This window comes from Apodemus sylvaticus, chromosome 2 (genome assembly GCF_947179515.1).
Source record: "Apodemus sylvaticus chromosome 2, mApoSyl1.1, whole genome shotgun sequence".
Lineage (NCBI taxonomy): Eukaryota > Metazoa > Chordata > Mammalia > Rodentia > Muridae > Apodemus > Apodemus sylvaticus.
The window spans coordinates 54,536,006-54,667,213 of NC_067473.1; the positions used below are offsets into that span (position 1 = coordinate 54,536,006).

Genomic DNA, 131,208 nt, shown 5'->3' on the forward strand with positions numbered 1-131,208 from the left:
ATCTGGGACAAAGTGCTGCTCTGGCTATACCCCAGGCTGCTGGGGACAGGAAGTGGTCCTGGGGTATTGCTAAACAACTTAACACTCTCGTGTGTGCGGCAGGTGGAGCTCTGAAGCTCTCTCCCTGCGGGTGCCCTATCCATAGGTACAGGTGTCCCTGAACAGCAGTGTCCTCAGCTCAAGCTGCTCACCTGCTGTCCTGTGTGAAGATGAGCTAGCTATTCATCCATTTCCAAATCTGTTGGTAGGAAGGCTGATTGCCAAAGACACGGGTCTCATTTTCTGGAGAAAAATGCTGGCTAGCTGGCATGGTTAGGACCAGGGAGCAAGTTTAATCAGAGTGAGTCTCACGGAGGGAGGACCATGGAACCGGAGCAGTCCCAGAGACTGCAGAGGCTGAGCAGAGACAACAAGCAGAGAATGTCACAGCAGAAAGAACCAAAGATTTGGGTGCAGAAGGCCCAGCTGGGGCCAGATTGTGGAGGGCTTTAAATGTCAGGCTTAGGAATTTATCAAGGGAATGAAACAATCAAACAGGTGTTTCAGGAAGATAAATTTGAAGAGAATGTACAAGCTGAATTGGAAAATCTGGAAGCATGGCAACAATTAGAAGGCTATGAGATTAATTAGGCCGTTACAGCAGTCCTGTGTGAGTTGATAAGCGTACAAATGGGAGGAGTGGTGGCAGAAATGCAAAGGGACAGCTGCAAGGGACATTGTTAAAAAAGAATGGATGAGGTCTGCTGCCTGATTGGACTGGGGACACAGGGAACTCAAGGAATCAAAGTCGACACCACAGTTTCAAGCCTGAGCAACTGGCAGTCTAACAGGCAGAGAAAGGGATGCCAAAAGGCCTCAACGATTTCAGGAGGTGTGACTGGGGTCCCAGATGCAGAGTCTACAGACAGACAGATACCCAACTGCAGGTGTCTGACAGGTTCCTAGTAAGTAATGATGGAGCTCAGGAGAGATTTAGTGCATATTGATTAGTTTGGGGATCAGGCTGAGATGTGGTGAGTGAATCTGTGGGAACAATGTCTCACCAAGGAGACTCTGCAGTGGAGGAAAGGGCCAAGGCAGCCTTCTGGAGAAGTCCACATGGAAGTTTTCTTGCAAAGCCAAGCTGAGAAAGAACTATTCTGTACACATTTCTTTGCCATTCAAATATCAGCTTGAAGAATATATTAGTTTGAGAAAACCAAGTAACACAGCATTTCTCTCTTAGTGGAAACTAGATTATAAACACCTTCAGTATGCTTTAAAGCAAATTTGGTTTAAGTAAAGGCTGGTATTAATAAAGAAAAAGATAAATGTCACAGTGAACGCAATCCAGATTCACGGATCTGAGCCAAGCAAAGAAAAGGACCACGTGGCACACACTCAGGAGGATCATGGTATTAGTAGACACTGACTCACTTGAATACAAGAAACTGCTATACTGGGGGCTGGGGATATAGCTCCGTGGTACACTGTAAGCTGTACCTGGGATTCAGTTCCTAGTAATGAAAACAAACAAACAAACAGAACAAACAAACAAACAGAACAAAACATGATGCTATATTTGCAGCACACTTTCTGTAGAATAAATTCAAATGATTTCACCAATGTAGAATTATAATTATTTTATTACTATTTAATCTTTATGAAAGGTTATCACTATGTACCCTAGTTTGGCCTTGAACTAATAATCCTCCCACTTCAACCTCATGAGCAGCTGAAGTTCCTGGCAATATCCCACCAAGTCTGTGCCAATTCTGTTTAAATAAAAGAGAATAGTAAGTACAGCCAGCTCAAACACTCGTAAAGAAGTTGTTATAGGAACTCTGCAGCAACCTACACTAAGTACGCAGGTAAAACAACTTTACTTTGACATAGTCAAGTGTTTTTACATATATTTACTACTATGTTGTATTCTTTCACAGTTACAAATAAGAGACAAGGTTGGCAGTGTCTTATGTGCTGTTAAGATGCTGGTGCTTTTAGGACAGTCTGTGCAGTTATATACTTAAAATAGCACAACAACTGATTCCATTGCCCCTTGAATACCTCTCAAAATCACAGGTTTAAATTCTAACATGTCCTTATGTTTAGAATGTTTAAGTGATATTTTCTTTTAAGGGTAACAAGTTAACACTTATCAAGAGCAGTTAAGTGATAGTTCCATCCTTTTGGACATTAGCTTTTAAACTTAAGGTCAGCCTTCGGACCTTTTGAATAAAAAAAAAAAATGAAAACCATACAAAATGTGAGGCACACACCATCTGTTCACATTCAGGTGATAGAAATAATCTTTATAGAGACACGTCCATTAAAAATGGACTAGCTTGGCATTGGTGGTGTATACCTTTTTGATTTGTTTTGGTTTTTTTTTTTTTTTTTTTTGAGACAGGGTTTCTCGGTGTAGCCCTGGCCGTCCTGGAACTCTCACTCTGTAGACCAGGCTGGCCTCGAACTTAGAAATCTGCCTGCCTCTGCCTCCCAAGTGCTGGGATTAAAGGTGTGCGCCACCACTGCCTGGTGGTGTCCATCTTTAATGGCAGCACTCAGGAAGCAGAGGCAGGTGGATCTCTGTAGTTTGAGGACAGCCTGGTGTACAGAGTGAGTTCTATAGGACAGCCAGGACTATACAGAGAAACCATGTCTCAAAAACACCCTCCACTAAAAAAAAATGTAGCTACTAATTGCTTCATATACACACAGGATGAAAAATGGAGAGCTGATACTCTACCTATAAAGTAGAAATGGGAAGGCTATCATTGGGATCGTAATGAAGGCAGTGAGAAAAATGCCTGCTGATGATACACAGTGCCAGTGCATGCGCGCGTGCACGTGCACACACACACACACACCACACACCACACACACACCACACAGAGAGAGCTAATAAAAGCAGTGAACCGTTTTCTTGATGGCCTTAGACATTTAACGAAACCCGAAAGTTTAATTTTATCAGCTAATTTTAATGCAAGCATTGACCTTTCAAGATGCCAATATTATCAAATCTCTTTTAATATTAAAAAACCAATAGGGGGCTGGGGAGATGGCTCAGCAGGATTAATTACTACATCACTTAGAAATTAATTTCATTTCAGCTTTAGGCTGACTTGTAGAACACTGGGGAAATATAAAGATACAACAAAGAAAACTAGCAAGGTTCATTTGAGTACTTACACTACTATCCAACAATGAAAACCAGTCTCTGATGGTGAAGAATGAGGGGCAGATTCTCACTGGGGTTAAAATGGAGAGGCGCCCTTCAGCTCACCGAGTGAAGGGAAGTACACTAGTTTCCAGCCCAGGTCTGTAGTTTCCGAGTCATTCAGTGTAACACATGTAGGGTGGACTAGAAGACGCAGGCTGTTACGTTCAGGAGAAGCTTCCCCGAGCCTGTTACCTGTTCAATCTACCAAGTCTGCAAAACATGCACTGATTCAGAAGAGACGCTTACTCGAAGCTGCTTAGCTTCAACTTCTTCCAGGCCAGATAAAATGCAAGTCCAAATGTCTGCAGTTAAATGACGGACTACTCTCCAAAGATCCATAAAATGTTCACACCAGAGAGCCCAAGGTTAACTCTCCTGCAAAGAAAGGAAAACAGTTTTAGTAGGATTGCTTGCCAATGTATCTAAGGTCTGATTCTAGTAAAGTTAACAATAGGAGGGACATCTGTGTAACTGGCGAAAGCTGAGGTGACTCAGCAATACAGCCTGTCACAGCTCAGCAGGTGAGTTCAAGTAATGGCAACTACTTTAGCAACTGTGCTTAAAACCTGTATTTAGAATAAATTGGTTTATGGGGTGAAAAATTAATTTTTCAGTAGACTTAAAAAGCTACATCAAGTAAAGAGAGTTAACAAATATTTTTAGTAATACTACACAGTGCCAATTAATTTTGTTTTTCAAGACAAGTTTTCTTTGTGTGGCCCTGGCTGTCCTGGAACTTTCTCTGTAGAGCAGGCTGGCCTCCAACTCACAAAGATTCCTCCTGCCTCTGTCTCCTGAGTGCTGGGGGAAAGAATGTGTCACCACTGCCCAGCATCATTAAGTTTTCTAAATAGAGGAAACAGAGATGTTAGGCCTTGGCTTGAATAGAAATCTACTGATTATTAGGGATTTCTTGGTAAGTGTCTTAATTACTTTTCTATAGCTGCTGTAAGATACCATTACTAATGTTAGGCATGGTAGTACATGCCTTTAATTTCAGCACTCAAAAGGCAGAGGCAGGTGAATCTCTGTTTGAGGTCCACAGAGTTCCAGGATAGTCAGAGCTACACTGATAAATCCTATCTCAAAATAATGATGATGATGATAATAATAATAATAACAACAACAACAATAACAAAGATACCATGACTAGGACAGCTTATAAAAAAAAGCATTTCAAAGATTTAAGTGTCCATGAGCATGGCAGCAAGCAGTCAGTCTTAACACCAGCCTTCAACAACACATGGTCACATCTTATCCTTCCCAAACACTTCCACCAATTGGCAACCGAGAATTCAAACATATGAGTCTATGGGGGCCATTTCTGTAAGTTTGTTCATTAGTCATACATCTTTTTTTCTGTTGTTTTGTTTTTTGAGATAGGGTTTCTCTGTGTAGCCCTGGCTGTCCTGGAACTCACTCTGTAGACCAGGCTGTCCTTGAACTCAGAAATCCACCTGCCTCTGCCTCCCAAGTGCTAGGATTAAAGGCGTGCGCCACCACCTCCCGCTAGCCATACATCTTAAACTATGCCATACTGTATGTGACAGAAAGACAAATATATTCCAGAATAATATAACTATATTGACTGTAAGAAGAGAAGGGACTACAGAACCCATACCACCCAAGTCAGATACCGCAAGCCTAATCTCAAGTGTTTGAGGGCTGTTAGCTGGAACTCTTGAGGTGTAGTTGTTGGGAAATATTAACTATTCATTAATTTTGAGCCCCAGGCTTTATCTAAGGCACTTATACTCTATAAGATGGTAGGTTTTTGTTTGTTTGTTTAAGACAGGGTCTTAACTGTAGCCTGTGTTGAACTGGGGCTCACTATATATATGTGTAATTCTTAAATTCACCTTCTGAGTGTTGGGATTACAGGTATATACCACCACACCTGGCCTTAACTATCTGCTTTAAAAGCATTTTTATTTTATCTTATTTATCTTTAAAATAAAAAGATTTTATATATATATATATATATATATATATTTGTGTGTGTGTGTGTGTGTGTGTGTGTGTGTGTGGTGTGTGTGTATGTATGTATGCCACATTTGCAGGTCCTTGTGGAGGCCAGAATAGGGTGATGGATCCCCTGAAGCAGGAGTTACAGGTGGTTGTGAAGTTGCCTGGTGTAGATGCTGAGAGATGAACTTGAGTCTTCTGGAAAAACAGCAAGTGCTTTTCATTTCTAAGCCAGCTGAAAAATATTAATATTTTAAAGTATTTTTTCCTTCCTTGATTAAAAGAAATACAAGGGGAGGATAAGATGGCGGGCGCACGCACACAGACATATACAGATACACACACACACACACACACATCAACATAAATTACATGTAATTATTTATTTACCATGTAAATTACAGTTTTGGAAGTTGGGCATGGTGGCATTCACCTAGCAATTCCTAAACTCCAGAGGCAGAAGCAGGAAGATTGGGAATTCAAGGCCAGTGTGTGATGTAATATACATGGACTAAAACACCAAACAAAAATATTCCCCTGAAACATGGAAAAGCCAACACTGGGAATATAGTTCAGTAGACTCCTCAGCACCATCAAAAACTGACCAATGACTAAGTTTTCAAAAGCTAAAATCTCACCATATACTCAAAAGAATTTTCAAGCCTTGTGGTGGTGGCACACACCTTTAATCCCAGCAGGAAAAGGCAAGATGATTTCTTGAGTTCAAGGACAGCCAGGGTTACAAGAGGAAGAACTCTGTTTTGGAAAACCAAGTTAAACCAAAACAACAACAACAAAGACACCCCCCCACAAACAAACAAACAAACCCCCAGCCTTTTAGAAACACCAAATTTAAATTACTCTGTATCTAAGTGTTGTGCCCGATGCACATGTGTACTGTGTACATGCCTAGTGCCTGTGGAAGCCAGGGCAGGTGTCAGTCTCCTGGAACTAGAGTTAGGACAGTTGTGAACCACCATCAGGATACTGGGAATTGAACGAGGGACCTCTGCAAAGGCACCCTGGGCTCTTACAGCTAAGCCACCTTTAGTTCTAACAGTAATTTTGTATACTGACAATACTCTTATTGTAAATTTTATATTACTATATATATATATATATATATATATATATATATATATATATATATGCAATTAGAATGAAACCTTACTAGAAATTTTAGAAAAAATATATTCTTATTAATACTGACAAATGCCTAAGACACATCACAAAATTTAAAAGTCAGCTCAAAGAACAGTAAGTCTGGGTGCAATTCATTTTTAAAACATGGTGAAAGATACAAACCCACTCTTCCAGACAGTCTGGATTGAAAACCTGACACTGAGCACCTTGTTAGAGGTGGATAGAGCAGCTGAGTAGAAAGGTACCGTCATTTTCTAGTGTGCACTGTTATGCTACTTAAATATTTTTATTTTGAACATGCATTATTTTTGCAATTGAAAAATAATGAAAAACCTTAGATACTTTACAAAATGATTTTCCCAGGCGGTAGTGGCGCACACCTTTAATCTCAGCACTTGGGAGGCTGAGGCAGGTGGATTTCTGAATTCACGGCCAGCCTGGTCTACAGAGTGAGTTCCAGGACAGCCAGGGCTACACAGAGAAACCCTATCTCGGGGGGGGGGGGGGACCCCAAAAAAATAAAAATAAAAAAAAGTTTCCTATTTAATCTTTCTTATATTAAAAAATATGAGACTGGGCATGGTGGCAAACACTTTTAATTTTAAATCTCAGTACCTGGGAGGAAAGGGCAGGTGGACCTCCATGAGTTCAAGGCCAGCCTGGTCTACAGTGAGTCCAGGACAGCCAGGGCTACACAGAGAGACCCTACCTCAGAAGAAACAACAACAACAACAAATCAAACAAAAAACAGGGACTGGAGCGATGGCTCAGTGGTTAAGAGCACCGACTATTCTTCTAGAGGTCTTGAGTTCAAGTCCCAGCATCCACATGGTAGCTTACAACCATCCGTAATGAGATCTGAGGCCCTCTTCTGGGGTGTCTGAAGACAGCTACAGTGTTTTCATATACATATGCATTCATACACATATTCATATACATAAAACAAATAATTTAAACAACAATAACAAAACAACCAAGAACAGACAAACACATAAAAACAGAAGGGGACAAATATTTCTGTTCACAACTGTCTGCTTTCATATTTTCTACATAATAAAAGAAATTTAGGAATAGTTTGCTTTAACTCAGATAGTGCCTTGCACACACCACCTTCATATTTGCAGTAGACACCCAAAACAATATTCAGTACGTAAGCAGTGTACAACATATGTAAGCAGGTAACTTTACTTCTTTTTGTGAAATCTGACACTCATTTTGCCCTTTAGAGTGTCTCAGTTCAGACAAGTCATGTGGCACATGTGCCTGGGCTGTGATGGCAGCTCATTTGGGGACATATCTAATCTCTAACCTATGAACAGCACGTGTAAACACAATCTTTTCCTCAGAGGCTTGCCCAGCAGATTGGACCAGCTACACATGTCTTCTGCACCAGGCACTTCCCTTGACCTTTCACTGGCTTTAGGTCCTTCCTATGACAGCTGGACCTCAGAAGCTAAGTCTTCAGACCCCCACATATATATTAGCAGATTCTTCAGCTTCAGGAGTGGTCCATTTACTTCAAACAACATTTGAAATATTAAAGCAGTGAATCATCAATATGACAATACAGTAAATCTAAATTTGTAAATAATGTGAGTTTCATTACTGAATTCATAAACAACCTTAACAGACTATTTTCTTCTCAGTTAATATTATTTTGGAAAGGGTACACACTGGGTCCTTTGGAAATATAATGATGTTATGGAATGCTTTGCGTCTAAAATGGAACTCCAGGGGATGGACAAAAGCGTAAAGCCAACCTGATATCATCTAACTGACATTACCAGCAGGAAAATGGTGGTTCTGTGGCACTGATGAACTAGAACCCATCTAGAATCTGTCTACAAATCTTGTGGTGTATGTGCTACTTTGGCAGAATGTGAACACAGGAAGTCTAACTAAATTAAGTTAAAGTTATCAGGAAGTCATTACATTGAGTAGTTAACTTTAAAGTTGTTCAGTACCTACCCAAGCATTCCTGACTCTTTGGTCTTTATGATGTAAAGGAACATCAACAACGTATGAAACATATTATTTCTGCCCTAGAATCAAGACAAAAACAAAAACCTAGTAAGATTTGAACTAAAGGATTCAGTCATACACAAATGCAGATCTTATCAGTTTGCATCCCACCAGTTCAACATTTGACATAATTCAAAGTTGTATTCATGTGATACACAACACCTACACTTTGCAAACAAGTAGGGAATCCTATGGCAAGACGGGATGGACCCATGAACATGCACGGAGCTGATCATGGAGCAGGAAAGGTCGGACACTGAACACAGCTAGCTGAGAGTGGAATGATGAGGAGTGGGTGCCAGAGAAACTCAGGGACGCCCCTAACTTAAGACTACAGAGGCAGGAAATGGCTTCCTAAATGCAAGATTTTATCCAGATCTGAAATATGAACAGAAGGTTGACAGACTGCGTGGGGCAGGGTGTGGGTCTTACACATGCAGAACCAAATCACGAAGCTTTTCTGAGGCTGATGGGCCCATACACTACACATAAAACATATTCTATCTCCCAAGCACACCACTGTAACAACAGTGTTAGGATTCACATAGCTTATAGCTAGTTTTTTTTGGGGGGGGGGGCAGATTTTGGATTTGGTTTTTTTAGAGACAGGGTTTCTCCGTGTAGCCCTGGCTGTCCTCGAACTCAGAAATGCGCCTGCCTCTGCCTCCCAGAGTGCTGGGATTACAGGTGTGCACCACCACTGCCCGCCAATAGCTAGTCTTCAAAATACAGCCCAGTATGCCTTTAGTATATAAAGAATATGTTAAATGATTTTATTTGTAAGTACAGCCAGGCAATGTTTGCCAGCTCTGAAATTCAACAATGATTTTTAAGTGTTGGTCTATAAAATCCCTCTATTGATAGATCAACTTTATATGACTTTAGGTGTATAAATTTTACAAGGTAGTGTTTTTCTTTCATACAAAAAAAAAAAAAATGCCATGGGCAGTCACAGGAGCCCCTGTGGCTCAAAATACGTATGCAAGAACACAAGTACTATTAATTAAACTGGAAAGAAATGACTATCTTTGCTGGAGATAGGATGCAAAACTCCATGCATGATTGCATGATTATGTGTGTATGGAGGAGCCTGCCTGTAATCCTAGCACTCAGAAAACTGAGGAAGAACTGACCATCTGAAGCCATGAAAAGACCCTGTCCATTCCCCACCTCTGCAAATTAAAAACCAACAAAAACAAAAGGCAGTCAATGCAAAAATTTTCAGTAAAGATGCTGATTAATAAATTGCAAAGATCACCAATAAAACTTATTTACAAACAAGAATAAAACACCTGCATGGACACATGAACTGTCAGGTTAACTTCTTTTTTTTTTGGTTGGGTTTTTTTGTTTGTTTGTTTGTTTGTTTTTTTGTTTTGTTTTGTTTTTTGGATTTGGTTTTTTCGAGACAGGGTTTCTCTGTATAGCCCTGGCTGTCCTGGAACTCACTCTGTAGACCAGGCTGGCCTCGAACTCAGAAATCCGCCTGCCTCTGCCTCCCAGAGTGCTGGGATTACAGGTGTGCGCCACCACCGCCCAGCTAGGTTAACTTCTTATATAAAGTCATTTGGTCATATTTTCTAACAGCTTTGGAAATATTCTGTGCCTTAGAATTCAATTGTTAGGAATTTGGGCTAAAGAAATGATCCAAAATACAGATGGCTGTGTGTATCAAGATGGGCATTTGACAGTGCTTGCCATGGAAAAGCTCAGTCATCCCAAGAGTTCAAAAGGAGAATATAGTTGGAGAAATTATGCTATGAAGGATTTTTATGGTCACTAATATTTTTATAAAAGATTTTTAAAGATGAGAAAATTATGTTTTAAAGTTATTTATTAAAAGCAAAGTATAAGGTTATATAAATAACATGATTAAAAAGATATACAAAGAGCTGGAGATAGTAGTGCATATCTTTAATCTCAGCACTCAGGAGCCAGAAGCAAAACCAAATCAATAAATTCAATTTTAAAAAATACCATCAAAGTGCCATTGTGATGTTTCCTAGTAACATGCACTTTAGGGACAGGGTGTAGCTCAGTGGTAGAACACTTGCCCAGCATGCACGAGGTTCCAAGTTCAACCCCAAAAACTGAAAAGAAAGAAATACCTTTGGAAGATTGTAGACATGTCGCTGATAGATTAGCTCATAATGTGGAGGGTTGACAGCACTCTGATAAATACAAAATACATTTTCATTCGTAACATCTGTGAAGAAAATGTGACATGTTAAAAAACTAAATATTTAGGGAATTCCAGGCAAAAATTTCAACATGTTCTTTTAGGAGTTCGAACCTGGTTTATTTGGCGTCTGAACGAAATGCTGAGAAGTGAAGGTTTTCCCATCAGGGTACTTAGGGTGTGGAGGTAATCTGGAATCCAGGTAGGTGCAAAACACATGCATGATGATCTGAAAAGGACACAGCGATAGATCATTCAGTTAGCATGACAATCTACCGCAGTCACAAGTCTTAGAAAAGATCTGTACTTACAATTACTTTTTTAAAGATAAGAAACTTACTTAACTTACAAAACATTTAGTATGTAGAAGGCAAGCTCAGCTTATATCTCATCGATCTACTCCAGGGCTGGCATGTAGCCCAGGGCATGGAGCACTGCTCTGGCTGTGATTGCCACCACCCTCCTAAAAAATTCACTCAAGCTGGGCAGTGGTGGCACACACCTTTAATCTCAGCACTGGAGAGGCAGAGGCAGCCTGGTCTACAGAGTGTGCTCCAGGACAGCCAGAGCTACACAGAGAAACCCTGTCTTGAAAACAAACAAAAAAACCCTCTCAAAATTGACAAAATTTATCTGTCATCATATCAACTTGATCATGTAATGGAAAGTTTTAAAGAGACACATTAAAAGCTCCAATGTGGGGAAACAGGCATGGAATGGGGTGATTCAGACACCAAACTCATTTCTCCTTCATTTTATATTTTTACTACAATCCAAGAAAAGCAGACATTCCTCCTCCCATTCTCCTTTCTTTCTGTTAAAATGTAAAGTTTGCATCCATACAGTTGTCAGCAACACTAAGAAAAACTGCATACACTCAATTCTCAATTTAAGTATCAACATCAAAAGTTAATTTTCATGTAAATAGTTAATATAAAAATAACACAGCCAAGCAGTGGTGGGCGCACGCCTATGATCCCGGCACTTGGGAGGCAGAGGCGGGCAGATTTCTGAGTTCGAGGGCAGCTTGGTCTACAGAGTGAGTTCCAGGACAACCAGGGCTATACAGAAAAACCCTGTCTCAAACAAACACCCAAAAAACGAACAAGCAAAAATAAACCCGCAATTTTCTTTTTTTTTGGTTTTTTTCGAGACAGGGTTTCTCTGTGCAGCCCTGGCTACCCTGGAATAATACCCTAAAGTAATAATCCTACATAAGAAAGAATGTGTCATAATATTCTTTGCTACATTACGTATCACATAAAAACAAACTCTTTGTCACTACCACTTCATCAATCTTTTAGGTCCAATAAAGAACAATTAAACAATGTTGCATAATAATGAAAAACTGCTTAAATATCATACAAGCGAAAAGGGGAGCAGCATAGTCTTCCTGACACAGTGCTCCTGCAGGTGTGCTGAGTACCTGAGTCAGAGAGCAGCACCATTTAAGGGAGCACACCGTCTGTACAGCGCTGGACAAGAGGCTATCTAACCATTCCCTTCTTACTTCCTAAATTCTTTCTAATACTTCATAATGGGAAAACAAGACCATATAAATATAATAACAAATTTATCAGGCTAAATATTAAGGCCTTACAGCAGAATCAGTGGGCAGGTCTGTATCCCACTTGCGTCCTTTGAAGTCTCCACCTCTGTTCCATCGGAATGAACTCATACAACCACCCTGAGAAAGTTCTGTGTAAGAAAAGTAAAAATTAAAATGCTATAGACAAAACGCAACAAACAAACAAGAAAAGAAAGCCAGAATATTGCAGTAAGGAAAATATTCTGTTGGAAAACCTTACCAGAATACTAAAAAAAGAGATAGAAAGGAAGAAAAGAAGGAAGAAAGGATAAAGAGGAAAACTGTAACTTAAACATTAATTTATCATAATACATGATAGTATTTGAACCCTGATTCAAACAAACAACATTTAAAACAAGATTATATATTTCATAAGATGGTAGGATATTTAAAACAACAAAGACTGACCATTTCATAAAATAAGGGAACATTACAAATGTGAGGTATGATAGCTGACTATGCTAACAGCATGTGAACTTTGTATAAAGCTTTGTTTTACAAATATATTAAGAAAACATTACAGATGAACTAATTTAACAACTGAAAGACCATCCAACAAAGGAGCTTCACAAAATGGCTTGGCTCTGATGACAGGGACATGTAGGACTTGCTTCCAATGAAACAGGCAGAAAGCAGCCTGGGAATGACAGGTGGGGGAGGTCCGAGACAGACATGTTCTCAACTCTCAACTCTGACGCAAAGGTTGTGGGTTTTTTTTTTTTTTTTTTTTTTGAGGTGGGGGCACTGAACAGGCAAACTAGGCACATGCTCTATCCCTGAGTTCCAAAGTGTTGTGTGCTTGCTTGAAGTTCTCTTATGTGACAAGTTTCTACAAAGTTATAAAAGACCACTTATTCTTAAAACTGAATCCATAACAGGCTGCAATACTTACTATGTAAAAATGTATGAAAAATTTGAATACTAAAATACTATTTTAAAAATCTGCTTTAACAAAGAAACATTTTACAGTCTATCCAAATGAACAATAACTCTAATTTTATGAATTGTTCTGAGTATAACAGTATACTGAAGAGAGTATATGGGCCGGCTCAAGAGGTTGATCTTCCTGATTCCAGGTCAATCTCCTCAGATCACATCTCCCCCCAAATTCTAAGCATATAACAGAAACCACAAATTAAATAGAAATTACGAAAATTACAAGAATCATATTAGCATACTGATTTTACAAAGAGTATTACAGTGGCACTCAGTTCTTAGTAGTGTTAAGAGTAGAAAATGAGTCTAGCCTATTAAACTCATTTAAATTTCTTACACAGAATAAAATAATGAAAATCTTCAAGGATACTCTTTTGACAGTTTTTAGTGTGTCAACTAGAGGACTGACAAGTTGTTCAAGTATAAGCCTTAATTAACCCATACTTAAATATATACTTATAAAATATAAGACCATAATTACATTTTTACTTTTTTCAAAATATGTTTTTCCTTGTTATCTTTCATTTACAAAAATCCTAATGTTGCAAAAGAGCTTTCATTTTTCCTCTTCAAATCAAGTTACCTTTGATTCTTTCAGACAAGTACTCCTGATTTGGTGTTAGGTCTAAATACTGCACAATTGCATTCAGAGTTGGAATGAGAGGAGCTTTGACCAGGGCGGCCTGTTTCAAGCTGGTAACACTTGCCTCTGTAAAACACAAAGAGCACAGATTACTCATCATGGACTCTGATGAACTTTCCAGTTTTCCTTGCCTGTTTTCAGAGAGCTGCTCCTCACCGCCTTCAGGATCTTATACAAGTCTGCAGTGTCTGCCCGAACACCCCAGCTCAGGTTTCACCGGCCAAGCACAAAGAGAAGAAACTATTCCTACACTTTTTTTTTCTGTCCTAGCACTAATTATTTTCTTGCACCATTCCTGTTTATCTCATTTATTAGAAAGAAAGCTCAACAGAAACAGGGACTTTAGTCATTTTTCTGCAGTGTTATACCCCAGCAATGCTAAAAAAAATAGCACCCAGATTATTGCAGGTACCCAATATTGTTGAAAGAATAAAGGAAAGCAATAATTGATATTTTAAAAATAAGTTTTATAATTTAAAGATGTAGTTTAATTTTGTGTATGGATACCTTGCCTGCATGCCTATCTGTGTACCACTATGTGCCTGGTGCCTGTGGAGGTCAGAGGATGATACCAGATCTTCTGGAACTAGAGTCACATTTGGTTGTAAGCTGCTGTGTAGGTATAGGCATTCAGCCTGAGTCCGCTGAAGGAGCAGCCAGTGCTTAACCACTAGGCCACCTTTGTAGCCCCTGGGTTTTGTTTCTTTGTTTTATTACTTTTAGCCATGTATTTCTGTGTATCTGTAATGTTCACATGAGTGCAGGTGACCATGGACACCAAAGGTGTCCATTCTCCCAGAGATGGATTTGCAGGTAGTTGGTGAATGTAGGGAATTAACTCAAGTACCTTGCCAGAGCACTAAGTGATATTAGTTACTGAGCCATCTTTCCAAACCATAAATAACTTTCAGTATATAGTTTACATCATTTCATGTAAGGTGGCTAGATTTTCCCACTTTCTCTTAAGACACACACACACACACACACACACACACACACACACACACACACACACACCTTTAGAAAAAGACACCCAAACTCATGTTGGCAAAACTAATATATAGAAATATGTAGAAAATTCTACAGGTATAAAAGATATACCACAGCTATCAAAATAAACTGTATTAAAAGTTACCCACTGTACCAGGGAAGTAGATTTATGATAGTGATTTCCTTTAGAGTATGAAAGATAATCATGCAAAAAATTTAAGAAGAGAAAACCCTAAGACCAAGCACATAAGCAGCCCCTGGTGCTAGAAGGGATGATTCCTAGAATTTAGAAGCAAGAGCATGAACAGGCATAAGCTTTTTGAAGGGAATGTATACTGAAAACCTTATTCACAGAAACATTATTTATAGGAAATAATCCAAACTGGTGAATGGGTAAATAAAATGTATAAGATTCATTTTGAGTATTAGTTGGTCATAAAAAGAAATAAAGCACTTGGATGAAACTTAAAAACATATGCTAAGTGAAAGAAATCAGTCACAAGGGACTGCAAATGGAGTGACCATCACTAACATACAATAGCACCAACAGGCCTGTCTGCAGAGAGAGACAGATACAAACTGCGACTTGCATGAGGCTGGGGACAGTATAGAAAGGAGAGTGACAGCTAAAGGGTGTGGGGTGATGACATGCTCTAAAATTAGCTATGCTGATGGTTCAAGCACACCTTTGGACTGTCCACTTTCAAATACAGTGGCTACATTTGAAACACCTGAAGACAACAAAGGATGTTCAACAGCCCATTACAAGATGCTTTCCATCGAACTGTTCTATTAAAAGTAACTCCCACACAGGGTTCTGCTTCACATACCTCCTATTTGTAGCTCTGGACAGCCCATCCGTCTCATCTGGGTGCTGACAGACTCAATCTCTTGCACAAGTGGCACTAATATTGTCTCACTGATCCACTAGGGAGGAATGAAGAATGGCTTTTGTAGTTATCATCCTAAAGTATTTCTCAAGTCATTCTTTCCTTCTTTCAGGTAACTTTGTCTTACTTTTGACCAGCTGAGTCATGAACCCCAGTGAAGGAGAATGCAGGCAGCAGTGTGAGGCCCAGCCCAGCCGTGCCGCTGAGCACATCAGCATACATTCTTACATCACAGTTGCTTTTTGTTTATAGACAGGGTTTCTCTGTGTAGCCCTGGCTGTCCTGGAACTGGTAGACCAGGCTGGCCTCGAACTCAGAAATCCGCCTGCCTCTGCCTCCCAAGTGCTGGGATTAAAGGTATGAGCAACTACTGTCTAGCCATATGCTGGGCATATGCTTCTTATTTGAAGAAAATGTTAAATTTTCAGCTAGACGTTTTATTTTTTTTCCCCAAAATTTCATTTTTCAAGATGGGCATAGTGGCTCATGACTATAATCTGGGTATTTGGGAGATAGAGGCAGGAAGACTATCACAAGTCTGTGGTCAGCTGGTCTATACACCAAGTATCATGTCAGTTGGAGCTACATTGTAAGGCCCTGCCTCCAAACAAAACACTTTCTATAATTGTTACTCTTAGCTGAAAGGAAACATAATCTTAGGTCTACATGTACTCAGTATTACCATACCACTTGTGCTGGTTTATAATCAATAAAGCAGTTTTTAAACTAAGGTAACTCATTAACTCACTATAGGCTTGTCCATGTTCTCACTGTAGATAGACAGATTTACTTAAAACCAGTTTGTAAATATTACAGTATTACCTTTAAAGATTAGGAATTTCAAATTTCCTCTTCCATGGCTAGTATCAAACTAATTTGAGGGTGTGAAGAGAATCTCTGCTATGTGTTTTACTGTTCTGTGTTTGTAGTGGCTTTGACCACTACCTCTGTTCCTAAGCGTCTGTTAAACTTGAAAGGATGAAAAAAATGTTTCAGATGAAATACTAACCCACAATTACCTATAAAAGTTTGAATGAAAAAGAAAAAAAAAAAAAGCTTTGAAAACTGAAAGCTCTTTTTTTTTTTTTTTTTTTGGTATTTTCGAGACAGGGTTTCTCTGTATAGCCCTGGGTATCCTAGAACTCACTCTGTAGACCAGGATGGCCTCAAACTTAGAAATCCACCTGCTTCTGCCTCCCAGAGTGCTGGGATTACAGGCGTGTGCCACCACTGCCTGGCCCGAAAGCTCTTTTTTTTTTTTTTGGATTTGTTTTTTTCGAGACAGGGTTTCTCTGTGTAGCCCTGGCAGTCCTGGAACTCACTCTGTAGACCAGGCTGGCCTCGAACTCGGAAATCCGCCTGCCTCTGCCTCCCAGAGTGCTGGGATTACAGGTGTGCGCCACCACTGCTCGGCCCGAAAGCTCTTTTTAAAAATAGTATTTTATTTTTAATTTTGTGTTAGTGTACACATGCACATGTGAGTACAGGTCATCACATAAGCCAGAGGCACTAGAACCCCCTGGGCTGCAGTTCCAGGTGACTGTTCTGCCTGACACGGGTTCTGAGACACACTCAGGTCCTATAGGTCTACAGGAGCATCCGAGCAAGCTCACAGCTGCTGACCCATTTCTCTGGCCCCTGAAAGCCTGGTAAGAGCTAACAGCTCTTATCTTTTTTTTTTTTTTTTTTTTTTGGTTTTTTCGAGACAGGGTTTCTCTGTGTAGCCCTGGCTGTCCTGGAACTCACTCTGTAGACCAGGCTGGCCTCGAACTCAGAAATCCGCCTGCCTCTGCCTCCCAAGTGCTGGGATCACAGGTGTGCACCACCACCGCCCGGCACATCTCTTATCTTAAATGCTACCATGTCAGGCTTGCTTATAATTGCAAGCGTGACAATGTGCAGTTCCAAAGACACCCTGTCACTTACTTTCTTCTGTCACATGCAAACAACCTGCCAGCTACTCTTTGACTAGTTTAAAAAAAGAGATACAAGCCAGGCGGTGGTGGCACATGCCTATAATCCCAGCACTCTGGGAGGCAGAGGCAGGCGGATTTCTGAGTTCAAGGCCAACCTGGTCTACAGAGTGAGTTCCAGGACAGCCAGGACTACACAGAGAAACCCTGTCTCTAAAAAAAAAACCAAATCAAAAAAAAAAAAAAAAAAAAAAAAAAAAAAAAAAAAAAAACAAACCACCACCACCAACAACAACAAAAAAACCAAACAAACCAACAAAAAAATAAAACAAAAAATCTTGAAATAATGGCCCAGATTATAGCCCAAGTTGGTCTTGAACTCTCACATTTTGTCCCAGTCTTCTTAGTCTGTATTTTAGGCAGGTTACCCTTCCTTCCTGATATCTTAAAGTATACTAATGGAACACATTTGTTCTAAGCCATGGAGGGGAACTTGGGACTCATGGGCACCATGATGAGTGAGAGAAGCAGCAGACTAAGAACCTGAGAACCTACCATCTGTGTGGAAGAGCTGACACAGACAATAAGAAGACTCTTTTCTAGGAGACAGAGAAACTGCACAGAAACTCTTTGAATGTTTGACTCTACTTAGTGTCAAACATTCAAGTGTTTTCTGATGACCATCTTCTTGTCTCCCTGACTGGCACAAGACACAACTTAACATTTTGTTTTTTAAAATTTACATATTTTTACTTTGTATGTGGGTGAGTGACTGTATGTATGTATGTATGTATGTATGTATGTATGTATGTATGTATGTACGTACGTCTGCCAGTATGTACTGTATGTGTGTCTAGTTGTCAGTTACCATGTGGTCGCTGGGAATTGAACCCAGATCCTCTGGAAGAGCAGCCAGTGCTCTCAGCCGCTGGGTCATCTCTCCGCCCTACAACTTACATTTCTAAACTTGGCTGTCCATGAATCCATGTGATCAAGAAGCTGTCTGTTCATAGTCACTCTTGCCCAGACCTGTTTAAGAAACAAAACCAAACCAAAACAAAAAACCCTTCAGAAATACTAATACTCATTTAATTAGCATTTAGTAAATGTTTTTTATTACTAACTCATGGATGTTGTTTTTGAACAAATATATCTTTAAAAGTTCTTTATGTTGGTTCTTTATGGTTTGTGTGTTGTTTTGCTTTTAAGTACAAAGTAAAAATATAAAACCCTATATGATATTAAATGAATGAAGTACAGATTCCCAAATGTATTTAAATATAACAGTTTAGCACGTGTTAAGTACAGTAGATATTTGAGACTTTATTATTGTTATTTTGGTGTAGTGAGTGATTAAGCATAGTGCCTTGTGTATGCTGCACAGGTGAGTGCTCTACCACTGAGGTACATGCCCAGCCTTTGAGAGCCCTTTTTCTATGATCGTGGCATGGTATTTTTAGGCAGGGTAGTTTAATTAGCTATATATCATATAGTGTAAACATTTCAAGCAAAAGCTAGTCCACTATGAATGCCAAATGTTTCTAACCATTAAAAGACTAGCAAGATGAAAGTCATCATGTATTATTTTTATTTTCCCGTTACCTCTTCTGCAGCTTGCTTAGAAATGAGATCAGCTTCGTCTTTGTTAGCGCATGGGGCCTGTGATCTACAGGCAAGCTGATACTGAAACTTCTTTAAGGTTTGTGCATAATCCCCTACTGAGCGACTGTAATTCCAGAAGGTAGGGCTGGTAGAAGGAGAGGTGGAATCTGGGCTCCCTGAAATTGAATTGAGACCATTTTAGTCTTACAGGAATTCTTTTTTTTTGTTAGTTTGCTTTTTTTGAGACAGGGTTTCTCTGTATGTTTCAGCCCTGGCTGTCCTGAAACTCACTCTGTAGACCAGGCTGGCCTCAAACTTAGAAATCCGCCTGCCTCTGCCTCCCAAGTGCTGGGATAAAAGGCGTACGCCACCACCGCCCGGCCACAGTAATTCTTTATGTGTCAGTAATAACTCAGAGATGCTCGATACCTAGGGACTAGGCAACCCTGACAATACAGGGAATCAGAAGACAACCACCCAACTGTATTCTAGGAATTAGAAGAACCCCCCAACTATACTCAGTCAGAACACACAAACCCCTGCCCTCTTCACACACTGTACTCAAGGAGTCAGACGATAAAACCTAAAAGTATCTCCCCTGGCCTCAATATTGTCTTCTCTTTGGAGATCATTGGTTCCTTGTGTTAAAAATTATCAAGAACATATTCTGAGCAGTAACTTAAGAGGCTCAAGAAGTACGAATGTTGGAGTGTCTATTTTTGTTGTAAAATTAAACTTGTTTCTGTTTTATTACTTTTACTAATTCAGGGAAAAACAAATGTTTGGAAGTCCCTCTGAATGGAGCACCAGCAGCAGCTCTGTTAAAAAGCCTTTCAACTTAAGGCTATACAAATTGAATTTTACATGGTACCCAGTAGTAATTCCTGTGTTGATGAGAACCTCCTGTGGAAACATAAGACAGTGATGTCTGGGAGCCCAGGCCCATCAGCACCCCCACTTCAAGTCTTCTGGCACTTGAGGACTAGTCAGTCTATGCTCCCAAAGGGAAGAAGAGCGCTTTTGGGGAGAGGATGCGTTTTCTTCTACCAGCATGTAGCATGGCTAAACAAACGAGTTCTCAATAATGAGTATACACATGAAGAGCGTATTCTTACAGAAATTGAGAAACAAAGTCTCCATCCAGCCTGCTCAGAATAGACAAAACTCTGCTAAAACTGAGAATCATGCAAACTACTAGCAAATGAGACTCCAATGTAAAAATCAACACTACAAAGGTTTAGGTATTTAGTGTCCAAGAATTACAGATAATTGAGCTGTTGGGCCAACTTTGAGAAAGTGGGCTTAGCATCATTGACATAGGGAAAAAAAGGATTGAAAAAAAATCTTAAAAAAAAAAAATCAAGCAGATTTGAGAAAAGTTATACTTTGGAGTCCAAAGAAACTAAAAACAACTGAGTTAAACGATAACAAGGTTGTTCTTTTCAGAAGACTGCCAGATCACTAAACATGGAAGAGCCCACAAGGAGGTCTCTCTTTGCAACCATCTTTGCATTAGTGCATTTGGGCAAGCTGCCTGGTAGATTACTGCAAGCTGGAAGCAGGAAATCAAAGGAAACTACTACAGAGGGAGCTGCCTGCAATCATGGTGACCACGTGATACAATTCCCTCTCACCAGACCCATGCATCTCCTAAGCTATGTACAGAGACATACAACTAAGCTACCAGAAAACACCTGGACTTCATGTTGACAAAACAACTGGACAGATCCAATTTCCCCAATAGCCTGATCTCTTTAAAATAAACACGTCTCTCACACACACATTCTAGGTTAAAGAAGGCAGAAGAAATGCAACCAAATGGAGCAACCTGTATCAGTAAAAGAAGTAAGTTCTAAAGGTCATCACTGGGTCAACTGCAATGATAATGTGTATGAGTTACAGTGGTATTGCAATTAAAAATTTCATTTTGAAGTTATAAAGGGAAATGTCCTGTTCTCAAGGGACACGTGAAATATCGAGAGATGAAGTCTCACAAAGGCTATACCTTGTTTTTAAATGACTCATGTGAATGAGTGTGTAGCTTCTCCTGGAGAACTGAGTTGTGAATACAGAATTGCAATTATCTATATGAATTATTTGCTAGCTGGATGTTTTAAGATCCTAAAATATGATACATAAGTAATAACAGCACACACAGTACTCAGAAACTAACTTCTAAATACCATTTTCCTATTTTAAAAACCAAACCAAAGCAAACCCAGTCTCAGGAACATCAGAGAGACTCCAGAGATAGCTAGGGAGAGGACAGGATGAAGTATACTATTTTGTGTACCTAGAAAGTGAGGGAGTGGGACCAAAATAACAGGCAAAAATGGGAAAGGTGGGGCACAGGTGGATAAGACAATGTTCAAAGAAAGATACCAAACATACAGAAACCATTTTCTTTCTTTCTTTCTTTCTTTCTTTCTTTCTTTCTTTCTTTCTTTCTTTCTTTCCTTCTCTCTCTCTCTCTCTCTCTCTCTCTCTCTCTCTCTCTCTCTCTCTCTCTCTCTCTTTCAAGACAGGCTCTCATCTTGTAGCCCTAAGCGGCCTTTTTTTGTTGGTTTTTTTTTTGTTTTTTGTTTTTTTTTTTTGTTTTGTTTTGTTTTGAGACAGGGTTTCTGACAGGGTTTCTCTGTGTAGCCCTGGCTGTCCTGGAGCTTACTCTGCAGACCAGGCTGGCCTCAAACTCAGAAATCTGCCTGCCTCTGCCCCCAGAGTGCTGGGATTACAGGCGTGGGCCACCACCGCCTGGTTAACCCTAAACTGTCTTGAACTCACTATCTAGACCAGGCTGGCCTATAACCCACAGAGACTTGCATGCCTCTACCTCTGGAGTACCAAGATTAAAGGCATGTGCTATTAATCCATTGAAGCTGAGGTAAGTGGATCCCTGGGGCAGCTGTCCTGCCAGCTTAATGCAACTGTCAGTTTCAGGTCAATGTCCCATGTCAAAAACCACAACGTGAACAGCACCCAAGGAAGGACACTTAAGGTTATCATATGAACACATGTACAGTGAGCATATGTACACACACAAATCCCTACACACAAATGTATGGGGGGAATACAGATGGAATGATACAATTACAAAGTCCAAAAAAAGGAGACAGGTTTATAATTCTAGCACTCAGGAGACTGAGTCAGGAACCATAAGTTTGAAGATTGCTTGAGTGACATAATAGATTCCAAGCCAGCTTGAGTTTAAAAGCATGACTCTGTCTTAAAAACACAAAAAGTAAAAAAAAATCCCCATGAGAACACAGCAATAATTTTGAAAAGAATTTTAAATTAATGTTAAAAGCAGCATTAAAATTTATAATAGGATATTTACATAGCCTGAGAGTAGGTTTGCAAAAAACATTATTAATTTATGCAGAATATTTAAATCACCTAAAGCTTACAAACACAGCAGAGCAGCTGAACATATAGAAATAGGCAAAGACAGAGAGAGCAGAACTTAAAGTCCATGCTCTTATCAATGTGTCAGGACCATTTACACAAAAGTGGCCACAGAGCCTCCGAGCAAGCCTTCCCCATAGAGGAAAAGAAGGAGCCCCAAACATTAATAGATATAGATCAGAATCTCCAACCACAGCACAATTAACTTAGGAGGAAATAAAGATAACTAGGTCTTGTCAGGCTTGACAATGAAAAGCAACAGCAATAACACTTACAAACATCGATAACAATACTTCTAAATGTGAAAGAAAAGATAAAAAGGAAATGAAAAATATCTGAAAATCATAAAAGATATGTACTAGTTGTTCTTTGAGCTACTCTATAATTTTCAGTACACTTCAAATATTTCAAAGTTTCAAAACAGAAGAAAGTAACAAGATAATATTGATTTGTTTCCTTGACATTTGTGGCACTTGCAGGCAGAATTAAATTAAAAACCCCTAGAGAGATTTCAAGCGACACAAAGAGCCATGCTCCAATAACTTGGCTTTCTCACCACGGCCACGCTCTGGCACCTAATGTGCTTTCTGTGGAAGTTTCCTGGGGGGGAAAATCATTACTCAGTTCAATAACCTAATTTGGTTTCAAATAATTGACTTTGTAATAATCAAATCCACCTCAAATAGATTAAGACTTGCTAACACTGTTTCCCTAGGTAAACTATATGCTTTAAGGAATTATTAAGAGACAAATTTTATAATGTTATTAAAAAACAAAGCCACCCCCCCACCCCCCAAACCAGTAGCACTTTTAGGGGCAATAATGATTTTTCCAATCCTGCCTTGCACATCAGTCTTCCAAAAAGACTAGTAAAGAGCTATCGTTTGAAAAACTTGATACACACTGCATCAAAACATACCCAGCCACAATTTGGGGGCATGCTATCTCATATGAAAGGGCTTTTACATTTTCAGCAGAGAAAGACTTAAGATTGCTCAGATCATGCTGGGCAGTGGTGGCACCCACCACTTGGGAGGCAGAGGCAGGTGGATTTCTGAGTTCGAGGCCAGCCTGGTCTACAGAGTGAGTTCCAGGACAGCCAGGGCTACACAGAGAAACCCTGTCTCAAAAACCAAAAAAGATTGCGCAGGTTAGCTATGTTTAACCTCCTAAGTTTAACAGTTAATCTAGTATTAGTTTATGGACTATAAGTAACAACCAAAATATGTATATCATATGTAAATAAAATATGTTACCCAGCTTCACTCTATGTTGTTTTTCTTCCTCACTTCTAAGGAACGTGTCCAAAGTTCTCAGGTCTGTCATGTAGTCTTCTTTGTCGGTGGGTGAGTTATAGACTGTGGGTGGAGACCGGTAGCGAGCTCTTAATCCGCTGCTCTCCACTGGGCCCACGGTGGTAGGGTATGGAGAAGATGGTGACAGGCTAAAGCTCGCCAGCTACACAAAAGCAAAGAATGGGATTTTACTTTAAGTTCACATGCAAATATTTTTATTTTCTTAAAATTTATTTATTTATTTTATGTATATAGGAGTACACTGTTGCTGTCTTTAGACACACCAGAAGAGTGCATTGGATCCCATTACAGATGGTTGTGAGCCACCATGTGGTTGCTGGGAATTGAACTCAGGACCTCTGGAAGAGCAGTCGGTGCTCTAAACACTGAGCCATCTCTTCACGTAAGCTATCTTTGAAATCCTGGCACGCAGAAGCTGGAGGCAAGAGAGTTAATTTCAAGACCAGCTTCTGCTACCTGGGCAATGTGAGGCCAGCCTGGCTACACAAGACCCTACCTATCTAAAAAACAAGTTAAAAAAAAAAAAATCAACAGCGTCCATCTAGATGGGTTAGCAGGTACCGGTGCTTGCCATTCACAGACACAAGCCTGACAACCTAAGCATGACCCACACTAATAAAATAGAAGTTATCTTGAGTATTTTTTTGAGTCTAAAATGTATTTAGAGCCTAAAGCACTTGCACACAATCCCAGTATTTAGGAGATGCAGGCATGAGGATAAGGATAAGGTCCCTCCTCCTCAGCTACACTGTGAGTCTGATGGTAGCCTGACCATGAGTCTGCCTACATCTCAAAAAATGTAAAAGAAAAGAAAACAGTTGGGGGAGAGATGGCTCAAGAGGTTAAGAGCACTTGCTGCTCTTTCCAAGAACCCAAGTTCAATTCCCAGCACCCATATGGCAGCTCACAGCTGTCTGTAACTCCAGTTCCAGGGGATCCAACACCCTCACACAGACAGATGTGCAGGCAAGACACCAATCCACATCAAATAAAAATAAATTAAAGGAAAGAAAAAGCCGTGATAGTCCTGATCCCAATTACGCTGGAACAATGGCTGGGACAGGAAATCTTGAGTACAAGGCCAAACCGGAACAAACCAGGAGATCGGATACAAGAAATTGCAAAACATTATTTTTCATCTCTTCTGTATATTTAGATTTCTTCGAGTTTTGGGCTGCTGTAACTGATGTTATGAATACCACTGTATATAAACCTTTGCTTGAACTCTTCATAACCTTAAATATTTATTTTTATTACATTCATGGAGGGTGGTGGTGTGTTCATGTCTGTCTGCATGTGATACCCGTGTGTGCCACAGGCAGGGGTGTCGGTTCTCTCTGTCTACCACGTGGGCCCTGATGATCAATTAGAGTCCTCAGGCTTCAGGCCACTTCCAAGACTTTCATTGCTTTCTTTAGGGAAGACTCTCACACTGAAATTATTTGGCCAAAGCACATAACCCTTTACAATCTTTATTTCCATCTATTAAATGAAAACATCACTGTATGTCATATTCCTGTCAGAAAAGGATAGGGATCTGTTTTGGTATATGTTCATCAATATTACTACTTTACAATGCTTCTTCATGTTTAAGAATTTCTCTCTCTCCTTTTGGATTTATTTATTCCATATGCATTTGGTTACAGGTGACAAAGAACAACTTTTGCAGGTTGGTCCCTCCTCCTCGTTTTCAGGCAGGGCTTCTGTTCCTGTTCTGCATGAGTCAGTCTCTGGCTCACTTTTTAGTCTCAACCGACGTAGGAGTGCTGGGGTAACAGATGTGCGCCACTGTTACCAGGTCCTTAGGTGGGTTAGAGACTGAACTCAGGTCACCAGATTTGCAAAACATCAATTTAAAAAATATGAAAATCAGGAGAGATGACGGCTCAGCAGATAAAACACCTGCTGTTCTTGCAGAGAACCCAGGTTTGGCTACCGAGCACCCTCATGGCAACTCACAACCACCTGCACCTCCAGTTCTAAGGGTTCTGATGACCTATTCTGGCTTCCATAGGCACTAGGCAAACATACCTGATGCACATACAAACATACAGCACTTATACCTACAAAGAAAGTAAAAATCTTAAAAACCTTATATATTCATAAAACTATGGTGTTTTAAGTAGAAGTTAAGCAAATTATTTTGGGTAGTAGGAGTATAAGCAATTTCCTTCTACCTCATTTTCTATTTTTCTATAATGATCATATATTTTTCTTAAGAAAACCATTTTAAAAAGCCATACTTAGGAGGGGAAAGAATATGATAAAAATATATCATTTTTTGTCAAATAAAAAACCATTATTTTCTTAAAAAAAAAAAACCCACACTAACCTGTGGGTTATGAATTCTAACTACACGTTTCTCATAATATTTAACTTCTATTACAGCAAAAATTTTATAACTTAGTACTGGGTAAACAGCATATATATTTATGCTATTTTCTTTTTTTTTTTTTGTCACCCCCCCCCCCCCCCAAGACAGGGTTTCTCTGTGTAGCCCTGGCTGTCCTGGAACTCACTCTGTAGACCAGGCTGGCCTCGAATTCAGAAATCTGCCTGCCTCTGCCTCCCAAGTGCTGGGATTACAGGCGTGTGCCACCACCGCCCGGCTGTCATATATTTTTCATTTCAGAGGAATATCATGTAAAACATTAGGGACAGACTGCTGCTTTCCTCTAGGCAATCGTCTCTCACCCAGACCTAGAGATGGTTGTCTGCCTTGACAGTAAGACCTTCCCATACACTGCTTCTCTTTTGATTCCTTTCTTGCAGCCTTATGCCCTACAGAATTTAAATTTCTTTTCTTTTCTTTTTCTTTTTTTTAAGGTTTTGAGACAGGTTTTCCCTGAGTGATCCTGGCAATCCTAGGACTCACTCTATACCAGGCTGGCCTTGAACTCAAGATATCATCTGCCTCTGCCTCCCAAGCACTAGGATGAAAGGCATGTGCCACCACTGCCTGGCCAGAATTAAAGTTTCAATCTATATATTTTGGTAGTGATAGCCTAAATAATTACACCAGTGCTGATGTTACTAAGGGAAGATTTCTACCCATGACACAGCAAGTGTCCACACCCAGAAGTAAAGCACATGAGGATCCCTGGTTTTAGCTCAGAGGATCTGGCATGACAGGAAGTGTTAAAATTCTGCTAAGAGAAAGTGAAGCCTTCACACAAACAGCTTACAAAGGGAAATATGCATCAAAGAACGCAGACTCCTGTTGTCCTCAAGACTTCTGGGACTGGCTGAGCATCATGCTTTACTGCCTTCAAAAGCATCATGGAGGATGTTGTTTAAAGAACTCTCACTGAGGGACAGAGACTTAGTTTCTTTTTTGGCTCTTCATAGTTGATTTAGACAAGCAACTGTCCTTCAGTTTCCTCACCAACTAAATGCAAAGTTTGGACTCACTGGGTGATTTTAGTGTAACTGTCAATTCTGAAGTAGTATTACCAGGCAAACAGAGTCATTACCTTATTGTAGCCACTGACAGGCGAGTAGGTCATACCAGGGCTGTAAGAGCCAAGGCTTCCTGACGACAGGCCTTGCAGTTGAGGGCTGTACCCAGTCATACAGCTGGTGGCAAACTTGGGACTGGTACTGGGTGACCGAGATGGGCTATAACTTAACACACTTTGACCTTGAATCGAAGGGGAAGGTGGAGATGGAGAGATTTGGGTTGCTGCCAAATCACGGGGAGGTGTGGTCTGCACAACTAGAAGGTAAAGAAAATAAATTAACACACGATATTTATTTGTCTTTTATTTTTGTAGACAGGGTTTCTTGGTGTAGCCCTGGCTGTCCTGGAATTCACTCTGTAGTCCAGGCTGATTTCAAACTCTACCTGTTTCTGCCTCCCAAGTGCTGGGATAAAAGGCCATCGCCTGGCCACAATATATATTTTAAATAGAAACAAAAAGTTTAAAAATTAGGTTTTGTTATGTAACTCAGGCTAGCCTTGACCCTAAACTCTTCCTGCCTCAGTCTTGTATAAATAAAATTATGATAGCAGATTTAAGGACTCAGTACAGTGGCACAAGCTTTTAATGCTAACACTTGGGAGGCAGAGGCAGGTACATCTGAGGCCAGGCTAGCCTGGTCTACATACTGAGTTCCAGGGCAGCCAAGGCTACAGAGACACCAAATTAAAAAAAAAAAAAAAATTAAAATCTAGGATATAGAAAAGTTTTAAAATTATAAAAAATTATAAAAAACAAAATTAAGCAACTCAATTCCCCTGTCCCCCAAGGGGGGGAAAAAAAAACCCAGAAGAATCTGGCTATAAAATTACATGAAGCATTATTACACAAGTACAACTAACTGGTTGTTTACTATTTCTACAATGTTTAAAAGAGTAAAACAGTTTGCACAATGTTATTTGACAGAAATAACATCGATAATTATGTAAGAATTTCCTTTAAACTGGCTTTATGTAATAGATAGCTCAGTCTATGAAGAAGGAAAACTAAGATAAAGGACTAATATCCCCCCCCCCACACACACACACTTACCAGCTGGTTTCAGCCCTAACAGTGCTTGCTGTCCAGGGCTAACTACCAGACTTGTTGGTGCTACAGTATATTTGAAGTATCTCCAAAAATCAAACAAGGCATTAAGACTGAAGATTGATGCAAGGGCGAGTTCTAGAAAAAAATAGCAACTGATTATTATTAAAATATTCTCACTTACTTGGGGGGGGGGCATGTGGAGGTCAGAGGACAACTTGTCTAAGTTGGTTCTTTTTTCACCATGTCAGTTTTGGGGATCAAACTCAGGTCCCCAAACGTTTGGTACTGAGTGTTGTAACGGGTAAGTCACCTCTCCAGCTCCAATTTATTATTTTATAAAGCAAATGCAGTTTCATTTTGGTTAGAGAATAAAAATTGCTTTGTACTTTTAGCAAATTAACATCAAAAATTAAAAACTGGTTTCTTCTTCCTCACATCAGATACCACTTAATCAAAGTGGTAGATGCAGAGCATTTCCTAGTCTTAAACCATTACTAATGCTTATAATTGTACAATAAACATTCTTACTTTCACTTCAGTAGCCAAGTGAGTGTTAGAGAACTCCAGGCTTCCTAGTGAGCCTTGGCTCTAATCAACCCCTAAAGATTCCAAATCCCTTCCTCTCCACCTGCTACACCCACTCTAATAAGACTACAAACAGATTCAGTTATTTTGATGTGTATGAATACTTTGACTACATGTATTGGATCTCCTGGAATGGAATTGGCTATGAGTCACCACAGGAGTACCGGGAACCAAACCCGGTCCTCTGCAAAAGCAGTATGTGCTCTTAACCTCTGAGTCATCTCTCTATTCCTGCATGATAGAACCCCCTCACCCCAAGATAGGGTCTCTTTGTGTAGATCAGGCTGACTTTAAACTCAGAGACACGCCTGCCTCTGCCTCCTGAATGCTGGGATTAAAGATGAGTGCTACCACCACCAGGCTCTCCTAGATAGATTTAAATGTGTACACAGAATATGTCCCTAGGACTCTTCATGTCCCAAGGACTAATCTGGCCTGGTCCTGAAGGTGAAGTGGAGGATTCTCAGGAGTGTCAAAGGCAAACCTCACCTCCCTCCCATGCTTCAGTTTCTACAGAGGACTCCGAGAATTACCTAACCTGTTATTGTTTATCAGCTTTGTTTGTTGAGAGATAAGGTCTCTGTTCCAGGCTGCCCTCCACTTCTGATTCCTTCTACCTCCCAAGAACTATAAGTTTTGCCAACCTGGCTTTTTTTGTGGTTGTTTTTGTTGTTTATTTGTTTTTGAGACTCGGTTCTACAATTTATCCTAGGCTGGCCTCAGACTTGAATTAATCCTTGTGACTCAGCCTCCTACTAGAAAGTTCTTTCCATAAAAGGGGTTACCTTGATCCTTCACTGGATTTGTGATTTGGGGAAACAGAATAAAGAACTCATTATTTGTCTGAATAAAAGAACAAATACTGAGCTGAATTAAATTTATAAGCAAGTTTTCATTTGTAGTAAATCTAAATTACAGTGGATATTACTTACCAATATACCAGAGGGGCCAGTATGTCACATTATAATATGTACTAATTAACTTTCCAGTCCTGAAAAGATTAGAGAGGCTTTTCAGTTATCTTTTTAAAAAACACCCCACCTCCACCACAAACAAACCAAACACATAAAACCAAAACAAATATAGAAAGCTACAGTACCAGCCAACAATAGTTAAAATTTTCACTTTTGGGCTGATTAACTTACATTTCTGTATATATCATTCCAGCCATGGATACATTTAGGAGGCCCCAGGCTAAAACCACTTTCCTGGTTTCTGTTTCTTTTCTCATCTTGATGGTTCTGTCAATAAGGGAAGAATTGGGGCTTACTTCTCCTTGCATCTATTCAAAAGCAAAAAACGAAACAGACTGAAGTTAAAAGAAACCACTCTTAAGAAATCAAAAACGCCTGCTGTAAAGTAACTGCCCCCTCCCAGACTTTTCCTCTTTAAAATTTCTTCCCAGCTTTTCCCCTTCCACTTTAATTATTTATTTCATATTAGTATATGAAACCTTTAATACGAAACGCAACCCTGAAATACTCTCTTAGGCACCACAGAAAAATCAACAGGGAACTTGCTGGTTATTTCAAAGAAGCTAATGGTTCCAATAAATAGAAATGTTTTGCTACATAATGTAATGGTTTGTTATTAAGTTTGCAAAGAGTTCTTTTGTCTCTGATTGGAGTTACTACGTCTTGATGAAGAGACACCAGATACCAATTTTTGTCATTACTGTGTCATACTATAACCTTGACCATGGACCGATGCTGGCCCAGAATCTCCTTTTGGTGATGAGATTTTAACGCTTTTCTCAGGAGGTGGACGGGTACTGTCGTGTGAAGGGTCAAGAGTGAGTCGGGAACACGTGCATTCAGTTTGGGTAACTACAACTGTTATCTCCTGTCTCGCTAGGCTCAGCTCTGCAATCACTGACAGGGCAGCTCCTGGTAGTCATATTCTACAGAGCTGACTAGGATCCTTCCCGCCTTCCTGCCCCGCGCCAAAACTCCCGTCGGGGACCTTCCCTCCCTGGCTACCTCAGTACGAACTTATAATTATCCTTCATGTGCCTTTCTTCCCTCGCACTACAAGTGGCAGGACTCCTGGCTACATCCTCCCTTGGCTGAACCCCAGGCATAACTTTCGCCTTGGAACTCTGGGGGACAGCATGGACTCTGTATCCAGGAAGAACAAGACAACCTCCCCCCAAACGCACCATGTTCTTCAGCAGGAAGCCGTGGACTCGCGCCACTCCCTACTGCACATGCGCAGAGCCAAGCCTAAGGCGGCGGCCGGCTAGGAGGTAACAGTTACCGGAAGAACCGGGCCGTCTCTTCTCGCGAGAAGGGGGTGGGACAGAGGTACCGGAGCCGCGATCGTTGCCAGGGAAACGCCCTCGGATTTGTGGCTCCTACTTAGCTACAGGGGAAAGACTGAACTGCAAAATTCAGACCAGATTCTGACCCCTTAGTAAAAAGTAGTGACTGTAACAAGCTAAATTTTGAATATTTTTAATTCTAGCTTTATTTAGGACCCTTACGGGCTCACGTTTGTAAGCAGCAGATTATATTTAGCCGGATGGCTAATCGGTAGGATACAAGCATGCCTGATGTGTTAGACACAATCAGCAATGACAAAGCATTTTTCCTCTTTTGAAATGTTTTTTCCCTCAATTGGTTTGACCCAATGTAAATTCTCAAATATCCAACTAATGAGGATGCAGCAGTAGGAAGAAAAACTGGGACGTTCTATTGAAGTTGTTGTTGGTTTTGAGGTTAAAAACAAACAGACAAACACCCCCTACCTTTGCCCTGAATGTTCTTTGAAAGAACTGAGAAAAGAGTCACCAGGGAGGTGAGTGGTTTTACTTAGTAGCTAAGTGCAAGTTCCGACAATGCACCTCTGCGCCAGGTGTGGAATAGGACGCAGGGCACAGGGTTGGCTTCCTGGTTATTGCTCTAAAGAGCTTTGCTTGTGTCCTACAGGCAGGCCGGAGTAGGCAGGTCAACTCTGGCCCAACTAATGGCCAGCGTAGCCAGTGCCTGGGCATTCATTCCTACAGAGGTGTGCAGGCCAGGCAGAGTGTGGTACATGCCTTTAATCCCTGCACTCAAGAGGTAGAGGCATGTACCTCTGGAGTTCCAAGGCTAGCTATAAGAAACTGCCTCAATATATATATATATATAACTAAATATCAAGATTAAACAGAAGAAAATGAAGTTTCATTGTGGCCTTGCATATGAAAACTAGCAGATTATTGTATGCTCTTAAAGAACTAATGTTTTTTTTTCTGAGCTTTTTGAAATCATGTTTATATTGTCTTAGCACAATATTTGGATCTAGATATGGATTCTAACCCGACAACTGTTCAAAGAGAACAGGCTCAATTCTGTCGGTGTACAGTCAAAACTAAAATGCCAGGTTCTCATTTCTCCACATGTAAGGTCTATCTAAAGGAAACTATACTTTTGATGTAGTTCTTTTTTCTTTTTTTTCTTTTTTTTCTATTTGGTTTTTTGGATTTGTTTTTTTCGAGATAGGGTTTCTCTATGTAGCCCTGGCTGTCTTGGAACTCACTCTGTAGACCAGGCTGGCCTCGAACTCAGAAATCCGCCTGCCTCTGCCTCCCAGAGTGCTGGGATAACAGGCGTGGGCCACCACCGGCCAGCTTTGATGTAGTTCTTAACAGGAGTGTCTCTCTCTCTCTCTCTCTCTCTCTCTCTCTCTCTCTCTCTCTCTCTCTCTCTCTCTCTCCCCTTCCTCTTAATGTAACTCATAAGCTAGAGTGTATTTCTTCACTTGCCAGACTAATATTGATAGATAGTTGCCATTATTTATTATTAGAGTTGTCATAACCAAATATCCCAAGATACAGGGTGCCTCCTTCAAAAAAAATTAGTATTTTTTTAAAAACCAGATTTTGTTCCCATACAGAGTTTGGGAAGATAGACTCTAAGACCAAGATGTGAGCGGGGCTGGTTTCTTCTAAGACAGGTGGTGTTGGCTTGTCTGTGGCTTCATCTTATGTTCTTTGGCGGCCTTTTCCCTGTACTGGAGAATTTTTGGTGTCCTTTCTTCTCGAGACTAGTAGTAAGATTAAGGCTTCACCCTGATGACCTGATTGAACCTTCATTAACCTCTTGAGAAATCTTCTGAAGAGACATTTATTTTGTGTGTGATTATGCTTATGTGTGGGTGCACATGTGCCACAGTTAGCGTGTGGAGTCAATATTTTGCTTCCACCGCGTGGGTCTCAGCGACCGAGTGCAGGTCTCAAGTCTTGGCATCATACGCCTTTACCTCCTGAGCCATCTTGCTCTCTCTTCAATACTCTTTTCTGGCCTTATCTTCAAATACAAGATGGGACGGAAGGTGTAAACATTTAAATTTTAGGGAACACTCAGTGTGGTCTGTAATGCACTAGAACGGTGTGTATTAATTTACAATGGCATGGTACACATTTAAAAAAAGAGAGAGAGGGAGAGACTGATGAAAACCAAAACCTTGAACACTTAAATAAATGACAATAAAGGATATGTACATTTCAACAATGGACACAGAAGAAAGTATATCGAGAAATACCATCAACTATTTTAGAGGTCCTTTAGATAAATCTGCCCGTCTAAGACATCTAAGAACATGTATCAGAACCTGCAACAGTTGCTTAAGTATATGTCATAATTGGTTGCCAGGGAAGTTGTCATAGGTCATGGGGGGAAATCGTTCTCAGTCACCTTCATCCCTTTGAGCATGTTTTATTTTCTAAGCAAGAAGCTATCATGGGAGACCTTTTGTCTTTATTTTGGGAGGTGGACCCTCCTCCCATACCTCTCAGTTTTACCATTCCCAGCCAGGATGCTGAGTGCCGGAAAGATGACTCTTGCGGGACAATAGGGAGTTTCCTGCTCTGGTATTTCATCATCATCCTGGTCCTCCTGTTCTTCTCTCGGGCTTCAGTCTGGGTAGGGAACCCTTTCCGATCTCGATCATAGCTTTAGGGGGGTTTTCATTAACTGCATTATCTGTAGTTTGATGTAAGCATTTTTAGAAAAGGTTTTTATTTTGTTTAATATGTGATACCATCCCTAGATATGTTGGTGGCTCGCGCCTTTGATTCCAGCACTGGTGAGGCAGAAGCAGGTTGGTCTCTGTGAGTTTGAGGTCCATCCTGGTCTACAGCGTGATTTCCAGGACATCCAGGGCTACACAGAGAAACCCTGTCTTGAAAAACAACACAAACAAATATGGTGCAGTCTCGTACTAGAGACTCAAAAGCTATTGAAAAGGATAAAGAACATAAAACCATTCTGTTCCTGTAGAGATAAATACTGTTAAGTTTGTGGAGAAGCACCTTCTAGGTTACTCTTTTCCTTTGTATTTGCTTGGTCTAGCTTCTATTGTGTGTATTTTCATATCCTGACTTTTAAACTTAGATATTTCATAAATGCTCCCGCATGTTATAGTCACTCTATAGCTCTTTCTTTCTTTCTTTCTTTCTTTCTTTCTTTCTTTCTTTCTTTCTTTCTTTCTTTCTTCCTTCCTTCCTTCCTTCCTTCCTTCCTTCCTTCCTTTCTCTCTCTCTCTCTCTCTCTCTCTTTCTTTCTTTCTTCCTTTCTTCCTTTCTCCCTTTCTTCCTTTCTTCCTTTTTTTCTTTCTTCTTTTTTAAAGATTTATTTATTTATGATATATAAGTACACTGTATCTGTCTTCAGACACTCCAGAAGAATATATCAGATTCCATTACAGATGGTTGTGAGCCACCATGTGGCTGCTGGGAACTGAACTCAGGACCTCTGGACAGCAGTCAGTGCTCTTAACCGCTGAGCCATCTCTCCGGCCCTCTACAGCACTTTCTATTGTATAATTTTTCTGTTTTGTACTATATTATAAAATTTCTGCAGTTGAAATTTTAGATTGTTTGCATTCTGTCTGTTTGCTGTGTAATACTGTCTACTGATTACTGATTTTCAAATTCCTCTTCTAGCCTTGTGATTCTATCATTAAAGGTGTAAATGTTAGCCATAGAGCACAGGTAGGATTTGGGGAGTGGTCAGAGCGCAGCAATACATTAGACTGCGATATGATATAGAACTAAGCTAAACAAAGCTAAAGTTACAGATCAGCAAAAGAAAATGCTAGAAGCTTAGGAGTGTCATAATCTACTTTATCTTTAAGGCTGTGGCCCTCAGCATATGAGGAGCAACCAACCTCTTATAAATTGCTGACACAGAATCTTTTTGGGCCATTAATACTGGGCTGGTGATTAATCAAGCCACCCCCACCATTTAGCATTACAGGCAGAGCCCACCGTGCCAGTGGTCAGCCAGATTGAGTGCTCCATCAGCTCTGGATGGAGAAGAAGAGGTGGTTTGTTATTTCAGTGCCAGGGAGATTCCATTACAATAATAAAAAAGAGTCTCTTTCCCCTTCTACCTCCTGGCCAAGAAGTTTTATCTGAAGTCTAAATACTTCTTAAGGTAAATACTTTGCCAGAAGGAGAGTTCAATTAGTGATAGCTTATGTGTGTTTTAGACTCCCTAGCTAAGTATATTGAATTTGGCCTGGCAAGAAAAGCTACTTTAGAAAATTAACAAAAAATTGAAATTGATCACTGGAATTTCATCATGAAGGCTGTTTAAGAGGTCTAACTCTTCTCTTCAGCTCATCCTTAGTTCCCTTGCTTACGTCAGCAGTCAGCAGCTTGGAGCCATAGAGCTGTGCTTAAAGGCCGTGGGGGAGCATGTGGTCCAGCCTTCTGTCTGTAGGCAAGGATTTTTTTCTGTTGTTGTTATTATTGATAAGGTCCAAGGAATTTAAGTGACTTGTCCAATGTCACACAAGTGGGTAGTGACAGAGTGACAGGAGGAAAATGGATCCAGATTTCCTGCTACACTATTTGTTTACTTCAAAGCATAGTTTGAAATGTTGAATTAGATCTATGCAGCGCTGATTAAAACCTTAATTATCTTAGAGGTTTCATCTTTCACTTTGTGCCCTTGTGGCAGCTACAGTTGGTTGGTCTGCTTCTCCTGAAGGGTCCCAGATTTGAAATCTGAGAACCGTAGGAGAGCAGGTCGTGGAGGATGGAAGTTTCCCCTCACGTTGAACTTCTTTGTTTTCCCTGTGAGACTGTAGGCCTGTAGTCACAGACCTTAAAGCATCAGTAAGTGTGGTGGGAATGTGGTGGTCATTAGCCTCTAACATGCAACCTGCCGATTACCTCTGGATTTGTCACTTTTTAAAACAGATGTGTGTTCTCCTTTTGTTTTCAGATATGAGCTGCTCTGTTCAGGTAGCTTGTTTGTTTAATATCTGCTAAGACTGCTAGTGCTGGGTTTATTTTGCTGGATCAATATTAATCTGAAATCCTTACTTTTGCCTACATAGAAATTGAGTTTAGAAGGTGTTGAGTGGCATGAGGAGATGACAGAGCTGATGAGGGCAGGGGGGGGAAGGAAGGAAAGAGAGAGGGAGAGAGGGAGAGAGAGAGGGAGAGAGGGAGAGAGAGAGAAAGAGAGGGAGGGAGAGAGGGAGAGAGGGAAAGAGAGAGAGAAAGGCCCCCCTCCTCTGCCCTGCCCTCAGAGGAACCATTGTCACTACTTTCCCTCACTAAGTCACACAAGGACAGTTAATGAAATGCTTGTGGTAGCCACAACACATACAATTCCACTTAGTTTAATGCAAAATCTTTCTTTTGATTTCGTGGTAATATTTTGATTTGACAACCAATGCAGAAGCTCTCTGTGGAAATTATAAACCTAATGATACAAACCTAATACGTGCTTTTAAACACCTTTCCCCTGCAACTATAAAAGTACATGCTACAGAACACAAAAGTACAGGACCATGGACAAAATGAAACAGGCACTACCTGGATTGTATGGACATAACATCACCAAGTATTATTAACATCTGGGTTTACACATCTGGTCTTTTAATAACTCTGTCCATACGTGTCAGAGTTAAAGTATATGCAGAGTTCTAACACATTTAAAAAATGTATCTTTAAAGAGACCTTCAGTCTCAAGATATTCAGAGAATGGTTACTGCAATAAAGAAAAAAAGAAGGCAAGGAAACACCCTATTAAAGACAGAGAAAAAGCAATGAGGAATCTTAGATTTTGCTGCTAGAACTGTTAAAACACATGCCAGGTGGCATACAGTGTAATGCCAGGTGCAGGCAGGAGGTTCCAGAGGTTTTGGCTATGTGGTTAGTTCTGGATCAGCTAGGCTATATGAGGCCCTGTCTCAAAAAGCTAAAAATTCAAAACTAACAACGCATTCAAGGTTTTAATTTAAACAAGTTTGACCTTCTGTACAAATCATATTCCTAACTATAGACAATTTGAAAAAAGGATTAAAATCACTATTTTAACCATTTAAAGCCAGCCTTTGCTTCATATGTGTTTCTTACATACTTATGTCCCTTGAAGTTTTTGTAGGTCTTTAGCTTAACTTGTGGCCATACTATTACATACAAATTTGCATCTTGATTTTAGCCTAATGAGCATGTCCTTACCCTGTGACATACTTAAGATATTTACAACTACATCTTACATGATCACAGCATAATTCAATTAATCATTATTACTTTTGGTTTTAAGTTCTGTTATTATTAGTTATACTATTATGAGTATTTCTATGTGCAAAGCTTTCTGTGTAGTTTGTTTTGTTGGTTGGTTGGTTGGTTGATTTTGTGTGGGAAATTACCTCCTGGTAATCAATTCCCTGAGAAGGAGTGTCAAACGTGTTCATGAGTGCCAGGCATGGCAGCACTTCTGTAATCCTAGAACTCAGAAGGTTAAAACTGAAGGATTCCCATTTTCCAGGTCATTCCTCAGCTACATAGTGAGACTTTTGTCTCAAAGGAAAAAAAGTGAGTATTTTCTTAAGTCATTCCTGATACTGTTGCTTCCAACATGTTAGGGTAACTTTTCAAAAGTAGATAATGGTTCATTAAATTATGGTGTGACCATGTCAGATACAGTTGTAAATATCTTTTGGTGCATTCATTTTCACACTCAGGAAATGGAATGCTAATGTGGAGATCAGGAGAGATTATTGTACAGAGTCTGGAGAAAGGCAGGAGTTGGATCTATGAAAGAAATCCAGCTCTCCTGGTGACCCGGCTCACTGAAAGCATATTTTGTCTACTGGAGGAAAGCTGAAAAAAAAAAATCAAAATTTGTTTGTTTGCAGATGACAGGACTTCTTTTGTATCGTATCCCAAGTTAGCCTTGAACTCAAGACCCTCCTATATGGGCCTCCAGAGCAGTGACATTGCAGGAGAGGACCACCAAGAAGAGCTTTGTTTGTTTTGGTTTTTTTATTTGTTTGGGGTTTTTGTTTTTGTGGATTTTTTTTGAGACAGGGTTTCTTGTGTAGCCCTAGCCATCCTGGAAGTAGCTCTGTAGACCAGGCTGGCCTTGAACTCAGAGATAGGACTATCTCAGCCTCCCCAAGTACTGGGAATAGAAGTGTGCTCCACCACTCCCTGGCTTGTTGTAAATTTTTTATTTATTTACTTATTGTGTATATGTCCTCACGTGGGCCTGTGCAGTGAGCATAGGGTACACATATGGAGGTCAGAGGACAACTTTTGGGAATCGTGGGTCCCAGGGATGAAACTCTGGTTGTCAAACTCACCCCCATGTGGTTTTCCCCACTGGTCCATCTTGCCAGGTCCCCAATCTGTTTCCAATGAAACTAGTCTGTAATGTAAGTGATTGAAACACTTTATTACCCCATGAGTGTTATTTTCCCTCTGTCTTTGCTCAGTTTGCTTGGTTAAAACATCTTGGTAGGGTCTGCCCTCAAAGCATGGTCTTCTGAACTAATAGTGGAGGTGGCTTCTCCAAAACAGGAACTCGATGTGCACTCACTTAACAGGGTTGACTGTTTAAAGTTAGACCTCAGAGAAGGGCCTGGGGCAATGGTTTAACAAGTAGATGCTAACATGGTGCAGCTGACTGAGTCCATCTCACTGTGTCTCAAACAGATGTCTGAGAGCAAGAGGGATGAAGACAGCGGGACCAGTGCTTCACTGAGTAAAGGTGAGAGTGGGGGGTGAGGGTGGGGTGGGGTGAGGCCTGAGGGAGGGTGGTGTGGCTAAGTGTGGAGACTGGGTAGGAGAAGTCAACAGCAGAGAGGCTCCAAGGCCCCATCACACCAGCAAAGGCCATTGTGTGAGCTGTTTCTCTCCTGAGTGTAGACAGCTCGGATCCCCCCACAGAACCCCCAGAAACTACAAACGCCTGGCAGCTAGGGCTTACCTTGTCACGTCTCAGCACTTGCCTTCACAGAGCTTTGGGAATAGACAAATTTGTGTGTCTATAATGTTTATAAAATGTATTTCATACAGAGGTATGAAAGATCTCTGTCCCACAGCTTATAAAGAAGTATGCAGCACTCCTTATGTTAAGTTCTCAGTGGACTACTGATTTCACACACAATGTTCTTTGTGTGTGTGTGTGTGTGTTTGGTTTTGGTTTTGGTTTTTTTTGAGACAGGGTTTCTCTGTGTAGCCCTGGCTGTCCTGGAACTCACTCTGTAGACCAGGCTGGCCTCGAACTCAGAAATCTGCCTGCCTCTGCCTCCCAGAGTGCTGGGATTACAGGCGTGCGCCACCACCGCCCGGCTGTGATTTTTGCTAAACCCTTACCTCCTAGGTTATCCCATAATTATAAATTTCTGAACGAGTGTAGTGTTAGCATAAATGTCGTCTTCAAGGTTAAGCACCACAGAGATGTACTTTGGAACTTAGCTCAGTTGTCCGTGAAACTTCTTTGTTGAAGTGAGTCATAACTTTAGAACACTGGAATAATACTTTTTAATTTTTAATTTTGAGTTGTCAGTCATAATTTAGGCTGCAGGCATGACAATTAAATTTACATTAGAAACACATTTTCCATAATTTTCTAAGCCCTAAGCAATCAGTGAAAGCATACACTAAGTCCTGATTTTTTTCTGGTTTCAGGTAAATGCTCACTTCAATAATGGTTTTGAGCTGGCAACATATTGTCACGGAACAGAGTTGGAGACAGATGTACAATAATAACACATCCTCAAATAGTACTTCCAGCACCTAGATAAACAGCTTAGAGAGTACACAGCATAATAAACCATAGTAAGATAATTAGAAAATTATGGGCATTAAGTAATTATCACCTTTTTGGTAGATTGATTTAATTGTAAATTTGTGTAATTTGTTTAGTAATGATGTTTAACCATCTCGCAAAATTTCCAAAAATTATCAGGATTTTTGAGCTGGTAGAAGCCAACATCAACATAGAAAAGAACATGGACAGAAGAGAAAGGCTCTCTCTCTCTCTCTCTCTCTCTCTCTCTCTCTCTCTCTCTCACACACACACACACACACATACACACACACACACACTGGAGTACTTGAGACTTCAAGATAAAGGGGAAAAGGCCCTTCTCTGGAGACTTTTCCATCTGTAAACCTATTCAGGATTTATAAAAGTCCAAAAGCGATATTAAGAATGGATGTGGCTGGCCCCTCCAGTCCTTTGAAGATGGGGTACCGTACTAGAATGTAGTCCTTTGCTGGCCTTAGCCAGTGGTTTTAGAAGGCAGTGAGTTGACTACTAGCCATGGCCCCATCATTTAGAAAAGTTCTGACAGTTTACCAAATCCACGGTCACCAACCTTCAAGACTGTGTATAGTAACTTATTCCCTACTCCTGCCACGGCCCCACTGCAGACCCTAATGACTGACCATAAGAGATGGTAATGGGTGGTCAGGTGACTTATTTTTGTTTATTTGTTCATTTACTTATGATAGGGTCTCCCTTTGGTAACCGTCTCTGGCCTAGAACTCAACTTTTAGACTAGGCTGACCTCAAACTCATAGAGATCTATTTGTCTAGGCCCCTTTGTCCCAGAGCGCTAGGATTAAAGGCATGTACCACCATATCCAGGCTTCACTAACCTTTCTATAGCAACATATTAATGACTATTATTACTATTATTGACTAACTTGTTGATCTGTTTTGTTGGTTAGCAAGCAAAGAAACTCCCTGTAAGCGACAAAGTAGAGAAGGGTCCTGGGACTCCTCACTAGTGATGAAGAAACCAAAGCAGAACCAACTTTCCCCAGTGACTGACTCCGAGGCAGCTTTGGTCAGCGCCTACCTTGAACAAAGGCGAGCCAGGCGCCATTCCCAGTTCCACCGGGTGAATCAGGTCCAGCAAGATAGTGACACCACTGAGTGTGACAGCGAGGAATCGAACTCCGGAGCGTCGTCCTGGAAGGAGAGTGAAAGTGATCATCATCCGTCACCTGCCAATATGAAGAGGAGGAAGTCAGTGTCCAGGCAAAGGGATATGGAGAACTATGAAGTCAGAGAAAGGCCCTGTCTCCACTGCAAAGCCATGAGAACCAGTGAGTGGCTGACGCGGCACTTCCCAGCGAGCGCTTCGGTAACAGCTGCCATGCAGGGAGAGACTCAGGAGGAGCATTTGACACCCGGCACCAACACAAAATTCAGCAACTTTTGAATTTGGCATCCTTACCTTAACTTGAAGTCAAAAAGAGGAGGTGAATAAAACATGGAAACCAGAGTTGTAGGTGAGGGAGACGTTCACAATAAAGCCTCTTTACCACACCAACAGTATAATTGGAACCCAAGACAATGTCAGATTTCAGACAAATTCATTGTTTTAAACAAAGTCAGGGAGTTTGTTCATGCTCCCGTGGGAACACGGAAGACCTGTATCTTCTATGATTTTTTTTTTAAGTCAAAAGAGCCCAGGGCAGATAGTCCATACCCCAAGTATATGTATTTTGTTTATGTCTATGATACAAATATGAAAGCTCTTTGAAAATATATTTATGTTGAGAAACCATTTAAATCTATTCATATGTTTTGATTATCTGACTGACTAAACAAAGGAGGTGGCTAAATGAACCAGGTGGGTTTTTGTCTGTTTTGTTTTGTTTTTATAGTTGAGGTGACTCTGCTAGAGCTGAGTCCACTCAGGGCTGCTGAGGGAAAGGAGCTGAAGGCTCTGGAGTATGATCTTATTGCTAGAGCTCATCGGGAGGAGGGGGTGGGCCTCAGGCTTGCACTTGGTGGCTGTACCAAGACTATGGCAAGTGTTAAAGACTGTTTTTCCAAAAATTTTATTTGATGCTCTTACAATAGAGACCAATTAAGGAGCTATGTAGAAATGGGGGCCTGATATGAGATAAGGGATGAAGAACAGGGAGGAAGGTGAGAAGGACCTCTGGATGGACACTTCTAGAAGAGGATAATGGAGCATCCCTGCTAAACTAACTTTTTGAGACAAGATCTCACTATGTAGATTTGACTGGCCTGGAACTTGTTTTATAGACCGGGCTGGCCTTGATTTTTTTTTTTTTTTTTTTAAGATTTTATGTATGGGAGTACACTGTTTCTATCTTCAGACACACCAGAAGAGGGCATGGGATCCCATTACAGATGGTTGTGAGCTACCATGTGGGTGCTGGGAATTGAACTCAGGACCTCTGGAAGAGCAGTCAGTGCTCTTAACCATTGAGCCATCTCTCCAGTCCCCATGGCTGGCCTCACACTGTGGCTCTGCCACAGCATCCTGGGTACTGGCTGTGAAGGTATGCTCCACCACTCCAGGCCTCTAAATGTGATTCTTAAGAAGGTAGGACTCAAGTGTCATTACCAACTTAACAGAAGTTCAAGGTCAAGATGGATGGGTAGCCATTCTGTGGACCACTTTTCAGATGATAGGACTCTGGTCATGGGAATAGAGTTCATACAAGGGCATAGGTCTTGGAGAAGGACTTGATTGCCATCTATGGTGGATAATGTAGCCTGATACTGAGGACTAAGGCTTTCATGAGGGAGCAGGAGGAGGACTAGCATAAAGACCAGACAACTGTGGCTTTGGGCCTAGGATTCATCTTGGCAAGAGCTGATTCCTTAACTAATTATGACAGAGACTTGGGGAGCAATGTAGGAGTCTAGATTGGGGTCTAATGAGAACATTAACAGAAAATGAGCTAGAGCTGCTTAGAAGAACACATGCAGAGCATTCGTGAGGCTTTAGGTTTTATCCGATGGACCAGATGCGCCAGATGTGAAGGCGCATGCCTGTAACCCCAGCACTGCAGGGTAGAGGCAGGAGGGTCGAGAATTCGAGGAGATCAAGGTCAGCCTGGTGTATGGAAGACCCTGTCTCAGTGCAAACGCCACATAGCAGAGGTGGGAGGGTAGTGAAGGAGAGAGGTACCCCAAACCAAACTGGGGAGCGAGGACCAACACAGCAAACTCTGGCTGAGCTGGATGCTACCTTCATGCAAAGGCCGGTGTCACTCCCAGGGTGGGACTCCAGGCCAGCATGACAGTCTCTTCTTCAGCATCTCCTAGCTGGACAGGGTAAACGAGGCATTGTCTAATGTTCATGGTCAGAGCCTGTCATCTCTCTGGCTCGCTGGCTTGGGGGAAGGAGGGCTTGCCTCCAGCTGGTGACTTATCCATACTAAGTTTCAGAAATGACCTCAAGAACAACAACATCGAGTATCACAATTCTTTTATTTATTTTTTGGCTTTTTCAGACAGGGTTTGTGTACAGACCTGGCTGACCCAAGACTTACTCTGTAAATGAGGCTGGTCTAGAACTCAGAGATCCTCCTGCTTTTGCCTCCCAAGTACTGGGATTAAAGGTGTCTGCCACCACTGTATCACAATTCTTAACAAGAACTGAGAGGCAAAGAACTTTAGGAAGCAGGAAAGGTTCCGACTGAAACGGATGCACGTACGGAGGAGGGTATTTCAGGTAGATGGGGAACGAGATGGAAGGGAACACGGATTATCAGGTGGGCAGTCTCAATCTCTGCCTGCCAGGCGGGTGATGTGGCTTGACTTGGAGCCAGTACGTTTGTCAGGTGGTGGCTTGGATGGAGATGACTCCATTGCTGCTGTCAGAAGCAGCCTGAAAAGTCCTCTAAGTCTTCTGGGGCCCTGACTCAAGTAAAACCAGACCCTTCACCTTCAGAAAAGAATAGAAAGAAATGCTGGTTTCTGAGGCTGAGTTTAGAGTTGACTAAAAATAGGAAAGTGATGTGTGTGTGTGTGTGTGGGGGGGGGGGGCTCTGACACCCCCAGGGCATGGGGATGGGCTTCCCAGAGAATCAATCCTGTGCTTAACTCGTCTTAACTTTGGCCATAGTTATCACTGTGGTTCTTAAGTTACATTTCAAAGGGCTGCCAAGAAACTCCCTTGACCCTTCCTCTCTTTTTGATAAGTGAGATTAAAGGATGACTCTGGTGATGCCTTAGAGAGCATAGTGATCTGAAAAGATAAAACCCAGAACCACTGGGGTTGCCCAGGGTGCTCAGGACATGTATTTTACTATAAATGGGGTTTCTGGGTGAGATTTCTGGAAAATTATTGGTTTATAGAATAGAAAGGAGAAAGGCCTTAAGCAAATATTAATTGTATCGGAATTCTCATCTGGCTGAGACTGCAGACTCCTAGGTGATGGATTCTATTTCTTGTTTCTGTCCACATGGCTTTCTCTGTCTTTCTGTCCTGCTTTGGGTAAATCTAAGTAACAGAAACATAAATGGTGTTATCAGCAAACATTTAGAGAATACTTGCTATATTCTAGGCATTTTTAAAAATTATTTTTCACAAACCTGCAAGATAGGTATTATTTCAAGCTGACAGGTGATGAAATTGATGCATGGGGCAGTTAACACATCCAGTCAGACAGTTGGTAAAGGTGACAGATCGGGCTTGGGTCATAGCTAACCCCCATCATGACAATAGATTATCCATTTTATTTCATTTCCGTATATTAGTTTGTTTGTGTGTACATGTGTATGATCAGAGGTCATGGTATACATATGGAGGCCAGAGGACAATTTGCTGGAATCTGTTCTCTCCTTCCACCATGTGGTTCCCCGGGATCAAACTCAGGTTTTCAGGCATGGCAACAGGTGACTTTACCCTCTGAACCATATCACCTGCCCCTATCCATGCTGTTCTTTTTAAAGATTTATTTTACATGTAAAAGTGCTTTGCCTGAATGTACGTGTGTGGCCACAGAGATCCAAACCAGGCCTCAGATCCCCTGAAACTGGAGTTATGGATGGTTGTAAGCCACCATATGAGTGCTGGGAACTGAACCGAGGTTCTGTGCAAGAACAGCGAGCGCTCTTGACCACTGAGAATTCTCTTCCGCCCATACATTGTTGTTGGAAGTAGGATCTCACTATGCAACCCTGGATAGCCTCACACTCAGAGATCTGCCTACCACGGGCTCCCAGGTGATGAGATTAAAGGCCTTTGCCACCAAATCTGGCTTCTCTTGTGAACATTTGGTACACTTAGTACCAAATGCCAAATACAGATTAGAGGAGTGTCAGTGGGAAACAAAGGCAAGAGTCAGAAACTGAGTAGAAATGGGAGCGGAGGTAAGGGGGTCTGGGGGCTCCCCTGTGTGGCAGAAAGACCTTACAGCTTCCACAACATCAATGAGAAAGCTTAGGAAGGGTGACATGGAGGCTGTAGGAAGCCAGAAGTGAGCATGGAGTAGCCTGGGCTAGAGCAGTGAGGGCTTGAGGAGAGTAAGGTGGATCTGACTTAGATCCTCAACGGGATCCATGTGCAGGGAGGCTCCTGGTAGTGGCACAGGTGGTGACAGCAGCTGCAGTAATCCACAGGGCCACCCTCCCTCCGGGAAGGGATGCTCTTATCTCCCAGTGTAGCCTAGAAACGCGATTCTAAAACAGTTATTCCTTGTGTTCATCACTCCGATCTATGGCTTCCTAGTTCATGGTCAACCACACACACTAAGCCCTGTATTTATAGTACACTGGTATTTTTATTGATTTGTTTTCAAAACAGGGTTTTTTGTTGTATAGCCCTGGCTGACCTGGAATATGCTTGGTAGACCAGGCTGGCCTTGAGTTTACAGATCTGCCTGCCTCTGCATCTAGAGTGCTGGGATTAAAGGCATGTGCTACCACTACCTGGCTAAGTATTGATTTCTTAATGTGCCTCGTTTATAAATGAAACAACTTCATCCTTCCCCACCACCTCCTCTTCAAAAAAATTGACTACCAAAGGTGTGCAAACAATAGAACTATCAAATAGTTTGTTTTTCTTCAGCACTCCAATAGAAGCCAGGGTCTTGTGCATGCTCCACAAAGGCTCTACCTAAATTAAATTTTATCATAGGTACAGATCTCTCTCACACACACACATAAAAAATCATTTATTCATAAGGTTCCATTCCCTCTAGTTTCCACATCCTCTGGGAACAATCCCTTATGGGTAAGGGCAGGCCACAGTCTTTGGTGGTGAAATCAATTTAGTGACTGCACTAAACATTTATCTAAAAATAACAGAGGGTAGCACACTATCAGACTCAGGAGAATTGTGTGTATTTCAGGGTGCGTGTGCTGAGTTGTAGTTTCTTCCATGTTTCTTTCCTACGATAAAAACCAAAGGCACTGCCGAACAGGAGATTACTTTGAAGCCTTCCCTTATTATGCAGTCATGCTACTATGCTAGTGAGAAAAAAAAATCATGGCCCCCATGCACCCCAGATTTGCCACATGCTAGTAATTAGTAAATGTTCACCACCCTGTAGGATGGGCCCAGTGTTTAGGTTAGTGAAAAGCATGCATTGAATCATATTACTTTAGAAGAACTGCAGGTTTATTATTTATACATACAGTAAGTGGACGCAAGCTAACCAACTGGTCAGTACACAGGGATGGACTTTGTTTTGGAGAATTGACAAGAGTAATTTGTAATTGACATTTCAAAGAAGCCTAAGAAACAGGCCAGCCTTTGTTTAAACCATAATTACCCAGTTTGTATGTAAAAGGATACTTCTATAGAAAGCTTTTCAAAACAACTGGTTCTTTTAAATAGATAATTATTCCCCTTCTAATCTTGTTTATACTATGCAGAACTTCATTGAACTCTTTCCCCGCCTCCCCACAAAGGTTAACTTCAGCCAGCCCTTCCTCAAATTATCACAGATTCCCAATTAGTGAGTTCTAAACAGGGTTTCCCTGCAACAATAGCCCAAGGACTTGTCTGATGTGTTCTTTATTGCATTGATAATGTCTGACAGGTTTCCAAGCACGGCGCCTCCTGGATATTCTCTCTGTCAGGAACATGTGGTCCGAGAGGTGATGGCGGCTGAAGGGGAAACAAAGGAGTCACAAACCTTCCAAAGTGACAAAGGAAGAGCAAGAAGGAAAATATGTTACATATGAGCTAAATATTCAACTCTCGTCACTTTTTGGTATAATGATGAGCTTACACTTAACAGCCCTAGACAGGGAAAAAGAATATTAAGCCTTTTATGCAGAGCAGAAGATTGTTAGGGCCCAGAGAAGCTGCTAAAGGGACAAGGTCTTGTAAATTAACACTTCATGTGCTTTTGCTCTACACCCCCAAACCCCCAAGCTCTGAACACCGAACTTGTTTCATCTAGGAAATTTCCTACTTAGCACTCAAAAGTCAATGCATGAAATCTTTTTTTTTTAAGTAATAAAAAGGTTTAATCCCAACAGTACTATTTTCCAGTTCTAATCTTTTAACTTCTGAGTTAACTTCCTTCACAGGCAGACCTTAACACTGCCTGATTATAGGGGCCTGCAGTCTGTAACGGTCTTTATTAGTGTCCTCTGACACCTTAAACTTTCATATGTTCAAAATCTTGATTTAGCAGTGAAAATGCCAGGCAGGGAGCCAGCTCTGTTACTAATTAGAATAAATCAAAAGCCGGGAGAGGGGAGATAAAAACCAGGTTCCGGTGGGCGGATCTACGGGATTTAGTAAGGCAGAGCAGGTCTGAGAGGGAAACAAGAAACCAAGTGCCTGGAGAAATGGCTGCCCGGGCCGGGCCCTCGCGTCCCTCCCCTGATTGCAGGCTTTAGAATCAGACAGTCGGGGTGGCCCCTGCTGATTGCTCCCCTTTCTTCCGCCCTAGCAGCTCCTCATTCTGTCCATTGTACACTTTCTCTGACACGAGGTCTTGATTGCTCTGAGCCAATCACGGCAGTACCAGTCCCCCAGTGTGATTCAAGCAGGCAGGGGGTGTCATTTCATTCCAGGGAGAAGTTTGCTGGTGAGGGCGTTCTTAAAAGTTTCTTCCCTCTGAAAACAGACATGCAGAGAGAGAGAGCGGAAATGGCCTCTCTCCTTTCCGTAGATGCCTTCGAGTCTTTGTGGTGGCCAGCCACGCGTCCAGGAAGGCACGGGTCGGAAAGATGGAAGGAATGGGTCCCCAGCCGCAGAAGGACACGAACTGGAGCAGTATTTGGATTTCTTGTTTGTTTGTTTGTTTTTAAGCTCACACGGCAAGGTAATTTTTTATTTTTTAAGACTGGTTCTTACTGGATAGCCTTAGCTGGCCCGGAATTCTCGATGTGAACCAGCCTGGTCTCAAACTCACAGAGATCCATTCACCAAGTGCTGAGATGAAAGGCATACCCAACTCATATTTATTTATTTTTTAAAAACTACCCTGACTGGGTGTGGTAGTGCACACCTTTAATCCCACCACCCGAAGAAGGAAGAGGCAGGTTGACAGAAATTCCAGGCTAGCATGGAGCATTTGGAGTTCCAGGCCGATTACAGCTGTATAGTGAGACTAAGTCTCAACAAATAAACAAACAAGGCCCCCAACCCCCAAATTATGCCTATTTGTATAAGTTTTTTTGTGTGTTTTGCCTTTACTGTTTTTTGCTTTTTTAAAGACAGGTCTTTATGTAGCTGTAAGGCTTCTCTCTTCTAAGTTGTCCGAGACTGTGACTTTGTATACAATGACTCTGACTTTCAATTCTCCCTGTGCTCTGCCTTCGGAGTGCCAACAAGGACACACCACCACAGCCAGTCTTTAGTGCTGGGACTGGAACCCCTGTGCATTAGGGAAGCCCTCTGCCAACCCACCTAAGTCCTCAGCCTCCAGGGACCGTAACTTTTTTTTTTTTTTTTTGAGAATTCTCAGGGAGTTTTCCTGTTTCTTGTGGTTGGATCTTCCTCTGCTCTCTAGAGCAGGGCCTTTGTAATGCGTGAGTTGCTAAAGTTAGAAGTGTATGTAAACTGTAGCCTTCCCACATCCATGGATGGACGCTGTGGACGCAGAAGTCCATTACACCCAAAGGACACGGCATTCCAATGCAGCTTCTGCACTCTAGAGTGTTCACAAGTTTGGAAAGGTCAGAGATGAATACCCCTCCCCCAATACCTCTGGCTAACCTCTGTATGTGGCATCTGATGCTAAGTGACTGTCTCCTTAGGGCCAGAAGAGAGTGGCTCGGAGCTGAGGAAAGGTCTTTGTGAGTGCTTTGGTCTTTCTGGGCTGATGGACTTGTTTCTATTCACTCCCAGCCACTTTGCCTTGACCAGGCAGGTATTGGCTACAGTAGAATTTTCTTCCAATTCAAGTCATTGCCTGAGAAAGCTGGACTTGGGACCAAGAGAGAGATCAGTTTCCCAGGGAAACTGGGCTCACAACCGGTCTTCCAGGTCCAAAGTGCCCTCCAGGTAGATTAGGAACTGGTGCAAGCTGTTTGTTAGGGAAAGTAGGATGCATGGTAAACGGAGAAGGGTGAAGAGTTCTGAGGATCCCCACCCCCCCACCCCCCACCCCTTCCAGTTCCTGCTCTTTTCCAAGGCCTCTCTGTCACCCACTCATCGATAACACTGCACCTCGCCCGCAGGATCTCACGATAGCTTCCTCTTTCCACTTATGCTCAAGTGGGTCGCTGTCACTGGAAACCAAAAGAATCCACACACCCGAGGTGTGCTGGAATGCTTGACAGCGCTCAGAGTGTTAGCCTGACTGGGTAGCACTTTGGTTTTCCCGGTGTAGATACCCTCACTGTTGCTGATCTCGAAGCTGCCAAGATGCTGTTGCTGAGTGGGAGTTGAGAAGATCTGAGAATATTGGCTCCGACACATCCCTCTGTAAAAGGAATTCAGCGTGCAATGTTCTTCTCAGCTCCATAAGAGGTTCAAGGACACACGCTGATAGCGTCTCAGGAATCACAGAATACAAATCTTTTTAATTAGTTTCAAATGTACAGCATCACAGGGCCCGGGGAGGAGAGGATGTAGGCTTGAGCTTTAAATCATATTGGAAAAAAAAAACACCCACCTTTTAGTATAATGCTTTTATGTGCACTGGGGATTGGAAGCAGGGGAAGGGTTCATACTGAGGGCAGAAAAGAAGCCAGAAGCACACCTGGGATGTGTGGAAGGCGAGCTCGGTGAAGGCGGACGCTGGGCCTGGGGAGGCGTGGAAGGCAACCTGGGGGAAGGCAGACACAAAACCTTGACAGAAAGGAGGGCACGGTGGCTTTCCGGAGGCAAGGAGCGCTACCTGGCACCAGACCACAGAAGACTAAATTAGATCCTTCAGCCGTGCAGCCACCACATGTAAAACCCCTGACACTATTTGCTTTATTTTATGTGTGGTGCCTGAAATCGAACCTAGGGCCTCACAGGGCAAATCTGGCACGCTACTACTGACAGTGCCTTGGTCTAGAACCCACTGTGTAGACCAAGCTGACCTCACGTTCATAGCTGGTTTCCTTGCTCCTGCTTCTCAAGGGCTGATGAGATACCATGACACCTTGCTCTCTGCTATGCCTTTCATCTCAAGTTTTCCTCCCCAGGAAGTAAAGGCTTTTTATTACACAATTAGAACTAAAAAGACAAAAATATGATCAGGGCAGGAAAGATGGCTCAGCGGGCAGGTAAAGGTGCTGTCTGTCTCTCACACACATGCACATGTGCACACCCACACATAAAAGAAGTACACACCAAGGGCGGGGCAAGATAATGAATCATTCTATTATTGTTGAAGACAATCAGCAAGAACCTAGTGGCTGGCAGTAGCTCCTGCCTACCTTTAATGGAGGAAGGTTGGGCAGCAGGGGGACGAGGTGGTTTACAAGGGCTTCGTGGACCCGATCAGGCCCCTCTACAAGCCTTGCTCTGAGAGGAAGTCACTTGCCAGACATTCAAGTGAGCTCTACAGAGATCTGACATCAGTTTTAAGACACAATTCCAAGGTTATTCTCTGTGACACTCTGGTTCTTTCAAGGTGCTGGCTCTTTGTCACACATGGGCATTACTACATGTCCTTGTCACACATGGACATTACTAAATGCTCTAGAGTTTAGATTTGTTGATTTGGATTTATGAGCAACTATTTCATAACGATCACATAGTTTAGTTTCAACTGCAAAAATACCTGTGCGCCGCCTTGGTGATTATTAAATTTGACTGTTTAGTGTTGAGAATTTAATGTGTTGATGTTAGTAATAAGAATAAGTAGATTTTATAGCCTTAGTTTAGTTGAGACAAAGTTGGAAACACACTGAAAGGGACCATATCACCATCATCATCATCATCATCTATTTGGAAGAAAGCCTATTGACTATTTATTTGTGAAAACAAAACCCACCAAAAAATTAACACAATCGTAAAAAGATATATTCCTTTAAAGTTATTTTATTTGGAAATACTGGAAAGACGACTCTGTGGTTAAGAGCACTGGCTGCTCCTGGACAGGATTCTCAGCACCCAGCATAACATATTTTCAGAAGCCACATTCTGGTCAGATAGGGGAAGTGGCTTTCCGACCTGACACTGGCAGAAGCCAGCCTTTTGGTAAGCATGGCTGCCCTGCAAACCCCAGAGCCTAGAGAGACTAAACCTGATGACCTGGCCAACCAGCTCTTAGAAAACTCTATGGAAGATTCAGACAGGGACCCTGTGAAGGAGCAGCAAGCGAAGCCACAGGGCCTGTTGCTTTGTCCAGATCATCTCCAGGGTTTCAATTATCAGTTATAAACGTCCTGGTTTGAAAAACTGTAACAAAACAAAACAACAAAACAAAAACCACCCTTTCAGACATACAAAACGAAACACAGCTAAGGAGAGTCATCAACATATTCCGTGTGCTCCGGGTTGCAGGTCCTCAGAATGTGGCTTCTGAAAATATGTTATGCTTTTGGATTAGAAGCACTGTGCACATTGTAAGATGTTCAGATAACAATTTTGTTAAAGGAAAAAAAAATTGAACCCCCGAGAGGATCCTTAATGGTTCCATGAATATTATTTCTGGATGTTTTTTTTGAAAAATAAACACGAAATAATCAGACTTCTTGTTGTGCAAAACCAAGAACCAAATAGATTTAGATAAATGTTTTGATTTTTCTTTTCCTCTCTTTTTTTTCTCTTTTTGTTTTTTTGTTTTTTGGAGTCAGGGTTTCTTTGTGTGGCCTTGGCTGTGCTAGAACTCATTCTGAAGCCCATGCTGGTCTCAAACTCACAGAGATCTTGCCTGCCTCGGCCTCCCAAGTGCTGGGGTTAAAGGCAAGTGCCGTCAACCGTCTGGCTCTTTTGTTTTTGAAATAGGGTCTCACCGTGCAGCCTTGGCTAGTCTGGAAGTCACTACGTAGAGGAGGCTGGACTCCAACCCACAGATCTCTTGTCTGCTTCTGATTCCCAAGGGCTGGGACAAAGGTGTGTGCCACCACACCTGGCATTGGATAAATATTCTGGGATAATTTTCCCTTTATTTTCTGTAAGATTTATTTATTTATTATATGTAAGTACACTGTAGCTATGGCCCCGCTCACTCAGGCCCAAAGATTTATTTATTACATATAAGTACACTGTAGCTGTCTTCAGACACCCCAGAAGAGGGCATCAGATCTCATTACCATGTGGTTGCTGGGATTTGAACGCAGGACCTTCAAAAGAGCAATCAGTGTTGTTAACCGCTGAGCCAATCTCTCCAGCCCCAGGGATGCTTTTTCCTAATTTAATCTCTTGGTATTTGCTATCTAATTTAGAATAAACCATGTTGAGAAAACATATCCTCCACCATCTGAATCCACTACCTAAACTCTTGCTATCTCAGTTTGCATATAAGTAGATTTGGATAGCCAGGAATAACTGCAATCTTATTTTTTTAGCACACATTATTTAGTAGTAGACATTTTTTGCATGCGCAAATCTACAACATAGTTTCTATTCATAATTATCGTTTCCCTCTCTTTTCAATGGTTGCCTACTCTTTCACTGTGTAAGTTGCATATCTCTTATCCAAAATGCTTGGGACCAGAAATATTTCAATTTTCACATTTTCCCAGATTTTGGGATATTTGCTCACACCCACACTTACATACCAAATAAACTGGCTGATTTATATACAGAAAAAGATTACATGGGAAAATATAAATATATAATTAAATTAAATCTAACTGCTAGTTATCATGGAGTACCGATTGAGGTAGAAAGGGGCAATAGACAACATTTTGTGGGCCACATTTTTCAAGAATGTTTGACTACTCTGAGAATAGCATTTTGGGTATAGAACAGCTAAATATGAGAACCATACAGAAAGGTATTGTTAAGTGAATTTCCAACAAACGGTGGAGCTAGGATTTATGGTAGGGTAGCAACCCCAAAACACAGAGAAGTGAGGGTGACGGTGACTTCGTAGTCAGCCTGAGGTGGGTTGGGCCCCATCAACCACTTACCCTACAAGCATCACCACACTGGCTCTTTGCATCGACTGTTATGAATTCCTGTTTTATTTTTTGAGAACTGGCCCATTTCCAAGTTCAGTTTGGTTGCATGATATCTCTCCCATGAGTAACTCCATTTTGATCTGGTCTGGTCTGCTGGGGCCTTGTGCCAAAGATCTCTCTGAAACAGCAGGCATCAAACTTTCTTTAATGGCTCTTCCTTGAAGCTGTGAAAAATTCGATGCTGTAAATTAGTAAATACATTAGTGTATCGATTCATAGATTGGAAAACAGTGAGACTTCTTCTGCAATACAATGTAATACTATACTTCATAACAGTCTATAGGCACAAAGAGATGGATGGCTCAGCGGTTAAGAGCCACAGGCTTCCAGAGAACACAGTTCAATTCCTTGGACCTGCAGGTCAGCTCACAACCATCACAACTCCAGTCCCTGGGGTTCTGAGAGCACAGGCCTAGAAGTCGTGCATACACAGGCAAAAATTCATACATCTAAAGGTAAATTTATAATAATGATGTTTTCTTTTTGTTTATGTGTTTTATATATTATTGTTATCATAATTCTAGTGTGTGTGTGTATGTGTGTGTGTATGTGTATGTGTGTGTATGTGTGTGTATGTGTATGTGTGTATGTATGTGTGTGTGTATGTGTGTGTGTATGTGTGTGTATGTGTGTGTGTATGTGTGTGTATGTGTGTGTGTATGTATGTGTGTGTATATGTGTGTGTGTGTATGTGTGTGTGTGTATGTGTGTGTGTGTGTGTGTACACGCATGCCATGGCATACTTGTGGAGGTCAGAGGACAACTTTTGGCAGTTGTTTCTGATCTTTCACTTTGGTGAAGGCTGAGGCCCTCCAGGCTAACACCTCAGAGGAAGTGCGGCTACACAAGCCTTGGGCTGACTTCTGCACTTGGCTTTTAGAATGCGGGCTCTGGGGACCGCGTTCAGGCTTCCCTTGGCAAGCGCTTATGCCCTCTGTGCCATTTGCCAGCTCAACAATATGTTTTCATTCAGACCAAACTGTTATCTTTAGGATATTCTAAAGTCCTCCTCAGTTTCCTCTGCAGTGTTTTCACTTTTGTTTTATATACGCAGCCCATACTGGACTTGAAGTCATAGAAATTCTCCTGCCTCAGCATCCTAAGTGTTAGAATCATAGGCATGTGCTACTACATTCACTCAATGTTTTAATTAATTAATATAGGCTGAAATTGGAGTTATTATTATCATCATCATCAACATCATCACCACCACCACCACCACCACCACCATCATCATCGTTTATTTTATGCCCTTGGGAAGTAACAACCTCATCTTGTTACAACAAGTAATTTTACTATTTTGTTTATGCTTTAGACTTTTCTACACACTTCCAGGAAACTGCTATGTTTGATGTTGAGAAACTTTATTTAGACATCTTTTTTTACCATCTGAACTAGTGATGTTCAAAAGAAATTTTATTGTAAACACATAGTTAATTGTACACATATTTCTGGAGACCAGAAGAGGTCATTGGACTTCCCCTGGAGTTTCAGTTACAGGAGGTTTTGAGTTTTCTGATATGGGTGCTGGGAACCGAAATTGTGTCCCCTGGAAGAACAGCAAGTGCTCCTTCAGTTTGGGGCGCATAGCAAGTTCCAGGCCATTTAAGTTACAATAAGAGCAATTTTACAACAAGTAGCCAAGTATGGTGACTCATGACTGTAATCCTAGTACGTGGAAGGTTGAGGCAGGAAGAGGGTCGTGAGTGTGAGGTCAGTGGGGACTACATGTGGCTTCCACACCAGCCTTGGCTAAACAGTGAGCCCCTGGGTCAAAAACAAAACAAAACAAAACAAAACAAAACAAAATAACAAAGTTAAAAAATATCATATTCATATTCCAAATGTTTGGTTGGCCAAGCTGGTACCCAGCACATGGACAGCATGGGTGTAGATGCTTCTTCTGGACATGATGGCCTAGACACTGACTGACTTGTGGGTAAAAAAAGAAGGAGAAAGAGAAAGGGAAGAAGTCCCATCTGATCATTGTGTAGGTGGCCTTGCTTGCTTCCTACTGAGAGCAAGGAGTTCCTGAGCTCTGAGAACTGTAGAGCTTGGGGCTACAATTAGAAAAGGCATTTGTGGAGATAACATAGTTTTTCTTCCCAATTGAATGAATATATATATATATATATATATATATATATATATATATAGTACTGGACTGCTGCACCTTTTGCCACAGGATGCCTCTTTCTTCTGAAGAGGTGAGAACGTGGAAATAGGGACCTTTCGGGAACAACAATGGTTGTCTGTAGGTAGCAGAAGGGGGCAGCAGAGAGCTGCCAGGGTGGTAAGCTCTTGGTGGACCAAAGGTTGGGTTGATAAAGAGCACTCAGGTCAACCCAGACCAGGAGCTCACGGGTTGAAATGAAAGCCAGGCTGGAAAGTCCTGGAGAGAAATGGAGAAAAAAGATGAGGCCAGAGGATATGTGAAGAAGAAGCATAACGGGAACGTTTGGCTTCTAAGTAATACGTTGGTAGGTTTGGCCCTTTCTTTCTTGCCTAAATTATAACAAAAATGAAGAAAGTTAAAGTTATTGTCTACTACAGAGGAGTTTTGGCAATTGCCAAATCATTTATCACATTTCTTCTCCTTATTTATTTATTTATTTATTTATTTATTTATTTATTGAGATAGGGTTTCTTTTTGTAGCCCTGGTTGTCTTGGACCTTGGGTTGTATATCAGAAATGGCCTCTTGCACTCAAAGATCCTCCTGCCTCTGCCTCTGAGTGCCGGGATTAAAAGCGAGCGCCTCCAGTGCCCAGGCGCTTAGTGCATTTCCTTACAGATGCGTAATCATCGTTTTTGTGCATGTATTTTGTTCCATAAGTTGTGTGAAAATGTTGTGTGAACTTCTTTTTATAACTTTAAATTCCCAGAACTTTAAACATTTAAAAAATTTTTTAAAGTTATAATGATGCATGTCTGTATGTGGGTGTGTGCATGTGATTGCTGTGCCCTCAAAAGCCAGAGGGGACAGATCCTTGCAGCTGGAGTTACAGCCAGCTGTGAACATCCCGGCATGTGCATGCGGGGGACTGACTCAGGTCCTCGGCAAGAGGCGGCTGAACTCTGCGTGACTGAGTTGGCCCTTCGTCCAGTCTCAGTCCTTATTACACCAGGGCTTTGGTTGGTGTGGGCTTGTTTTGCTTTATTTAACAAACTTAGCACACACACTAAGACATCCCACCTTTTCAACATTTGGATGACTATAAATCCTAGGTTGATCTTTATGTCGCTATAACAATCTTCTTAGAATAAATTCCTAAAGTAGTGTGGTAGGCATCAAAGTACAGATATAGGCGATTCTAGGTGTGAGCTGGCTCAAATGTAGCAGGGCCTACTCTTTCCCCGGAGAATTTCCCTAATCTTCCGCCAACTCAGTAATACTTCATTTTTTTTCCCTCAAAGAACCAACCCATGATAGGAAACAGAAGCCAAACCAATAAACTAACTCACTACCAACAAAAGAAAATCCCAGCAAGACCACAACTCCAATAATCTGACTAGCAAAAACAACAACAACAACAACAACAACAAATGACATCTCATTTTGGTGGCATGCACTTGTGACCCCAGAACTCAGGAGGTGGCTTAGTAGTTCAAAGCTATCCTCAGGATCAGGAGTTTGGGCCAGCCGGGACTACATGAGACCCCCCATTTCAAAAACAAAGACAAAACCAAAATAACCACAAAACCTCAAGTGATTCTTTGGTTATTACAGATGATTATTTTTAATTTAAAAAAATGTGTGTTCACGTGTGTATGTTTGCATGCATGCATATGTATCTTTGTCCATATGTGTGTGTCAAGGTGCAAATGTAGAGGCCAGAGAACGGTTTTTAGGGATTGGCTCTCTCCCAGGTGGCCAGGGAACCAAACTCTGGTGGCAGGAACTTTTCCACTGACTCATCTTGCCCTTGAAATTTTGCAAATTGTAAATCTTATTTATTGAATGTTGCGGTGCTGGGGATAGGCTCCAGGGCTTGGGTGTACCAGGCAAATGCTCTGCCCATGACCCACTCGGGCTTCCTTAAATGCTTGATCTGTGTGTGCAACCATGTTCAGTAGTGTTCATATTCTACACACACACACACACACACACACACACACACATACACATGCACACGTACACGCACATGCACACACATATACATACATGCACACACACATTCACACACACACACACTGCTGTGTCTCCCTCACTAGCCCGGCCTTGAACACCTAACACACACACACACACACACACACACACACACACACACACCCGTTAGCCTTTTAGGTGGTGGGAATTACAGACATATGTAACTATGTCCGGGGCGGGGGGTGGGGGTGGGGGGGGGCTTCACTTTTAAAACAAATTTTCTATTTTAGAATCACTTTCAAAATAACTTCACATTTACAGAAAAAAAGTTGCCAAATTGGTAGAAAGGTTGCTGGTATTCCCTTCCCCGGCCTCTGCGAACACTCACATCTTGTCCAAACACAGACATTCCATGAAGGCTTAAAGGTGTCTTGTTTTAAAGGTGCTGTAAAGAATCAAGCAGCTCTGATGGGGATTTTTGTTTAAAGTTGGGCTGATTGAAACCATAAATTCTGTGTATTTTGCAGTCAAAGCACTGTGTTCTGAAATAGTGTTAGGAGTTCATTAAGTCTGCTGCAGAGCTCACTTTGCTACAAATAAACATACTTCAACAGACTAAGACGTCCACGTCCGGAGTTTTGATGTGGAAGACTTTTGGGGTCTGGAAACTGTTCTGAGGGATTTAATTTGTGGTTGGGTCTCCTCTAGTTCCATATAGCACCCCACCCCCTTTACCCTGTGCTTAGGCTGTTTCACCTTCTGGGGTTAAAGGGCAAAACCCTGAGTGGTGTGCCTAGCATTATCCTGGTCGGGAGCAACATGCCAGCAGACCATTTCCTACAGGCACCTAGCATCTTTCTCCTAAATTACAGCTTCCCCAGGGATTCGTTGATAAAGGCACATTTGGTCAAAAAACGGTCTTTTCCTAGAGCTGAGTAGAATTACTTGGGCGTGATTGGGCCCTGTGGAGCATCAAAGCTGGGAACTAGGGCCAGAGGACTGGGTTTTTGGTGCCTGCTCTACCTCAGATCAACCCTGGGGGTTTCTGCAGGCCCCTTCCTCTGGGGCATGTGTATGTGCATGTCATTTCTTCATCCCTAAAGCACAGGCTGTCTATGACCTCTTTCTGGCTGGAGATTTCTCAGTGACTCTCAAAAACAGATTTTATCAGGGATGATGGATATGTGATATGCCACACTGATTGTGGCGGTGTGGGTATATATACCTATGTCAAAACTTATCAAACAGTGTGTTTAAAATACATGCAGTTTAGTATATGTTATCCCATTTCTAGAATTAGAAAATGGAAAACACAATGCCCTGTCATGATCTTTACATGGCCAGAAGCAGAAGCAAATGCCTCTTACAACTTACAGCCTTATCCCCTTTCCAGCTGCATTTGCTACTTTAATTCTCTCTCCCTTCCTCCCCCTTCTCTTCTCCCCCCTCCTCTCTTCCCTCTCTCTCCCTCCACTCCCTCCTTCAGATCTTCTCCCCTCCCCACTCTCCTCCTCTCTCCCCTCTTTCTGCTGTTCTATCTTTCTTTCCCTTACAGAGTTTTGCTGTGTGGCCCATACTTGTCCTAGCTCATGATCCTCCTGCCGCAGCCCATATTGGATGATAGTCGTGTGCCTCCACGCTCAGCCGTTTATCGTTTTTTATTTTTTTATTTTTGTTTTTGAGACAAGGTTTGTCTGTGTAGCCCTGGTTGTCCTGGAACTCACTCTGTAGACCAGGCTGGCCTCGAACTCACCAGAGATCCTCCTGTGTCTGCCTCCCCAGGGCTTTGGAAGGCATGTGCCACCGTGACTCCTTGACTCGACTATGTGCACAGCGCTCCCCCATCTTGTGTTTGCCTGCTGCTAGCAGTTCAGAGTCTCTCATCTTTTGCTCACCACCTACTCCCTGTCTTGAGACTCAGCTTGAGGTCCAGCCGCCTTTTGAGGTAGCATTGATGGATAGCCTGTGCATTCATTTTAGGTATCAGTAACTTAAGACAGGATGTGTTGTAGTCTTTGCTTCTTGGATTTATCTTCTTTCTGATTCTTTTCTCTTTTTGTATTGTATTGATTTTATGTACACGGGGTTTTGGCCTGAATGTATATCTGTGTACTGTGTGTATGCCTGGTGTGGAGGCTAGAAGACGGTGTCTGATCCCTTGGGACTGGATTTATAGATGGTTGTGAGCGAGTTTGTGGGTGCTGGGAATCAAACACAGATCCTCTGGAGCATATGCTAGTGTTCTTAACCACTGAGCCACGTCTCCAGCCTCTTCTTTCTGACTTTTAAGAGTCAGAAAAACCAAGGGTCAGATGGGGGCTCATTTGGCAAAGCGCACTCCTGACATGCATAAAGCCTTAGGTTTGACCTTCGTCACCACACAAACTGGGCATGGTGGCACAAGTCTGAAGTCCTAGGACTCAGAAAGTAGAGGCAGGAGGATCAAGAGTTCAATGTCATCCTCAAATACATCAGCAGTTCGAGATCCATCTGGTCTCAAAAATAAACAAGACGGAACCAAACAAAATGAACACCAAATAAAAACAAAACAAAACAAAAAAATGACATCAAACCAATTAATCAAAGAAAAAACCTAGAACAAAACAAAAACATAAAACAAACAAACAAAAAGAAATAAAAAACCAAATTAAATAATTTCTTCAACTAAAAACATGATATGTAAGCCTTTCTTGTTTGAGCGGTTGCTTGAGAATTTTAATCCAGGGATTTAAAGCATGTGCAGATAAAAATTTTGATATACAAAGGAAAGTAGGAAAATTCTCTATAGCTCTTTGTGGTTGATTCTTGCCAAGGCAGACTATAATGTGTAGCTGATAAATAAGATTCCTATTTATGCGGATGCAATAAAGAGGATTCCTAAAAGAAAATAGGTATACTCATTCTCCTTGTAAACAGTGAACAAAGTTAGATTATGGAAGATCTATGTATATGGACAAAGAAAAATTACTTTCATCTAAAAACAATTTTTGTTAGTACGGTCTTTGCTTTAAGGGGGAAAAAGCTATGAGAGCAATGACAGCAGATACTTGTGATCCCAACACTGGGAGCTAGACACAGGGGCATTGGGGGTTCAAAGCTAGTGTCAGCTCCAAAACCAGTTTGAGGACAATCTGAGGGAGGAAGGAGGGATGGAGAGAGGGGAGGCGGGGAGAGGAGAGAGGAGAGAGGGAAGAGGGAAGAGGGGAGAGGGGAGGGAGGAAGAGAGAGAGAGAGAGAGAGAGAGAGAGAGAGAGAGAAAGAGAGAGAGAGAGAACTGCAAATTGCTTAAAGAAATTCAGAGAAACAGATACCACACTGCTTTCTTGCGTAGAGGAATTTGTGATGAAGTAAAGCCCTTCCTTGAAATACAAACTTTCTCAGCAAGGGTCTTTACTGCTACAATTATTGTCATTTTGAGAAGCTCAGCAATGGAGGTATTAATTTGGTACAAATGTAGATGGATCACTTTAGAGACAGTGTGGAATTAAATATTACAAGGCATTCTGTTTTGCTTATTTAATAGAGAGTGAGGCCGGGCCGGGCCACATCTCCAGGGACCCTGGGCAGATGTGGACTGAGTGACTACAGCCCTTCAGGGTAAACACTGTAAAAATAAACGAATGAGCAAAGTGATGGGATATGATGGACGGGATGCTGGGTAATTACTGTGAACGCTTTGTTCGAGACCCAGAAAGGACTTTAACCTCTAGGTCTATTAATCTGGCTTCTATCTCCCAGCAGGGCTAGCGGCACTTTAGGTTCTCAATCATAAATGTCTGATTTGCCCTTGGTATCCTGTAGCAATTTTGTTTTCTTTCCATTGAAATCTGTTATCTCACCCTAAAAAAGGAAAATACACAGACTGGCGATAGTGCTCTCTGCTATCTGGGACCTTGAGAATTTCACAAGCAGGTGAGAATTTGGCCATATGGGAATTCCTTTGAATTCTCACAGGGCCAGTAGATAGTCCTGAGCCCTGCTCCCTATAAAGTTCAGGAAGGGCTCTGAACTCTGGACTCTGGGAAAAGCATTGACCATGAGACCGACCCTGTTATTGGTTGCCCTATTTGGGTATATCTACTGTCAAGAAACATTTGTGGGGTAAGTGACATTTTCTGGTGCTTATTTGGATTCTACTCAATTGATTCCCAAAACCTCCCATTTGATCACAACTTGGTCCCAGAATAAGGGATGAATGCGCTCTGTGTTTGCAGAGCTCTCTTAGGTTGTGGGGAGATAACTGGAAAGGTAGGAGTTGATCAAAAAGGACGCGAATGAATTTAGAGGTAGAAAGGAATGGAAACCATCAAAAGCCCCAGAGACCTTTTATCTGGTAAGAAAGAATAGGATTGCACATTGGGGCACTCACAGGCTATGGTGGCTTCTACAATGTGCAGACAACAGAGGGGAGGTTAGGGAGTTTGCATGAGGGAGAAACGTATTTTGAATGGAAGTGCCTTGACACTTCCGGTGCCTGTGGGAGCCTGCAGGCTCTGACTGGAGACCAAGGACAATTACTGTGTGGAGTTAGTCTTACAGCTGAGCCTGGGAGTTCCTCCATCTTTTGCTAAGGAAGAACAGCTTTACAGACAGGGCAGGCTGTCTCTGGGAGAGTTGGTTCTGTGAGAAGAGTTCAAAACCTATTCCTCTTCCTTTCCCATGACCTTAGACAATATTTTTATGGGCTGCGACAGGAGTGACTCCATTTTGTAAAATTGAATTTTCACAGAACTGACCTCACCCCCTTCCTTCCAGGGGTCGGAATGTGGGGCTGACAGACAGCAGGGAAGGGATGCCATGTCTATACTTGCCTCAGGCGTCATCCTAAGGGCCCGGTCTCCCACCCACCTCCCACCTCTCTGGACTCTATCCTTCCTGTCAGCACTTGCCTTCCTATTTTCAGGTTTCTTATCTGGGTGGTAGGGCCGCCTCTGGAGGACGAAGGTCGGTCCTGGCTGCAGGTGTCAGGTGATGCCTCCCCGGGCTTTAGGACTCACTCACCCTTGCTTTGAAATCCGTTGGTTGCTCTATTTCGTTTTGCTCATTTTGCTGAGACAGGTTCCCACTCTGCAGCCCTGGCAGCCCTCACTCATCGGTGACTTAGGCTGCCCTCAGCCCCCTGACTTGCAGCTTTCCTTTGCCTTTGCCTCCCAAGTGCCAGCACCCACACCAGTCCCGATCCCACCGTTCGGCAAGGGTGCATTTTTGGAGAGTATTCTGAGGGAATTTACAAAGCCATGAGAATAGCTAGCCAATTCAATTTGGGAATCAGAGAATGAAATGAACTTTAGGATTTCTAGAATGTTGACTAAGTAAGTATGCATTAGAAATCCATGAGGGGGCCGGGCGTGGTGGCGCACACCTGTAATCCCAGCACTCTGGGAGGCAGCGGCAGAGTTCAAGGCCAGCCCCTCTATAGAGTGAGTTCTAGGACAGCCAGGGCTATACAGAGAAACCCTGCCTCGAAAAAAACCAAATCCAAAAAAACAAAAAACAAACAAAGAAACAAAAAAATCTATGAGGGATTTTTTTTTTCTAAAGTCATACCCCTCCCTTTTTGGCTGAGCAACTCCTGGGGGCTGCGGTCCCTTTGAAAGCATACCAGGAACTACTAGTCTAATGTGTTACTTTTCCCAGTGCCTCATTTTAAAGATGGACTCCTGGGAGTCCATGCATTATCTAAAAGTAATGAGACCAAATGGAGGAAATTTCAGACCATTTGTGGCAGATGGCTACTTGCAGGCGGAAGGGGCTGGAGGAGCTTGCGTTCTGCCACTTGTGTGTCACACGGGAGAGCCGTGGAAATCGAGTGGAGCCCATATCTGAAGGTCTGGCTTCCTGTCCTCACCCCTTCTATTGTGATTTGTTGCATTGTTCCTTCTCCAGAGCACATGAGCAAGAAGTCAGCCTGCTTGGAAAACTGATGGAAAAAGATAAGGCTCTTCTACTAAGCAAAAGGCTCTTCTACCCAAATTTTCGCTAACACTACACTTGCCGGTTTGGGAATTTCTCTTTTCTGCCGTGATATTGGTTTTTCTCCTTCGAGCTTCTGTGTGTGTGGGCGTGTGGGTATGACCCACAATTTGATTTGCCTGGACCTCAGTTTTCTCCCGCTATATGCCCCAAGTTTGTTTAGACCCTGGGACCTGGAGATGGTACTCTTGTTATATTTTCAGTCCCCCAAATAAAACAAACAAAAAAGCAACCAGAAAACGTCATGTGTCCCCAGATGTGGATCTAATTCCTCCTGCGAGCACCAAATTAATTATTCTCCTTTTCCTCTTTCTTCCTTTCCATTCCTCCCTGAAAAGCAGGAACAGACATGTTTTAAGAGGCAGTGCTTTATGAGCAGCATGTGTTATCTGACAAATACTCATTAGCTCAAGGAAAGGAAACTTTAATGGCAAGCTTCCTGCTAGGAGAAGGTATACCTCTTAATTATTATTTAGATAACACTTCCTTGGAGGAAATAAAGCCATTGGATCACCTCCTCATGCTGGGGTGTGGGTCAGTATAGGATCTATTAGTTTCTGGCTTGTGAAGGAGATGATTGCATTCACCTCCGTGAAGAGGCTGACTGGAGCAAAAAATGGACGGGAAATGGTGAACAGGTTTGGCTTTTAAGGTCGCGTCTGTGGTTAATATATTTTAGAGATCAAGTTCTTGAGATCATCCCAAGGGATGAAGAGCAAATGAAGACTCTGCAGCAACTGGAGGCTGAAGAGCATCTTGAGGTATTTGTCATACCATCCACGTTTTCCCCCTCCAGTAAATAGAGCCAGCATGATTGGCAGCTGCTTCTGTTTGTATCCCGACTCCTTGGAGGTAGCTGTGGGATGCTGGCTCTTTGAGCCTGGGTTCCAAAAAAGCCTGGACTCCCACTCTACAGCCCTGAGCAAATCGTCTTCTTTTGCGGTGATTCATTTTCACAATCAGAAAACTGAGGAAAAAATATATCATTCTTCATATCTCACAGGACCACTGCAAGACTTGGGGGGGAAAAGATGGAAAATGTGAAAGCTGAACACCTTTAACTCATTATTTCCCCCTTAACATAATTTATGGCATTAATACCCCATGATGAAATGAATTGGACCTCTTGAGTGCCAGATTGATTTTTATTTTTTTAAGACCTCCCATAATTTAAAATCATCTTTTCCTCTGCCAATTTTAATATCTGGCCATGGTGTGTGTGTGTGTGTGTGTGTATGTGCTGAAAACAACATATTTGCTGACCCTTGGGTGCACAGAACCTCTTGTTGCTGTATCGCAGTGGTTCTGGAATGATTCAAAAGAAACTAGGCAACCAATTGCATTATTGAAATCCATCAGTATACGACTATCTATTTCCCCCAGAGCGATTCGGTCATTACCTTGGCTTGGCTCTTTTTTTCTTTCAGCTTGATTTTTGGAAATCCCCCACCATTCCCAAGCAGACAGTCCACGTCCGAGTTCCTTTTGCCAGCATCCAGGCCGTCAAAGTTTTCCTGGAGTCCCAGGGGATTGCTTATTCCACCATGATCGAAGATGTTCAAGTAAGTGTCCAGAGAACAGCCTTGTGGAGGGGCCTGCTGCTCCTCCTCCGGGGCCCGAGTGCTGTCAGTGTGAACTCCTATGCAGGATGGCAGGGAGGCACATCTTCTGTTTTTTTTTTTTGTTGTTGTTGTTGTTTGTTTTTTTTTTGTTTGTTTGTTTTGCATTTCATACAAAAGGAAGGAGACCAAGCTGTGATTCAAGTAGCTTTTAATTAGAAGTTAACTCGAAAAGGCAGGCTGAGCCACAAGATGGCCTGAAGGCCCTCTAAGCACTGTTAAACCCAACTCCTGCCCCCCCCCCCCAGCCTGCAGCTGCTACCTGGCCCCAGCTCATGCTTGCCCCATCCATTCTTGAGTACTACCAGAATAAGAGGCATCTGACCCAGAGCCTACGGATGAGATGCAAACACAGCAAGGAAAGCTTGGTCCTGGGTCCCGAGTGTCAACCCGTGATTTACCCCGCCAGACTGAATGCATTGCTGGTGCAATGCATACAGTACAAATCATAGAGTCGTTTTACTTTAGGTTCTGTTGGATCAAGAGCGTGAAGAAATGCTGTTCAACCAGCAAAGAGAGCGTGGTGGTAACTTCAACTTTGAAGCCTACCACACCCTGGAAGAGGTAGGCATTTCAAAATGAAGATCAGAGAAACCAGTCGCTCTTTTCTCTGAGGACAAGGCTACTTCCTCCGGGGGTGATTGGGTAACTTAGATATTATTCTCCTTCTATTTCCATGCTTCCTAAAGTCTCCCTCAGATTTCGTAGTGGGTGCCTGCCTAATGCAGGAATTGAAGTCCACTTGTCCATCCCAACGGCCACACCCACACAGTTATTTTGGAGGTGCCAAGAATGTTTTAAGTGAGTCCACAAATAGCTCTCTCACACTCTTCCCACAGCACTCCTTTGCTGATTTTTAAGCTGCATAGGCTACAGAGTGACTCAAGAGCGACCATTGACTGTGGTCTTGGATGTGTCAGGGGCCACTCTGAATCAGCTGACTTTCACACAAGGGTCAGTGTGTATGTTGGGGGTTCCCAAAGTGCACATTGATTCAAGGTCACACAGTAGCAAAAAGTCTAGTCTCTCTCTGCCTTTCTGGGTCTCAGTCTTTTCTTTGTCAGGGCCATGGGTTGCTATATAGGTACTTGGAATGCGTGGCACTTACCAGTGTGACACAGAGCCTTTTTGGGGGGAAACTGGTATGGATCTATTCATCTGCACTGTCAGATCGGCGGTGACAATGGGGACTAGGAGGCGAAGAAAAGATAGGAAAGACTAAGAGGGCAATAAGCCAACAAATAAAGTTTAAGATGTATTAATTTTTTTTGCTGTAATTTATTTAATGGTAAGAGCCATTTAAAATGATTGGGAGTGGGGCAGATATGGCTTGAACGAATTTGTTTCACTGCCAGAAATACCAGCATGATTGAACATGGGATAATACCACCTGGTAATATATGTTATATATGTGTCTTGCTACCTTCCTAAAATTCTCCCACTTAAGAAAAAAGTGTCTTAGTTCTGCTAGAAGAAGAGTGTAAGCTGGGCAGTGGTGGCACACACCTGTAATCCCAGCACTCTGGGAGGCAGAGGCAGGTGGATTTCTGAGTTTGAGGCCAGCCTGGTCTACAGAGTGAGCTCCAGGGCTATACAGAGAAACCCTGTCTCGAAAAAAAAAACCAAAATCCAAAACAACAAAAACAAAAACAAAAAAAAAGAAGAAGAGTGTGAAAGAATATATGTATGTATAAAGCATGTTCTATGCCAACTGCAGATCTAACAAATAGGTGTTTGCCTGCAGCAAATGCTGGCAACAGCTGGATACTGTTTCAGGTCTGTCTCTGTAACAGTAGAAGCCTTGATATGTGGGGAACGCTCAGAATTTCAATGAGCCTTAAAAAATGGGGTCAGAGTAGCCAGTGACCGGAGGATGTCTCCACTGTCCCGGGGCCTGCACTAGCGCATTTTGTATTTTGTAACACAAGTCGGCCTCATCTCTTTTGGTGCCACTATGGATTGCTGGTTAAGGGGAAAGAGTTCCCCTGCTGGACGTGGTCTAGCGGGGAGAAAGCCACAGGCAAATTAGGCAAGTGCCATTTTACTTGCACAGAACTGGAAAGAACCGGCGGTGCTGCGGCAAGATGGCTTCTCCTTTTCAGAGTGACTCATCATGCGGGTGATGGATTCCTGCCGCCCCCAGCCGGGATGCGGAGAGACCCGGAACGAACGGAAGGGCGACAAGACCCTAATAACTGCATTCGCTCCGTCACTCAATTACAGATGCCTGTTTATCATTTGAACCTTCCAGATTTACCAAGAAATGGATAACCTCGTGGCTGAGAACCCTGGTCTAGTGAGCAAAGTGAATATCGGTTCATCTTTTGAAAATCGGCCCATGAATGTGCTCAAGGTATAACGGGAGCAGTGACTTTTGTTTTCCCTCTGATGATGCTTCTAGAATCCCGCTCCTCCCAGCTGGGCTTGCAGAGCACGTTTTTATCCCCCTTTTTCCTCTCTCGCTATATATATATTTTTTCTTTTTTCCTTTTTTCTTCCTAACCGGTCTTCGCTGGTTTTGAGCATCCCCACCACCACCCGCCCCCCTTCCTTTTCCTTTTTTTCCTCTTTTCCTGCACGCTGACGCAGGTCTGCAGAAGAGAATTAATGTGTCCTGATAGATGCGTTCGTGGGGAGCCAGGCCGAGCGCGCCAATTGGAGCCGAGGAGGAGAGGCGGCGGGCGCGGGGGAGGGGCGGGCGAGCACTGGGGAAATTAATCAAAGTGGGAGTTCTTTGCGGATTTTTCTTTTCTTCTCTCTTTTCTTGTAAAAGCCAGCTTAAAAGCACACAAAAACAAACAATCAAGCAAACAAAACGCACCTAGTAATTGTTCGAACCATATTAAAAAGGCAAAAAAGCAAAAAGGCAAAAAAAAAAAAAAATCCAAAACCCTAAAACAAAGCAAAACCAGTTTCTCTGTGTGCAGAAGATGATAGACAACTAAATGCAAAGATGATGTCCTGGAATGAAGGTATTTGGTTTTTTTGTTGTTGTTGTTGTTGTTTTTAGGCGACAGAAAGGCTCAGGTTCACTGTGCCTCCACCCCTAACAGTTTCGGGATGATAGTTTCAAGCATTTGCACTTTGTTCAGAAAAACAGTGAAAATTATTTCCCCAGACTTCCTAGAAAGAGTTTGTTAAGGGGTGTGTTGTGAGGAGGTAATGTCACAAAGCCCTACTAAATTTGGAAACCTTGTGGCTAGGAACCAACTGACTAACTGGGACGTGGATTCCTCAGGAGCGGTTCCCCAAAGCTGGCCTGGGGGGTGGCTGCCACTGCTGCATAGCCTGGCTGGCGCTCACTAATGCCCCTTCCTTTTCCATCTGGCCTACCTCAGGGAACTCTGAATTCTCCCGCCTTGGTTTTTCCTGGCCTTCGATTTTTCCAAGTGGTTTGGTGGTTGAGACGTTGAGACATTTTTTTGTTTTGCTTTTTTTTTTTTTTTTAAGTTCCCTACCTTTGACATCTGAACACTCTGAAGGAAAAGACTCAACACATTTTCAACAAAACTTTCCCAAACCTGTGAAATGTGAAAATCCTAGCAAGAATTTGCATTTCTCATTTACCTTATCTGTTGTGCTTGGGATGCTACACAGAGGTAGAAGTTGATGGTGCAAAAATAATCTTTTCTTCCTATTTAGTGATTCAATTGGCAAGGCCGCTGTTCCAAATAACCCGGTCCCTTAGATTATACAACTGAAGCGCTGGAGAGCGCAGGGGAGCAAGTCGGCTGTTTTGATGCAGGACTCAGAGGGCTGCAATGAGATTCTTAGAACAGAAATAATAGATCCGTGCATAAACATTGAAAAACAGAAGAACAGACAAAAAGGGCAAGGAATAGCTTTGGCAACTCGAATTCACCACTATAGGGTGATAGCTGTAAATATTTTCTCTTTTCTTTTTCCCCTTCTCACCCCTCCTCACCACCCCCACACATTTGCTTGCATGCTTCCTGCCACATGAACTAGTCTTTTAAAATATAAGAATGACGTACTACCTGAAACCTGTTTCTTCCCTAATTTATAATGTGAGCATATTTTCATTACATGATCTACAATATTTTTTTTTTTGCAAACATCAAAGGAGAACATTTTTGCTTTGCTTCTCAGTCTGCATTTAAGCCTGTTTTTTTCTTTCTTCCTTCTTTTTGTAAAGAAAGGGACTAAACAAACTGACAGAAGAATCAAGCCAGTGCTGCCTGTCCATCTCCTCTTGTTCTCTTAATCCCATGGAGAACAGAAAGGGGACAGAGAAGGACCCTGTGGGGAGAGGCGGTCAGGCGACTGGGGAAAAGCTCTTTCCATCGCTCTGTTTGTTTTGCAGTTCAGCACGGGAGGAGACAAGCCAGCCATCTGGCTTGACGCGGGGATCCACGCTCGAGAGTGGGTCACACAAGCCACCGCACTGTGGACAGCAAACAAGGTCATTTTGCTTAAAATTCCTCTCATATTTTGTCTTTTGGGACTTAGGGTCTCTAAAGACACACTGCCCTGGTGGGCCTGATTGTGAGCACTCAGCCAAATCCTCCGCTCACCACAGCGGCAGGAAACAGACTTTCTTTTCTTTGGTATTATCCCATCCAGGATCACCGTACCGAGTCCCAGGGCCCCTTGTTAAAAAACACAGCATGCCAGAAGAATTGGAAAGGGTGTCGAGTTTCAGCCTAGGAGCCGGAGGGGAGCTTGGTACTTAGAGGGAGGTGCCTCCACTACAAAGTCCTGAAAGGGCTTCAGAGAGCAAATGGAAACTCGGAGAAGACTCTAACCTACAGATCTAAAGTGAACCGAGCTGAGGGGGTGTGGGTCGTTCTGAATCTTGCCCAAATCTGATTCTGAAGTCGGAACGTAGCAATCTTTCTCTTCCACATGGTCCTTGGCACAAGAGCCAGGACACGATGCTGGGTGTGACCTAGGCTGGTATTTCTTAAGTAATTCCAAAATGACATGCTATAAATCAGAATGTTAATTCATGAGCAAAGGAAATCAATCCACATCAGATCATTCAAGCATGCGCAACCACGTGCATGCCGACTGATACATTTTTCCCTTCAATTAAAATGCGGTTACCTTTAGGGTATTATGAAATGGATATTTAACAGTTGAATAATAATGCCTTTAGGATGGCTGAGCACAGGAAATGAATAAATTTTAATCCAGCAGAAACTTCAGCTCTCCTGCAATTGATTGCAGTCAAAATGTAATTCCCCAAATGGAATTTAACCAGTTCTCCATATCTTTAGCAAAGTCCCCGCATATTTAAGCCATCTGATGTTGGTCCCGAGTTCTTTTGGAAAGTCACCCCATTGGAGGATTAATGAATATCAAGTTTTTTTTCAAATATCAAGTTTTAAAAATTTATAGATCCAAATGAGCCACACACATACCATTGCCCACCATTGCAAAAAGCTTCACTACAAAACCAAAAACAAAAACAGACAAAAAACAAAACAAAAAATCTCAGGGACAGAGGGTTGCCAGAGAAAAAGATGGTGATATTTACTTAATAAGGAAAATAAAATTAGTATTTATTTAATATAAGAAAATTACTGTCACCAGAAAGGAAAGTTATGGACTCTGCAAGATACTGTACTCCACGGGATTTGAAAGTTTCCCATTGATTAACAGTGGTCCCTAATTCATGTTTGGAATCAGCAATAACAGCAACCCAAACAAACACACACCCCACCCCACCCCACAAACCACAAAACCACAGGGCCGTAATGTCTTGCAATACATCTTCTGGGGAAAGCGGGTGGTAAGATTGAAAGTCTATGTCTCTCCTCAGATTGCTTCTGATTATGGAACAGACCCAGCCGTCACTTCTCTTCTTAATACTCTCGATATCTTCCTGCTGCCTGTCACAAACCCCGACGGATATGTGTTCTCCCAAACCACTGTAAGTCGCTCAATTGTTTTACTTGTTGCTTTGTGTTGTTTTGACATCTGCAGGACTTAAGACACACAGGGATGTGGAAAACCAAACAAGAGTAATCGGTCTGTTCTTGATTTACTCTAAGCAGAATACCTGCTCTTTCAGTAGTGGCACCGGGAAGTGTTTATGATTGGTTCCTATTCTGACACTATTCTGTCTTTCCGTGTCCACCCAGCCAGAGCCTAGTTCAGCTGTTATGATGGACTGTTGGAGTGCTGGGCTTGCAGTGAGTCACCTAGGAGATTTGTTCCAATTATCTCTGAGTGTGTGTGTGTGTGTGTGTGTGTGTGTGTGAGAGAGAGAGAGAGAGAGAGAGAGAGAGAGAGAGGGCAGATATTACCTTTTGATAGTTAGATTGTTACAGGATTTAAGTAGGTAGCACAATGCATCCTAGCATTTTTACTTATAATTTGTCAAAGAAATCCTCTGTAATATCAGTAAAAGGAGTTATATGGGGTCCCTCCCCCTAAGACACCATTACAAAAGCACCACTATGGCATTGTGACCTCATGCATATTCAGAATGAATCAGTCTCAAGTTTATTCTGGTAGATAGCAGATAGTAATGACAATGACAGAAGCATTTTCAAAGAGACTACCTTCCCTGCTCACAGCCTGAGATGCTCGCTGCATGAACAGATAGTTATAGGGTCCACAGGCAAGCCAGAGGAAGGAGGCCTATTAACTCTTAGAGGTTCATAACAAAATAAAACAAAACAAAACACAACACATTAAACACCGTGACAGTTCTGTAGTAGGGTTACCAATTTAGCCCCATATTTTCCTAAACTATTCTCTCACAAATTCCATCTCTTTTCTTTTTTCTTTTTTCGTCCCCCCCCCCTTTTTTTTTTGTGGTGGTGGTGGCTAGCATTTAACATACCCGTGTTTTATGGAACATGGTTTGGCAGGCATTTCCTTGAGAGAAGTACATAAAGTGGGGACCTTTTGACAGCTCTGGGCAAAAGAAATAGCGCGCAGTTCTGAAGGAAGGGAACGGGGAACTAACACACGGGAGAGGGACCTGCTGACCAGAAGGGATGACCATCTTTTTCTTCTTCCATATTCGTATTTGTTTGGATGTTTAAAGAATCGTATGTGGCGAAAGACCCGGTCTAAACAGGCGGGAAGCCTCTGTGTTGGTGTGGATCCTAATCGGAACTGGGATGCAAATTTCGGAGGTGAGCCCCGGGTGTCATCTCTAGGGATGGCCAGACTGAATTCTGGCCGACTGACTGGTTTGCAGGGCTCTGCAGTGCCTTCAGCCCGTTTAGTCCATTTAGGATTCAAGTCATTAAAAAACCCTCTTTGAAACACTTCACTAAATTCTCTCACTTCTCGGGAGTGCAGCCCTGTCACAGCTCCAGGCAGCATTTAATTCGGTTTGCTTTACAGCTTGGTTTTCCCGCAGGCTGTAGTCGCGTTCAGCCTCTGAGCCTAAGATGCCAGGCTTTGCACAATGGCGGGGGTGCGGGAAGCCGCGCGACCAACCGCTAGAGGGGGTTAGGATCTGTAAGGAAGAGATGCATTACATCATCTAGTAGATGCTTCGAGAAGGAAAGCTTACAAAAAAGAAGTACAAATGGAATTAAGAAATGGATTTTCAAATTACAGTCAAAGATAAAATGTTAGCTTGCTAACATTTCATTGACTTCAGCTTTTCTCTTTGGGGGGTCCTCTGGCAAGCCAGCTGGGCGTTCTTTTATGCTTTTAGGCACCAGTTAAACCTGTTTCAGTAATCACAGAGTTGAAGTTTGTTATTTTTTCCCCCTACTACTTTTCTGAAACAGTACATTAGTTGCTTTTCTCATTGATGCAACCGAATACGTGACTAGCTTCTTCTCAAGGGAAGAAAGGTTTATTTTCGCTACACGTTGGAAAGAACATGGCGTGGTAGCAGAGAAAGCACAGTGGTAATAGGAACATGAAGACCATGTTCGCGTTTTGTCTCTGGTCTATAAGTAGAGAGAGATGGGTGCTTGGCTCAAGTAGCTTCCCCCTTTCCTTTACACTCACGCAAACAACCCAGCCTGTGGGACTGTGCTACCGCATTCAGGGTTTAGGGTGGGTTTTTTCTTCTTAGTTAAATGTCTCTGGAAAGATTCAGAACCTTCCAGAGGTGTGTTTCCTAGATGTTCTAAATCTAGTTAAGATGACAATGAAGATTAAGTAATACAAACCCTGACGCTGGGTGCTGTGTCTTTTTTCCTAATAACTAGCACAGAGTCTGCAACACCGAGAGCAATCATTAAATATTTGTAAACCAAATGAATTCTCGAGAGTTACAGAACTGAGACAAGACCCACTAGGGATGTGTGATGGGGCACGCATGAGTGGTAACTTCATTCATTGCTTTAATGATTTATTCTTCTTCAATTTTTTTTTTGCATAGAAAAAAACATAATCAGAGCACTAGACCCAAAATATTGAACTGGATCTAGTAATTCAATGCCTCTTTCCCCTCTGAAACATAATTCTTAAATAATTTTAACATAAGCTGGCATAAGTTATATTTACATGGATTTCACCCAGTTCATGTAGAGACCTTGGGAAATCTCAATCCCCCAGCTGCTCTTTAAGAGATTCTCCAGCATTCACAGCCCCTGCCAGGCCTGTAGTGACCCCCGTTTTTTAGGCATCTTGAGCAACGACTATAGCTGTTGAGAGAATCGAGGGCAAAGGTGGCCTTGTCAAATGTTCTGATTTCTTCAGGGTGGAAAGCGTGTCAGAGGTTCCTTACATTTGTGACTTTGTGACTTGGAAATACAGATGCCTAGAAACTTCTACTCTTGGACTCTACAAATTTGAATTGGTCCCAGAAAGTGAAGTTACGGAACTCCCTACCCAACTCGGGAGCTGTTCTTTCAACAGCTCCCACAGAGGGAGATGATCTAATCTGATAGCTCCTTCTTCTGTACAGAGAGAGGGTCCGTATTTTAAAAGAAGAGACGTGTCCAGGATGAGTTCATTTCTGCTCCCTGGCCATCCCCTTAGAGCAGGGATTTCGACCTGACACAAGCATAGGTTTATTCTGATTTACACGGGAGGAACTTATTCATGCATGTGGTAACTAACACCCATCCTGCAGTATGGCCTTGGCTGTTCTGGAACTTTGTAGATTAGGCAGGCCTTGAACTCAGAAATCTTTCTGCCTCTGCCTCTGGTCTACCACCTGTGCCCAGCTACATCAGCTTCTTCTTCTTCTTCTTCTTCTTCTTCTTCTTCTTCTTCTTCTTCTTCTTCTTCTTCTTCTTCTTCTTCTTCTTCTTCTTCTTCTTCTTCTTCTTCTTCTTCTTCTTCTTCTTCTTCTTTGGTTTTTCCGAGACAGGGTTTCTCTGTGTAGCCCTGGCTGTCCTGGAACTCACTCTGTAGACCAGCTACAGTGTCTTCTTAAAGCTGCTGTCCTAACCAGGCCTCTTCTTCTTTCTTTCTTCATCCCACCAGGACCTGGAGCCAGTAGCAACCCTTGCTCTGATTCATACCACGGACCCAAGGCCAACTCTGAAGTTGAAGTGAAATCCATAGTGGACTTCATCCGGAGCCATGGGAAAGTCAAAGCTTTCATCACCCTCCACAGCTACTCCCAACTGCTCATGTTCCCCTATGGCTACAAATGTGCCAACCCCGATGACTTTAGTGAGCTGGTGAGTTCCTACATTGACATTTTGAGTTAATGACCACACCTGTTGTGTGGACAAGTGAAGTTCCATTCATAAAGCTGGACACTGAGGAGGAGGACTATTAGTGACAGGCTATGAAGGTAATCAGACACACACCCAATGCAGACTAAGTTTCTTTGGGAAATAGAATTCATAGAAATTAATGGTGCCTTGACACAGATGATCCCGGAATCTGCTTTCCTTTTTTTTTTCCCTTCTTTTTTTTTTTCTTTTTGAGACAGGGTCTTACTGTGGGTATCCTAGTCCAGATTGGCTGTAAAATTGCAAAGTGGTGATTCTCCTGCCTGTTTTAGTGTCCTGAGTGCTTGGGGTACAGATGTGTATTGCCATGACTGGCCTTAGGAGCCTGCCACCACCTTTGATTCCCACCGTATGTGACCTGGATGTGGAATCGAGGTTCTTGGATTGCTGGACAGATGCTCTGTGCTGAGTGGTATGGCTACCCAGAATTCCCTAGGACTCCGTTGTTGCCTTTGGCTCTGTGACTTGATATGACAGCGCACTGGTATATGATGTGTACTTAAAAGGCTTTCCTCCCTAACTCAGTTCCTTCTGTCATCTTTCCCATTTCAGAAACAAACAGATTGGCTGCAGTCTTGGGTCAGATGGTGACATCTCAGGGAGCTGTTCACAATTGAGCAGCAGCAATTCCCGCATGAAGAGAATGTGCAAATATTTCCAATTTGGCTTTTAGGCTTGATTTTGAAACCCATCTGTTAGGGATAAGCCTGGAATTGAGACCTTTTGGACAATTTACCTTCAAATAGAATTTTGCCAGCGGCCCCAGGCTGTCATAGAATAGATAATTCTAGTTCAAATATATCTTTCATCTTATCGGTTGGATTTTTCGGTTTGTTAGGACAGTTTTCAGGGTTGAAGAGGACTTGTTACCAAAGTTACATCTTGGGGGGAGGTTGGATGGGGATGTCAAGACTGGTAGGAACCTAAATATACTCTCTCTTCACATTAAAAAAATTAAATATAATTTATTTTTAATTAAAAATCAGCATACAAAATATTAGGTTTCATTATGGCATTAAAAATATTGTTTCTGTCTTTTCTTGCCTCTATACTCATCTTCCTCCTCTGTTTCCTGTTGTATTCTTTTCCCCTTTCAAGTAACATATTTCCCCCTACCCCTTCATACCTTTGAAAATACTTTTTTTCCTCTTGATATCTCTTTTATGGGTCTACATTTACACTTAGGTAATCTTCGGTTGTTCAAATCCCGTGCTCAAGGGTCTGTGAGCTAGCTCTGTAGTCTGCAGCCTAGAACTGGGTGCCTCTGCCTTCAAGGGATCTTATTCCTGTGGTACAGAAGCTTGCCTATTTGAGTTTCCCCTTGTTGTTGTCTGCTCTGTCATCTGGCCATATTGACCAAGTTTGCTCTTTTTTTGGGAGATAAATCTGTAAATTACTTAAAGGCTAGACACCCGATTCTCCCTGATCTTCCTATACTGCACCCCGCTTCCAAACTATCCTGAGTCCTTTAAGGACTTACAATGTGGGACCAAACTCCCACCCTGTCCCGGGTGTTGTTTTCTGAATGCCAGCTTTGCTTGCCTGTGTTCTTGAAAGGTCGCCCCCAAAGTGACTGCAGAGCCTGTGCTGTGGGTTAAGCATCGGGAGCAAAGTGGCTGTAGCTGCTATTCATCCCCCCCCCTCTCCTCCAGTTGAGGGTCACCTTAGCTTCTTGGCAGTTGCACCGTGCTGTTGAGTCATGCTGGGCTCATTGACAACTGAAACCCCCAGGCTCTCCGAGGCTTTGGCTGAGCCAGGTTTTCCCCATCTGGTATTTGTACAGTTGTTTTCCTGGACCCAAGTTCAAGACCTTACATTTATCCTTAGCAAGGACAGTAAAGCCCCAATCAGTCAAAAATGGAACCCTTGAGTAATGGAAAATATTTTGCTGAGGTCTGCTTCTTGGAAACAGAGAGAATCACAGAAAATAAGCCAATAGGGATCAACTGGGAAAAAAACCCAACAAACTTCCCAGGTACATCCTGAAGTCAGTGCACACACGTTCGCTTTAGTCCCCTGAAGCCTACACAACTTTCTAAAAGTTTTGTTTTTTTGTTTTTTGTTTTTGTTTGTTTGTTTTTTGTATTTTGAGACAGAGTTTTTCTATATACAAGCCTTGCCTGTCCTGGAACTCACTCTGTACACCAGGTTACTCTTGAACTCACAGAGTTCCACCTGCTTCTGCCTCCTGAGAAGTGATTAAAGGCATGTACTACCACAGCCTGGCAAGCTTTTATTGTTATTATTATTATTACTATTACTATTATTATTATTATTGTTACTATTTTATATTATGTATATGAGTGTTTTGCCTGCATATACGTCTGTACACTACCATGTTGTTTCGGGACTTAAACTCAGATCCTTTGGAAGAGCAGCCATCTTGTTAAGAGGAAGCTCTTAACAGCCGAGCCATCCCTCCAGCCTACTTCCTAAAAAACTTAAAACTGCATGTGTTTACTTTGTGTGTCTATGTGGCAGTCAGGGGGCAGCTCACAGGACCTGGTTCTCTTCTACCATGAGAGTCACAGGAACTGAGTTCAGATTGTCAGCCACCAACACCTTTACCCACTCAGTGATTTCTCAGGCCACCAATACTTGGATAGTATTTTCCATTTATGTTTCTAAACAAGGAGAGCTAGAGGTAAAATAATGGATTCTGGAGCATCGAAACAGCTGCATAATGATAGAATGACTATGTCCTGTTGTATGTTCACCGCAGAACAACACGTGATTACTTTCCAGAGAAACGGTTGAGAGAAAAGAAATGGGTGTGCGTCTGTGTGAGCTAAGGAATGAGCCCGCTTAACCAGGCCTCCGTATCTATGTTAGAATATTGGGTAACTGGTTTCCCATGAGGCACATTTTATCAATTCACTTTTCCTTCCAGGATGAAGTGGCCCAAAAGGCTGCTCAGTCTTTGAAAAGACTCCACGGTACCAGTTATGAAGTGGGACCCATCTGTTCTGTCATCTGTAAGTATCTAACCTGCTAGGGGTTTGTACAAGTGACCTATAAAGAGGAGAGCAACATTTGAATTTGGGCGAATGCTTTGAAATGTCTTCGCATGAAAGCGATGACTCTCGTGCACATAACCCAACCTTACCTGTTTTTCCCCAGAAGGTCTAGGTTCCCCATGAAATATTTATGATGTCATAACAAAAGATTTCCTGGGGATGTGACTTTTGTGCTGTCTCCTCGGCTTGTTTACACTCCTTTAATCCCAGCACTCTGGAGGCAGAGACAGGCAGATCTCTGTGAGTTCAAGGCCAGCCTGGTCTACAAATCGAGTTCTAGGACAGCCAGAGCTGTAACCCAGAGAAACCATGTCTTGAAAAACAAAACACAAACAAGAAACCTTTATCAAAACTTACTCTAAAAGTCATGTTCTTTAATTAATCTTCCCTTTCCTGGCCAAGAGGGACTCCCGTCTTGAGTAGGTTTATGAACTGTAAGTGGTGAAAGAATGGACAAGGCTTCTCTAAGGGGACCTCTTTAGAGGCTGAGGGGTTAGTGCAATGGTAGAGTATATGCTTAGCGTGCATGAGGTCCTGAGTTCAAAAGCCCTGGGTTCAGTCTTCAGTATGAAAAACTCAAAGCCAAAGCAAACAGCGACAACAGAAAACTCCTGGCTGGTTCCATGGGAAGTTGCTGTTACAGGCGGTTTTCTGTGCACTGAATGGGGGGGGGGGGAGAGAAAGGCAGCTGAGGCAGGGGTACATCTAGAAGTTCGCTGTGAGACTCTGTGAGACTTTTCTGTCTTCCAGTGGTACACCAGGAGATCTCGGCACACCCTCAATTCTGAACCATTTAAATGTCTTTCCTTATAGATAAAGCTAGACACTCAAAACTATACAGTCAAGTGTCCATTTCCACAATGTCCTGTGCCCAGAGGTCCCTTGGAAGCTAGTAGAACATAGCCTCAGGCAGATATTTTATATTAATCAGGCTTTCATTAAGCATCTGCCTGTGCTAAACCTGATGCTAAGTACTGCAGATACAAGAAACCTACCAAGAACTCAATTTCTTTTGCATAGTGTGTGTGTGTAGGTCAGAATACAACTTGTGGGAGTCAGTTCTCTCTTTCCACTTTCTGTGTTCCTGAGATCAAACTCAGATCATCTGGCTTGCAACAGTGCAAACTTTACCTGCTGAACTACCTTGCCTGTTCAGTGGTCACTCTGAAGAGAGATGAACAGGAATGTAAAGGAATATTAGGATGTGTGAGCGGTAGTAGGTTATGTATGTCTCCAAAATATTGTAAAGCTGCGGTCGGAGATGTAACGTGGTGGGGAAGCTTCGCATTGGAAGGGAGCAGGGTTTTAAAGATTGGTAGCCATCAGGCAGCTGACAAAGGAACAAAGGGCTATATCCTCTGACTGTCAGATCCAAGGGGACTGAAGCATGGAGCCGGATGGAGGGCTCTGAGGGCCACAGGTAGGGTCGGGATTGCTGGGGCAGAAGATGTGAGGAAGGGAGACCGTGGGATGGGGTTTTGGGTGCCATGTGGAGACTTTCATTTGAAGATTCTGGAAGCCATCTTGGAATTTTCAGTGAAGCAGTTGAAATATTGAGTGGAAACTGTAGTGGTCATGGACTGGAAGTAAGTACGTCCTCCAATTAGGGTTGGAGATGGTCCAAGTGACAACAGGACATGCGCAGTGCATGCGCAGAGCATGCGCAGTGCTTGGGACATGCCCTTGGCCCTTGTCCTTTTAAGGGTGGAAAGTCTTCGGCACGAGTTTCTTGCGGAAGGCCGAAGGTCGTTGGATTGTGCCACGCACTGAGAGGGACATTCTGGGTCATAAAAGGGGAATGTTGGAAAGAGTATGAGTTATAGAAATACTGATTTGAGGTACTTGTAGGGTTCACAGGCTTTTTAATTTAATTTAATTTAATTTTTTCATTTCAAGACATTTTATTTTTTCATTTTTTTTCCTCTGTATTAACAGCACTGCTGTCCTGGAACTCGCTCTATACACTAGGCTGGCCTTGAACTCACAGAGAACCACCTGCCTCTGCCTTTCAAGTGCTGGGATCAGAGGCGTGCACCGCACACTGGGCTGGGTCTGTAGGGTTTGTAGGCCCTGAGAGCGGCAGAGAGGAGAGGGAGGAGCAGAAAGGGAGAGAGATTGACTTACGAAGGCTTGATATGGATGGAGGTTGAGACAGGCAAGCAGGGAGATATTTGGCGTGGGAAGAACCCTGGGAGGAGAGAGGCAGCGGGGGACCAAGCAGAGAAGCTGAGGACCTTGAATTTCAAAGACCGAGAAGGGCAATTATTAAAAAGGAGACAGTGGTTAAAATGATAAAAGCCATATAAAGGTCAGCGCTCAGGAAGGAACATTTTCCACTGGGTTTCTGTGACTAGTTCATTAGTGGCCTTGGCAGGTACAGGAGAGAGGCTGAGAGGAGGGATGGAGGATGCAGAACAGGAGGCTGGGTTTTATCCTGTGTTGTTTGTCTGCTTTTAAGACACACAGTACACATATGAATACATATATGTGTAATGGCTGCACAGTGGAGATGCCGAGAAGGGGGGACTGAGCAAGCAGGGAGCGAGGGGACCTCTCTCTGACTGCTGTGAGCACGGACAGAGCTCCACCCATGGTGGGGGCGGAGGGGAGGTTTGTGGGACTACTCACTTGTTAGTTATGGTTTTCATTTTTGTTTGCTTGCGTTTCTATTTTTGGAGACTATGTGGTTTCAGCCTCGAAAGATCTGCCTGCTTTTGCCTAAGCACTGGGGTTAAAGGTGTGGACCACCACAACCAGCTACTTGTGGTTTCCTTTCATGGGAATCTTAAAAGGCAGAGTTGTGAAGTTTACTCATTAAATCCAGAATGCTTCATGGGAATGCAAAAGTACTTCTTTTTTAATTTATTTTTTAGTTTTTAAAGATTTATTTGTTTGTTTATTATATGTAAGTAAACTGTAGCTGTCTTCAGACACTCCAGAAGAGAGACTCAGATCTCAGATTACAGATGGTTGTAAGCCATCCATGTGGTTGCTGGGACTTGAACTCAGGACCTTCAGAAGAGCAGTCAGTGACTTTTAACTGCTGAGCCATCTCTCCAGCCTGCAAAAGTATTTCTGATGATGCAAGCAGTCATGGAAGTTTCTCTGCTTAGATTATGGATGCCTGTTTTCCTCTTTGTTTGTTTGCTTCTTTCTTTCTGAGATCTATAATACACTAAATTTTATAGGACAAAATTCAACATTTATCATATTTCTTATCATGTTCAATTTAATTAATGACTTTTTCCCCACCTCCCTTTCTCTCTCTTTTTTTAAATTAATGACATTTGTTGTCAATGAATACAATCATATTTAGCTGGCTGAAGTCAATGCATGTGTATATCTTGTATCCATCTACTTAAATCTTTTTCGGTAGAGTGTTCTGTTTTTGCATGTTAGTTATTTGTTATTTTATTGATAAATCTCAGTTATAAGGTCTTTGGATTTGTCCAATTTATGTAAGGCAATGCTACAATTTATACTTTATAAGCAAGCTCTTTTTTGGTTAGATGGTCTTTTGGGAAAATATTTCCATAGAAAGATTAACCATCCATGTGGAGTGAATGGGTTTCGAGGTTTTGTTTGTTTTGTTTTTGTTTTGTTTTTTCGAGACAGGGTTTCTCTGTGTAGCCCTGGCTGTCCTGGAACTCTCTCTGTAGACCAGGCTGGCCTCAAACACAGAAATCCGCCTGCCTCTGCCTCCCAGAGTGCTGGGATTACAGGCGTGCACCACCACTGCCCGGGCGGGTTTTGAGGTTTTGTTATGTGTGTTTTAGGCTGTTCTCTGGGAAGTCTGATCTGCAAACAGTTGCTGAGCCTTAACACCATGTTCTGCATGGTATCGGCCTTACCTGACATGGTACTTCAGGTATTTCAGGTTGGCTCAAGCTTACTAAGTAGCCAGGAATCATCTCCAACATCTAATCCTCCTGCCTCAGCTTCTTGAGTGCTGAGATTATAGGTGTGGGCTATAATGGGTTTACGTGCTATTGGGGGTTGAGTCCAGGATTTTATAAATGATAGGAAAGTAATCTACCAATTGAGCCATATCCTTGGCTCCCAGGGTAATCTCCAGAGCCCCTGAGTATTGGCAGTGGGCACAGAGAGTGGGCCTCGCTTGGGACCCTGGCAACAACTTATATTGTTGAAGTTCATGCTCTCGTTTGTCAGGCTTGGGTGGAAGTTGGAGTGTAGGATGGATGTTGGTAGAATGCATCCTGTATCCCTGAAGAATGCATCCTGTGTCCTATACATGTCTCATCCCAGTCTGTCTGTCTGTCTGTCTGTCTGTCTTTTTTTTTTAAATAAATTCATTATTTTATTTTTTTAAGCTACTAAGTCTTTACTTTTTTGTTTATTAATTTACAATATGCATATAGGTGTTTGGTCTGCATTATGTCTGTGCATTATGTGTCTGCATAGTGCCAACAAAGGCATCAGATCCCCTGGGACTGGAGTTAAGACAATTGTCAGCTGCTATGTGGATACTGGGAATCAAACCCAGGTCCTCTGGAAGAGCAGCCAGTGCCCTTAACTGCTAAGCTATTTCTGTAGCCCTACATCTCATTTATTTCCTTATAAGGGATTTAGGTTTTCATCTCCCCTTGTGTTCTAGACCTTGGAAGGCTGGGGGGTTAGTTAGTGTATTTTTTTTTTTTTCTGCTGAGGACATAGGTATCAAAGATAGTTCCAATAAGAAAATATCAGACACACGCAGGTTTTCTATGTGCTCATTTAGGACCTGGTCCTTCATACGTGCCACTCCTGGCTGCAGGTCTTCTCAGTGCAGCTGCTGAGACCCTGCCCCACCCTAACCTGGAGAATAATTAGTCCTCTAAGAACTAGCTAAGTGTGTCTTGCCTCGTGACTCAGGCTGGCATTCAGCTCCGGGCTGAGCACCTGCTCTCCAAGCCATGGCCAGATGCACATCTTTGGAAGGTGAGACATTTCCTGGGTAACTTCTTGCCTGCAAAGGGCTTTGAAAGCGCTTCACATAGTCATGAGAGTTAGACATCAGGAGAAAGAATATAACTACTGGGGACAGAACCCTGTATCTGAATTATAGTTCTGACACTTTGGAACCAAGTCACGTTGGGGCAGTTACCTATCCTTTCTTGTTTTTGTCCATCTGTAAAATGGCTTGCTGAGAGACTCAGAGATAATATGTGGAATGAAAGTGCACACTAACTCTCAAGTCCTGTAGAAGTATTGGCTGGTGCCCTGTTCCCCACCATTATCTCTGATGTAATCTAATTTGACCAGGCCCTCCTTATTTATTGATAATTGATAATGATAATTATAATTGATAGTGACACTTATAATCATTACTGACACTCAATAGATTTGATTTTTTTCACAGCACTGGGGATTGAATCTGGGACCTAGTGCATGCCAGGCAGGTGCTAGCTCATAACTGACACTACATAGATTGTCTGACCTCAGTTTCTTCTTCTGTACAATGGGGATAGCACTCCTCAGACCAAAATAGGCATAAGAGGAGTCAGTAAAGATACATGTAGTGAGCACAAGCAAGCACTGTGCTTATGGCTTATGTCTAGTTCTTGCTGCCCTGTGTCATAAGATGTCACTTGTCCCCACTGACATATTAATCTTTTTTTTTCTTTTTTCTTTTTTCTTTTTTTTTCCACATTAATCTTTTGGAACTTGAGAGATAAGTTGGTTTGCTTTATGTCACCAGCTAGTGATTTGCAGGGTCAAGATTCTGTCTGAGGGCCTCTACACCTCTCAGTGGGATTGGCTCTGCCAAAAGTACAAGGTGGTAACCTTGGAACCCAAGAGGATTCATTCAAGTCAGGCAGGTCCCAGTTAGTGTTTTCTGTTTGCTAGGTACTGTGGTGGTTGCAACAGGGGAAGACAGTCACCAGTTACAGAAATCCTTGGGCTTGGAGGTTAAACACCCCAAATTCAAAAGTCTCAACCCCAAAATGTTCCCAACTCTGGAGAAGAATAAACTTTCCCCTGCCAGTGGAAAATTTTTACGGGACAGGTCTAAGTGAAGGCACAGGTATACTAACCACAGTGATAAATTGATTTCCAGGCTATGACTATATAAGGTATATATAACACACAAATGCATTTTATGGGTAGATTCGGGTCCATCCTCAAGATATCTTATGCATATACAATTATTCCAAAATCTCAAAAATATCTGTAATCCAAAACCACTTCTGCTTCCAAGACTTTGGATTTGGGACAGGTATAATTTGCAACACTAACCTTGAGTCCAGGTCTTTCTTATAACAGCCTCCCTGGTCTCTTAGGTACCTTGTGGCTTCCTCCAGCTTTACCTACCTCAACCTGTTCTTCCTGGGACGGGCCTCAGGGCCAGTCTATCGCCTAGCTTTTCTGACTCATGAATACCTCAGGACTTTGTAGCCTGATGCCATCTTTCTTTATCATGAGCCACGTCGTCGTGTGCTATGTGGTGGCCATGCTTTATTATTGTGCTGGCTTACCCATGATCCCTAGCACTGGGCACGTGATTTGACATCTGATGGGCTTGAAGCCAGGAACCAAGTCACTCACTGGATTTGTAATCCATTCTATCCCACTAGAGAAAACAATGTACGTGCCTTCGAAAGAAGGAAATGGTGTGTCCTTCAAAAACGGGAAGGTGACAATTAGGACATTGAGCAAATGGTTTCCAAATGGGTAGATAAAGTCAAGAGGCTCCTGAGAACACCAAAGAAAGTCTAAGTATAGTGTCCGCTTGAACACCATTTTTGTTTTAAACTATGTTTGTGCATTTTTTGGGGGGGTCTGGTTCTTGTCATAAGCATGAACCCCTAGTAGACAGTGCCTGTCCCTGAAGCCCATGCTTAGAAGCCCAAGTTTATCTTTGTTGTTGTGTTTTTTGTTGTTGTTGTTTTGTTTTTCAAGACAGGGTTTCTCTGTGTAGCTCTGGCTGTCCTGGAGCTCACTCTATAGACTGGTCTTGAACTCAGAAATCCATCTGCCTCTGCCTCCCAAGCGCTGGGTTTAAAGGCGTGTGCCACCACTGCCCCGCTAGGATTTATCTTTGATCATACCCAAGGTCTACAGAGACAGTGCATCAGATTTCATTCCCTTTCGTCCCTCAGACCAGGCCAGTGGTGGAAGCATCGACTGGGCTTATGACCTTGGCATCAAATACTCATTTGCCTTTGAACTGAGAGACACAGGCTTCTATGGCTTCCTCCTGCCAGCCAAGCAGATCTTGCCCACGGCGGAAGAGACCTGGCTTGGCCTGAAGACCATCATGGAACATGTACGAGACCACCCCTACTAGGGATCTGCAGACCAGACAAATGCCATTAAACCTCTGTGGTGCAAAGCACAACTGGCTTCTGATTATTCCTTTTTCTTTATCTTTTTTTTAAAAAAAGATTCATTTATTTATTATATGTACACTGTAGCTGTCTTCAGACACACCAGAAGAGGGCGTCAGATCTTGTTACAGATGGTTGTGAGCCACCATGTGGTTGCTGGGATTTGAACTCAGGACCTTCAGAAGAGCCGTCGGTGCTCTTAACCTCTGAGCCATCTCACCAGCCCCTGCCCCCCCTCCCATTATTCCTTTTTCAGTCCTAGTCTGGAAGCAGTATTTAACCCCTCCCCCATCCCCCAGGTCCTGGGGTTTGAATCTAGGGACTTGTTCTTGCTATGTGAGCACTTCCTCATTGAACTCATTTCCAGCTCCTAATTCCCTGATGTCTGTTGTCCCAAAGCCACAAGTCCCTGGCTGTATCTGTGTATTTTTCTTTAACCTGCTCTAAGTAAACTATTCCCAGCATCCCTTAACTTTTAAAAGTGTACTGAGTTACACATGATAACATTGACTGTTTTATTTTTTTCAGACAAAGATTTTGTAGTTGAGGTTGGACTTGAACTCCTGGCTTTACTTCTTAAGTGCCGAGATCACAGGCACATGCTACCATACCCAGCTCTTGATTATTTTGGAGGGGAAGTGGCTAACAAAGATATTTTAATGTTTGTGTTGAGCATGAGGGTTAAGAGAAGGAGAGATGGGGCTGGAGATAAGGCTTGGCACATAAGAGTACTGGCTGCTCTTGCAGAGGACCCCAGTTTGATTCCCAGCGCCCACATGGTGTCTCACAACTGTAACTCCAGCTCCAGGGCATGTGATGTCCTCTCTTAACCTGAAGGTCACAGGGTACGTGGTAACCAGGCAGGTACATGGTACACAGACATACATGTGGGCAAACCACTCACTTAAAATCAAATAAATAAATCTTTAAAAAGAAAGAGAATGAGAAGCACTCAGAAGCAAGTAAGACAAACCCAAGAGTTTGGTATAAGCTTCTCAAAGAAAAGTCCCAGAAAATAAGAGAGACCAAAGTGTGGTGTGGGCCCTCTCGGGAGAGTTGTCCCTTGATCTCGTTTTTTTTTTTTTTTTTTTTTTTTTTTTTTTGAGACAAGGCCTTTCTATGTAAACCAGGCTGGCTCAGATTCACAGAGATCTGCCTGCTTCTGCCTTCCGAGTGCTGAGATTAAAGGTGTAAGCTAACTTGCCTGGCCCCTTGATGATGATGATGATGATGATGATGATGATGATGATTCCTCCTCTTCCTCCTTCTGGACAGGTTTCTCTATATAGCCTAGGCTGTCCTGGAACTCATTCTGTAGTCTAGGCTGGCCTTGAACTCTTAGAGATTGGCCAGCCTCTGCCTCCCAAGTGCTGGGATCAAAGGTGTACACCATCACTGCCTAGGCCCCTCTTGATTATTTTTAAGGGTATAACTGGACAGCATTAAGTGTGCTCACTATGCTAGGCCTCCATCAACAATATCCATCTCCAGAACCCTTTCATATCATCTCAAACTGAAATACGTACTCACTCACAAACTGGTAAATCACCATTGCCTTCTCCCTCTGGCCTCTTAGAAGCATTATTGTACCCTGAATTTTGCTGTTGAGGTGCATCAGAACCAAAATGCCATAGCATGCCTCACTCTGTGTGGGACTTATTTCACATAGCATAATATTTCCAAGGCTTATCAATTTAGTAACAAGCCTTAATCCTTCGTGTGTGTGTGTGTGTGTGTGTGTGTGTGTGTTTAGCTAGGGTCTCACTAAGCAGCCCAGGTGATACTCCCGTCTCACACGTCAAATGCTGGGATTTCAGGCATAGACTGAGCCCCTTTATTTTAAACAGTGCAGCATTTTAGAGTTGGCATTTCCTCCTTAAGTTCCTTCGAGCATTCGACACTATCAACAACAAAGTGCCAGGCGTCTGACTCCTGCGTATCCTTTGGTCTTGTTGCTTCTCAACTCGACACGTTGAGTTTGTCTCTCAGCTTGCACACAGATTCTCTTTAGACCTTCACCTCAGTTGGCGGTTTAGACTTATTGATTTGTTTGTTATTGATTGATTGATTGATTGATTGATGGTGTTCCTTGGAAGACAGTGGAAAATAGTTTTCAACATCTAGAATTCTGGGAACTTTCTGTCATTCCTCCAGTTGACTCTAGTCTCTGTTTTTCTTACTATTACCTTTAAGGATGTGGTCTGTCTTGTATGAACTGGAGCTCTGCCTCTGTGGTGGACAGAGCAGGCATGGAGGTCCAGGGTAAGTGTTGGGAGGACACGGAACTCTGGGACAGGCCAAGAAGACAGGGAGCACAGTTCTGCCACAGCTGATGGAGACTGCCTCTTGGGCCCCAATGCCTTATTTATTTATTTATTTATTTAATTTATTAAATTTATTAAATTTATTTATTAAATACTGCCAGAACCAGTATTAGCAAAGACATGACAAGTCATACTACCCAAGCTATAAAGATATTGTTAATTTCTCATTCTTCACTATTGATGATAAGTCCTTGACCTGCCTCTAGCACAATTCCTCTTAGGGCAGCTTAGTAATTACCCCCTCCCTTGGCACTCCCTCTTAGTAATTTTCTATCTTCGCATCCCCTCATCCTGCTGTCCTGGTTGCATTTGGCCTGGAGACTAAACTAAGCCTCCTACTACTGTAGTCATGAGCTCCCTGACAATGCTCTTTAGTAAAGTCTTTCTCAATGTTTTAACAAGTGTCAGAATAGATTTCAACACTCCCAGCCATGATCCTCGGTGCTGTGTACCTGCCCTTCAGCAGGTGTGGAAGAGTGGGAGGGAGGGAGCTGATGGTGGCACACACCTTAAATACTCGAGAGGCAAAGGCAGAGGGCTCTCTGTGAGTTTGAAGCCAGACTGGTCTACATAGTGAGTTCCAGAACTGCCAATACTACAGAAAGACCATGCTTAAAAAACCAAAACCAAACCAAACCAAAACAAAACAAAACAAAAAAGATAAGGAAAAAAAAAGAAAGTAAGAGAGCTGGGCTTAGAGGCTCAGGCCTGTTATTCCAGGGATGTTGAAGCAAGAAGATTATGAGTTCAAGGCTAACCTGGGATACAAAATAACTCATCTGTCAAAACCAAAAATAAATAGAAAACTCGGGACTGGGCAGATGGCTTAGAGGTTAAGACTGTGCATGCTGTTGCAGAGGACTCAGGTTTGATTCCCAGCACACATATGATGGCTCAGAACTGCCTGGATCTCAGGTGCTAGGGGACCTGATAGAATCTGATGCTCTCTTCTGACCTTCAAAGTTACCTGCATGTACACGGAGTATTTATAAACTCAAATAAGCACACAAAAATACACATAAAAATAATAAAATTTAAAACATAAATACAAAACAAGTATCATTAAGCCTTCTTTGTCGTTCAGATCTCAAGGAAAACTTAATTTATTCAGAATAACACATCCTTTCTGTACTGTTGTTCACCACCCATATTTCTCGTAATGGAATCCTAAGGAACCAGGCCTTAGACCGGCAAAGGAGGTCACCCGTTCTCCTCTTTATGATCTGCTTTGCTGAATTCTCTGGTTGGGTCTCAAGTGTGCAGTCCTGGAGTTGGCTTAGGTTGCTTCATAGTCTTCACTTTTAAAAAAGGTTTTATTACTTTAGTGGTAACTTCATCTCAGGTTTACAATCTGGCTCTATCTATGAATTCCACCCAGCAGTGTGGGATCTTCCCCTTTACTCAAAAATCAAACAATCAAAACAAACAAGCAAACAAACAAAAAAAACCAAAGCAAAAAAAAAAAAAAATCCAAACAAAAGCAAAAAAACCACACACACACACACACACACACACACACACACACACACACACACCACTCAGATGCCAAGTGATGAGCACCGAGGCATGCTGGGTAGGTTGTTCCTAGCCTGCGGAGCAAGTTCCTGCCTTGCAAATGGAAAGGCTGGGCCTTCATCACTGGACAGGAATGGAGGAGGTCTTGGCTGGTGCTGCCTTGTCAGAGCTGGAAGGGTGCTGGAGAGCCGTATGAGTCCGCCTCGGGTTCCTTATAAATACTGCTTGACTCAGTCAGTGTGTGACTGACGCCCTTGAGATATGAAGTGGTTATTGTTCTTTGGGGCCCTTATTGGGGCAGGCATCTGCGGCCGAGACAAATTCTTTGGGTGAGTTCTTTTTGATCTTTATTATCATTTAGTTATTTCACCAACTTGGGAGTCAAATGGCGTGATTATACTTCAGGTGGCTTAGGGGAAGGGCTGGGCTTTGACACCACCTCTGTCCCCACTGTCCCAGACCAGCCACTTCTCTCTGAAATCTGATTTCTCCTGTGATATCAAAGCTAGTGGTTTCCACAGGCCCCTCCCCAGCTCCTTAATCCTCGGCTAATTCTGCATCTTCTTTCTTCTTCTTTCTAAGGTCAGGTCTAGATTATTTCCTACACCATTAATTAGGAAGAATGGTCAGAAAGACTTTGTCAGTTTCTGCCAGGTTTAAAGGGAATTGCTGGGTTTTCAGGCTCTGGGGGGCAGACAGTCTCTCTCTGTGGAGAAACCTGTGTATAGCTGGTGCATTCCACAGGCTTTGAACAAGGAGATCCGACAGGCCTTGCCCAGCTACAGCTGTGGGACTGTACCCCGGGACTGCGTGCGGGTGTGTGTGCGTAGGTTCCACCTGCTCCACACAGACACCATGGAGCTGGTGAGGGACGGGAAGTCAGGGAGGCGGGGGAGATGACAGGAATGCTCTGGTACCACAGAAGACTGTAATACAATAACCCATCACTGTAAGATTTTGCCTTTTGCAAAGAGCTTTCACATGCCTCCTCTTGTGGATCATGTAACAGCTCTGTCAGGCAAGGGTGCTATTTTCCTTAATTTAAACATGAGAAAACGCAGCCTTAAAAAGGTTAAGGCACCTGCCCAGAGCTACTCAACTGGTAAGCACGGATGCTGAAGGCAATGCTCCAGCCCCCCTTTTTCTGTAACAGGAGTCAATCAAATGGGATCCTCTATCTCACCAGTCTACCTGTATATGCGAGTTTATTCTCTACTGTGTTGTCTGGTTAGAGGGACTCGAGGATTGTTTATTGAAGCAATTACTTACACGAGATGGAGTCATTTTTATGGGGAGGATGGTTCATACCTGTCTCCGCTGCCAAATAGCTTGGAGGGGGTTGGCGTAGCAGGTGGCCAGGGAGGAAGATTTTTCTTCCGCAGGCAGCTCAGCGGTAGGTGTGTCATAACTACACTTGCTGCTGTGTGGGCTGACGCATGGAGCTGTCGGGCTCCCATTGCAAGCTCTCCATGTGGCTGAAAATCTTTATTTGTCAGGATGCAGGCCTCGCTAATGATACAGTGGGCACTCTCGCTGAGACAGTGGGGCTGGGTCCCAGAGTATTTGCTGTGGGACCTGCTCATTCAAAGGGCTGTGTGATGGAGCTGATTACTGATGGTTTTAATGAACAGTGCAATGCCATCTCCAAGCCTAATATCGGGCAACTCAGTAAAGGTTGAAGAGTCTTTGCAGGGATCCATGCCCTGGTTACCCAGGTCAGTGACTGTAGAGGGTACAGGGGACCTGGTCTCTGGCCTCTGCATGGTTGGGAAGCCAGGCTGGAGACTGGCTAACGGACACAAGGCTGGTGGTATTTTCTCACCATTCCATCTCATGCCCTTGCAACTTGTTCCCCTAGTTCCCTGGTCTCTCTTGTTCTGCTGGTATCGTCTGCCTTAGTCTTCATATGTCTTAAGGATGAGGCAACAGTCAGGATACATGGAGGTGCTGGGTGGGCGGAGAACAGGAAGCAGTTGCAGAACTGGTTGTAATATCAGTGGTAGCTAACAAGCATCCCAGGGTTTCTCAGGACGTCTCTCAATGCTATCAGTCATAGCTGCTAAGCCTGGACAGGAATGTGGTGAGTGGCATAAAGAACTGACCACTTGGCTGTCTTCCTGGTACTAGGAGGAGGGAGAGAAGCTTAGTCATCAAAGCAATTATTGATTGTCCTGAGTATGGGGCAGGTGTGAGGATGAGTGAACAGACGTCACCAATCATGATGTTAAAGTCAGTCTTGGAGCACTGGCAGAGAGCCAGAAGAGTTGTTAAAATAACCATTCAGAGCAGGAGGAGCAGACAAGCACCTGCAAATCCCAGCTGCTCCTTCCCTTCACCCAGGACAATTTCCTATCTCCAGAAAGAGCTCAAGGTCAAGATCTTTGAATGGCATTTCAGCTAGGACAGATGGGGTGTGTTCCTCAACCATCTGCATGGCCATGAGCTGGAGAAGATATTTTCCAAGAAGAGATAAGGTCAATGAAGGCAAGAGGAAGTTTTCCCCTTGTATGGCACCCACTCTGCTTTTAGACACCACGATGCTAGTGTTCACAATAATAACTAATGGTAGACCCTACTCTACCATCGCAGCCCCTTTTAGTGCTATTGTGTTGGGCTTTGTTAGGGGAAGTCTTATGAGTGACGTGAGCTTGTCTTGAAGATTAGGTGGGAGACTGCCTGGGCCTGGGATTGCAAGCAGAGGGAGCACCATGTGCAAAGGCCCACAAGGGCAATAGCTTGGAGCAGAACTGAGATTCCAGGGGAGCTTCACCCAAGAAGGTGTGCAGAGGTTGGGGGCGGGGATGACAAGGTGCTCTGCTCCACACCAGATCTGCTTTGCCTCTTCCTGAACACTGTGCAGCTTGGCTGACAAGGACAAGATAGAATGGACTGTGACCTTCACCCTTTCCAGGGCCAGTGAAGTCACTGTGTCCCATTGTGACAGAGCCATGTTGGAGAAAGGGACAGGCACACACAGACTTGGTAGCATGGGTGAAGGTGTCACCTGCTCCTCATATTCCAGGGTCTTTATCAGTCCTCCTGTCCTGTTCCTTCTCCATCCCCACTCCCTCTCTGGGACTCCTCTAGCCAGCATTATTTTGCAAAGGCCTGATTTTTTTTTCCACTTATAATGTCAATCTTTCTAGCATGTTCATTGAAAAACTAATGTGTGTGTGTGTGTGTGTGTGTGTGTGTGTGTATGTGTGTGCCCAAGTTGGCTAGAGGCATTGGATCCCCTGGAACTGGAGTCACAAGCAGTTGTGAGCCAGTGAGAACCTAACTGGGTCCTTTGCAAAGGCAGTCCATGCTCTTAACAGTTAAACTTTCTGTCTCTCTGGACCCAGCATGTTCGTCCTAAAGACACCCACTTTTTTGGAGTGTTAGGGGCAGGTGGTTATAGAGCATGCATTCGTCAAACTGGTCTAGTGGGAGGGCTAAAGAGAAAGGATGCGCTCCCAGGGCCCTAGGATCCTGTCCAGTCCAGCCACCTGTGCTGAGAAGACTCTGGGCAGTGGGACTTGTCTATTTGGGCCTGGCCTAGGTTTTCTCAGAACTTTCTAGAACCAAGTGAAACTGTGGAAGTCCATCCGGATTGAACCGGTTTTCTGGTGAGGAGCCTCCACGTGAGCCTCACATTTAGTTCCCTGTGACAGAGCCATTTACTCTGTCAACAGGTCCTTCAGCCCACATCCTTCTCCAGCAGCTCCTCAGGCATTCACTCACGTCAAAGGGATGACGCACGTGACAGAGTCGAGTGCCGATTCTTTTGGGCCGTCACCTAGCAACGCTTAATGGCTCCACCGGTTCTCTGAGTGAGCGGAGAGCTCAAAGAAGGCTTTTCAGACACAGCCTTCTCCCACCCACGCAGGACTCGAGGGCCTCTTCCCCCGCCAACGCTGCAGAAGCTGAAAGATAGATGCAAAACAGTGCAGGACAAACGGCAAAAGGGGTTTGCAGATGGCAGGCCTCTTCCGGGTGCCCTCAGGTCCCGGTGCGCAGCCAGGAGTCTCAGGTAGAGACTCGTACCATAGTCCGCATTCAGTTACACAGTAAAGCACACACGCGGGGCTGGGAAGAATAGCTAGCACGCTCATGCTGGCTTTCCCAGGATAAGAGGGTCTGTTTCCAAAAGTTCTCAGCTCTTCCCAGCAGGAAAGTTCCGTCAGGGTTGCAGCCCTCACATTTGACAGTGAAGAAGTGTTTCTTTATGTCTTGAGTTAGCCTGGAGCCTAACTCAGGGACATTCCTTTCTGCAAAAATGTATGTTTTTCATTATAAAGTAATATGACCACATTACAGAAAACAGATACAAGAGGGGAAAGAAAAGTAAAGCCATCTATAATCCCACGACTCAAACGAGCGCTGGCAGCAACTACTTTCTCTCCGTTGTCTGTGTTGCTTCCAGACCATCTGCTTTCTCCATACTGGAATCATGGAGTACGTACAGTTATGTGTCCTGCACTTTTACTTAACATCCCTCAAAGTTATGCAGAAGCACTTTTTCATCTTTGCCACAGTCTTGTTTTTAATGGCTATACATTGTAACCAAAGACTAGACCATTTCCTCTCATCCGACCCGGCTCTGTCTGGGATGGTGGCTTGGAGGTCTGCTTGCCAGCAGAAAGCTCACCATTATCGTCTCCCTCCCCTTCTCCAGGGACCAAGTTTTTAGGATTAATGTCAGAAATGGAGACGAAATCAGAAAACTGACCGAGCTAGTGAATTCGGACCACTTTAAGGTACGTGGTTCTAAGGTGGTCCTCTGCATGTTCTGAGTTTGAGGGGGAACAGATTGTTGTACTTCTTTCTTTCTTTCTTTCTTTCTTTCTTTCTTTCTTTCTTTCTTTCTTTCTTTCTTTCTTTCTTTCTTTCTTTCTTTCTTTCTTTCTTTCTTTCTTTCTTCCTTCCTTCCTTCCTTCCTTCCTTCCTTCCTTCCTTCCTTCCTTCCTTCCTTCTTTCTTTCTTTCTTTCTTTTTTTGTTTTTTTCGAGACAGGATTTCTCTGTACTTGTACTTCTTTTTATCCCTGCAAGTTTTCTGTTTATAATGGAGTCTTAGTCACCATGCCATTCGCACGAGCGAGAGGGCACGCAGGGGAAAAGGCCGCCAGTGCTCAGTTCTGCAGCTCTGTGAGATGGGAGGCCTGAGCTGCGGGCTCCTCGCTGTTTCTTGAACTTTGCCAGGTACTGATTGCTGGGCAGATGTGACCAGCTATGTTTGTGAAATGGATGATGTTTGTCCTTGGGCAGGACTCAGGGATCATCCTGGCTTTTGACGGCGCTGCTAAAGAACATGAGCTCTTCTCGTATTTGGCCCCAACTGTCTTTTAACTTGATTGTGTCTCTGCTCTCCTCAGCTCAATGTCTGGAAATCTCCCTCCACTTTTGACCGGCCTGTGGATATTCTCGTCCCTTCTTTTAGCTTGTTGCCATTCAAGTCCTTCCTGAAGTCCCAGGGTTTAGACTACTCCGTGACAATTGAGGACCTACAGGTGGGTAGGCCAGGGACTCCTACTAGTCTTGCCTGAGATTAAGGTATTAGTCAGAGATACTTGCCTGGGAGATTTCACAATGTCTGGTGTCAACCTTTTCAGCTCCCAGGTAAAGAAACGAAGACAGATGGAGGCAGAGTATACTGACCTGCCTCAGGCAGAGTGTGGTACCGATAGGTGGCTTCACGGACCTGTGTGAGTCTTGACCTTGCCAATCACCAGTGTGTGTCCTTAGGCAGGTGTTTGCCTCCACGAGCCTTCATTTCATTACCGCTTAAATGGTGATAATGATAGTAAATACTTTTTACTATTTATCAAGGCAAGGCCTCCATTAACTGTATAATGCATAGAACGGTAGTTGGCACATCATAGATTTTTCAGCAGCCAATCACTCATCGCCCCTTTTGGTATTTGAAGCTAGAAGGCAAGAGTGTCTGTGTAGGCTACTGGGAACTAACTAATCAGGAGAGGTGTCTTTTGAGAAAGGGGGACTTTCATCAACAGCTCCCAGCTGAGGGAACGTTGCCATCCAGCCCTACCAACCTGTACTGAACAGCAGGACAGTGTCTCTGGCTCATGCTCTCTCCTTCACCGAGGTGGGTTCTGGACTAATTGGTGATTTGGCCCAGGATTTTCCTGATGGTGTGAGCAGCTGTGAGCTTATTAATCATCCTCACATGCCACAGACATCTGCCAGGAACCTTCAAAGTATGAGTGGTTATAAGAATTTCTTTGTTTCTCGATGCTTTCCCAAGCTGTGTGTTTCAGAAGCACTGGGTACCAGATGCAAGCCGATGTCCAGAGGTTTTCATATTCCAGAAATGTATAGAGATTCCATAGTATAGAAACTACCCTACAGAATTAATATAAACTCCTTGAACATAAGTAGCACTACAATGCTATGTAGTCGAGATGAAAGACATTTTAGACATGGGCGGCATGGACTTACATTCTCCTGAATTGTAATTTTTGGCATCTGTCATTTAAGAGCTCTAGTCCCCTTTAGACCTTGGACATTTGTGTTGCTTCTTATGCTGAGGTTGCCGCCATCTTGGCTAGCCCATCTGACCAGATGAGTTAGATCTCCAGGGGTCCCTTCATCATGTTGCTATGTCTGCTTGTTTTTTTTTTTTAAGGCCCTCTTAGATAACGAAGATGAAGAGATGCAGCACAATGAAGGGAGAGAGCGGAGTGGAGACTTCAACTACGGATCTTACCATTCTCTGGAGGCTGTGAGTGTTTCCAAGCAGGCTTAAAGCCGACATCATTCTCTGCTTCCTGAATCTGGGAACCTCTCTCCTCACATCTCCCCTCAGCTCAGTACCACTTCACAGAGGAGCTAAAACATGTCTACTCTAATTCCCTCTTCACTGGTTGCTTAGCTCCCACCAACATCCAAGTGCCTGAGAAGCACAGCTGCGTTTCAGTTTCCCTGTAAAAAACCCCGCCCCAGCAACCTTCTCAAGCAAACCAGAATATAGTGGCAGCATTTCCAGGCCTTGTAATTCAGCCTTCTCCCCCATCAGAATCCCTAGCACAGAATAAAATGCCATCTACTCCAGGCAAGCAGACAGGCGGTTATTTCCAAGGTTAACCAAATATTTCCACTCATTTATCATGACTCCTCATAATGTATATTTGTTCCACAATGCAATTTGGTGGTGTGTGGGGTTAGAAACCACTTTATACAGATGGCTTTCAAGGTAGGCCAAACTTGAAATGAAAAACTTGGAGCTGAATCATTTCATATGATACTGGAACTTGAGAAATCAGAAGGGACCACAGAACGGAACAGCCTCGCTCACGATGCAAGTCTCTTATGTCCCAAGCGTCTCTTTCGTTAGTTTGCAGACTCTACTAGCTTGGGACCTCCCTCCCGAATCTAAACGGCTCTTCTCCCTCCTCTACCTTGACACATGCTGTTCTTTACGTGCAAACATCGTGTTCCTGGCAGAATTTTTTTCCAGAGACGTATACTTGAAGTTGTTTTTCTTCTGGAGGAGGGATTAGTTCAAAGGCCAGCCGACTATCTCTGCTTCTTTCCCATGATTGTCAGGAGCTTTGCTTACTGTGTTCCCCTCCAGCTGCACTGGCCCTTGATCCCTCTTGTGACCAATGACATACATCTGCAAAACAGCTGGGTAAACTTAGGAGTTCAGTTCAGTCTCGGGCCACGGACGAAGGCAGAACTGGGCCCACACAGGGATCAAACCCATAACATGAGCCTCTTTAATGTGGGGGCTCTCCCGAGCTGAGCTAACCAGTTACAAATGTCACCCGGGGACCAAGAGGGGCCATCCACTTACCTTACCAGCTGTCTCTCTCACTTTCTCATCCGCTGGCTTCTGTTCTCACTGACTTGGATGCTTCCCTGGAGTGGAGTGTGACCCCCAGCTAGCTTTGCCTTCCAGAGGCCTGTTGCTGTGCTCTCTCTCTCTCTCTCTCTCTCTCTCTCTCTCTCTCTCTCTCTCTCTCTCTCCTGGTCAGCTTATTTGGGGTTCTTCCTAAAACCAGCATTAAATAGCTTGTATCCCATGACCACGCAGGCTTTTTAGATCTCCAGTGTTTCTGCCAGGGCTTCTGATTTCAGGTCCTTTGTGTGATGATGGCTGGCATGTGAATTTGCATCCCACATCGGGGTACAGCTTGGAGGTTTCCAAAGTATCCATCAATCTATCTATCTATCTATCTATCTATCTATCTATCTATCTATCTATCTATCTCTATCTATCTATCATCTATCTGTGTGTAGATGTGCATGTGCCATGTAGAAATCAAGAGGACAATTAATTTTCTCCTCTCACCATATGGGTGCCAGGAATCAAACTCAGAACTTGTGTTGTCAGGCTTGGGAGCAAGTGCTCTCACTTGCCAATCAATGGCCCCAGCCTGGCTGGTTAGCTGGCTTTCTTTTTTTTCTTCTTCTTTTCTTTTCTTTTTTTTCTTTTCTCTTCTCTTCTCTTCTCTTCTTTTCTCTCCTCTCCTTTCTTTTCCTTCTATTTCCTTTTCTCTTTTCTTTCTTTCTTCTTTCTTCTTTCTTCCTTTCTTCTTTCTTTCTTTTCTTTTCTTCTTCTTCTTCTTCTTCTTCTTCTTCTTCTTCTTCTTCTTCTTCTTCTTCTTCTTCTTCTTCTTCTTCTTCTTCTTCCCCCCCCTCTCTCTTCCTTCTTTCCTTCCTTCCTTCCTTAGCAGGTCTCACTATGGTTGTTCTGGAACTTGCTATGTAGACCAGGTTAGACTTGCTTCTGCCTCCTGAGTGCTGGGATTAATGGCGGGTTCCACCGTGCCCAACTTGTTTTAACTTTTTGTAGGTTACTTTCTTTTTCTCATGGCCCAAGGTATCTACTCCGTTTATCTTCGGTCTGTAGAGTCCATGGGTTGGGGGAGTTTCCAAGAGGTCCCTTCCCCTTTATTTTGTAGTATCTTAGCACGGCCTCCAACTCCCCATGTAGTTGAGGATGACCTGGAACCCATGGTCCTTCTACCCCTACCTTCTGAGTGCTGGGGTTACACTGTACACACACAGTGTAGGTGTGTACTACAGGGTCCTGGGGACTGAACACAATAGTTCATGAATGCTCAGTAGTGTTCTACTGAGTTACACACCCAACCTTCCAAGCTCTTTGTGTGTTAAGCAACCATCTATTCTTCTGCCACTCTCCACTTAATTTACTGATTCTTTTTTTGAGACAGGGGCTCTCAAGGAACCAGTGAGCCTCAGGGACCTTCCCATCTCCCATCTCTGCTCCCCATCACTAGAGTTACAGGTGGAAACCACCATACCCAACTTTCTATGCAGCTACTAGCTGAGGATCTAGGTTCAGATTGTCTCGAATGGCAAACATTTAATTTACTGAGCCATATTCCTAGCACTCTTTTTGCATTGATTAATGGAACTATATATATATATTGGAGGGTGTGGTTTTTGGAGACATGGTTTCTCTATATAACCCTGGCTATCCTGGAATTCACTCTGTAGACCAGGTTGGCCTTAAACTCAGAGATCCAACTGTCTTTCCCTCTCAAGGGCTGGGATTAAAGGTACTACCACATACGGCTTCTTTTCTTATTTTATATTCTACACAATCTATTTGTATTGATTGTGTGGAGATACACACACACTGTGGATGTTTTTTTGTTGTGTTTTGTTTGCTTGTGGAAGACGATTTGGCAAACCCTGCTGTCCAGAGCCTTGGTAAACAGACCTATCCTGATGATCCAGTCCAAGAGAATGCAAAGAATCATATGTTGATGTTGGTCAGTAGTGGCCCATGCCTTTAAGCCCAGGATGCAGGAGGCAGAGGCAGGCAGATCTCTGTGAGCTGGAGGCCAGCATGGTCTACATAGTGAGTTCTAGGACAGGCAAGACTATACAGAGAAACCCTGTATCCAAAAACCAAATCCCAAAACAAGCCAAAGAATCACACTTCCGAGTAATATGTTTTAGTCTCTCTGCTTTACTCAAGTGGACTATAATTTGCACACAATTGAAGCTGTTCACACAGTTGATGCTGACAGTGTGGCCAACTCCAAGGTCAGCATCTCAGAAGAAACTTAACACTGATAAGATAAGGTTCACAGATACCCAACAGAGTGTTGGAACACTCTGGAACAGAGTGTTAAAATATCACTGGGTTGGGTACAGTAGCACACGCCTGCTATCCTAGCTTTTGGAAAAGTGAGGTAGGAAGATTCCAAGTTCAAGACCAGTATGTACTACATAGGAACACCCTATCTCAAAACTTAAAAAAAAAAAAAATGTCTTCGGTTTGCTTTCACCCTTCAGATTTACCACGAGATGGATAGTATTGCCACAGACTTTCCTCACCTGGCGAGCAGAGTGAAGATCGGGGAGACATTTGAGAAACGTCCCATGTATGTTCTAAAGGTGAGGCCCAAGGCCCTTCCAAGTATCCTGATGATACACAAATTTCTGGATCTGAGTTTCCAGGACTCAGCCCTTGGACTACTAATGTAGGCAGGTTTTTTAGAGCCAATGGTTCTGGGGAAGAACCGGGTTTGTAGCTTCGAGTCATCTTTGCTTCATCAGATATTTTGATTGATTGAATCCCCTGCTTTCATCTACTGTGGGGCTGTTAGAAATAGCACATCCCATTCTACGGTTTGATTGGAAGGCAAAAGAGAGGCTGTTAGTATTCCTTAAGACTCCCAGAGGCCCACTGTCTGCCTTCCGTCCCACCTAGCAGTTTAGGACAGGATATGAACTCTGTTCTGTTTTTAGGGCCTCTCCTTGGAATAGAATTGCATTGAGGGAGATGTAATTTTAAAGCCCATCCTGGGCTTGTTGGCTGCATGGAGCCCAATTTCCAGCTATTTCTAATACATTCAAGTCTGTCCTGGCAAAGGAGGCAGAGCTATGACAGGGACACAAATTACACAAGTAATCCGGCTGAATACAGAGAAAGGAATTTGGGCAGAAAAACTAGATTTGCCAGACCCTTAGCTCCATAGAAGCCAGGTTTACAGCAAATAATGGGCAGAAGGGGAGCCATACCGCTGAGCTGCTTCCTTTAAAATAATTACATTTAGATTATTTGCCCATCTGATAGAGACCCTGGCTTCATTAGCACCATGCTCTGACCCATGGAGCCCCAAACGCTATGGCGGAGGCAGGAAGCGGAATTCATTACTGCCATTTACAAAGAGCTATAGTGAAGCCCTCTCCTTCGTAATTTAAAACCGAATCCATTTATTACATGAGAAGAACAGTCTGGTTCACGTACCCTTGTGTCTCTCTGTTGGGAAACCATTTGAGAACTTTCAAGAGACACACTATTATTTCTAATCACACTAGCATTCTGACCCACAATACCAATTGTTTCTCCTTCCCATTTTCTCCCCAAAGCTGGAGAGGTTTGGGCTGCCCAGAGCTTCAGCCAGCCAATTAAGCTCCCCGGTCACGGATAAGCGCGATAAATAGATGGTGCCCTTAGGAACATTTGGTCTCTGAATTATCTTAAATGAATTAAATGAATAGGAGCGGACTGGGGAGAGAAGAGGTGAGGAGAGACGTGAACTGGCAGGTCATTTTTGGCCCCCTTTCCCTCTGCAGTTCAGCACAGGAGGAGGCAAGAAGCGGCCAGCCATTTGGCTGAATGCAGGCATCCATGCCCGCGAGTGGATCTCACAGGCCACAGCCATCTGGACAGCGAGGAAGGTCACGTCACCTGGAATTTGTCAAGGATTCTGGTGGGCCTGGGGTGGGGACTGCAGCATCCCATGTAGCTGGGCCCCAGGGTGAGGTGCAAGATGCTCACCACAGACCTGGTAGGCTGGGACCTTTGCAGATAGGAGAAGTAAACAGTGGTTGGGTAACTGTGTTAGTGAGCAAGCTAATGTGCTTCAAAAGTGGGCCTGAGAGGCGGAGTCACCGTGGGCCCTGCAAAAGGGATCGGAGACTCAGCACCAAATTCACATGTGTTTTGCCTTCACACGATTCTGAGCCCCATGAGTCTTCAGGGTTATCAGATTGCCCCCAAGATCTTTCAAGAAACAGTTTTGAGGCAGTGCTGGGAGGGAAGGGTAGCGTCTATGGAAGGCGCGAACAAAGCCACACCCCTCTCTCAACTACTTGTAGTTGATATTGTCATACAATACTGTCCCCGGGCTTTGAGAGTCTTAGAGGGCTTTTCAGGGATCCCAAGGGGGCTTCTGAGAGTGAAGACCATCTTGGGGGTGGGATCCTGGATATCTCAGGGAAATACCTGGTTAGACCTACAGACCTAGCCCACCATGTTGTAGCTGACAAGCACACTGTCTCTGCTTAGATCGCGACTGATTATCAAAAGGACCCAGCCGTCACCTCCATCTTGAAGAAAGTGGATATTTTCTTGTTGCCCGTGGCCAATCCTGATGGATATGTGTTCACACAGAGCCAAGTGAGTAATTCTGAATGGCCAGGGCCTGGACTGAATTCCCCAAGTGGACTCCATATTTCGCTGGTGCCCCTGGAGACCGTTTCCACCAACAGGCATGTTAGAAGCTCCCTAGGGAGTTTTCTTTGCTGGTTATCCTCCGAGCGGAGAACCACCAGGAGATGTATTATTATTTTCAGAGCAAATAGTCTAAGGAACTCTTTATTGTGGGTCTTGAACGATTTTCAGCATTTCACCTATCTTCTATTCATCTTTCTCTCTCCGACACAATTTATTTTCTTGACATATTATAAAGCAAATCCCAGACATCATGTTATTCCATCTACAACAACCTTAGTATGCATCTCTAGCTGATGGTGATAATAATATAAAAAACCCAAACCCAGTACACCACTGTCACCTTTGAAAACTAATGGAAGTTCTTTAATATCCTCTAACGCTCCCCATTATTTTAAGACTGTCTCCTAGGAGTCAATCTGTCGAAGCCAGAATCTAATAAGGTCTGTGCACTGCACCTGTGGCTGGTCGCAGCCGTCTTTATTCATTCAGAAGCACCCCAAACACATCCTTTTAAAATGTCATTCATTTGTTGGAGAAACTAAGTAATTTCCTGTATAATGTCTCACAGTCTGCGTCTGGCTGATGGCTTCTTTGTTGTACGATTTAATTTGTTCCCTTATTCCCCAGTTGAGAGTGTGATTGAATTCAGGTGACTGTCTTAGACAACAATCAGCACCATGCGTGTCTGTGGCGTGGGTGGTTTGCAGTGGACATTGCTTTGACTTCTGAGCCAGTAATTAGTCAAGGCATTCAGATGGGACCAGCTTGGTTCTTGTATAGAAAGTTCCCATCTCATTAGGGCACTTTGGGGGTGTCACTTTTTTTTGAGACCACACCTTACTATGTCTGTATTTTTGGCTGGCTTGGAACTATGCAGAGCAGGTTGGCTTCAAACTCAGAGATCTTCCTGCCTCTGCCTCTCAAGTGTTGTGATTAAAGGTATGTGTCACCACGCCTGACTCAAAATCCCTTTTTAAAGCAAGAAGGATGCGTCATCTCCTGTGAGGGGTAAAATCAGACTGCCCAGATAGTAAAGACTGGAGTCTAGCTGTATGGGTTCCCCATCACCCCCAGCACCCCCAAGTGAGGGTCATACACAGCTCAGCCCATTTGTTGTGGTCTTTGCACCTAGAGAAACTCTTCACTGTATCTTGACATACCCTTGGTGACTTTTTAGAACCGATTATGGAGGAAGACTCGGTCCCGGAACCCGGGAAGCCGCTGTATTGGAGTTGATCCAAATAGAAACTGGAATGCTAGTTTTGCAGGTAGGTGGGGGGATGGCTTCAGATCCCACCAGCACTGGATGAACCTTTCGACCGGCCAGCAGTGTGGGACGGGAGCCTGTTTGCATACTGGTTTTGTTTTTCCATTCGCTGACTGACTCGAGGACATGCCTTAGTCTCTCTGTGTCTCTGTGTTCTATTTTGTTTTTTAAGTCTTATTGTTGTAACTTTGAAAGGGAATGAGCCAGTAATCCCTGTCCTCCTGAGAAAACAGCGGGCCAGACAGTCTTTGCATTGTGATTGTGATTATGTTAATTTGAAATATTTATTTATTTAATTTATTTATTGTTGTGAGTCCTTCCTTATGCATTCTAGGCAAGTACTCTGCTATTGAGCTGCCCGCTCAGCCCCTACACTATTTTTTTTTTTTTAAATCACTCTCATCTTAGATGCTTTAATCCAAGGCCCTTCCTGGCCATTGCAGCTTTGCCTGTTCAAGCTGTAGCTGGGTAGAACCTGGGTTCCTGATGTCAAATCAAAGGAGAGCAGTTAGTACTGTTGCTCTAATAGGCAAGAGCCTGTAGCAAAAGTGTAAATCCCGGCAGCTGCCCTTGTGCTAGTGTGAATCAGCAGTTAGCAGTCATGGGAGGTGAGTGTGAATCAGGTGACCTGGGTTCTGAGTTCCAGCTGTTTGAAAACCATCCGCACAGAAGAACCAACTACTGTCCGTGTGTCCTCTTCTTCTTGCCCATTGAAGAGATTTTTACTCTTGAAGCTCAAGAGATAATCTTAATATTGCATGACTGATAAAAATTACCAAATAAACTCATCTTCCACTTTTAAATCTAGTGGTTCTTTCCTACTAATACACACACATACACACACACACACCACACACACACACACACACACGTACAAATTCACATACCAAGGCATGTTTTACTGTTAACAATTCAGAAAGCAATCCATCTATATACCTGTTAAATAATCAAGACCACAACAATAGATTATTTTGGCAGCAGTTGGCCACTAAGACCTGAACCAAGAGAATAAGTTGACACCACAATAAATGGAGTCATTTTCATTATTTATTGGTATTCATATTAATTATCAAGAACACTTATTAATTACAACTTGTTCTTGAGTGTGACATTAATTATTTATGACAACTGCTATTAGCACAATATGAGGTCAACTCTATCCACTTAAAAAAGCCTCAATACTTCTCCCCCTCACTTGCAACAAACCCCTAACTCCCTCCCTGTCCCCCCAGAATCTGTACCTGCAATGAGAGGATTCCTGGGGGCCTCTGACAGATGCCTGCCCACTTGTGTTGAGGGTTGCTCATTTCTGTCTTCTTGACCCGTGGGTTACTTGTTGCCCCTCCACAGGAGAGGGGGCCAGTGACAACCCTTGCTCTGAAGTGTACCATGGCTCCCACCCCAATTCTGAAGTGGAGGTGAAATCGGTGGTGGATTTTATTCAAAAGCATGGGAACTTCAAATGCTTCATTGACCTGCATAGCTACTCACAGCTGCTGATGTATCCCTATGGGTACTCAGTCAAGAAGGCCCCGGATGCTGAGGAGCTGGTAAGTGATGGAGGCCTTCTTCCCGGCCCCAGCCTGCTTTGGCTTTGGCACAGCCAGGGTGGCTGATCTATAGCTGTAGAGGTCAAGTATGGGAGCCCGAGCACCATGAAGGGCGCTGACCAGTGCCTCTCTGCCCTTTGATTTGTGCCATCCGACCTACAAGGGACAAAAATAAACTCTGTGGGCTGAAGAAGCTCTCCCCTAACCAACTCATGGCCAGATACAGACCAGTGCTGGTTCTCTATTCATACTTGGCCTTCTGTCCTGTTCCTGAACAAGACGTTCCCCTCCCTTAGGATATCTCAGTAATCTATCTTAATGAGATTCCTGCGGGGTTGGCGAGCAGCTCTCAGGGCTTTCCGAAAGCTTGCACGAAGCCCTTCCAGGCAGAGCATAGAACCTCAGAGTGCTCACTGATCTCTGTTCGCCTCCACCCTCCCTTCTCAGGACGACGTGGCGAGGAGCGCAGCCAAAGCCCTGGCTTCTCTCTCGGGCACTAAGTACCAAGTGGGACCAACTTGCACCACCGTCTGTGAGTATCACTGGGTGTGAGTTATTTGGAAGGCACCTTGGGAGGAATCTTGAGATGGGGTAGGAGAGATGGGAGCTTTATTTCCTGTGTTATTGACTGATTGTCTCAGTGGTAACAGACCGAAATCCATGTCAAGACTTTGTGACAAATGGCTGTTGTAGGCACCGTCTCCATCAGCGTCATCAGTCCTCTCGCGGCTTATCATGTACCCTTGATGAGTTAGGACCTGTCAGGCTGGAGAATACACTCCTCATTTGTATTAAGGCTCCTGACACAGTTTATCAAAAAGTTATCAAAGCCTCACCTCCATGTGTTCTCCATGTTTCTGTCTGCATGTATGTGTGTCTGGGGCATACACATATGTGTATGTGCACTTAGAAGCTAGAGGTCAACATTGGGTGTCTAATCTCTGTGGTTTACCACATTATTTTTTTGAGACTGGGTCTCTTACTGATTGGCTAGACTGGCTGACTGGCAGGAACCAGAGATCTGATTATCTCTGCTTCACTAGCATGAGAGTTACAGACCTGTGCTGCCATGCTTGCAGGGTTACAAACCATGCCACTGTCTGCTTTGGGGTGTGTGTGTGTGTCTGGGAATCCAGATCTGGGTTCTTATTGCTTGAGTTGTTTCTGTAGGTTCCTCTCCATTTTCCAAAGGAAACTCCCAGCTTCGTGTTGGGAGATGGATGGCAGAGATAATGGGTGTTAGAAGTGACCTAGAGGAAGGGGACCCTCTGACTAGGATTAGTATCTCGGTAAAAAAAAACTCTACCAAGTCTCAAAATCCAAACCTGGCCTCAAAGCCTGTCACCCACAGCCTCATTTGGTCTCATCTGAGCATTTTCCTGGATTTCTGTTGACATCTTGCTAGTAACCTTATTTTGGGAGTCTGTCTTCAAGGGATGGGAAACATCACACTGCACAACTCTGGCTAAATGGGAAATGGGAAGTAGAATTCTGTCCCTTCATCAGGGAGTGCATCCCTCCCCATAGTACCCGCTGGACCTTTGCCTCAGATCCGGGCATACTCATCTCGGCCCTGTAGCTACAGAGCAGCATAAAGCAGTTAGCATGATGCTGGTGTTTGTCTTGCTAATTGCAGCAACAATTCATTAATTATTCATACTTTATTGCTATCAGTGTTGTTAAATGGGGACTCTTCAGGGGACGCATCTGGAGACTCTCTTCACCCTCTGCTTAATCAGTCAGAAGTGAACTACTGACTAAGAGAGACTTGCAAGGACCTAATGGAGCCTTGCTAGGAACCCTTTGCGCGGAGGTCGTCCCAAAGGCCTTTGTGGGTCACCAGGGTCCCTGCTTTTGGGTGAAACATCACTTTAAATAATGGCCTTGTTCTTGTACATCAAACACATTCTTTTCCCCAGCTTGAGCTGTGTCAAGTCAAGAGATACTCACCAGATGCCTCTCTCACAAGGGAGGCTCTCCCAAGAGTGTCTCAGAGCCATAAAACTTCCTATCTTTCAAGAACATTCTCCGTCTTTTTAGGTCTTCCCGGCCTCCATTGCTTTCTGAAAGAGCGGTCGTTTTTTGTATATTAAAAATCTGTCTAACCCAGGGGCTCTGGCATGTGCTCTGTCCATGGTTGACTGGAGTAACCCATGGTGCTCTGTCCCTCTGAGCTTTGGCCTTTTCTTGGGTCACCATTTGAGACAAAAGTAGTTCACACTTTCTTACCTTCTTAAATGTAACATAGGAAAGAGAGTTCAATGCACACCTCCCAACACACACACACACACACACACACACACACACACACACACAGACACACACACACACACACACACAGACACACACACACACACACACACACACACACACACACACGTATACAATTGTTCGTTCCCTACCACCCACCTCTTCTTCTGGTTTGTCTTCTCTTCAGAGTCTTGTGGCTCCTTCCTCCTGTCAGACCGTCATGGCCGCATGCTCTGCCTTCGAGCCCACTACTTCTTGCAGTTCATCCCTTTTCTCTTCACTGCTTCTGATTTACTAGGGGCTTCTGAGCTAGTTAGTTCTTGGGCTCATTTGACTAGGGATAAATCATGGGTTTTAAGGATGTCTGTGGCAATGTTATTTATCACCACAGAAGTCTGGTAAGCATCTAGAATTCCTATTAAGAGAGGGCTAGACAAAAATACAATTGGCGCATTCATACAGGGAAGTATTAAGCTTCCCTTAAATGAATGAGGTGGATCAATATGTGCTAATAGGGAATGATCTTCAATCTGTTTTTCAACTAATTGAAAAATAGAATGTGTGGAATGGTGTTAATTGTGTGTGTGTGTGTGTGTGTGTGTGTGTGTGTGTTTCAAAAGATCTGGGAGATAGCTTGGTTACGAAAGCGCTTGCTGTGCAAACATCAGCACCTAAGTTCGATCCCTCAAACCTATACAAATAAGCCAGGCCTCATGCCGTCCACATTAGGTCAGGGCTGAGGGACGGAGGTGGTTTTACCAGCTGGTGGATTCCAGGCCAGTGGGAGACCCTGTCTCTAAATGTGAGGTAGACAGCACCGAGAACCAGCACCGAGACTGACCTGCGATCTCACACGCATGTACACGTGTATCCTACATGAATATGTATACATACAAACAAAAGTAGGTGCACACTGAGCAAGGAATTAGACAAAACAAAGTTTATGAACTTGATCAACTTTGAACACCAAGTAGTATCCTTTCTGTTTCTGTCTGCTTCCAGTATCTTAAGTGTGCTATGAAGTACTTGAGTTTATCCTGTAAAGAACTACTGGACACCCTAGGTATTGGGTTTTTTTTTTTCTTTTCTTGCTTGCTGGAACATTTTCTCAGGGTAGAAAGACTATGGGGGGATTACACAAAGACTTCTGAGAGTGGGCAGAGCTCATTCCTTTCCCTTGGGAACAGGCACTCTCCATGGAAGCTGTATCTCTAGCCACACACACATCCATGAGAAATGGTTCTCAGGAATAAGGGAAAGGAAGGGCCTGCGCTTATAGTTATCAGATGTGCTAATCCACCAGATGAACCTCAAGTAGACTGGATAGACCTCTTAAAAGGATGTAGGCTTAAATTCCAGCTTTCCCCTTGTCTGTCTGCATTTCCTTAGCTGCTTTACCCAGGCGGAGCCTGGACTTTCCCATCTGCAAACTAAGGACGGAAATGGGCATCACTGGATTTTCAAGATTATGATTTCAGTGGATGTAAAGTGTTGGATATAACCATTAGTTCATGGCAGATGCTGGGGGAAAAAAAGACTATCTGCTATTGTCATTATTTTATTAGTGACAGTTGGAGGCCAGTTCCTGCTCTGGCAGTTTGGGAAAAAGCAGAAAAATAATGTCCTGTTGCTTTCAAGTCTTCTGGCAAAGGGAAGTCCCAAGGAATGTCCTTCCTTCCCTCTGTGTGTCAGTTATCTCTTGCTGTGTGTAATAAAAAAAACAAACAACACTAAGCTCAAACCTCTCAGCTTAAACGATAAACATTCCTTTCCTTACCCTGTTTCTGTAAGTCAGGAATTCAAGACCATCTTCTGGGAAGGAGTTTAGCTGCAGAAGGCCACAGTTAAGTCGCATTCCTGGACCACCACCAAGCAGACCTCAGGGCTGGCTGGCAGGGTGGCGTGCTCTGGGGCCTGGTGAATTAATGTTGATTCCTGGCGGGAGGTTGCATTTCTTCATCGGGCTTCCTGGCTGTCCTTACATCAGTGGCAGCTGGTTTTCCCCAAATATGCTATTTGTATTTATACATGTATATGAGCATGGATGCAGAGAAATTTACTGTCTTTTTCTATCACTTCCCACTTTATTGAAGCCTGCTCTCTTTGCCGATCTGGCTAGCCTGGCTAGACAACTTGCTCCAAGGATACCCGGACTCTGCCTCCTGAATGTTGCAATCACAAGCGGGCCGCCATGGCTCATCAACATTATGTAGATTCTAGGGATCTGAACTCTGCTCCTGAAGCTCGAATGGCAAGCAGTTTGCCTACTGAACCATCTCTCCAGCCTTGGGAATGAGGATTTAAGATCTTAGTTCAAGGCTTAGAATAGACCACAGTATGAGATGGCCTAAGGCATATGGATGGAGCTGGAGCCAATGTACCTTTAGAACATGTCTCGGGACCTGTTGACTTTGAAAGAACTCTGGATTCCAAGGAAGTCCAGACAGACAGAGCTCCCATCCTTTTCCATAGGAACCTAGAGGTATTCTTGAAGTAGGCTTCAATGGCGTTTTCTTCTGACTTATAGATCCGGCCAGTGGGAGCAGCATCGACTGGGCATACGACAACGGCATCAAATATGCGTTCACATTTGAGCTGAGAGACACTGGGCACTACGGCTTCCTCCTGCCAGCCAGTCAGATCATCCCCACGGCGGAGGAGACCTGGCTAGGGCTGAAGACCATCATGGAACATGTTCGAGACCACCTCTACTAGTCAAAGAACCCTCACGCTTTACCCCTAAGCCACCACAGTTAAAGATCACGTCTTCAAGGATAGGTTGGAGCCTTCTGGGCTGGCGGGGAGCTCAGCTGCTCCACTTCAGCATTGCTTCACGGAGGTCATACACACATCCTGGTAGTGAGCATGCGAGGAACACTTCCTCCGAGTAGTGGTTGGTCCTGCTGCTTTACAGAGCCTCTGGTATACCTCTCTACCTGTGAGGCTGGTTAGGCAGGCTACGTTCAAGGTCACTACTTCCTGGTAGCCTACGGCTACCTTGCTTTTAGAACCTTGATGGTTCTCTAGTATCTGTGTAGCCTCGGATAGGGCACCATGGGAGGTGCTGGGGGAGACAAGGCTTGTCTTTAGAACTCTGTAATTTCTCCTTCAGACATGTTCTTTTTTCTTTTAGACAGGGTCTTACTATTTTGCCCATGCCTGAAGCTCCTGGGGTCAAACTGTACTCCTGCCGCCCCCCCCCCCTGTCTCCCCAGTAGTGGTATGCAGCTTAGGAACACACTTTTCTTTGAGGAACCAATCCTATTAGACCACCAGCATAGTCATAGCTGTTTCTACCCTGATTACTCCTCCTATTCCATTCCATTCATCATCATCGTCATCGTCATCGTCATCATCATCGTCATCATCATCATCGTCATTGAAACAGAATCTCTTCATGTAGCTGTGACTGTCCTAGAACTTGCTATATAGACCAAGCTAGTCTCAGACTTACAGAGAGCTGCCTGGCCCTGCCTTCAGTATCCATTAACGGAATTAAAGATGCATATCATCATACCTGGCTCATCTTAGTTATTTTCTGTTGGCTTGAGTACACAGTCAAGCTCTTGACTGTTACAAGGCCTAGTGTTCAGATAATACCCATTTTTTTAAAAATATATTTTCCCAGACTCAGTGCAAGAGTATAGGGAATTCCAGAACAGGGAAGTGGGAAGGGGTGGATGGAAGAATAGGGGGACGGAAGAGGGCTTATGGGACTTGCAGGGAGTGGGGACCCAGAAAAAGGGAAATCATTTGCAATGTAAATAAAAAAAATATTTTCCCTCTTTTCTTTATATTTGGTGCTACTGGGATCCTCGATGGGTCAGTTAGTTCTACTGTAGGTGATTTTCACAGGGGTCATGGGGAAACGGGGCTAGAATACAGGGCTAGAGTAGATTAGCACCATCTGTCCCGTTGGCCTGGCCACCACTCTGCCTTTTGAACTCACTTCAAAGATTTTGACCTCAGCCCACAGGTCCTAAATCATCCCCAGAGCCTGGATAATCTCAGGGCCTCAGCACACCCCGGCTGAGCTCTGGTGTGCCCTGTGTTTCAGTCTCCTGCTTTCTTTCCTCCTGTGTTTAATGTCACCTTCCATTTTGCATCCTGGACCCTGAGTATCTACCTGGAACAAAACTTTAGCATCAGCCACACACTTCTGTTCTCTCTAGCATATACCGACCACCCTGTTTGTGTTGTGGTTTTTGTTTTTGTTTTTGTGTGGGCTTTATTTTTCTGGTTTCAGTCATGTCTATAAATCTTAACCTTCTGCCCAGGACTTGGGCAGCATCTGGTGTGTCCCCAGAAGCCAGTAAATATTCAATATGGGTCTCATGATCATCTTTTATTCTTTGCTTTTACCTGACTAGAACAGAGCTGCAGTCTTGAATATGCAGCTCTTTATAATGTCAAAAGTAAATTTTAATCCCTGTCCCTATTGCATGGCAAGTATGAAAGCCTGTTTCATCAGGCCGAGGGGCCTCTGGGGCGATGTTACCTTGGTGATTTCACTCTGGCTGGTTCTGCTTCCTTGGTTTTTACCTCAGAAGCTTGATAGTCAGAGCTTCCGTGTTGATTAGACCCGGGGATGCTGACTCACGCCTTCGGAGCCCAGATGAGGCCGACGATAAAATCAGAATACGAATTTATTAATTCACATCATGGCATGTAACTGTTTAATGGATTGGATCCTCACGTCGGCTAAACAGTATATTCTCAGTACATCCTCTCCCTGTAGGCAAGATACATGGGCAGCCAAATTATAATCAGAAGGTTGCTTAGTGAGCAGGCGACAGAGCAAGGAAAGTTAATTACAGTCTATGATTAGAAATTTTAATGGCATCCAGCTATAATAGAATGATATGTCTACTTCTATAACCAGAACACACCTGCCAGCTGGTCACTTGTGTTGGGTAGTAAGAGCTTCTCCAAATGTGACATCTTTGTAGTCACCACAATGCTTGCCTCTGTGACCCACCTGTGACCTAGCTCCATTTCTGGCCACTGCCCTCAGACTGAGATTTTTTTTTCCTTCAGATCCTTCAGGGATTTCTTAAGCAGGGCATGAAGAGACATAGGAGAGAAAAAATAACAATAATGGTATGTGTGACTAGAATAAAACCTAGGACATTAGTTCTTTAAGAGACACAGCAAAACAAGTTCTAAGAAGAGATTCACAACATTCATAATCTATTCAATGAAGAATGCATGCAGACCTGCAGGTCAGTAAAAACACAGACAACCCTGCGGGGAAACTGGGCGAGCAACCATGTAAGCGTGTATAGGGATATAAGCATGCCGTGCAGGAGGAGGATGCATGTCTGACAAAGGTATTTTTGAAGGGATTATGGGTGGTTGAGGACATCTGGAGCAAGGAGGCCACTCTGCTCCTTCCGTTAACAAAAATGGAAACGTTGGAACGGATGTCAACGGAAGGCTCTCTTACATATCCTCAGTGGACAGATGAATTAGTAAAACAGCTAATGTGGAAACGACGACATCACTATCTCCTGAATAAGCTTAGAGCTCACGACCCAGCTACTTCCCCCTCCCCCCCCCCCCCCCCCGAAACAAAGTTGAGAGATCTGAGAGGAGAGTTAAGCAAAAGCAGTTCTAGAGACACTGCTCCTCACAGTGAAGGCCTGGAAACCACGTGAAGGGTGGTGACTGCTGACCCTGGTCAATAAAGCATGCCATGGTCACATGCTGAAGTCGAGGGTGCCAATCAGAATTATGCTATGATTATTTTTTGAGAATTAAAACTGCATACTCACACGAATATACACATGAACACATGGACACGCATACACGATGTATGCATGTATAAGGAAGACATATACATCTTGATAAAATTATTTAAGGGGAGGAAGATGAAGCTAATCTACTCCAAACCTTCCTTCCTTGTGAAATGTACTGACCCCTTAGCTGCTGTAGGTCCACAGTTCAAATCTCACCTCCTTCCTTTCTTCTTAAAAAAAACAAAACATTTATTTATTCTTTCCTCTCCCCTCTGTGTACATTCATGCAGGCCAGAGCACAACTTTCAGGAGTCAGTTGTCTCCTTCCGCCGTACGGGTGCCGGATCTGAGGTTTGGTGGGGAGTGCCTTTACCCACAGAGCCATCTGCCTGCCTCCCTTTCCTATCCTTACTGAGCCGAGCGGTGGCACACGCCTGTAATCCCAGAACTTGAGAGGTAGAGGCAGGTGGATTTCTGAGTTCAAGGCCAGCCTGGTCTACAGAGTGAGTTCCAGGACAGCCAGGGCTACACAGAGAAACCCTGTCTAGAAAAAAAACAAAAACAAAAACAAAAACCAAACAAAAAAACCCCCAAAAAACCAACCAACCAAAAAAAAAAAAAAAAAAAAAAGACTTGATACTGACAAAATGAGGCCTGCCTCAGTGAGGAGGCTGTGCGCTTTTCCTCTCTCTCCTCTCCAGTGTTGTTCATGACTCTCTGGTTCAAAGGCACAAATAGTTGATTTTTTGCTTCAAGGTGGGGCCAGTATTTGGGCATCAATATTCTGAGGGGTTAGGAGAAGACCCGCTGACCGCAGATTCAGGCAAGTCATCTTTGCTAAGCCCCTCTTTCACAGATGCCGGTCTCTGGAGATCAGCCTCTCAAGGCAGCACTCACAGAAGACTGTCTGCAGGCTCTGCTTCCAGCGAGATGGCTTATGACAACCGGAAGCGAACGCAGGACTCGGAGTGATGCTTATCGTATTCGGAGAGGCAGGAGGAAGGGTAGGGCCTCGGATAAGCCCCATTGCTGATGAGAATGTCAGTCACCAAGGCGTATGATAAATCTATTTCTATAGACCTGGATCCGTTTTAAAAGATATGTATAAAGATAGGAATTTTAATTTAAAAATGCTCACATGAGTCATGAATTTATTGCGCTTCCATTAGCGCCGGGGACGGTTTCAGACGCTGCGCCGTAGCTGCAAGCGAGAACAAAAGTCTCTTCCTGTCTGGAAACTTGTAGGCGAAGAGGCAGGAAGAGCCGTGTTAACGGTGAAAGTAAGAAGTTCATTTGGACAAACAATAATAAATAAATAAGACAGGCCGCCTTAAGGGGAGTGATGGATGACAATGGACCTCTCTGAGCTGAAGGAACTGGAGGAGATAGCACTGGGCATTTGTTTTAAATTATTCCTAACATTATTCTTTGTCTCCTTCCCTAAGCCACGTGAACAGGGGGCGTTAGATTTAATTTTCTACAGTTTATGGAGGGAAATGTCTCAAGGGCTGCATGTTTCTTGTCTTAGATGAATAATTAATATGTTCTGTTTTCTAAACGAAACCCCACAGAAAAAGAAAATCTGAACACTTATAAACCTGTACAGATACAGCTAAAATTTATGAAAAGCATTTAAGTCGGAAAGGCCTCTCTGTACCTCACAAAGCCAAATGTCCATGGGGTTTCCCACCCACAAGGGCGGTCGTGAGAGAAGAGAGGAACTAATCCGTCAGCTGTGGGTCTCTTTGCTGTGTGCTCACGTACCGAGTGCACGCATGTGTGTCAAGGCTGGCCAACAACCTCAAGCGTGTGTGTGTGTGTGTGTGTGTGTGTGTGTGTGTGTGTTGGGGAGGGGGAGCTGGAGACCAAATCCGGTTACTTACACTTGTGTGGAAATTGCTCTATCTCCCAGCCCCGAGTTTCCTTCACAGTCTGTGTGCATGGGTGTATGTGTGTGAGGTGGTGGGATCAGGACTCTGAACCAACTTGGGTTTTGTTCCTTGTTCTCTTGGGACCAAAAGATGTTGTTTGTGAAATCACTGACTAAGGACAGCAGTCTGAGGCTGGGCGCGGATTTGTGGCAGCCTGTGCTGCCGGCTTGAAATTGAGCCGCTCACTGGACTGTAGCCACCCAGGCGCCCTGTTATTTACTTCAGTCTTACAATCCCGGAAGTCGAGGAGCAACAGAATGGCCCGGCTCCTTCAGCTGTGTGACCTTGCACGGTGATGCGCTCTCGCAGAAGCTCAGGCTCTCATTCGTATATTTAAGGCCGAAGTGCTGGAGATAAATCCAGGGCCTCGAATCTGCTCCTCAGGTACTCCACTCCTGAGCTCGCCACGCTCTGCCTATTTTCATTTGTTTTTGTTTTTGTTTTGTTCGTTTGTTTTGTTTTGTTTGGAGATAGGGTCTCACTTTGTAGCCCTTGCTGGGCAACTTGCTATTGTAGATCAGGCTAACCTCAACTCCGAGACACACCTGTCTCTGCCTTCCAAGTGCTGGGATTACACATGTGCACCACCCTGCCTGACTTTCTATCTTTAAAGCATGAACAGTGTTAGCTCATCGCCAATGAGTTAACAGGAGAATGAAGAGAGCTAATGAAGTATTTCACAGTATTTTGTAGCTTCTGCGGCAGTAGGAGTGCTCAGGATGTGTTACGGCGATTCCTCGCACCAGCTGGTAGCATCTCATCTATAAGCGAAGTCACTGGCAGTTTCTCTAAGTGGAATCTTGCTTGTTCAAGGCTTACAACACTGAAAACAAAGACTGCAATAGTTTACAGAAAAGCACAGATGAATCCAAAAATCACACGTAATATTGTTGAATTTTAAAATACTGTGTTGTTGTTGTTGTTGTTATATAGATACAGCTGCCTCTAGATTCAAACAAAGGACCATCGCCCGGAAGCATCTGAGGTCTAGCTTCCAGCACAGCCCTGTCAAGCGCATGGGGTCATCTCTTGAGTTTCACAGGTCCTGGGAAGGCTCTGCTCTAAGTCTGTTCTGGGTCAAACTGAGGCCGTCTTGCAAGCCTGGAACTTGCTATGGAAGCCACGCTTCTCTTGTGTTTCTTTACAAAGACAGAGGCAGCATCTTCCCAGCATTATCACTGCCATCATCCTTATCTTTCTGTTTGATGAAGCCTGGAGTTTTGCCAACCCAGGCAGCTTGTAAAATAAATTCCCTATGCTGTTTGCATTGAGCCTTAAATCATGAACACCAGCTGTTTTGTGTATTTGAAATAAAGCTCCAGGTGTATTGGGGAGCATCAAGGGAACACAGGCCGGTTTTTTCCCTCTCCTCTAGGATATCTGGGGGTACTGTGGTGCAGCTGGGCAATTTATTCACTCAGTGCAGAAAGTGAATCTTGTCTCTCCCCCCTCCCCCTCCTCTCTCCCCCTGCCGCCGCATCCCATTCTCCCATCCCACCCACCCACACCCACCGCCATCTTCCACAAGGCCACGCTCAGCAGCTAGTAAATATTTGTAGATTTGATTTGCTACAGGAGGCTGGTCAACAATCACATAAGCCGTACTCTCAACACGTTAGGACGGCAGGGAAAGGGTGCATTTTCCCAACCAAAAGGATACATTGAATTCTGGAAAATAGATTGAAATGCATGTCCCTAAGTTCCAAGAGAGACCGCATAAATTAAACATGGGGCCATAAGGAAGGCTCGATACTGGTTAAGTTGTTTGCAGTTTTCCGGTGATTTATAGTTGTCAAATGCTTTATAGATATCGGATAATTAAATTATTGCAACCACCTGGTGATGTATGCTAGCTGAATGCTATTATCCACTCTTTAGTAGGCGATGAAGAGGGACGGTTGGGGGTGTGAGCACGTAGGCTGGGGAAGGAAGCTGTAGTCCAAGTCCTTGATGAGAAAGCAGGGTCTGGTAACATGCTTCTAACTTTGTGACTTGAATGCCTTTGACCTGTGTAGTCACACGGACTTCACAGCCTTGTATTATCTGCCTGCCCTTTGACACCTGAGTCTCTTCAGGTCTGCAGTTCAGAGGGGGTATTTGAGGAAGCCGGAGTCAGGTCTCCCTTGCTGGCTGTCGTCACTAGCTGAGGAAACACGGCCAATGGGGGACATGTTTCTTATGCCCTCCCTGACCCATGGGGCCTTTGTTCAAGATTTTCTTCCAGGGGAGACCCTAAGCAATGTTTTAATATGGAGTCTCTAAAATGATCTGACAGCTACTATGTCTTCCCTCAGGGGCCTTATGTGCTTTTGTCTGACGTGCACAGCCTGGAGAGCCACCTGCCTCATTTTGACCATCAGTCTCTCTTACCCTTAAAGTATCCACTCCTGTCAACAAGCAAATAGACATACTCTGTTTCAATATTTAAACAATTTGGCCTAGACTTTAAAAACCCATTAACTTGGGTGTGGGGCTTCAAGGCAAAGCCACAGTTTTGTGTGGTTGAGATCTTCAGCACATAATGGCACACCATTAAAAAAAAACAAAAACAAAACAAAAAAACCCACTCTGTGGGCTCGAACAGCTGTGTCAATTTCACAACCAGGAGTCTAGTGTGGTCTTCTCACTTAGCTAACTAGCTGTGACTGCCTTCCTTGCTCACGTGGATTTGCACTTTAAACATTTTTTATGGCATTTATTTATTTGGGGAGGGCGTGAGTGCGCGACTGTATGCGTGGAAATTGGAGGCTGATTTACAGAAGTCAGCTCTCTCCTTCCCCCATGCAGGTTATGGCTATTACACTCGAGCCCACAGGCTTGCGGCGCTAGCCTCTACCTGCTGGCCATCTTTATTCCTTTTTGATGGATGGAGAGAACACAGAGGTCAGAAAAGCAAACACTTTCTGCTTCAATTTCAGTAGATGTGTATTAGAAAACTCAGGAAAAGCCAGGCCCGGTGGGAGAGGGTGACCTGTCTCAGCACTGTGAAGCGATCTTTCTATAGTGCTGGCGAGGAGACGGGTATTAACTTGGTTAAGAACACATGTCAAAGAAGACACCAGGTCTTTCTCTGTCCTGTTACAGGGCCATCAATGGGGTAAATATCTCTTGGGCTTTCTTGGCTAGTGGCTCCTGTTGGGGAGTCTTTTCAGTTACACTGGAAAATGAAGAAAGGACTTCCTGAGTCAGAAAGATACTTGATCATACTGGGAAGGGGACAGAGTCCTGGGTAGGGAAAGGCCTGTCAATGAATCAAAGAACAGCACTGAGCTGGGAACGGCTGCAGAGGAGAAAGGCCCAGGGCCCAGCCTAGGACCAGGGATGAAAATGTACAGGGATGAGCCCCTCACTGCTGAGAGGGGAAAGAAAGCCACCGAGTGCCTGTCAGAGGTGGCCATTTTCTCCTGGATGTGCCTGATGAAGCCTTTCCTTCAGCAAGACCAAATTCTTCAGCAAGTTACTTTGAATTTTTCTGATTCTTTAATCCAAATTTCTGGGTCCTTCTTCAGGATCTAGACACTTAAACAACACAAAATCCAGAGGCAAGTTTTTTCTTAAAATTCGACTTCCTTTTTCCTTTTTAAATTTTACTCTGTGTGTATGTGCTCTCTGTGTGTATATGTGTGTGTGTGCCTTTGTGTGTCTGTGTATCTGTGCATCTCTCTGCATATGTGTGTGTTTTTGTGACTTTGTGTAGTGAATCTCTCTCACTGTGTGTGTGTGTGTATGTGTGTGTCTGTGTATCTGTGCATTTCTCTCTGTGTATGTGTATGTCTCTGTGACTCTGTATGTATCTGTGACTCTCACTCTCTCTCTCTCTCTCTCTCTCTCTCTCTCTCTTTGTGTGTGTGTGTGTGTGTGTGTGTGTGTGTGTGTAAGGTCAGCTTTCAGGTGTTGGGACTCACCTTCCTCTGAGGATTGTAGTGACTGAACCCAGGTGGGCTTGTGTGGCAAGTGCTATTTCCTGATAAACTGTCTTGCCAGTCTACACTTCTTTCTTTTTCTTTCTTTCTTTTTCTTTCTTTCTTTCTTTCTTTCTTTCTTTCTTTCTTTCTTTCTTTCTTTCTTTCTTTCTTTCTTTCTTTCTTTCTTTCTTTCTTTCTTTCTTTCTTTTCTTTTTTCTTTGGTTTTTTGGATTTTTTTTTTCCAAGACAGGGTTTCTCTGTGTAGCCCTGGCTGTCCTGGAACTCACTCTGTAGACCAGGCTGGCCTCGAACTCAGAAATCCGCCTGCCTCTGCCTCCCAAGTGCTGGGATTATAGGCGTGCACCACCACCTCCTGACTTCTTCTTTTTCTTCTTCTTTTTTTTAAGCACCCTGATATGTATTTCAAACGTCTCTTGGTCTCAATGCCCACAAGCTTGCTGTAGGCCTGTGAAGGACACTCTCATTCTAACTACAAGAACCTCCTTCCAGCAAGGCGATCTTCCTGTTTTACATGCAACCCATTTCTGAATCCAGCTATAGAGAGCATGAAAATCAGATCTGGAGACACAGGTTGTAGTGAGAAGCCTAGTGAGGCAAAGCCTTCTGTTCCAAGCAGATCGGTCAAGTCTGGCAACGCCAGGGAGCTACTGAGGAATAGAACCCCAGCCCTGCTGCCATGGTATGGAATCAGAATTGCCTGGATCCCAATTCCCAGATGATTTACATATGTAGCAAGGTTTGGGACATACTGAACATGCCCCCCCCAGTATGTTGCTAATTATACCTTTCAGTATAATTAGCTATCTTTACCCAGGCTTTATATTAGAGTCATGGCAGGGGGGGGGGGAAGTCATCAAAATAATGCCTGGGGCTCTATACCCATTGGTGAAAACAGAACCTCTGTACCCCAGCTTTATGGGCGTCTGTAGTATTCCATGGCTGAAGCTGGGCACCGCTGTTTTCAACCTAGTTTCCAGGCTTGTGCTCCAGGGTTTAGAAACCCGCCGAGAGACCCTCCTCTGTGGATCTTTTACATCTCTGCGCATCCACACTGTCTTTTCAAGGATGTTAGAGCAATAAACAGCCTGGGAAGCTGGAGATAATGTTTCCCTCCGGAGTGAAGGATAGATTTATTTACTGTCCAGTATAATAAAAATAATGTCTGTTTCTGAAGCAAAGGACGGTTGGGTTCACTGCCTATTACAAAAGTTCAGGGTCTTTGGGTTTCAGCTCTGACGTGTGACGAGCTCAGAAACCTGCCTCTCTGGCTTTATCAACAAGCAAAAAGCTGAATAAACTGAAAAGCAATGACTTTTCTTGGACTTACCAGAGAATTGAGGTCAGAGGGCAAACTGATGTCCTGGAATCTGGAAAGACAGCCCTTTCAGAGTCACAGATGTGCTCTACTGACCCAGAGCAGAAGCCGGGCTGGATAGGGAGACTTGAATCCCACTGTGACTTGGGTGTGTCTGGAGGTTGAGTGTGGACTTGCACGAGGATGGGAGACCCTCCCCCCAGGAACAAACCAGCTCAATCTCCCTCATTGTGTGTTTTGCTTTGCTTTGTTTTGTTTTTTGTGGGTCTTCTCTCTTGACAGTCTCTAGGGTCTCCTGGCAATGAACCAAGAAAACTTTCCTGTTGTCTAAGGCAGAGGAAAAGAAAGCCAGCCATTGTGAGCTTGCCCAGCATGTGCCACAGCAAAGCCTCACTGAAAGAAAGAATGCTGAATGCTCCAACGGAAAGGACTGATATGTGAGGCTGGAGAGATGGCTCAGTAGTTAAGGGCCTTGGCTGTTCTTCCAGAGGACCTGGATTCGATTCCCAGCACCCACAAGGCGACTCACAGCTGTCTATAACTCCATTCCTAAGGGATCCATGGCCTCTTAGGGCCTCCACAGGCACCAAATGGTACATGGATGTACATGCAGGTTCATGCACATTAAAAAAAAACAAAAAAAACCAAAAGGAGAACAGATACAGGTCCAAGGTGATGGATGTGCTGGTGACGCTCATTTGATCACAGCGCATGCATGAAGGGATGCAATGACTACATGCCAATGCCCACCTAAAAGCAGTCCCACTAAGTGCTGAGTGAGGCTTCCCTGGCTCTATCCAGCCTTCTCCAGTCTTCTTCTCTCACCTAAGGGAGAGAAAGGGGAAAAGAAAAGCCAGCCCGGGAACTCATCACGGTAGAACATTTTCTTGCTTTCACATCTTATTACCACACCAATAGGGCTCACTGTGGATTAAGGACACTTGAGGCATCTAAAGGCTCTAGTATTGTATACCTTTGACCAACATGAACCACAGCCCAGGTCCGGTCAAGATTAATGTAGAACCTCACACCAAAGGGCTATTTACTTCAGTTCTGGTTACTCAACATATTGTATCCATCTTTCAACAAAAAGTTATAAGGCATACTAAAGAGCAAGGGAAAAAAAAAACCCTGAGGAGACAAGGCAAGCATCAGGACCAAAGTCATATTGGGGAACCGTCACACAGAGAATTAAGAATAAGAGCAACCAGGAACGAGGAGGGCGGCTCAGTGAGGCCGGGCACTTGCTGCTCTTGCAGAGGACCAGAGTTCAGTTCCCAGCACTGATGTTGGGTGGCTCATAACTGGGGCTTATAAATTCTGCCTCCGGGGCTCTGGCATCCATTTCTGCCTTGTAGGGTTTCCACCCATAGGCATACATATTTACACATAGGCACAGATAAAAATAAAATAAATCTTTAAAAAGCAATAGTGACCAATATAGAAAGAGTAAATATACAAAACCACATGGGTAATATAGGCAGCAGAGAGATGGGACTCAGGTAATGAATGAAAAGGCACTGGGGAGGCAGCCCAGTGGTACAACACTTGCCCAACATGTGGGGAACTCTTAATTTGATTCCAGCAAAGTGAAAATAAAATCCCAAAGGAAGCACTGGGAATCTGAAGTACTGTAATAGAATCGAAGGCTACTTTTGGCATGGCTAGAAGAAAGAATCAGGGAGATTAAAGATATTGTCAATAGAAACTTCTGGAAAGAGGAAAAAAAAGCCTTCTAAATAAAGCAACAGAATACCTAAGAACTGGTGGGGGGAAAAGTAAAGGTAGAATATACGTGTAATTGGAACACTAGAAGGGGCAGAATGAACAGAGAGGAAGAAAACTTTGAAATAATGTGGCTGAGAATTTCCACAAATTAGCATCATAAAGCCCAGGAAACTAGACACATCATAATCTAACTTCAGAAAAGCAAGAAGTCAAGAGGGGATGCCTGCCACCTTATATAGACTCGAGACTAGGAGTCACTTAGACGGTTTGTTAGAAACTATGCAGGCAAGAAGAGTGGGGTGAAATATTTGCAGCGTTGAAAGAAAAGCCCACTGTTCTAGGCTTCTATATCCAGTGAGATCATCCTTCAAGGGTCAAGGATCAATACCTCTTCAGACAAGCAGAATTCGAGGGCATTCATCACAGCAAACTTGCTTTGCAAGTAATAGTAAAAGAAGTGACTCGAGGCAGAGAAAATGATGTAGGCTGGACATTCAGATCCATATGATGAAAGGAAAGGAGAAAGGAATAGCCGAAGGGAAGAATCAAATGATTTTCCTTTTCCCATTCTTAATGTATTTAACGGATAACTGCTTAGGAAAATGTCTGTGTACCGTGGATGTGGCAAGGGGGGGGGTAATATAAAGGCCAGGAGGAAGGAACCAGATACCAGTTACAAAGGCACATGTCTGGTAGTATAGTATCATTTGAAAGAGTTTTATATACTAGAGGCAATTACAGATTAAGGGTGATACAATACATGAGGCGAAATTCTGCAGAACCACGAGAAAAACCCCAAACGTACCAGTATAGTTGGAGACTTTAAAAACTCATCTTGTGGTGATTTATAGACAACCCAAGCAGAAAATCAGTAAAAATATGGCTGACCTGCAAAGTGCCATTCATCAGCTTGATATAATCGGCATTTACTGGATAATCTATGTGACAGCGACTGGATATGCATTCTTCCCAAGACCCCATGGGGTGCACACTAAGGTGGGCACATCCTGGGCCGTAAATATCAAAAAGTTTATGAGTGGACATCATAAAAGGTTTCAGGTTCTTCGGGCTCAGAACTCTTCTGTAATTCAACCCTCTGGCTTTGCAGGTGTAGCCGACCTCCTCTTAGGTTGCCTTGTGAGAAACCCGGCTCAGACAGGCAGTGCAGGTGTCGATATTATCCCCGAGTCAGGGTTGGTGCGTCTTCTGTTGGCATCTGTCAAACAGTGCCAACTTAACTTGATCATTTTATAAGACGTATAAAAAAGTCCCCAACTCTTCAGTTTTTTATTTTTTTAGAAATAATCTCTGCTTTGTGTATTATGGTATATGTACATGTTCGTGTGGTGTTTACACACATGTGAGGTTGTACATGCATGTGCGAGTGTGTAGAGGCCAGAGATTGGTGGTGAGTATCTTTCTCAGTTGTTTCTACCTTATTGGGGGTGTGGGAGCAGGAGCAGGGTTTTTCAGTGACCCGGGACCTCATGGATTCTGCCAGGCCAGTTGGCCAGTTAATTCCCAGGATCCCTCTACCTCTGTCTACTGGAACTGGGGTAACATGTGTGCTGCCGTGCTTGGGTGCTGGGGATCCAGGCTCAGTCCTCACCTTGTGCAGGACTTCTGCAGCAGGGATTTTATCAATGGACACATTTCCTCAGCCCCTATTTTGATTTATTTCTCTGTGTGTGTTTCTGCATGTGCTTGTGGAAGACAGAGGACCTCAGAAACCATCTGCCTCATTTTTGGATAATATCACTGCCTTGTTGAGCAGACTACGCTGGCTGGCCAGCAAGTTTCTCTCAGCAGCACTGGGCTTACTACTGCATGCTTCCATACTGGACATTTTTAGTATGTCTAGGATTGAACATTAGGCCTTCTTGTTTGCAAGATAAACACTTTACAGACAGCTGGGTGGAGGTGGTACACGTCTTTAACCTCAGCACTTGGGGGACAGAGGCAGGCAGATTTCTGAGTTCAAGGCCAGCCTGGTCTATAAAGTGAGTTCCCAGATAGCCAGGGTTACACAGTGAAACCATGTCTTGAACAAAGAAAGAAAGAAAGAAAGAAAGAAAGAAAGAAAGAAAGAAAGAAAGAAACAAACAAACAAAGAAACAAACAAAGAAACAAAGAAACAAAGAAAAATACTGGCAGCTGTTTCCTCAGTTTCCCTTCATAGTCCTTGAGCACACCTTCCCCAGTTTTTATTTTTTTCTTATCTAAATTACCCCTCAGCTATCTGGGTTAATCCAATAAATGTCAAACGGAGCCTAATAATTTGCCTCCAATATGTTGTTTTCATCATTATTCTGGTTGCATCAAGGTTACCAAAGACTATTTAGCCAATAATAAATTCCCCATTTTCTACTAATTTGTAGAAAGCACACAGAAATGCTGTTGTGTAGGTAAAGACAAGGAAGGTGGAGACTCAGTCCACCTGGCTGGCCCCTTCCCCCCCCCCCCCCCCCCCCACAGCCCGCCCCCCTCCAACCACTCCCCTAGTCTTTCCACTCTTGTACAAAAGTTGGCTTTGTTCAGGAGACTGAACTGAGCACAGGCAGGAATTGTTGCTGTGTAATTTATGTTAGGCAAGCCCAGCCTGAAGCCAACATGACCCCAGCAGGAGTTTGAAAATTATTGATCCCAAAGGCCTGCCTTGGGGTTAGATGCCTTTGACAAGAGGAACAGTCAAGAAAATCTCAACCATACAGCAAGCTCTATGGGCCAGACTCCTGCTCCTGTCTCTGCTCAGTTCCCCCACCCCCTGCCTCCCCTCCCCCCTTTCTCCCACACAGTGAAACTTCAAGGAGAGTGAAATTCCCCAATGTCTATCACCATTTATTTAACAAAAAAAGTAATTAAGAATCAGATTCTGCCACCCAGCACTGTGTGCGAGATGTTTCTAGAAACAAAGGAATGACAGTGTGAAGGTTTTCAAAATTAATTGATGCTCGATTAGACCACGCTTCAGTTTTTCTTCTTGCAGGATTCCTATAATTTAAAAAATTAGCACGTCACACCCAACCTGTATAATTACATAGCTTCGAAAGTCTGCACAAATATCATTGTGTCCATATTTCGTATTTTACAAAACATAAAGAAAAACTGAAGTGGAAAAGGATGAGACTAAAAATCCAGGGCAGAAGTCCCAGTCCTTTCTTTTTCACCCTCAACAGGACTGAGCCCCTCCCTTTGGAGTCTCTAAATCTGAGGGTCCCCCTTAGCTCTGATCCACATGCACCGTCTGCTAGGTTTGGTGTAGTCTTATAAATGAATGCCCATTCTTCAATTAGATGAGGACCACACATGTTATAGCCGGCAGAATTGACCTTGCCTCTACTTGTGTTGTACAGCCTTCGATCTAAGAATGATAGTACATTCTGCAGTGGACATTAGCTGGATCCTGGGTAGCCAGACTCCCCCATCCCCACAGGATGGCAAGAGCTGTGGAACTCAGGGTGTGTTTCTGTACAGCTCCCAGTCCAGAGATGGATGGGATGGGTCGGAACCGGAGCTCCCTGGGTATCCGGACCAGCTGAAAGGGCAGTAGATATAGAACAGTTGAGAGAACAGCTGGGTGCCTGAAGGGGAGCAGCCATGTGGCCTTATCAACTACTGGGGCAAGGACAGTGGTCCTGATGCAAGATGGTGATGTTGGATAGTCACCCTTAAGGATGACATCGGGTGGGGTCTCTGGCTGTTGGAGTGAGACTGGGGTTCAGGAACTAAAAACAGGGATGTAGGACATACAAAGGTTTCAGCGTTCTGAGCAATGGATGCAGAAAGGGAATCAGGCACTGGGAAAGGCCCAGGAACTGGGAGCTTTTTCCCTCTAAGATTGAAAGAAATCATTCCGGTGAATGGAAGGACAGAACACGCAACAGATGGATCCTAGGCCGTGGTCTGGTGCATCCACATGAGTTGTGAAGTCAAACAGATGACAGAGCAAGCCCCAGCCTGCAAGGGGTTAGCTGAGTATTGTCAGCTACCTGGAAAGAATTCAAGTGTGTGGTGGATTGTGACAGGAGACTCAAGACATGAACAGCTAAACCAGGGAGGTATAGTTAGTAGCATGGCTTCCCTTGAGGGTGAGAAACCCTGTGTGGAATTCTGAATGAGGAAGTTGTTTTTTAGAGACCTCAGTCTCCAGCGATATTAGCCCACCTTTTGGTAGCTCATTGTTTTCTTGGGATATCCAACATTTAATTCCCTCTGAAAGCACATCTTTGGAGTTGTTCTGGGAGGTAGGATAAACCTGTTTTTCAACTAATCAAATCACATTTGAGTGTCCTGAGGGTTGGAGGGGAGGGGCATCTGCTATTTTAAAGACTTGTGGAAAATTAACTTGTTAATCACAAATTCCGATGTGAGCCACGGCGCTCTCCTGTTTTTCTGTTGTTTTAAAGATTATAGTTGACGTATTTATTTCTGTAGAGCACCCGAAGGGGACTGGTGGAGATTAAACACAATTTAGTCTGGGAGTTTTATTTGTGAGCATTGAGGCACCGTATGGATTTTGGAGACCCTCGGGGTGGTCTCTGACAGAAGTGGGAATTAATACCTTTAATGATAGGGATTCAGGGCTAGCTAGCTAGCATCAGGTTTCTTGGTGCCTTTCTACCTTGGCTACTTAACTCCTTCTAATCTTTCCTATTGATTCAAATGGCAATGCTTCTCCTCCTCCTCCTCCTCCTCCTCCTCTTCCTCCTCCTCCTCCCCCTCCTCCTCCTCCTCCTCCTCTTCCTCCTCCTCCTTTTTCCTGAGTATACAGTTAAAAGTTATACATTACATTTAACATTGCAGTGTTTTCTGTAAGATATTCATCCATTCATTTAAAAATATATCAGACACACATGGGCCTGTTTTATGCTCAATCTAGCCTAAGAACAAGGACCGACATTGTTACCAAAGAACCTCCTAGTCCCTCAAATGCACACCCTCCCTTCCCCAGACAGACTCACCAACTTGTGCTATCGATTTCCTCGATTTTCCTCTTAACTATCATATAGGTACATATTTTTTTGGCAATCTACTGTTTTGGGGGCCCATGTAAATGGAAACAAACATTTTCTGTCTTTGCCATTCACTTTACATTTCTAAGGGTTGTCCCCCTTGGGTATGTGTTCCCAGTATTGATTTATTTCCAGTTCTTCATCTTTGTTTTTGAGCCGGGAGTCTCACTCTGTGATCTTGGCTGATCTGGAAGAGAGGTAAGAGAGATCTGCTTACCTCTGCCTCTGGAGCACAGGGATTAAAGGAGTTCACCGCCAAGCCCCTTGTCTCCATGTCTCTCCTGTGCACAGGCTTTGACACATCCACTTTCTTCAAGCAGGTAAGCAGAACACAAGGGCACAGGTGTGCAGTACATTTTCTAATTTACTAGCTAATGTAATGCCAACAAGAAAGTATATTTTCCATGTGCTGCGGAGACAGCCTAAAGCTTCAGACATGACGAGGTATGTGCTCTGCTACTAAGCTGTCTCTCCAGCCCGATTCTACCAGTTTCTGACATCATTTCACTTTAAACTTTACCAGGGGTAGATGAGAGATTGTATGTTCCACATCTAATTTTGTTAACTCTTCCCATTGGCTGAAATTTTTAACTTTTGCTAATTTGGTGGTATGAGATAGTGCTTTTGATGTGGTGTCAACTTTACTTTTATCTGATTGAACTGTGTCTGTATATAGAACATTTATGAGTCCTCTTCTGTAACATAACCTTTCATTAAAAAATAATTTATAGAAATTGATTCACATATGTTCTTTATATAGCCCAGGGTTATTAATTCTTCATCAGTTTTATATGTTGCAAATATGTCCTCCCAGTTCTTAATTTAGAATCTTAAAAAAACAGATGTTCTTGCTTTCTCTGAGATCTAGCCTTTCTAAGTGGCCCAATCTGGCCTCCAACACATTATGTAGCTCAGGCAAGCTTTGAACTTGTGAGCCTTCTACATCAACCTTCTGAGTAGCTAGGACCATAAGTGTGCACCACTGTGACAGATTTAGACAGTTTTCTTTTAAAACTTAGAATAAATTAAATTTTAATTTTATTTTAAGATAGGCTATCACTCTGTGTGTCAAACTGTCCACCAGCTCGGGGTCCTCCTGCCTCAGCCTCAACAGTGATGGGATCCCAGGCATCTGCACCATGCCTGGCACTCTATTCTTTCTTTTGCTCTTTCTTTCTTGTAAAGAGGTGGGGGTCTTGGTTGCCTTTCCCGGCCTCAACTAATCTCCTTGCTTGAGCGTCCCAAGTCAGTGAAGCTTTAGTTAAAACCAGCCTGAGGCTCCTTATTGTAATGTAGTTGATTTTTGCTCGAGTTTCCCTCTTTATAAACCTTTACTTTCTCTTGCTTCTTATGTTTATTTTAAAATGTTATTTCTTACTCAAATGTTATAAAAAAAATTACCCTCTATCCTGCCTTCTAGAAGCTTTATAGTGTTGCCTTTACATTTAAGAATTTTAATCTACCTGGAATTGATTTTTGTATGTGGTATAATAGAGATTTAATTTTATTTCTCCATACAGATCTATAAGAGTCGCAGCCACATTCGTTGTCTGGCCTTCTGTTCCACATTGATCTGCGGGGCCATGTCTGAAGGGGTGAAGTTTCCAAATGTGCTTGGGCTTATTTCTGTGCTCTGTATGATTTATTTGCCTCTCTCGAGCATTTTATTGTCTCAAACATGATAGACTAAAATCTCTCTCTCTTCGGTGTTAACCTGACTTATAATTCTTGTTTTTTTCAAATACAGCTTATTAAATTTTGTGGAAGTATTATTAGTCTTGGGGTGTATTTGTAAAAGGAATTTCAGAGACTCTCTGGATACTGTAATATTTAAGTTAAAACAAACAAAAATACAGCTGTCCTGGTGGCTAAGGCCTTGCAAACAGTTTACTGGGAGCTGAGGCAGGAGGATAACACATTCAAGAGTTGCCTGGTTATTTCATTTTCTTTAGTGGTACAGTCAACTGAAAGACAGTTGGAAAGAGGAAAAGATTCAGAGGGGAAAGAGGGTGATAACAGAGGTGGGCGTGTAGACATAAGCGTAGTATTCTATATAAATGTATGCAACTGTTAAAAAAATGCCAGGGACCTATAGCTCAGAGCACTTGCCTGGCATGCATGGGAAAGAAGCAAGATGATAAGATAGCATTGATCGTAAGAAGCAGCAAGATTCTGATCCTCTCTTAAAGCCACTGCCGTTTATTAAAAGGTGTGACTCAACCGTAAGATGAATACCTCTTGATTACAAAGGGTTTGAAACTCGAGGGAAATTTGTTTTCGGATTGATGTGTTAAGCATTTGAAATGTAAAACTCAGCCGATCAATTAAATCACTTGTTAAATTCAGTTGAGGAGAAAGTTACAAATATTTGATGTAAATTAATTCTCTTATGTGTAGCCCAGAAAGACAATGAAACAAGAATATAACAAAGTGAGAGTCTGAGAGGACGGCAGAGAAAGGCCATCATCTAATCAAAAGCCCCAGATGGAGGTAATAGCGACTGGAGAGGAGACAATGAAAAAACACAATGACCGAGAAAATTTGAAAATAGCGTTTACTAGCCAAAATGCAGGAAACTAAAGAGTCTCAAGCACGACAGAACAAACAAGTCTGTGTTCAGGCACATTAACATTCCCGACGTTATAAATGATAATAAAACAGTAGAACATGAAAAGCAAGGAGATCTTCAAAGCAACCAGAAATGAACAAAACCTACCAAGGATCACAGAGCAGATAGGCCAACTGACTAAAGAGTGACACAGCAGCCAGAGCCCTGCCAGTTGTTTCCAGCGTGCTGAGAGAGAAACTGTGATGGAGTGGAGTTTGTATCCATAAATGCCTTCAAGAAGGACAGGAGGACAAAACTGTTCAGAGAAGTCAAACCAAAACCAAGAACATTTTCAGGAGAGTGACTCCGAGCGAATGGAGTCTCTCCCTCCATATGAGGCACACCTTCTATGAGGAGAGAGGTCAGGGCCTTGAGAACCCACGGGACAGCTTCTTGCCTCTCGGCTGTCTGGACGGCTTTTTAGGACTGTATGGATCTGCAGATACTTACTTTTGCGGCCCCCCAGTGACGCATTGAGAAAGACATTATGGAAGCTATTGGATTCTGTGTCCCAGTTGTTCCATTTTTGGTCAGGATTGTTTGGATGTTTAATGCTGCCTACCTGCAGGAAATGAAAATCTTTCAACAAAATTGTGTTTAAGGATACTTCCAGCGGTGCGTTTTCTGTCCTTAGGTGCTCCCCTCCCCCCACCCCCACCCCCGCCCGAAGCGTGAGCACACTCACCGCTGTGTGCGCCTCCATGTGAACTTACCCATTAGAAATGTAAGGGAAGCGACTGTGTCACACGGCTTCACTCCCAGAACTCAGTGAGTGTTTGGCACATAATAAATGTTCCAGTAGACTGCTTATTGAGTGAATGATTAATGAACCATTAATTATGAATGAGAAGCCAGTACGAAGTACTTTTTTTCCCCCCAAATACATGCATGTTTTTCTGCTTCTAAATTCAGCCATTGGCAATGCTACTCGGAGGCCGGGTAAATTCCCATTGAACAATAGACATTCCCTACATGGGGTTACTTAAATTCATAAAAGTAAAACACAAACATTTCTCAGGCGTGTCAAGGGGAGCTGGTTGATGGTCCCCTTGGATGATGCGGGAGAGAATGCTTCCATTATCGTAGAGCGTTCTATTGGAAGTGCTGCCATAGAATTCTCCAGAATTCCTAACTGCTCCTCTTTCTTCCTCCTTGCTCTTGTTCTTATTCTAATTCTCTCTCTCTCTCTTTCCATCTTCCATTTCTAAACCAAGTACAGGAATAGTTGTCTCATTGTTAGTGGCTTAAAATGATGCTTTTGAACAAGAGGATGCTGGGTGCTTTCGGTGACTAGTACCATCCCCACCTTTTTTCTTCTTCTGAATTTCTGAGCTATTATTTACCACTCTCTCTTTTATTCTCATGGCTACTAAAGCTGTACAATTGCTTTCTTTTCTAGGTCCTTAAGCCGTTTGCTAATGTTACTTTCTGAGAGTTTCCAAAGCTTGGGGTTCTAGGAGAGTTTGGTGCGCCTGAACAGCTGACCCATGAAATAATGGCGTAGGGCCGGCGGGGTGGAGAGCAGGGGCCAGCTATCAATAGAAGAGTGACCCTCCTCTCCACACATGGCCAGCTAATTGGCCATTGTGGGAAAGTATGCGTGGGGGGGGGTGCGGGGTGCGGCTGAGAATCTCTAGTGACAGTTAGGCGGCCTTTGTGAACCGAACAACTGGATTTCAGCTCAGAGTCGTCTTAACCTCTTTCAGATTTTGTTAGATTCATCCTGTGTTGTTTAGGCCCCATCTTTTGCTTCCTTCTTTCAAGACGACTACTTTGTGCACTGGTCTCTGCTTTATTCATACTATTCCCAAGCCACAAGGAGACTGAGTGGGCCTTTGGCAGGACCGAGAATCGCACTTTGCTATTTGTTGAAAACTATACAAAAGACTCTCACGGCCTTCACATCCTGCAGAATTTACTCCACCTGTCTCAGGAGCGCGGTGACTGCCTGCTGACAGAGACAAGGGGTCCTGACTGAAGTTCTTCTCTTATGCAACATATATCCCCTTTGCCACACTGTCCCTTCATTTTCCATGGTGCAACAGGAGTACAGACCTGTGATTAAGGGCTAATGCCTTCAAAATATTAAGACATTACATGTTACAGGCTGCACCTAGCCAATTCATCTAACACCCCAGGTCTCCTGTGAGGTAGGGAGGGAAGGAAGATATTTTCAACACCACCTGACTGATGAGTTAGTTCACTTTGACCGGGTTCAAAGGCGCCAGTCCTTTTAGATAGGGACTGAGCATCCTGGGTCTCCGACTCTCAGTCCTGTGACCCTTCAGCGGTCCTCAGAGCCGTCTGTGTACCCTGTATAGTGTGACAGTGTGAGAGGATGGAAAGAATGGAGGGAGAAGAGCAGTGTGTGGAGGAGACAGCCTAGGGCCACTAGCCACTTCTCTTTCTCTGGAGATGGAGGATTTGGTGCTCCTGAGGAGGTTGGAACAGGGAATTTCCTTCCCATCCTGCAGAGGAAAGAAAAGCTAAGGGTCTTGTCTTCATTTTTCCATCTTT

The 131,208-nt window shown here is 43.4% G+C and overlaps 4 protein-coding genes across 6 annotated transcripts; 3 read left to right on the plus strand and 1 right to left on the minus strand.

Annotated features, from left to right (window-relative positions):
• Positions 1-2,939: 2,939 nt before the first annotated feature.
• Tmem209 (transmembrane protein 209) lies at positions 2,940-31,129 on the minus strand. Of its 2 annotated transcripts, XM_052173377.1 has the most exons (15): positions 31,043-31,128; positions 30,030-30,166; positions 29,817-29,875; positions 28,303-28,434; positions 27,265-27,506; positions 23,732-23,933; positions 19,074-19,249; positions 18,429-18,500; positions 15,499-15,595; positions 13,619-13,744; positions 12,112-12,209; positions 10,626-10,740; positions 10,441-10,538; positions 8,279-8,352; positions 2,940-3,577 (listed from the first exon to the last, which is right to left on the minus strand). In XM_052173377.1, the coding sequence occupies exons 1-15, from the start codon at positions 31,043-31,045 to the stop codon at positions 3,523-3,525; spliced, it is 1,686 nt and encodes a 561-aa protein (XP_052029337.1). In that variant the 5' UTR covers positions 31,046-31,128; the 3' UTR covers positions 2,940-3,522. The 2 variants fall into 2 exon arrangements, with proteins under 2 accessions (XP_052029337.1, XP_052029338.1); XM_052173378.1 differs by lacking the exons at positions 15,499-15,595; positions 18,429-18,500; positions 19,074-19,249 and having other exon boundaries at positions 31,043-31,129.
• A 512-nt stretch (positions 31,130-31,641) lies between these two features.
• Ssmem1 (serine rich single-pass membrane protein 1) lies at positions 31,642-41,613 on the plus strand. Of its 2 annotated transcripts, none has more exons than XM_052172458.1 (3): positions 31,642-31,680; positions 38,825-38,879; positions 40,850-41,613. In XM_052172458.1, exons 1-3 carry the CDS (start codon positions 31,642-31,644, stop codon positions 41,344-41,346), a joined length of 591 nt encoding a protein of 196 aa, XP_052028418.1. In that variant the 3' UTR covers positions 41,347-41,613. The 2 variants fall into 2 exon arrangements, with proteins under 2 accessions (XP_052028418.1, XP_052028417.1); XM_052172457.1 differs by lacking the exon at positions 31,642-31,680 and adding an exon at positions 33,606-33,788.
• A 19,887-nt stretch (positions 41,614-61,500) lies between these two features.
• Positions 61,501-85,095, plus strand: Cpa2 (carboxypeptidase A2). Its single transcript, XM_052173379.1, has 11 exons — positions 61,501-61,616; positions 64,168-64,249; positions 64,916-65,050; positions 65,576-65,671; positions 67,359-67,460; positions 69,432-69,530; positions 70,893-71,003; positions 72,129-72,219; positions 74,483-74,682; positions 77,630-77,714; positions 84,857-85,095. Exons 1-11 carry the CDS (start codon positions 61,552-61,554, stop codon positions 85,042-85,044), a joined length of 1,254 nt encoding a protein of 417 aa, XP_052029339.1. The 5' UTR covers positions 61,501-61,551; the 3' UTR covers positions 85,045-85,095.
• Positions 85,096-88,949: 3,854 nt separating this feature from the next.
• Positions 88,950-109,610, plus strand: Cpa4 (carboxypeptidase A4). The gene is made up of 11 exons (XM_052173380.1): positions 88,950-89,252; positions 93,581-93,662; positions 94,279-94,413; positions 95,550-95,645; positions 99,197-99,298; positions 100,484-100,588; positions 101,199-101,309; positions 102,544-102,634; positions 103,984-104,183; positions 104,631-104,715; positions 108,961-109,610. Exons 1-11 carry the CDS (start codon positions 89,185-89,187, stop codon positions 109,146-109,148), a joined length of 1,263 nt encoding a protein of 420 aa, XP_052029340.1. The 5' UTR covers positions 88,950-89,184; the 3' UTR covers positions 109,149-109,610.
• The last annotated feature ends 21,598 nt before the right edge of the window (positions 109,611-131,208 follow it).

Excerpts from the sequence above, each read along its gene's own strand:
- Ssmem1 (XM_052172457.1), top strand. The coding sequence starts at position 33,606 with ATGGGAGACCTTTTGTCTTTATTTTGGGAGGTGGACCCTCCTCCCATA. Across the intron at positions 33,789-38,824 it reads TCTCTCGGGCTTCAGTCTGG|ATGTCTGAGAGCAAGAGGGA; the intron begins GTAGGGAACCCT and ends TGTCTCAAACAG. Across the intron at positions 38,880-40,849 it reads CAGTGCTTCACTGAGTAAAG|CAAGCAAAGAAACTCCCTGT; the intron begins GTGAGAGTGGGG and ends TTTGTTGGTTAG.
- Cpa2 (XM_052173379.1), top strand. The coding sequence starts at position 61,552 with ATGAGACCGACCCTGTTATTGGTTGCCCTATTTGGGTATATCTACTGT. Across the intron at positions 61,617-64,167 it reads TGTCAAGAAACATTTGTGGG|AGATCAAGTTCTTGAGATCA; the intron begins GTAAGTGACATT and ends AATATATTTTAG. Across the intron at positions 67,461-69,431 it reads GGCCCATGAATGTGCTCAAG|TTCAGCACGGGAGGAGACAA; the intron begins GTATAACGGGAG and ends TTTGTTTTGCAG.
- Tmem209 (XM_052173377.1), bottom strand. Across the intron at positions 28,435-29,816 it reads CTGGCCCCTCTGGTATATTG|AACTCGCCCTTGCATCAATC; the intron begins GTAAGTAATATC and ends ATTTTTTTCTAG. Across the intron at positions 10,741-12,111 it reads ACCTGCCCACTGATTCTGCT|ATCATCATGCATGTGTTTTG; the intron begins GTAAGGCCTTAA and ends TGTCCTTTTCAG.
- Cpa4 (XM_052173380.1), top strand. The coding sequence starts at position 89,185 with ATGAAGTGGTTATTGTTCTTTGGGGCCCTTATTGGGGCAGGCATCTGC. Across the intron at positions 95,646-99,196 it reads CTTACCATTCTCTGGAGGCT|ATTTACCACGAGATGGATAG; the intron begins GTGAGTGTTTCC and ends TTCACCCTTCAG. Across the intron at positions 99,299-100,483 it reads GTCCCATGTATGTTCTAAAG|TTCAGCACAGGAGGAGGCAA; the intron begins GTGAGGCCCAAG and ends TTCCCTCTGCAG.